At 29.4% G+C, this 120,029-nt stretch overlaps 7 protein-coding genes across 11 annotated transcripts in view; 3 read left to right on the forward strand and 4 right to left on the reverse strand.

Annotated features, from left to right (window-relative positions):
• Window positions 1-6,555, reverse strand: part of mbc (dedicator of cytokinesis protein myoblast city) — a 78,563-nt gene extending 72,008 nt beyond the window's left edge. Inside the window, exons 1-5 of the mRNA XM_043057605.3 lie at window positions 6,247-6,555; window positions 6,071-6,154; window positions 4,159-4,255; window positions 1,765-1,861; window positions 1,595-1,684 (exon numbers count right to left, since the gene is read on the reverse strand). Coding sequence (XP_042913539.2) covers window positions 1,595-1,684; window positions 1,765-1,861; window positions 4,159-4,255; window positions 6,071-6,154; window positions 6,247-6,292 — 414 coding nt within the window. The 5' untranslated portion in view covers window positions 6,293-6,555. The remainder of the gene's footprint in view (window positions 1-1,594; window positions 1,685-1,764; window positions 1,862-4,158; window positions 4,256-6,070; window positions 6,155-6,246) is intronic.
• Window positions 6,556-6,660: 105 nt separating this feature from the next.
• Window positions 6,661-14,320, forward strand: LOC107455670 (RING finger protein 145). Its single transcript, XM_016073310.4, has 3 exons — window positions 6,661-6,936; window positions 8,062-8,312; window positions 12,287-14,320. The coding sequence occupies exons 2-3, from the start codon at window positions 8,165-8,167 to the stop codon at window positions 13,933-13,935; spliced, it is 1,797 nt and encodes a 598-aa protein (XP_015928796.1). The 5' UTR covers window positions 6,661-6,936; window positions 8,062-8,164; the 3' UTR covers window positions 13,936-14,320.
• A 6,608-nt stretch (window positions 14,321-20,928) lies between these two features.
• On the reverse strand, window positions 20,929-51,882 carry fzy (cell division cycle 20 protein fzy). Of its 2 annotated transcripts, none has more exons than XM_071183661.2 (10): window positions 51,654-51,882; window positions 48,223-48,500; window positions 45,653-45,777; window positions 40,558-40,699; window positions 40,340-40,468; window positions 38,555-38,846; window positions 34,518-34,752; window positions 33,966-34,091; window positions 23,616-23,733; window positions 20,929-21,232 (listed from the first exon to the last, which is right to left on the reverse strand). In XM_071183661.2, the coding sequence occupies exons 2-10, from the start codon at window positions 48,491-48,493 to the stop codon at window positions 21,054-21,056; spliced, it is 1,617 nt and encodes a 538-aa protein (XP_071039762.1). In that variant the 5' UTR covers window positions 48,494-48,500; window positions 51,654-51,882; the 3' UTR covers window positions 20,929-21,053. The 2 variants fall into 2 exon arrangements, with proteins under 2 accessions (XP_071039762.1, XP_071039763.1); XM_071183662.2 differs by having other exon boundaries at window positions 51,623-51,829.
• Window positions 51,883-58,480: 6,598 nt separating this feature from the next.
• On the forward strand, window positions 58,481-59,092 carry LOC147806977 (uncharacterized). The gene has a single exon (XM_087168727.1). It carries the CDS (start codon window positions 58,481-58,483, stop codon window positions 59,090-59,092), a length of 612 nt encoding a protein of 203 aa, XP_087024853.1.
• A 3,043-nt stretch (window positions 59,093-62,135) lies between these two features.
• Window positions 62,136-89,879, forward strand: LOC107454749 (uncharacterized). Of its 3 annotated transcripts, none has more exons than XM_043039327.3 (7): window positions 62,136-62,176; window positions 72,954-74,005; window positions 76,905-77,354; window positions 78,813-78,952; window positions 82,209-82,339; window positions 83,043-83,106; window positions 89,558-89,879. In XM_043039327.3, the coding sequence occupies exons 1-7, from the start codon at window positions 62,151-62,153 to the stop codon at window positions 89,732-89,734; spliced, it is 2,040 nt and encodes a 679-aa protein (XP_042895261.2). In that variant the 5' UTR covers window positions 62,136-62,150; the 3' UTR covers window positions 89,735-89,879. The 3 variants fall into 3 exon arrangements, with proteins under 3 accessions (XP_042895261.2, XP_087023737.1, XP_087023738.1); XM_087167611.1 differs by lacking the exon at window positions 62,136-62,176 and adding an exon at window positions 70,264-70,359; XM_087167612.1 differs by lacking the exon at window positions 62,136-62,176 and adding an exon at window positions 70,306-70,767.
• On the reverse strand, window positions 64,862-70,299 carry Chsy (Chondroitin sulfate synthase). 2 transcript variants are annotated; one of them, XM_016072028.4, is made up of 3 exons: window positions 70,045-70,299; window positions 68,318-69,097; window positions 64,862-66,739 (listed from the first exon to the last, which is right to left on the reverse strand). In XM_016072028.4, exons 2-3 carry the CDS (start codon window positions 69,080-69,082, stop codon window positions 65,267-65,269), a joined length of 2,238 nt encoding a protein of 745 aa, XP_015927514.3. In that variant the 5' UTR covers window positions 69,083-69,097; window positions 70,045-70,299; the 3' UTR covers window positions 64,862-65,266. The 2 variants fall into 2 exon arrangements, with proteins under 2 accessions (XP_015927514.3, XP_015927513.3); XM_016072027.4 differs by having other exon boundaries at window positions 65,105-66,739; window positions 69,967-70,194.
• Window positions 89,880-95,445: 5,566 nt separating the features above from the next.
• On the reverse strand, window positions 95,446-116,860 carry LOC107454744 (zinc metalloproteinase nas-13). The gene is made up of 7 exons (XM_043039383.3): window positions 116,665-116,860; window positions 114,542-114,578; window positions 111,730-111,836; window positions 109,376-109,451; window positions 107,075-107,192; window positions 97,967-98,154; window positions 95,446-95,662 (listed from the first exon to the last, which is right to left on the reverse strand). Exons 1-7 carry the CDS (start codon window positions 116,842-116,844, stop codon window positions 95,451-95,453), a joined length of 918 nt encoding a protein of 305 aa, XP_042895317.2. The 5' UTR covers window positions 116,845-116,860; the 3' UTR covers window positions 95,446-95,450.
• Window positions 116,861-120,029: the final 3,169 nt, after the last annotated feature.

A 120,029-nucleotide genomic window follows, 5' to 3' on the forward strand; every position in this document is an offset into this window, starting at 1 on the left:
TTATATATAGTAAAATCCATAATTGTAAATAATACAATATCAAACAAATTTAATTAATAAATAATTTAAAATATAAGTATACATTTTGCAATAAAATAATTCAAAAACCCAATAAAATAAAAATCTTAAAATTAAATTTTTATGTTTTTAATAGTTTGAAGGTACAAATTCAAAACCATTTTTTCAATATAGTTTTTTTTGTAGTAACAATGTTTCCAACCAAATAAGAGTTTGAAAGTGTTATTTATTACTAGTTAAGCATTCTCTATTATTACCTAAAAAAAAAAACTTACTTACAAAATCCTCTTCAAAACTATGTTTTCATAAGCAATCATAAAATAAAATGCTACATTTTTTGGCATTCTTTATCTATTTTCACTCAACAGTTTAATTTTTTTTGTAGAAATACAAATCAACAGCAAAATAATGTCCATCAGTTCCAACCCCCTTTTCTTGAAAATCAAGTAACAAAAAAAAACTACAAATCATTTCTTGTTTCAAGACCAGCTTGAACCAAAATAACTCTCAAATTAACTTAAAAACTTAAATGTTTTCTGATAAATTGTAAAATTTCTAAAATTGGACTGTGATCATTGATATCATTTATTCACAATTAGAATTTAAATTATGGCTCTTAATTAGCTTAAAATAAAAAACTTTATAAACATAATTAGTAGTTCAACCAATCAATTACACCTGCAAATGAAAATCTGATGTAAAGAATGTTTATTTGATTCAAACAAAAAAAAAATAATAAATAAAAAAATAACTATTTGACAAAATGAAATGTGATAAATGGCAATTATCCATGTACATATATATATTAGTCACAGCAAAATTCAATTTAAATAAAATTGGCAGCTTTGACACATCAAGAGTATAGTAATCTAATTAGACTTTATGATAGTTTTCAATTTTGAATTTCATATTCATTTTTCCTGAATTGTTTACCGATTATAGATTCAAAATTCTTTAACAAGACCAACTTCACATGCAAGGCGACAACATTGTTACAGGGCTCTAGTAAAAAGACTTTTCTTTTGAGAAATAAAAAAATTTGTTTTTCTTTTCTTTATACATTTCAGAAGGATTTTATTTTTCTGAAGAATTATATTCAAAAGATGCCTTTCTCATGCATCTGAGGGTATAGAAAGTCTCGTGTTTTTTCTGTTCTAATTTATGAATAAAATATATATTAGTAACATATCTGTCATTATTAAAAGTATCATGCAGAAAGACATTAGTGTTAGAGAGTTTTGTCACAGACAGACCAAAAAAATTCTGCCACAGGGCAAATACAGTTAGAACTTAACTCTTAAAATAAAACAAAACATCAATTTAATAAGTGATTTAGAGTTACCTAGTTGTAGTACTTACAATAGAAATATTTTTATGGAAAATGGGATATGGAAACAAACAAAATTCTTTAATACAACAATTATAAATATCAGAGAAATCAATTATTCTTGTAAATGTTTATAAGAACAAAAACTTGGCAAATAAATATATGTGCTGCATGATATATGATTTGCTTTGAAATCAAGCTAAAATAAAATACTAATTTAAATCACATTTAAGAAGTTAAAACACTAACCACAGGTAGTGTGCCAGACATGATCTTTCTTCGCCATTCAATTAATTCATACATCATAATTCGAATAACCTCAAAGTCAGGATCCCGCAGCTGCATAGTAAAAAGAAATTAATTTGATGCGAGAAAATAATAAATAATTGAATCAATATAAGCATTTGCTTCTAAATTACCACATAAAGTTGTGTCCAAATACTGCCCCATTCACGTAGTACAGCGGTAATTTCTTGAATGATTGGAGGCTCTCTAGGAATAATTGCTTCATGTGGCCTAAATATTTCACAGAAAATGACACAAGTTAAAAATTATAAGTTTATTTACTGTAGTTATTGAAATTCTTTGCAAATAGTTGCAAGAATCTCGTGAATTTGAAACAACTTTAAAAAGTTTTTGGGAAATAGAATCGAATGACTTTGAACAAACTTTAATTAAAAAGTGAAGTGAGAAACTCACTTCTTAAACATACAATAAGGAATAAATGCTCATTACACTGTAAAAATACCTTTAAAGACTGGTGTTACACTAGCATATAAGTGTTACATTGGCATATAAACACACATTAGTATATAAGTGTATAGATTCATTATGGAAAAAAATTACTGAAAAGCCATAATTTCAAGGTCTATATATAGATTTCATGCAAGCATATAGATCTTTAGATTACATGGTCAAAATTTTGGAAAATAGTCTTCCTGATTATTGTTACTAATTTCACTTAGCAAGGGGTTTTATCACAATAATTAGAATCTCAAGTTTCATTTCTAGATTTCTTAACAATTGCAAAGCAAGTAAAGAATTTAACAACCGTGAACAAGTAAAGAATTTAGAAGGGATAAACAAACAGTTGTACTTTGTGAATAGCAATCTAGGTATAAAAGGGATTAAGAAGACCTAAAAAGAGATAAACCTCGGTAAAGTAAGAGTGTAAAAAAATCATTAACTACTTCTATTAATGATGTCAACATCCTCAGAGTTAAAGATTACACAATTATGGTATAAAACATCACAATTATGGTATAAAACATCAAAAAATATAAAACATCAAAACCAATAAAATTACTTATTTTTGAAAAATTAACATAAAAAATATTATCATTTTAGACCAGAAACCGTTTAATATTATGTCAATTATATATTATGGATAATCAAAGAAAAGTTATTCCCAGTTGTGTTAATTGCATAAAAAACAAACCACTTTTATTTTATAACTATTGTCTGGACAGCCAAACGAATTTTCAGTTTACGACTACCTATGTTCGACTCCATTTCCTTGTAATTTTGAACCCAATCCAGAAGACAATGGAACTCCTGTATCAAGTATTATAATAAATTTGACTTAGTGGAGGACATTTTGATGGAACAAACCCACATTTGTGTTGCATTGAGAGGAAAACCGCAAAATCCCCCCACAGTTAGTCTCGTAGCAAGGGGACTTTAGACCATAACCAGCTTACCACTAAGGATATTTTACGTCAGTACTGAGCCGGGTGGGGAATTCGAATCAACCAGGGATTGGCAGAGATTCGAATTTGGTTCACCTAATTGGGGGGGGGGAGTGCTCTATACCCTGAGCCACCAAGGCTCAAAATAAACCAACTGTAGTTGAGCAATTAACGGGAAATCTCCTTTCTGAAAGAGTATTAATTAATCCTCTTTTTACTAACACAGATGGAAACTTTTAAGGTCCATTTCCTATAAATATCAATATTAGAGAAAGGAAAAGCATCATAAAACTTATGTCGTATTTTTGTTTATCATGTACACCAATGTCCTTCACTTGCCAATGATTTGTAATTTTACAATGGAACTTCTCATTTCTTCACAAAAAAATTTTTTCGCTAGATGTGGTTAAGTGTTACTTTTTGTTTTCAGGCAACACCACTAACTTTTTTGGCGCTTAAGCGAAATCAAAAGAACTTCATAAACTTTTGACTGTTCCCAACCATCAAAACAATTTTGGCAGCAAACGGTATTTATTGGGAATTCAAACTTCATGGATCTCCCGATTTTACGGGATACTCTGCGAGGCTGGTGTTAAATCATTTAAAAAGGGCAACTGGTAATGCAAATTTAAATTATGAATATGCAAAATATTCACGTCTTCGTGAATATAATAGATTTTTTCATTTCTTCATATACTAAAAATTTGAGGGGTATTACTTTTACTTTTAAACAGTATTTTATGTTATTTCTAAATAAATATTTGCATGCTGATCAAAAATTTAACATGAACCTGATCAGAGAATATAATTTTTGAGTCTAGAACTGAAACGTTGTCACTCAAATAGATACCACGAATCCGGTGCCACGTTAAATAAATGCATGCAGATAAATTTAATTGTGAATAAGATCTCAAAATTAACAATGTATGGGAATAATTTTTTTTTAACACACAAAGATACTTTTCTAATAACAATAAATTATATTATTCAAACCTCTTACAGCTCTAAAATTTACCAGCCACAGAATACTATAAAGCACTTGGTAACAAAAAATTGCTCCAATATTTACTTCAAAATTCCACTGCTAGGGAATTTTCGTCTATTTTTTTTAATTTCTTGACTTACCCCGTTTTATCAATTATGGATTCCTTAACAGAGACGTAGGATTTTGGGAATATACCCCAAATATTCTTATTCTTTGTTGAGCAACCATAAAACCAATCTAAAAAATAATAAACATAATATTTTTGAACTAAAACATTTTTGTAGCTGACATTTTATAATGCTTTTTTTTAAAAAATACACAGGATATTACTATATACCTACACCTTTTGACAGATACTATGCATAATAATATCACAAAAATCACAAAAAATTTGCGAAATCGAAGAAATTTTTTTAACATGTCTCATTTTTTAAAAAAATGGTCAGAATTCCTATATTTAACCCTACTGCTGTTAGTTTTAGAAAATTTGAATACGACAGAAAATTTGGTAAGTCAGTAACTAGTTTCATCTTTAGAAGTCTGCCAAATTTAACGAAATATATGATGGCATATGGCATCAATATAAAATTTAATGATAACTAAAACACTTTTAAAAAAATCAGTGACTTTCAAATAAATTTTGTCTAAACTAGGTGGCAGTGAAAAGGATGAAACTAGTATAAAGATAAAGTACAAGAATAAAGTAAGAAACTAGTTAAAAGTTTTTAATTTTATCCAAGTCTGCTCTTGACATCAAATTTTAAGGCTATGATGCTAAATGTTTTTTTTTTTCCTTTGCAATAAAAAAATGTAAACAAATACACTTCGTGACTCGCTTAAATGTGGCTATAGGCAATACTTTTTCAGATTGCTCAATTCTCCTTTCAACCGTGCCACTACCTGGTTGGTACCAAAACTTAATTATTTTAGCAACAGAATTGATGTGTAAACCTTCCTGCAAGCCAGCCAAAATACATATTTTCTTTAATTTACAAGTCAAACAACAGGGCAAATTCATCTGGCGTCCTGTCAATTTCAGTTGGGGTGAACTTGTACAGATATAGAAATATTCCCAAAGCACAACATTAAAAAAAACGGAAATAAGAAAATTTAAATTTAAAAACAAGTTTTAAAATTTGTTTTACGGGTTGTATTTTCAGGGATTTCCAATCAGGATATACACACACAATACACATATATATATACACACACAAGGGATATTTTCATATCATGATCTGTCGCCAACTACAATTGCCAAGGTACCAATTAATTTTAAACTTGAAAACTTTATTTAAAAAAACAAGTGGATGTTTGCTTAGGGATGTCTACGAGTTATGCCTTTCAAGTCGATCCTTTTCTCTGATGTTTAAGTTTCTCGCAGGCCGCTACCAGAAGTTGCCAAGAATTTGCGATTATTCAGCCAAAGATCACAACATGGAAATCTCCCACATATATGTTTGGATACATACAAATAGGATGCTTCCATCTTGTGATCTGTTGGGATAACTACAATCGGAAAGGCGCCAAATGGATTTCAAACGTACAACTTTATTTAAAAATAAGTATGTAGAGGTTTGTATTAGGGTGAAATTTCCGTATTGTGATCTGTGGCAGAATAATAGCGAAGTCTTGGAAACTTCAGGGCAGTGACCCGCGAGAAACTAAAAAAAAACATCACAGTAAGGGACCAACTCGAAAGATTGGGCAACCCTTGGGCATACATCTACATGCTTTGTTTTTAAATTTGCAAGTTTAATATCTATTTGGCACCATGGCGATTGTAGTTGGTGCTACAGATCACGATACGGAAATATGCGTTGTATATATTAGGTGACAACGAATTACAACCTTCGAGTTGGTCCCTTTCTGCGATATTTATTTTTAAGTTAATCTCAGGCCGCTTTCCAAGATTCGGCGCTTATTCTGCAGCGAAATTTCTCCCCTTCCAAACTTTTTTCATTTTGTTTTTGAGATTCACATCGAAAATTTACAATGTACACATTTTTCTCATTTTAAACAGTATTAAGGTAGTTAACATAAAATATTATTTACCAGAATTTTCCTGCAAAATATAAACGGTTTCACCCACCAACAAGTGAAGTCTATGAGTTCCATTTTGCTGAAAGTTGCATACAGCTTAAAAGAAATAAAGGAAAAATATATCATTAAAAACCATTATCATATTAAAATAAGGTAAACAAACTTTTAGCTTTAAGTTTCCAGCTTACCGACTCCATACTTCGCACGATCTTTTACATATGTCCACTTAGACATTGTTACAAGCTTATAAACTAGAGGTATAACCCATTATAATTAAATATTTAATTAAAAATTAATAAATAGTTTAATATATTGTGTAAACTGCACACTTCCGACACAAAAAAAAATCGAATTCCTATATCAAAACAAAGAAAGTTGCCAAAACATAATCTCTTAATTTACTTTAAAGTTTTAAGATCCTAGAACTAGGTTACCGAGTGCCTAACTGTAACATCTTGCGAAATCGGTTCCACAAACTGTCACTGTGTTCGTGACTAAGAAAAATAAATAAACGCAAATTTCACGAATATTGACAAGGTCCAAGTCCATAACTTTGCAAGAGAAAACAGATTGTCCTTGTAAATTTCTGATTCGAATAATAATTTGAAGGAAATGATCTCTAATTTGATGGATCGTAGTCAAACATATCATCTACCTCGTTTAATTTTCTGTTAATTCGCTGAATCATCTTTGAAAATGTATTTGTGTAAAATAGGGTAGAAATTTCTTATCGTTTACGTCAGTTCTCTACCAGAAATATTTGATAACTCATATGTGAGTCAGTTGTTGCTTTGGCTGAATATAGCAAAAGTTCAATCGTAAGAATTAAATGGCCAGATGTATAATAATAAAACGCTATAACGAAGCGCTGAATGAAGGTATAGTTTGGATATTCCTTTTTAGTAGTTTTATTCGTCTGATCAATTACTAAAAATAAAACAAATCTCATGCAGAATTACTCAATAGATTACAATTTCCACTATTTTTCAAATAAAACCATAGTACCTACATATAGTAGAAATTAAGGTTTCTTTAATAGATTATTTTGGTGTAAAATAGAAATTTAGAAAAATATTTTCATAAATAGTTGTGTTTTTCTAATATAAAGCTTACATTTTAAAATCTGTTCGTATATAATAAACTCCTTACCAAAAGCCTAAGTGCATATACAGTTAATATAATGCAATATTTGTCATTAGATATTTTCAACTGCCAGGTGTGTGTGAAAATTATTATTGCTACTCAGCTGTTCTGCAAAAAATTGAAACCTGCCGTCATATTTCAGGAATTTTTTTAAAACAATCATCTTTAACGGGTCAATACCATCATTTAATTGTTTTGGCAAAAGTCCTTCTGCAGAACTTCTTGAATGAAATTCATCATTTGTAGATGTTAAGAAGTCACGTTGAAACTCAAAGAAAAATGGTAAATAGCCACTAACACAGAGGCAAAAGGGCCATGAACTTCATTCAACCTTGTCTTTGTTCTCTTTCTCTGTTCAACCTTTTAAATGAAAGTGTTAGTTAAAAAAATAAAAATAAAGCAGTATGAAATTAATTTCTTTCCATCTTTTTATATTAACTATAGTTTTTTTAGTCAAATGACCATGATATTGAACTCTCCAAGCAAGAGTAAAGCTAGAACTTAATAACAGTTTAGTGAGGAATGATGCTTCATAAAAAGTATGATCTTCATCTTTCAAATTTTCTAAGTATTTATTGAATGACCTAGTATTAAAAAATTATTGGTTTAATATTAATCATGGTGATTTAAAACTGAAATTAATTCTCTGAACTGAACATTCTTCCTGAGTTTTTTATATTGTTATGCTGGTAAAGCTTTCCTCTTGCAGTAAAAAATTGGTTTTCCCTATGCTGATCAATAAGAAAGTAGTGTGTAGCTAGGAAATTTATATATACAGCTTTGCCTATAAACTCACTTTGATGGTTAACATTCTAACAAGTAAATTGTTGCTCTATTATGAACTATTTTGTTCTTTTCAGGTTTGCTGAACTTCTGGCTGAAATCTTAAATTCAATGTTTTCCCTGTCGTCCAAAATTATACTTATTAGTTTTACTCCTATTTTTGCCTGAAAAAATAGGTAAATGTTTACCATGGAGGCAGCTGTTGGTGTTATCATGAGGGTGCCTGGTCTTTTTATAATAGACTATTGGTGGCAACATGATAGATCAAAGTCATTTCCTCATTCTGTCGAACTTGGCCAAATTTTGGACTGTGTTATCATCAATTTGGGTAATTTTTTTTTGTATTGTTTACATTTTTAAAATTTGTTTAATATTAATATAAGGCTAGAATATAGACAATGTCAAACTTTATCTATATGGAGGTAGGTATCCTAAGATAGAATCAATTTATCACGTCTTATATATTAGTAAATTGAAATTGTATTATTGTTGTGATAATTACGCTACATTACTCCCCTGCCAGAATTTTATCTGTGATAGAATTCAATGAATGGATATCACTAGTTGATTCATTGCCATTCTTGAAAAAACCAGAAGGGTTGTGTTAAGTTCACTGGATTTTGAGCTCTGGTTGGGAGAGTTGTATTAAGTTCACAGTTGTGTATATCGTCACTTGTGTGTTGCTAATTGCAGTCAAATGTATACAGGCCAAAATTTTGTGTAATCTAGAGTGAGTAGCAACAGAGTATTGAGGACAATGTCGCAGTCACAAATAGCAAGTCAACTGTTCAATGTGGACGATCTATCAAAGTAGGCGTGTTTAGATCATTTAAGGGTCACCAATGTGGGGCTAGAATACCGACAATGTCAAACTTCATGTATCCAAAAGTACCCCAAAATTGAATCGAATGAACACATCTTATATAATGAATTTGAATTTTATCTTAGCAGTGGTAGGTACACTGCAATAATCTATGTATATAAAAATGAATGTCTGTGTGTGTGTGTCTTTTATAGTCTCTTAAACCATTCAACCGAAATTGATGAAATTTTGCATACAGATAGTTTGAAGCAAGGTCACTGTCAATATTAGGACATTCTACAACGAACCATTCGAGCGGGATGAGAGCAAAACGAAAAAGAATTTTCTGATTGGTTAAGCGTTAACCATTGTTTTAAATTTAACTGTAGGCGATTCAATTTTTCACATATTCATAAGATAACACCGTGTTTTTTTTTGTCTTTTTTTAATTTTAATAATTTTTTTAAGCTCAATTCTAATAAATTAATTATTCAAAAACAAAAGTCATTGAAAAAAAAATTATTTATATATTCATTCATATATGTTGGTTTCTTATGTATTAATTGAAATAAGAAAATAACTTATGTTCTAAAAAGCAAAGTTAATGGGAAATTAGTTTTGAAAAACAGTAGAAAGTTGCCTTTTACTGATGATGAGTAATTACTGTCTACTACTGATAATAATATGTACAGCTGGTATTATGGTAATTGGTGTAGATTTGATAAGAATTCTACAACTGGTTTTCGGTAGTTTCAGAAAATATTTTTTCAGTTATAGCAAAGATAGTGTATTAATAATTTAATACATTAAAATGAAAAGAACTTTGTTCCACCACTAGTTATAGTAAATTAAAGGTCAGATAGAGAAATGGTCATGCTCCAAAATTCTTATCAAGTTCTTAAAAGAATTCTTTCTTTTTTTAAGTAAAAAAAACTCAAAAATTTTCTTTCGTTTGCTGGCAAATGTATTTTTCCCAAAACTGAAATGTTCAAGGATTATGTAATAAGTACCAAATATACTAATACAGGTATAAAATATTATATTGATATATTTGATGACTATTAAAACAGCACCAAGGCTAAGCAGTTTTAACATCAATACTTTAGCAGTAAGAGTTTAATGGTGCCTCAAAAGGAATATGTACTGGAGAAGATTGCATCGTAAATTTTTGCCATCATGAGTTGGCCGTGATTAAAAACATCATACTATAATAGCATATCTAAATACATTTTGTCTTTATTCTAATGGGATGAATTACAAAAAACGAATATTGCTTACTTCAATAACGTAAACCCACCGGAAAAGGGCAGCAGATAATATTAAATAAAAAAATTTTAATTTTTTTAGCTGTATTAATTGAAAAGCTTCGCGGAAAAACCTGAACTAGGGGAGAGGCATTTTCAGAATGAAAAAAAGTTCTATCCAAACTATTTTATTACTAATTTATTAGAAGCCGGGATTAATAATTCTTTGCTTTATTTCATTTATCACTGCCTAATTTAAAATAAAAGTCATGTAAGCATACTAAAAACTGATGTAGATTAGTAACATTAACGTTAAAGTGATGACAAAAACAGTTTTGCTACATTAAACATACCTATATTGATGCACCACTTTTTGTTTTTTTTCTCTGAATCATTAATTTTTCTAAAAAAGATCTTTTTCTGTATTCATGGTTAACAGTTTCTGATTTTCTATTTCAACCTTCATTTGCAAATAAGCTGAGCTGAAGTCAACTTTAGAAAATACCCTATCACTAACTTATGCAAAAATATCTTCAGTTCAAGAGTGTGGGTATTTTTATACTTTTATTTATAGTAATCAGCACATAGTCTGATAGATCTGTTTTGTTTTACAATCAGAATTATGGGTGTGGTCCAATTTGTTACCCTTTGACAGAAATTAAATGCCATGATGTACCCAGCCTATGTACTTATTTTAGTTCCATGCATGCATATGAAAAAGCTGTTTATAAATTATTCGTATGATAAAGAAAATAATAAGAATCCTAAAGTAAAATGCCTATGCCTATTGAATATATAAATTTAAAAAAATATGAATGATTCTTTTTTTTTTTTTTTTTTGAGAAAAACGACTTTAAGATTAGTTAAACTAATGTGCATACACCACCTAATCATAGCCCAGCACCTAGCCTCTTTTCTAGAGCTCTATCTTTTAATGGCCATGGTAGAAAGGCCACATAATTTTAACCTTGGTCAGATTAAGTGGACAGCGCCTGAGCTGGTTCTCCAGCTCTCCAAACTTCTACACCACGACCAATGAGAGGACTTTCCTGGCAGATTTAACGGGCAACCTTTCTGCATAAACATGCTGATCATTTTGTGCTCTCCAAGATCGAACTCACATCCCCCAGCTCCCCAACCAGCCATGTGAACAAGATCTTCACTGACTGCTTCAGTGGAGCACTTCTTTATGTGTACTTTTAAAGTTGAAATTTTTATTCTTAAAAAACAAAATTTATCTTTTATTTAGATGTATATCAAATAAATAAATCAAATTTAACATTTTTCATCCCTTTTTATGTGTCTTAAAAGATTTAAGAACTCTCCAATCAAGAAACTGGTCATTGAAACAATCAATGGCTGAGAGACTGATTAAAAAATAATTTTTTTATCAACACTAGAAAAGATTGTTTCTATTTCTAATAAATAAACAGCAAGTGACACAGTGGGAAATTAATGCATATCAGTTAAAATGATTAAAAAAAACTGCCTCATTATAGACTGATTATTATAGTTATTTTCTTCTCAAGAAAAACACAGAATTATCTAAAAGTAATTCAGAAATATGAATGAGTTTCCTGATGATAGGTAAACCAGCCAATCTGGGTAACTAATCAACTCCTTCAATCCTGCAATGCTTTCTCATTAGAAATATGCTCTCTCATGCTTTCATTGCATCAGACAGGCCTTTAACTTTGGCAAGTTTCTCTCATATCCAAACAGTTGTCGTAAATCAAATGCTGGAAGTTAAAATAATCAAAACTTCAAACAATAAATTTATTTTATTTACAAATATTAAATGAATAAGCCAGAACTACTGACAGATTTCTGCTTAATTGATATAATGATTTATTATTATGAAAATTTCTTGATTTTATAAATTTAAAATAACCAAACAAAAATTTTGGCTTTCTATTAGTTTTACGGGTATACTAAATAAGAAATGCAGGTTTTGAAATCATAGGTAGACCAAGCAAAAAACAAAGAAATCAAGTAAGATACCTTTCTTCTAGAACCTCTTATCCTAGTTAAGCTCATGCTTGAGTTTCTTTATAGTTTTAAATAAGATATCAGATTATGCATTAAAATTATTTTCCAGTTAATATCAACTTTCTTTGGTACATATTTTCTGTTCTACCTATAAATTTGCTTTTGTTTTTGCTCATTTTAAAGCTTCCAATTTTAATAAATAAAAATAAATTTTTATTAATCCAAGATATTTCTTACTATCTTTGAAACATTGCTTTTATTTTGCAGTTCTTTTACATGGGTTTCTTTTGTTGCTGCTGCCTTTGAGACACGTTCAAGCATTATATTCCCATTTCGTTAGTGGTGTGATAATAATAAGTTGCCATGCTGTATCCAGTGTATACATTGAAACTGAAAGCAACAGGATTGAAAACAAGGAAGAGGATCCATACTTTTTAAGGAGACAATTGGTGACAATAGGATTTCATTGTTTTATGGGTGGATTAATTGCATACTTGTTGAAAGGCCCAAGGCTCTTTATTCCACCAATAGTTCTTGTGTATGCTCTTCCAGTTATTGCATGTCTTGGAAACTTGCCAATAAATACTCTTCCTTTCTTCCATAATTTTGGTACTGCTGTAACTGGATTTAATGTCTTTCTGTATATAACGTACCAAATTCCAACCATTGTTGATTGTGCCAAACTAGCTTATTTAGATGCAGTTACAGTGACAGAAACCTTTGGACTTGGTAGATTATTCATTATTTTGTGGAATAAACTGTTTGTACCTACTCATTTTGCGCTATTTTGGCTGATCGAATTTTTTGTAAAGCTTATTGGTACAATGTACCAAATGGACAGGATGGCTTGGAGTAATGAATGGTATCTAATAATACTAACTACCATTAGTTCAATTTGTGCCAGTCCAGTCACACTTGTTGCCACTTCTGTGAGTGTATCATATTTATCTTTCTTTATATTGTGTTCAACCAGGGCATACCTCCAAGGATACTCCGCCTTTTTCCATGATAATCCAATGCACAGTGGCTGGACTGAAGGCCTAACTCTAATGCTGCTTTCTTTTCAAACTGGATTAATAGAAATGAAAATGCGTGCAAGAATGGCTGTCTTGACAATAATATTGTTTATTGTTCTCTCTTCTTTACTTCAATCAATGCTAGAAATTGCCGAACCTGTTGTGTTGGGCCTCAGTGCTTCCCGAAGCCGTAGCCTTTGGCGCCATTTTCGAGCACTTAGTTTGTGTTTTGCTCTTTTAATTTTCCCCCTTTATCTCACTAAGGTTCTATCGGCAGTATTTCCGATTGATTTCTGGATGATGGTTGTTTTATCCAGTTGCACTTTAACTTCTGTACAAGTGCTTGATTTACTTGTTGTACATTCTCTGTTTCTTTATGATTCTGCAAGATATGAACCATGGGAAAATTTAGATGATATAGTTTACTACACACGTGCAGTAACCAAAGTACTTGAGTTTTTTGTTGCAATATTTGTTGTGGGTATGGGTCTTTGGGAATCCACCTCCGGAAAATGGAATTGGATTAATGCTTCCATCTTGCTCATTCATTGTTATTTTAATGTTTGGCAACGCCTTCAGACTGGATGGAAAAGCTTTTTGCTGAGAAGAGAAGCTTCCAAGAAGGCAAAATCTTTACCGTCTGCTACAAGTGAACAACTTACTCTTCTTGATGATGTCTGTTCCATTTGTTTTGGAATTATGACTGCTGCCTGTGTTACTCCTTGTCAGCATTATTTTCACAGGACATGCTTAAGAAAATGGCTTTATGTCCAAGATAAATGCCCACTTTGCCACAGTGTAGTTACACTATCTTCTTCTCCTAAGGAAAACTCTGAATCTGCCCAAAATCCTGTGGTATTAAACGATCCTCAACAAAATGATATAGCTGCAGCTCAATGAGCTTCCATTACTCAAAATATATATTTTAAGCAATCTGTAAATAGGAGTATACTAAATATTTCAAATCTAACTTCATGTAGTGTGTTAAAATATGTTGTTTATTTTATTGAAATAATCTGATTTTTTGTAAATACTCATTTTTATCCTTACATATACATAGATATTCTAGCTTCAAACGTATGTCTGAATCTAAAAAATATTTTTGTAATTTTAAAGTAACTGACAAATTATATTGAGTTTAATCATAATTTGTGTATCTAAAACATTTCATCTATGTTGTAAATTTTCTCATATCTGTTAGTTAATTGTTATAAATTTATGTAAAAGTTTTTGATGTTCATTTTAAAAAGATTTTAACTGTCATTAAAATTTCAATTTATATGGATTTGATTGTGATGCTCTTCTTTTAAACACAACAAAACGTAAAATATGTGAAGTATTACAAAACAGTAAGTTTGATTCAACATATGCTGCATGGTACAAGAAACTTATTATTACAAGTTTCCAAGTCACTGTCAAACAACTAATATTAAAGAACAAACAATGTGTGTTTATAACAAGTTAAAAATTTCTAACTTTTCGTTATTCCAATTTTTTTTATTTTTTTAACTTTTTTAGGTAAATACATTTTTCTATTGTTTGCCTCTTCTAATATAGTTTTATGCTGATTTCAAATCTAAAAAACATTTTGCTTTATGACAAGTAAAAGAATACAAAATATTTGATTCTATAATAACAGAACTTTCTTTGAAAGAAACGCGCAACGCAGCAGAATTTTCAAAAGAAAGAATAATTAAAGAAAAAAGAAAACAATGGAAATAAAAATGTGGCCTCCGAAGCCGACGACTCCAGGGGGTACCAGCTCCAGAAGCCATGGAACAAAACCCTTTCTATTGAGAGAGCCAGACAAATGTCAAAATTAGCTCCCTCAGTACCCCGAAGATTTTGAAAAAGTCCAGGACGAAATACATAAAATCAAATCAGAAGAGAAATTTCAAACAAAATCTTGAGTATATAATACAAAAAGGAAAATACAAGAACTCACAGTAAACTGGTCAAACAGCAATTTCATGAAACTAACTCAATGCAAAAGAAACATTTGAAATAAAAGAAAAACAACGCTCTCTATTATAATGCACAGTAGGAAGAAAGGATAGGTAAAGATTAATATAATGCTTAACTGTGGCTGCTCAGTCAAGACTAATTTCGCCCTGTTAAAAGAAATAATAAACTGATATTCCTCAATCATTTTTTTAATCAAAAATTTACCATTACAATAATTATAAGGAAAATCATTATTTCTCAAATTTTTCACAATCTCCTGAAAACATTCAACATTATTGCAAATTTTTTTAACTCTAGACAATTGCAAAAAAACTAAATTTTTGAAAATTTTATTGTAGAAATTAGTATTAAAGTTATAGAAAAAAATTATTTTAAATTTAAAACCCTTTCGTTTATCAAAAACAACAATTTGAATTATTTTATCAACAATATCAATTTTAAAATCTAAATATTCAACATTTGAGCAATCTTGTTAGTTTTTTTCAAAACCAAATCTTTAGGATAAATAAAAAATAAACTACATTACTGAAAATAAAACTATAATTGTCACAATTAAACAAAATCAAATGATCAATATATCTAAATACATTAAACTCAAGAAATTTAGCTTCAAAAAATATTAGCAAAAGCACCAGAGAAGGAATTGCCTTGTTCCAATAATTTGTTTATAAAAATCCAGACCATTAAAAAAGTACATTCTCAAAAAGATATCTCAATACTAGAAATAACATTATTATTGATATAATCCAAAACATGAACTTTACTTTCTATAACAATATTTTTCTAAGAAATTTAAAAAAGTTTTACTAATAGTATCAGAATCGTAACAATTAGTACCACACCAGGGGTCTGCTTAGAAGATCACAAAATATCTTTTCATGAAAACGGGTCCTTCACAAAATAATTTATCTTTTAATCAGACCCTCAACAAATTTGTTTATCTTCATTATTGTTTTGTTAATCTAATAAACCCTTCCAGGGGTGGGGAGAAAGAAAGACGGTTCGAAACAAACTAAGTTTCCCTAAGTTTGAATTCCGAATATTTCTGCTTTTTACAAACACCGTGTGTGCATTCTTATTAATATTAAATCATAATTTTTTTTGTGAATAAATAATTGATGAATTTATATTTATTCATAATATCAATTACTAGAATATTATGTAAATAAAAATTAATTTTTGACAATTTTTTAAATAAAGTATTATAAATTTAAGAATTGATTGATATTAAGAATTGAAGTTTACTTATTGAGTAACATATTAAAAGTTATGTATAACTAAGTTGTGTTATTAAAAATATGTCAATTGAAATTATTAAAAATGTGAGTGATTTGTATCCATTATTCGTTAGAAATGAATATTCTGTGTTGAGCAGTGTAGGCTAAAAACCAAATATTTGTATGTTGCATCTCTAATTTAGTAGCAATTGTTGAGCAGAATCTTGTATCTATTTACAATTTAAAAACTTCTTGAAAAGATTTTTTGCAATGACAGGATCCTAATTGCGCAAATTCACAAAAGCAGGACTTTGGTTGAAAGAATGTGACTTAATGCTTATTTCATATTCACAAATTATGAATAGTTTTTTTACGAAACAGGACCTTTCACAAAATGTCTGGACTGACCCCTGCACACCCAATAAACCTAAATTTGACCAGACATTCATGAAATTTAACAACAGGAAATAAATATGGAAATGTAATCCTATTTAACTTAAATTTTGATTTTTTCTAAATGCAATAATCCTTTTTTCAATAACTTTCTTATCTTCTTTTAATTTTAAATACGTATTATTAGCATTGTATTCCCCAAAAATCAGTTTTTTTTAAAAATATTTACACATAATACAAAAATTATTTGATGCTTTATCAACAACAGTAACAATAAATTTATCTTTAAGAATTTTAATATTTCTAGACAAATCAAAATCAATAATAGTACCACTAGGATATGAACAAAAACTGGTATTAAATAAATTAAATTTAACTCTTTCAATAATTTTAGTTTTCCACTCCGAGAAACCCTCAACGGGCCAAAGATATTTTCTGGAAATTTTTGCTAAAAAAAAATCAAAATCTCCTTTAATGGATAAAATAAAATCTTCATTTTAAATCTTGTTCTAAATTTTAAAACTTTACTTAAAATATTAATTAGATCTTGATTACCAACAATCTCTAAATTTCCCGTAATAATATGACCATAATCAATATATTGAGAAAATTCCATTTCATTACAATAACAATCAAATTTTGAAATACAATTTAAATTCGGACTTAAAAAATTATACTTACATACCATTTTTCAAAGTGTAGAAGAATATTTATAAGCAGCTGTAATCTTAATTTGCTTTAAAGAAAAAATTGCTTAAACGTTGAATATTTAGATTTTAAAATTGATGTTGTTGATAAAATAATTAAAATTGGTGTTTTTGATAAATGAAAGGCTTTTAAATTTAAAGTTATTTTTTTCTGTAACTTTAATACTAATTTGTGCTATAAAATCTTCGAAAATTTAGTTTTTTCACAATTGTTTAGAGTTAAATAATGTTGAAAGTTTTCAGGAGGCTGCAAATCATTTGAAAAATAGTGATTTTCCTTATAATTATTGTAATGTTAAATTTTTGATTAGGAAAATGATTGAAGAAATATTAGTTTATTATTTCTTGTAACAGGGCGAAATTAAAGTCTTGACTGAGCAGCCCCAGTTAAGCATTATATTAATCTGTTACGCAATCTTTACCTATCCTATCCTTCTTTTTCTTCCTACTGTGCATTTTAATAAAGAGCGTTGTTTTTCTTTTATTTCAACAGTTTCTTTTACAAGTTACGAGTTAATTTCATGAAATTGCTGTTTGACCAGTTTACTGTGAGTTTCTGTATTTTCATTTTTGTATTATATATTTTCAAGATTTTGTTTGAAATTTCTCTTCTGATTTGATTTTATGTATTTCTTCCTGGACTTATGTAAAAGCTTCGGTGTACTGAGGGAGCTAATTTTGACATTTGTCTGGCTCTCTCAATAGAAAAGGTTTTGTTCTATGTCTTCCGGAGCTGGTACCCCCTGAAGACGTCGGCTTCGGTGGCCATATTTTTATTGCCATTGTTTTCTTTATTGCTTCAATTTTGCTTTATCACCTTAGGTTTTTAAGATATTGACAAAAATTAATAATTTTTCTCATAATTTTTGTTGAAATTACAGAATAAAGCTTTCAAGTTCTTTACTAATTAATCACTTTTTTTAAAGATATTTTATTCTTTTTTGAAAAAATTTATGCACAATGATATAAATTTTTCAAAAAAGAAATATGTCTTATAGCATGCCTTTAATTATTTTTATAAACTAAAAATTTTTCTCTTATTTTAATGAAAGAAAATTTTTAGAAATGTGCATATAAAATAGTATAAGAGGATAATTTAAAATATGTTGAGGATCAAATTCATGTTATTACATATTTGGTTTATTTTTGCAGTGGAAAATGCCCTTTTCTGAGAGGCAACGTCCTATCCTTTTTTATTCCTAGAGAGAACTGTGTTTAATATGTATTTTTATTTATCAATACTTCATATTTATACTTGGAATAGCTAATAATTATCTCTACACCAAAATGTTCGGTTTGTAATAATTGTCAAACTATGCCAAAAAGGGTTTTTGACATGACAGTTAAAACCGTCCATTATCAAAAACCTCCCAACCCAAGTTTACTTGGCAGCATCATACAAAGTATAGAGAATACAAAGTCATTGGCAAATCAGAAGGTGAGAGATGTAGCAAGTGTTATTTAAAAAGTTTTTTTTTTTTTTTCATTTTGCTCATTCAAGATATGAATTTATTACCATGGTCTGATGTTATGTTGAAGAAAAAAAAGCACACACACAAGTAAAATATTTGTTCAAGGCCTTTTTAAAAATTTTTAAAATTGAATAGTACAACCTAATATTGGTTATATCCTTGCTTAAGAGAAAGCCATAAACAAATACTGATTCTATTGAGAAGAATGTGTTTCAAAAGATAAATGATTATCTTTTATGTGTATTGTAACAGGGTTGGCACGCTAAATCACCTAGATTTTTATGAAACAAGTCATTGATTTAGGTCAATATTTTTAATACAGTTTAATTTACAAACATATTATTTTGAATATTTTGTTGATATCGAAGTTTTTTTTTTTCTTTCTGAGAAATAATGAGATGGGGTAATGTTAATTATTATCTGGTGTTCCTATCTCTACTTAATTTTTTCTTCACTATTTATTTTTTGCCCTCTGTATACAGTTATTTTTTTAAAAAAATAATTTATCATTGGCCAGCATTTCAAAATGTTGGTGTGGGGGGGGGGACAAGCAAATTTTGATACAATAGTAAAAATTTCGTTTAAGCAAGCAGGCATTGAAGCTCTATCAATCTCATTCTTTCATTATAGAAAACCATTATTTGATCATTTCGCAATAATTATGAAAAACAAGGTTTTCATTAAAATGTAATATTTTATTTTTAAGAGTAAATATTTGTTACGTTTTGTCGCATCAAAAAGAACACTAATCAAATGCACGATTCAAATTTCGTGTTCATATAAGACTTTTAGAAACCATAAAAAAATCAATAGCAATAACTGTCAAAAGAAAAAAAAGATTGACACCATATGGATTTACAATGAAATGGAGCATTTTTTAAAGTTGAGTAAACTGCAGGATCTGATTCTATTTCATAATATTAATTCTAATTGTAACTTTATAAAAAAAAAAAGGGAGTAAATATAACACATTGAATCAGAATTTGTAACAAAATAACAGTAATTCTAGCTGAAGGCTGGTATTACAGAATATTTCCAATGTGAATAGTCTCAAAAGTATAACCGAAAATGTGTTTTGCTCTTACAAATCTGCATAAAAAAAAATTGTTATCAAACATGAATGGGAACTCTGGAAGGAAAAAAAAGGGCGACCTGGTTAACAAGGAATAAATGTCTCATTAATGAGATTTTGCAGAAATTACAAAATTTAAATTTTAGATTAGCGGAACTCTGGGTAAATTTGCTGAAATATAAATTGATTTGCGGAAAAATCACATGCCCGGCTTTAGTACTATTCGATTATGTACAATTGGCAAGTTCTCAATTTTATCTAATGCCATTTCACAAAAATAAAAACCTTGTTTTGCATATTTTTTATATCATAAAAACCTATTTATAAACAGCTGTTATCAGATGATCAGCTTATATAAATTAAATTTTCGAGCGATAAAAATTCAAAACTTTTCCTTTTTGAAATGTTTTTGCCAAACCAAAGTTTTGCCTTGTGCCATATGTCCATCTTCAAATAACATGGTGACAGTCTGCAATTAATGTATTAATCTAGTTAAAAAAAAAATGCAGAGGATGTCACCGTTTTTTTTTTTTTTTTTATACACTTATCTAGCTTTGTCTAACTTTTGCCTAATTCATCAAATTTCAAACATTACAAAAAAAAAAGCTACATTTCCATTTCTGACTTACAATCACATTTGTCATTGAATGATAATTTATAACCACTAATTTACCTTTTTTTAATTGATTTTACAAGGTCTAGGAAGGGGTCTAAATACCCTGTACACTTGAACACAACCACAGCTAAAAAATTGCAGCTCCTACTAAATATTTTAGGTTTTTTTTTTTAATGTGAAAATTTGGTCAGTGTCAGTTCATCCCACAAGAACATTCTTGAAATTTACATTTCCGATTACTCATAAAGACCTCATTGATTCAATTAAATTTATTGAGTAGATGTAATTTTATCTGCTCATTTTTCATTATGTTCAAGATATTGAATAAAAAATAGTTACCTTGATGTAATTTAATAAAAACAAAAGGCTGTTCCATTCCAAAACAGCCTCTGGTTCTGAAAAATTTCCAACTTTTGACTTAAGTTGATTAGTAATTTACATAAAATCAAACTGCACTTTAAATATTCATTATAGTTTATTATAAATTTTAAAATTCAAAAATGTTGTACAAATATAAAAGTCAAATTTACACTACACACAGTTCTAGACATGACATAATACAACGTTACAAGAAACTTATCGAATAGTAAATTTCATCATTTCACTTTTGTTTGAAGAGGATGTAGGGCCAGATTTTTTCTTCTTTGGATCAGAAGCAAAGCAATTCCAAAGCCTCAGAGTTTCATCTGCGCCAGCAGAAACAACAGTTTTTCCATCAGGACTCATAGCCAAATTCAAAATTCTAGATTTATGACCTGCAAAAAAATAACTGATATCAATTTTTTTTTCTTCCCCTATGCAATGTAATAACTCACCATTAAACTCTGAATACCAAATGAAATGTTTGGTATTGAGATATAAAAGTACGACAGCTTCAACATTACATAATTTAGAATTTTTCTACAAGTTATTTTTTAAATTTTATAACCGTCGTTGAACAGCCAATCAATATTCAATTCCGTAGCCTTGTAATTTTGAACCCAATTCGGTAAAAATATTCCAACCAAATTAAAAAAAGGAAGGAAAATTTATCACATGGATTAATTAATTATTTTGTAACAAATCACTCACTCACAGTCAAATTTTATTAAAATGTACAATATAGAGTTCTTTATAAAAATGGAAAAAAAAGAAAAATAACAAGATTTCTAGGGCAAACTATCTTTTAAACTTTCGCAATTTCAGATTTTCAAATTTTTTTTTGTATTGTCTAATTGAAATTTTAGCCGAAGCATTATTGAATTTTTCTTATTCTCAAATAAGAATAGAAAAATCAGGAAGATTTCTTTTCCCCTTTGATGAGCAAGAAAAGCATCTTTTGAAACTAGTTTTACAGAAGGAAAAATATGTTTCGAAAATTTCCACAAAAAAGAAAACCAAAATCTTTGACTTATTCTTTATTTCTCATTATTAACAAATGAAAATAGAAAAATTACGAGTTTCTTTATCGTACTATGTTTGAGATAGACATTTAAATATATCTCTCGATGGGGGAAAAAAATCTTTTCTCAAGAAAATAAAAAACACAATTTTTTACTTCATTCTTCTTTATTTCTCTCATTTCATTATTCTCTCATTTCTTCTTTATTTTTCATTATTCTCATTCTCATTTCATTATTCTCATTCTCAAATGAGAAGTAAAGAATCACAAGCATTTCTTTCCGACCACAATTAAGGCATCTTTTGAATATAATTCTAGGATGAAATAAAAATCGTTCGAAAATTTCTATTTTTTAACTTCCCAAAGGAAAATTCTTTCTGCAAAACCTCTAACGTTCAGTGACAATGTCACCGTAATTCTGGTATAGGATTATTAATACTATCTAGAGTTTAACTTGGGTTTCAACATTTTGCTAAAACCTTAATTGAAATGAGAAGGAAACGCGTGTATCACAATCTTATTCTTCTAATGATGTAAGATTTTATTTCCCTCCGCTCCAGTTGAACACGAATGGGCAAGCAGATACAGAATCTGACGTTCTAAAAAGAATTCATGTTCTAAAACGTTCTGCCCCATCCTCACACCCTATTGAAAGGAATAAATTGAAAATCAGGTGCAGTGACCATACTTACTTCCGTTTCCTAGGATGTTATTATGTTCAAAGGGGGAATAGCAGAAATGACATGATTTTTACGAAAATAAGAAAAAGGAGGGGTGCCAAAATAATAAGAGAAATAGGACTGTGTTCCCTGATTGGGAGAAGGACTTTTCGATGGAACTAATCCGCATTTCAGTAACATGGAGAGGAAAACTTCTGAAAGTAAGCCTGACTGCAAGGGTAATCCAACACACATTCCATCTACCACTGAAGCTATTTTACATTAGCACTGTGGCCAGTTAGAGCCACATGCAGAATTCAAATCGACCAGCCATTGCTGGGGTTCGAACCAGTGTTACTTCATTGGGAGGCAAATGCTCTATCCCCTGAAGCCACCTTGCCATTGCAAGTCATATTTTATTTTATAACCGTCGTTGAACAGCCGACCAAATTTTGAATTTACGAATGTTCAAGTCTATAGCCCTGTAATTTTGAACCTAATCCAGAAGACAAGGGAATTCGAAGATCAAGTATAGGGAGTTGTGGTGGCCTTTTTTTATGGAACTAATCCACACTTGCATTACATGGAAAAGGAACCATGAAAACCGCCTACGATTAGTCTGACGGCACGGGGACTCTTAACCTATTATCCATCAACTAATGATGATATTTTAAGTCAGCACTGTGGTCGGCAAGCCGGGGGCAAAATTGGTATAGACCAGTCATGGCTGGGATTCTATTCTGGGTCACCTCATTTGGCGACGAATGCTCTATCCCCTGAGCCACCATACCTCTTTACAAGTTATATTTTCAGTTTTATAACAGTCGTAGAACAGCCTACCCAATTCTGGGATTATGACTAGCAATGTTAAACTCCATATCCTTGTAATTTTGATCCCAACCAAAAAGAAAGGAAGTACCCCCAGAGGTTTTGATGTGTTATAGGAACATGGAGGACTTTATGACCCGGTAAAGTTAACGTGCATCAGACACCATATACTTCAGCCAACGGGGATCGAACCCACGATCTCTTTGACATGGGTTATAACAAGATTTTATGTACTACAAAATGCAGTTATAAAGAGAAAAATATAGTTACCAATCAGTTCAGCTACTTTTGCCATTGATGGGTATTTCCATATTATTAATTCATTATTTGCAAATCCATGTCCTGATATTAACTCTTTATATTCTTTAGACCATAAAATAGCACAAACCTAAAAATGAATAAAAGTTGCAGTTAAATTATTTATCATTTGTAATTTATTGCAAAATAATATTTATCTTAAAAAAGAACTTATATACATAAAATAAATGTTAGTACCAATAGACAAATACTAGAACAGAATTTCAACAAAAAGTTACTAAAAAGTAATTACAAATTGATTTTTCATATTTAAATCATGGGCAAAGAAACTTATTAAAGTAAAACATTTAAAACGGAAGAATTTCTAATTATAAAATATTTCTCGTAAACCTCACTATTCCTTTAATATAAAACAACTGAAATTGCAAAACACTGTGTTTCAAATAATTTTCAGACTTAACGTGATCATGATAAAATAACCAATTTCTGACAAATTCTTTTCTTAATTCAGGGGTGATTGTGAGCCCAAGTCAAAATTCCGGAAAATATCTCGAGTTAAAAAAAAAAACAAAGTTTAAATCGAAAAAATCTAAACAAGGTTTTTTCTTTTTTCTCAATATTTCTTAGTTTACTTAGAACATATTTAAAATTTTGCACATACCTATACCATTTACACATACCAATGATGCCCTGGAGACAGAGCCGGATTATACCTTTCGTAGGCCCTAGGCACAGAGCTGGATTATACCTTTCGTAGGCCCTAGGCATAGCCGTTTTTGGGCCCTCCCCTCCTTCCCCCACTCCTCCCCTCTTTTCGAAATATATGCTGAAATTTTCTTGCATATTTTTTTTTTTACACTTTTATTAATATGGATTTTAATTTACGAATTTGTTTACCGAACTTTATCTGCAATACCGACAAGTGTAATGCATAAAGTAAGAGAAAAAAGAAAGGTACTCCTAACTTTAAAGAGAAAAAAAAAATGGTAGAAATATAACATTCAAAAGAATAAAAAATTTACAAGTTTAGACAAGAAAAACAAGTTTAAAAAATACAAAATTCTCATATTTATTTTTTAAAAATAATTACAATTCCTAAATTAACTTATATAAACAAAACCAATGGTTAAATAACGCAATATATTTCATACCTAATTAAACGGGGGGGGGGACAATAAAATAAAAGGAAAACTTATTAATCTAAATCAAAACACTTGAAAATTATCGAACCGAAACGATAGTTAAAAAAGGCACTAGCATAAATATTAAAACCCGGAACAAGGCAAGATCAACGGAATTTTTTTTTAAAAAAAAACCTAATGATAAAATTTATGAATAAAAAGAATTTATTGAGTGCGAAATTTATCGCGAAGAGAAAAAAAAATCAAACGCAGTGGAATCAGAAAAACAAAACTGTTTTTCTGATTCCACTACGTTTGATTTTTTTTTAAAATTTTTTTCTCCCAAGTTTTTCGTAGGCCCCTGAATTTCGTAGGCCCTAGACACGTGCCTATAGGTTAATCCGGCCCTGCCTGGAGAAGTAATTGAAATTTACAAATATGTCTTTCTCTCTTGAGTTTATGATTACAATAATTATTTACTGATAAAAAATTAAGTATTAATTTTGAATATAAGCTTATACAATATCTGGCTCTCCCTTACAAACAAATAAAATAATCTGGGTTTTTAAATTCCACCTTCGAAAATTTGATTTCCGGAAACTTTTGTGATCAATGATTTATTGAAACGTCTGAACCTTCGATCTCCGGAAACTTCCGGATCACGGTTAGCGAAAAATCCGGATTTTTCCAGAACACAATCAGCCCTATTAATTATATTAGTCACCACAAAAACAATTTACACACAATTTTAAATACAGCCAGTATTGTGTGGCTCAATCTATTTTTTTAAAATTAATAATTAATTACACATCAAAAAAAGTTAATTTAAAATTCTAACTAATTTAACAAAAATTTAAAAAGTTTAATGAGTGTTTTCTTTATATTTAAAAAAAGGTAATTTATAAAAGCATATTCAATAAAACATTAAGATTAATATTATTGAGCATACCGAATTCATAAAGATACATAAAGAATTACGAAAACTTTGATAAATTCATATAACAAATGTAAATTAGTAAATGGCTCCTAATTTATTTTTATCAAAATTTGTTACTTGGTTCAATATTTCTTTAATGAAATGATTAAAAAAAATTTAAATAATTTTGAAATGTAAATACAATGAGTATTAAATGCCAGAAAAAAATATTGCATGATTCCCTGTTACTCATATTTAACAAATCTGAGATACTTAATTTTTTTTTGTTTCAATTGTTTTTAAATCAAATCATTAAAGATTAAAGTTTTTTGGAATGACAAATCTGAACATAAGATTTCTTGTTGCATTTAAAATATTGAAAGCCTGTCACTTCATACTTTTTTTAAAATCTTGCCTCTAAATATTAAGTTTTTTCATAAAACAAATTAAGAGCTCTGAAAATTTTAAAAGTAATACAATAAAAGAAATAAGTAAACAAAAGTAATAAAGTACAGAAGCTTTCAAAAAAATGCTATTAGTAGACAGCTCCTCAGTTAAAAATCTTACGTTTAAAAATATTAATTAGTTCTTATCTTTAAATGAATAAAAAGATGGAAATTTTGAGGTGATAAAGCTTTGTTATTCTTGACTGTTCTGGGGACCACATGAAAACACTTAATTAGTGAATGGTTCCAAAGTCAAATTCAAAGATTATCGCACTGATCTATAAATATAGTACTGAGAGAGGAAATTAGCTTACCAGAGAAGATGGCGCTGCATCAACGATCAAATTAACAAGAGAAATAAAATTTTAATTTGCTATTAAGGAAAAAAATATGGCAATGTTTCGAGAGATTTATTTAGATTTCAGAGGGCGGAAAAGGAAGCCTGAAATTGAGGATCCCTTGCGAAATGAAACAGAGTTGCACATAAGAATGCATGAATCATTTCCACTGAATCCAGCTCACAGGGTTCCCAATCTATGATGAGATTGAAATTCAAGGACTTTCCAGGACTTTTCAAGGACCTCAACAAAATTTTCAAGGACCTTAATATAAGACCAATTTTAAAAATTATTCTCTTCTATTTTACTAGAAGCAACAATGCTTGTTGTGGCAATAATTAATTTCAAATATAATACCTAAATGCTTTGCCTATATAGAGAGAAGAGAGTATATGTATTATGGACTAAAATTTATATTTTTTTAAAAACAACCCTACTGGTTTTACATATTAATTCACAAAATCATTTTCAGCACAATCTATAACTAATGGTAATGAGGTGTTAATGGTGAAATCCTTTAATCCTGTGTATTTCCATGTGAAGGCTGCATGAAAGACAGAGCTAAATCTTAGGTATTCCATATTCCATGACTATTCCATAACCCCCTCCTCTCCTCTATTAAACATCGTTTCTGAAATTATTCATCCATAATTTACACAACCTTCTCTAAATGTTATGCAGCAACAATTCTTTCTGAAAATAAAAATTAGAAGGAACATATCCCATTTTCACCATGTTTAAAAGTATTATTCGTTATGTGTAATCCACAACTGCCAATGAATATGACCTGGTGGGAATATTTCTCTTTTAATTCACACTGAAGCTTCTAATAGAATTTCCAATTGACATAGGGTCCATCCATGGATAATTGAAGTATTTTAGAGAGCTTTTAACCATCATCCATGCATTTGTAAAAAGAGGACAAAATATTTTCTGCAGTTCCATGACCCATAAATTGGGAGGTAAGATACTTAGTGCAAACTTTATTATCAATTCCTTACCATAATGTCCATCTGCTTAGATTGTAGAGACTGATTTAACGTCTCATCAAAGAGTACAGTATAGCAATCAACATTCTTCAGCTCATTTATAAGAATCCCTTTGAAGTATAGTGCCAATCCAAAGGAGCCCAAATAGGCTCACTTTGTGGCACTACAAAAAAATTGTCTCGCTATACAGCTATCAGCAAACATTTTGGAGAACAATTTACTAATCCCTTCACAGGAGTTACATGAATAATTACTAGTGATGCACTTCAGACTCCAGAGAATTTCAGCATCAAGCACATTCCTTTTGACCAGATAAGAAGACAATGTTACCTCGGCCACTAAAGTTTCTGTTTTACATGGGGCACACGATGTTGAAGGAGTATTTACACCAGATGAATTAGACGTTGATGTCTTTGGAAAAAGAGAACTCAAGTCATGAGACTGCTCTTTTGTTTTACCTTTCTTTCATGTGTGATTTCAGAGCAGATTCTTCCATTTTCGCGATATCGATCTCCTTCATGCATAATCGGCACTTGGCTCTGAACTTCTTTTCGGGCATCGATAAAATCCATTCTTTATAAGCTTGATTATCCATCCATTGGGGATTAAAATAGCACTTCCCAGGCAAAACTAGTTTAAACTACATAACACAAATACGAAGCCGTGCCTTTGCGAATACGCTTTACAATAAAGTTTTGAAATGACGCAAACGTAAGGACAAGTGCGGATGGTAAAACTGCAAATTTATTGAAAACTACAAAGTACATATTGTTACGAAATTCGAGAGTATTCCAGTTTCGATAAGAAAAAAGATCTAAGCATATGCGACAGAAGATGAAGTGGAGTCTCGCCCCGAACGCATTGATTGTCTGCTGTGCTCTGCGCGCTTGGCAGACACCAAGACGCTAGGCCCGGTTAGAAACGGTGGCGTTAAAAACCACGTGAGAGAGCTCGGGAACAAAACAGAAAGAACGAGAAAGATCCACGGGTGTTTTATAAAAAGGGCCGTCGGCAGTATTGGACAAATTCAAGGACCTATCAAGTTTTTCAAGGACCTAAGACGTTTTTCAAGCACTTTCAAGGACCTAAATTTAGCACCAAAAAATTCAAGGACTCTCAAGGACCGTGGGAACCCTGAGCTCAGTACGCACAGGTGAACCCGCAAGTATCTCATCAAGCGCGTAAAATGATTAGCGCTTTTATACTCTATAGACCGACAGTACGCCAAAATGGACTGTGGTTGAATTAATTGTAAAAATGTAAAATAGAACGTGAAAACTACGCTTTTTGCATAATTCATGGCTAAAATTAGACATGGTAATGAAAATATATCTCATTTTAGAAAAAAAAAAGTTAAGCAATTTTTAAAAACATCCAATGAAAAAAAGCACCTTTAAGGGCTTTTAAAGAACTAAAATCGAAAATAAGCATTTTTAAGCACTTTTTCAAAACATTACGCACCCTGTCAAAAGATATGTTATCTAACTAAAAAAACTCAGTGGCGCAACAGCCCATTGAGGGCCAAGGCCTACAGTGCCCATCTCAGTTTTCTTGACCTTGGGCTCTGGGTGCAAGAGCAGATGTTCTGGTTAGTTGGTCAGCTGAACGCAAAACCCCCAGTGTTTAGTTCCCAAGCATGCTTGGTACTCATTTATTGACCAACTGAAGGGATGAAAGGCTGAGTCAACCTTGCCGGCCCGAGGATCGAACCCAGGACGTGTGGCACAGGAGAGCGAAGCGCTACCACTCAGCCACCGGGCGTCTATGTTATCTAACATACAAGCTAACTTTTAGTGATTATCTAATAATTACTTGTTTCATTGCATAGACACAGAAATGCAGTTTTTTTTTTTTTTTTAAAGCTTTGAGAAATCAAATTTTTAAAATAATAAACATAGCTTTTTTTAATCAAAAATTTCAAAACTTTAAGCATAACTACAGTATTTATTTAAAAACTGTATCATATTGAAAATATAACTTATAAGATTAAAAATTATACTACAGAAATATTTTTTAATTGAAAATGGAATGTGTGCTGTCATAGAAATCATCAGAAACAGTTATCCAATACAGGGTGTCTCGAATAGGGAGTCGCAGAGTGAGAAGAGGGTGTCAAAAGTTGTTCTTGTCTTCAAATGTATTATTAATGTTTAAATAGCTTTCTGTAATCAAGACACAAGCTTACATTTTATTTTATAACTGTCATTGAACAGCTGATTCAATTTTTTGGGTATATGACTACTAGTGTTCAACTCCGTAGTCTTGTAATCTTGAACCCAATCCAGAAGAAAAGAAACCACCTGGATCAAGTATTGGAAGAAATTTGCCTTCATGGAGGACTTTTTGAAGGAATTAACCTGCATATGTGTTACAATGGAGAGGAAAACCTTCCACAGTTAGCCTGACATTAAGGGGACTCTTAACCTACTGTGAACTGTGGTTGGTGCGAGCTGGGTGCGGGATTCGTATTCACCAGCCATCACTGGGATTCGAGCAGAGGTCTCCTCACTGGAAGGTGAACAATCTATCCCTTGAGGCACCATGGCATTCTACACAACCAACTATAGTCTACACCAGAGGTTCCCAAACTTTGTTTTCTCGTGGACCACTTTCAAAGTTTCGGTAGACCCCCTGCTGCTAAATCTACTGTATTCCCAAAACTAATCACCCTAAATTGGGGGTGTTAAGAAAAAAGAAAGTAGCACATTTTCTTGTGTCCTATTTATTAAAATAATACTTGTGGTTATACAAAATTATAAACATTTATTATTACAAACAATCAACAATGAACTCTGAAATGTAAATCAACAATAAAAAATAGTCATACTTTTAATGAGACGGATGTACTTGATGAATTGACAGCAAATTATCAATATTTGGCTTCAGTTTTGTAAGAAGTAATCTCAAATCTCCCCGTTCTGTGACGTTCAATCTACTCCTTTTTTTTTTGTTAACAGGTTGGTAACGGCATTAAAACTTCTTTCGACAAGATATGACGAGGGAAACGCTATCAAAAATTTTCTCACAATTTCCCACAGCCCAGGATATTTTTCGGGGATTTCTGCCTGCAGCCAAAATGTTTGATAGCCTTTTTTAAATTTCACCTTCAGTTGGTGCTGAGCTCAAGTAGCTCCTCTTGTAATACCACATTCGCCTCTTCCGTTTCATCAAATGGGGTTATGATCCATGGTGGTATTTCCATCGTCAGAATATCTTCAAATCAATTTCTGAAGTCATCATGCAGGGTATTTAAATGCAAGCGGGCGCACGGGCGGCACTTTGCAAGTCTCGACATGTGGTGTACTATTATCTATTGTTCTATTCAATTCTGTGTTTGAACTGAGTCTCAAATATTTTTGAGTACCTACCTAGTGAATGATGCTACCTGCCTACGTTGATAGGTAAATTCAAGCCAAACTTTTTGTTCTTTATTATGAAAACCAGAAAATTTTTCGTGGACCCCCGTGTGGTCTCCTATGGACCCCTGGGGGTCCACCTGGACCACTTTGGGAACCTATGGTCTACACAAACCAATCGTAGTTGAGCAATTAACGGGAAAGATTATTGATTAATCCTCTTTTTACTAGCACAGTTAAGACACATTGCATTGCATCAAATTAAAAAGCATACTAAGTTATAAAACTGTTTTCAAATTAATTTCGTAAGCTTTAAAATTCTGAAACATAGAACTTACAGTAGAAATCAAGGTGTCAAAAGATTTAAATCTTTTGATATTTTTATTTTTAAAAAAAGAAATTTTCTTTAAACAAAACATTTTTAAAAAATTGTAGTTCAAGGGTTTCTTTAAAAATATCAATTTATGTACAGTAATTTCTCAGAAAGAAAGCAGAATACCTGTTATAATTTAAATTTATAAAAAACAAAGAGTGCAAAACTTAAAATGCTTAAATTAATCAAACATACACAACATATCAATTGGTCTTTTAAAACTAAAGGATATTTCTAATTACATTTAGGAATAATTATATTTTAATCAATTAAACAGGTATTAAATTCATTGCGACCCCCCAAAAGGAATGATTTTTGCCCTTTTCTGAGAAAAAAAAGGCTGTATTACACCTAATTTACATTATTTTCTCATATTAACACCACCATAAATTGTATGAACTGTATTTATATTCTACTCATTTACTTACAATAATTCAAGTTTCTTTGTCTTACACACATGAAATTAGTTACCTGTAGTTATTATATGCATCTAATATGCAGAGAAATGGAGTGTTGGCAATTAGCATATATTTATTTAAATCCTATCCCCTATAGCAATATATATATTTTTATTTAAATCCCATCCCTCAGGGTTGCCACTCAAGTCCGGAAAAAAATTCACTGTGTTCTCCCTGTACGTATTATACACAATGTATTAAGAGGAAAGAATTACTGCATGAACTACATTGGGCTAACTATACTAGTTTTAAATGCTGGAAAAACTTAGAGCAAAAAAGGAACGGCTGAACATACTTTAATAATGCTATAGTAAATTAAATAGTTTAGTATACCTGAAATACCTTCCTTAAATATTCCATAGATTGCCCTCTGAATGGTCCCAGTTTTTAAAAAGTCGAAACTAAAAAACAAAATTCCCTGCATTTTCCCTGTTAATTTCGGTGATTTTTAAAATCCCTGTATTTTTCAGGTTTTCCCTGTGGAATGGCAATCCTGTAAATTAACAATGTTTATTCAATTCGATACAATATTTAATTGGATAAACCCATGTAAAAACTATAATAACCTACTTTAACAATGCTTATATAATTCAGGTTACTAGTTGGACTGGCGAGTGACATAAAGGTGAAGCCAGATGCCAGGTAATTCAACCCCCAGCCAATCATAGATCGACACTAGCCTAAGCTTCTAAAACGTTCTTTGCTGAGTATATAAAAGGGAGTTTCGAAGCTAGTCTCTTTTACTTCTAACATAGATAGAAGTAGGACAACGGTATCAACTGAAGTCTGCTATTGCTTCTGAATTTCTCCGACGCTCACCACTTATACTCCCATTATCGTAGCTGCCTACGGGCTCTAGCATAGATGAAAGAGTGGAATGTCCGCTCAACTGTTTTCAAATTTAATATTTTTGAGATGAATAAATTAGAATTTATTTAAAAACTTATTCATCATTTTTAAAAACAATACACTTCAATTCAATCCACTTACTCTATTTTCCCGCCTAAAGGGAAACATGGAGTACCATAAGACAATTTTAAATCTCATAAGGGTGCTGCAAGTTTGAATAGTTTGGGGAACTCTTAGTCTAGGAGATATATTTTAAAAAGGAAATAAGAATATTCAGAAAAAAGTAACCAATAAGAATATAATAAATGAAATTATTATACAGTCGAACCCCGCTATAGTGAACCGTCTGCGGACTCAGTAATGTGTCCACTATAACCGATGGTTCACTATATCCAAATTTTTTGAAGAATATTTTTTGCATAAGACAGTTGAATGATTGAAAATCGGCTTTGCAATTTTGCATAAGTTATTTAAAAAATTATTAACTAATTAACAGATAATAAAGCAAAAATTGCTGGAAAAAGTAATTACGTCGCTAAATATTAGTTTTATTTTCACTTTTTATGAAAAAAAATTGTGATTTTTGACTGAACACAATTTGATTTTAAATTGAGTTCATCAATTTTCTTATCTACAATGTGCAAAGAATGCAAGAGTTTTACATTCTGAACAAGATTTCGAACCATCTTAACAAAGCATCTTCTACGTTTTCTCTTTCAGCTCCACGCAGTTTTTTCGATGAAACCATGATTTTGTCGTATGCCGCAAGAATTGCACTTCGATTTTTCTAAATGTTTGAAACTGTAGATTTTGACAAGGAAAATTCCTTACACAGTGTCGATTGATTGGTTCCATCATCAATACGCTTTACAATTTTAACTTTGTCGTCTATCGAAAACGCTTTTCTCTTTAGAGAATTTGCCATTTTCACTGCTTTTGAAATAAAAATCTTGTCTCAAATAGATAATGAAAGAATATGAAGAGAGCAGCTGTAGAATGAGTTAAATTGTTCCCCTTTTTGATTGTCAAGGGGTGATTTGTAAAGAATATGGTTTGAACAGATAAAAAAATTCCAAAAATTCAGCAGGTGGCCAAGTTAACTAGTTGTAGAGCAAGCTTGGGGAAAAGAGAGAAAGCGAGGCTTCTCAGGGAGGGGGGAGTATAAGATAAATTATCTGTTTGACATTTATTACAGTATAGTTAAAAGTGATAAGCATAAAAGAGAGTAATATGACACATTTTATAGGAATGCATTCATTTTCAGTCCCAACACCTACAAGTTTAAAGATGGAGGACTGAAAAAGATATTTAAAGAGATGAAATTTGAGTCCACTATAACCGAGTTTCTAAGTTCTAAGCTGTTCACTATAAGCGTTAAAAATAACATTATTTAAATAGGAATACGGACGGGACCGCTAAAAAAGTTCACTACATCCGAGTGTTCACTATATCCCAGGTTCACTACAGCGGGGTTCGACTGTATTATTAATCTAATAAATAATTTAGAATGAATTACCTGAGACTTAGCATCAATACTGTTTAAAGAGGTGCCTAGATTACAATTCCAGAATCTGATATGACGGTCAGCTGTTCCACCTCCTGAAGCTAGGATATTTGGTTGCCAAGGGCACCATGCTAAAGCCTAAAAAGTATTTCAATTCTGTGTTAAAGGAATGTAAATAAAAGAAAACTCAAGGCATTGTGAGAATAAAAATAACTATATTTTGATTGGCAATTTCATTGCTTGAAACACACACATTAAAAATTAAAAGTCATTACAGCTAATTAGGCTATAATTAGATAATAGGCAAACATATCTACCAGATTAATTGTAAATAATAAACATAACTACCTATCTTAAAAGGTTTGATTTGATAATGTTAAGGTTTGATTTGATAATTAAAAGCAATATAAACCATGATTAAAATCTGGATACCTGGGGATATTTCTCAAGGTTTTATTATCTTTTTACAAATTAATTGGTCTTAATGAGTCTTAGAATGTGATTTTTCAGTCTAGAACCTTCGTAAGATTTACAAAAAAAAATTTCCAACATTGCCAAACTTACTTTTACTGCAGCTTGATGTTCATTAAATGTATGTAATGGCTGCGCATCTGTTTGCCCAACTCCAGCATCAGCAGACCAAATGTTAACTAAATTATCATTTCCTCCAGAAGCAAGATATCTTCCATCTAAAGACCACTTAAGTCCACATATTTCTTGTGTATGGTTTATCAGAGTTCCAACATGATGTTCAGAAACTCTCACATCATGATGATGAATAACACCAGTTCTACTTCCACTGTTTAAAACAAAAATGAAAATATAGATACAAATACCTTTAAAGGAAACTTTGGTACCTTCTACTCTAGGGTGATTCTTCTGTATGCGTATTTGTATGCCTTTTTGGAATTCATCAGTATGGATTCTTTTAACCATTATGTATTATGCAAATTTAGCCCACTTTTCAAAAGTAATTTCAAAAAATTCTCCTGCACATTTGCCATCATATTTTTTTTTACTAAGAGACAATTAGCATCTTTACAGTCTTCAACTACAATAGAAGATAGTTAGAAATCTATAACAAACAATGATCGATTTTAGTAAATAGCGCACCCTTCCAACTATTAGAATAAAGATTTTTTTCCCACTTAATTCACATAAATACTTTTTTATCACCATGCATCGTCATAAACTAGCTCTTACGCTTTTTATCGTCAATTTTTTTTCTCTCAGTAATCCAGACAAAGATCTCTTCAACCCAAGCATAGTACCCAATGTCACTTCCAAAGAAAAATTCCTTTATTAGTGATTTAAGTTTCTCTGAAATACTTAGTGATGAGCGTTTTATATCATTATCAATGTGCTTTGAAAGTTCAAGCCTAACTCTTGTTGCTAACAGATATTACAGCAATTTTCTTTCTTTAAAAAACAGAAGACTTTTAAACGATTTGCAAATTGCTTTTTCTAATAACTGAGGTCTTGGATAGGGTGTACTTTTTGGTGTTTTAAAATTTAATATAATGTTATTATTCAACTCATGTCCCTCTTTTGTTCTTCCATCTTTTATCTTGAGTTTGCATTTTTGTACCCGTTTTGCTACTTTGGCTCTATACTGCTTCTCAAGAACTCTATTTACTACTCATTTATTATTATTAAAATGGCAGGCCCTTCTGAAAACGCTTAGGGAGACCATACATATAAAGGAAACTCCTAATTATATGCTGAATTGGGTGGCCCACAACGTTGGGATAAACAAATTTGTGGATAATTTGCAATACGCTTAAAAAAAAACATTTTTTTAAGCAGTTTTTTTTTCACATTTTTTTTTTTTTTTTAAATTTCAGTATGAAAAAGCCTGACAACTTTTTGTTCCTTGATGTTGGAAAGGCAGGAGACTAAAATAAAACAGGCACAAGCAGGCTTTTAATTCAGAAGTTCATACACTATTGAAAAAAACACACAAAACATTGTTCAAAAAACATGCATTAGTTTTATGAAGAGTTAAATTATTCAAGCAAATCATGACTCACGTTTACCTTGCTCTTTATGAATGCCTCACCTTTATCACCTTCTCAATGTTCACGTTTACTTATGTATGGCACTTGAAGCTGCAATGTTTAAATGTACACCCATTTGATTAATTGTGATCACCTGGGCTACGAACATGAACGTTTGCTAGAATGTTGTAAGCAAAAGTCTTTAAATAGTTTTAGCTGTGAATTTATTTTCATTCTAAATGCTATATTGTTTATCATTTCAAAAAAAGGTGAAGTGTGGATGATCCTCAAAGCAGATAATCTGGATTTACTATATATAAATTTCACACATTGAGATTAAGGTTGCATTTTGTTAAAATATTTAAATTTATATAATTTTTCTGAAACAAGTTAAACTTAGCTTCAATATTTGACAAACAGAATACTAAAAGTATAAAAAATTTTATTGGAAAAAAAGAGCTTCGAAACAATTTAAGTGCTTAAAGATAAAGGAGGGAGAAACAATTTTCTAATTAAATAATTGTACAAATAGAACTTCAACAGAGACAACAGGCAAGATGTACACAATATTTAAGATTCATTCAATATCAAAGGATAAAATATTTTTTTAAAAATTGTCCTCTCGCATATTAAAAAAAAGCTATGAAATTATCCTTACTCAAAAATTTTATAGAAACAAGATGCAACTCTACTTTTAAGACAAGGAGCATAACTGAATGCTCTCCTGAACCCTTCATATGTTAACCATGCTTTTATGTTTGCTATTAGAATTTTACAAAATCAGAGAACTAGTACTTTAAGCTAACGTAAACCCTTTCTTTCAAGAGCTTATCACAGAGTATAGCTGTTAAAGGCGTATCTATTCTCAAAAAAATTCAAATCATTCTTCTGTTCTCTTTTTATTTTATAGTTATTTTGTTACTTAAACAGATTATTTTTGTGATTTTAAGAAAATAGATGTGCCAGTGGAAAGAAGGGGTAAAAATTTCATCCCAAATCATTAACTACTTCATTTGTTAAAATTAATTAGTTTTCTTCTATTCGGTTGATGTAACAAAATAAAATTGTTTAAATGAACTCAATGCTAATTTCTTAATTTAATATGTTGTGGCATAGTGATATTTTAAGAAATTAATTATACTAAACAGCTGGCATGTATCACTAAAAAGTATGTTTTTGTTTTTTAAACTAATAATTCATTCTATTATTCGTAAAATTTATTTGACTTAAATTCCTGAAAAAACTAGATACAGGTCTAAAAATTTTAAATCATGTTAAAAAAATATATATCTATTTTTGATAGGTAATATATAATAACATGATATAAGAGTAACGACACATTTCCCTTATAAGTTGACCAACAGTTTAAAGGAATACACAGTAAGAGGTACTACACACTGTACATTTCATAACAAGAATATGTTTAGAAACAAGCGTGAAATACATAATCTCCCTATTTTAATTTCATAGAAAAAAAGTTTTTTAAAAAAATATTTGATCCGAAATCTAAATTTATTTGTAAAAATAAGTTTGGGCAAAACTAAAATAGTAAAAAGTGAGACTGATACATAACTAAGCTCTTACGCATATATAATGAAGATAAAAATATATACTGTAAATAAAACCAAACAAATATAAATTACTTAAGTTACTAATGAAACATAGAATGTGATAATTGTGATTAAAATTTCAAATTTATCACTAATTTTTTATTATTTAGCTTCTCAATTGTAGATTTTTTCTTATCCTTTTATTTATAAGTACAAATTTATAGGAAATTGCACACCAGTAAATATACTCAACTCTTCTCCACAAACAAAACTTGTAAAACAAAATGAAATAGACAAAGTCCAGCTTGCACCAAGACATGGTGTGTAGCCAGATTTTTCAACAAACAGTAAGCACGTTTGAAGCACTCAAAAATATTTTTAATCACTTTCCAAAAAAAAAATATATATATATATTAGCAAATGTGCAGCAATAAAAAAAATTTTCTCTATCGTTCAAAGTTCTAAATTTATAAACATAAAATCAACAAAATGCAAAAACATTTTAAAAAACTTGACATAATCGTGATAAAATAACTAGTTTTGATAAATATTGCAGAGAAAATTGTGAAAATCTCGATTTTTTTTGTAATATATGATAATCGACACAGCAAAGAAAAAATGCCATTTTGAAAGATAGAAAATTAGGCACTTTTTATAAACCCTGAATAAAAAAAGCTCCTTCAAAGGCTGTTAAAAAACCTAAATCAAAAATAAGTATCTTTAAGCACTTTTTAAAAGCACTCCACATCCTTGAAGATAAAGTAATTAAAATAAGATGACCAATAAAAAAAACCAATTTACTCTCATGCAAATTAAGATTTTTCTTTTATTTAAAAAAAGAAAGAGAGGAACTGTTGTTAACACTTTTTTAATAAAACACTCGAGGTAAAGAAGATTAAACTTTGACCTACTTATGAGTAAAGCTAAACAACTTGAGAAAACAAGACAAAAATTTAAGTACATTTATGTGGTATTATTTGTTAATTTACCATGTTGAATAGCTTTAAACGTTTAAAAATTATATTAATAGAATGCAATTTAAAATTTTATTTACCTAGATAATATATAAGAATTCCATGATAGTGATGGTACTCTGGTAGTGTGACTCTTCATGGTCCGAATTCTCTTTTCGGCACTGACATCCCATAGCTGAATTTCAGAAGTGCTAATCCCTACAGCCAGAACATTTCCTTCATTTAACCACGATACTGAAGATATGTATTCCTCATGTTCAGGCATGTCTAAAAGTTGGTTAATTTCACCAGAGCTTGCATTCCAAAGATAGAGAGATCCATGCAGTGCAACAGCCAAAACATTAGCAGAACTCCAGTCTATAAGATTCAGATCTAAAAAGCCACAAAAAAAAAAAGATTTGTGTTACTAAAGATTTTCTTTTTTTCTAAACCTGTAAACTATACTTGAAAATGAAGTACGTGTGGTTATAGTCTATAAGGAGCAATGTGCTCAAAAAAACTTTAGTTTCCTTAAAAGAGGGAACACTTTGTTCATCTTTTAAATAAAGGACAATTCTGTTTTAAAAGAGGAGACTTGACAAATAGAGAACTGATTCAAGAATAATTACACTCAAAAAGAATAAATTACGTTAAATATGAAAATACTTACCTCTTCAAATAAATTTAGGCAAAATAAATCAGAATTTGTAAAAAAAATTTAAAAAAAAAAAAACACTTGCAAAAGGATAAAATTTTATATTTCGATGCAAATAAAATGTAATACCTTAACACACACACTACCAAATGTAATGTAAACAAATCTGAATTAGCAGCAAATCTGAATCAGTCATGCATTTTTTCAAAGTTATTTTTATGAAATAAAATATTTTAATTTCTCAAATACAAAAATTTTTAAAATCCACGTTTAAAAATTTGAATTAACTTTAAAAAATTAATGAAATCAGTGTTTTCATTACAGAAAAAAAAATGAGAGAGAATTTCTCACCCTTTCTCAAAAACAGAGTGAGACCTCAAAAAGTTAAGCGAGATTTCTAAAAATTAAAAAAACGCGAATAGACTTGGAGAAAAGTTATTTCTTTAATTATAATACGTTTTTAACATCTTCTAATTTTTAAAGCATTGAATATTTTTGCTGCATCATCATATGGAAAACGTTCTATAATTACTTTTTCATCAGCTTTTCTCATTAGGTTGCTCAAATGTTTATCAGTCATTTGTATATTTTGTCTTAATTCGGTTTTGAGTGCTAAATGGTCTTGCAACAGATGCTGAACAATTTGGAATCACTAAGTAAATTTGTAGCATTGAAAAAAATTTAAACGTCTTACATGAAGAAATCTTACCTTCGTCTTACATGAAGTAATCTTACCTTCGTCTTACATGAAGTAATCTTACCTTCGTCTTACATGAAGTAATCTAACCTTCCGTGAACACTTGGTTGCAGAAAAATGTGTTCTGAAAGGTGTTCTGTCATTCGGGGGGGGGGGGCATTGTGTTCTGCTGTTCGCACTGGTTCAGAACAATACTGGTAAATAGAGAAGCTAGATAACAGGGATCCATGTTGAAAATAATGAAAGATCAAGGAAGAAAAGTGAAACGGATTTTATTCAAAATGGCAGAAGACTAATTTTTTCCAAAATTCAAGCATTTTGAAATTGATTAATAGAGTGCGTGCATCTTCTCGCATTAATAATTTTTTAATGAGAGAAAAGAAAAAAAATAAGCGAGATTCTCGCGCTGTAGTGAAAACACTGGAAATGAATGATAATGAAAATTTTCTCCTCTATTACAAATTATGTATTAACAAATTATCATTATTAACAAATTGTAATGCAATCTAATTTTCCTTTACAAATAGTACTTACAGTAATCATCTAATATTTCAGGAGCATCAAGAATTCGATCAGGATTTTGAGGTATGTGACGAGTTGCTTTCTTGGTAGAACCTGGATTTTTAGTGGAACTGTAAAGTATTTTCAAAGCATTTGCATGACCTAAATATAAATACATTAATTAAAAATCGGGCATTATTATAAAACATCGGAAAGGGAGCACAAATAATATAGTCTTCTTGACAACACACCTGTGGGAGCTTGGGGTGCTTTGTTTTGATAAGCTAAAATTCGACAATTCGATATATCTTCACCTAACAAGTTTTCACTCATAGTTTTCCTATAATGAGAGCTATTAGGGCTTAAATTTTCATCTTCACTTCCTTTAGTAACCTGAAAACTCAAAATAATGAGGCTCTTTCAAAATAACGATAAATATAATCTACAATGCTGTAACAAAAGAAAACAAAAAAAACACTATAAAAATATTTAAAATTAAAAACATATACAGTAAAACTTTTTTTTTTGTGCGGTGGATAGGAACCGCATAAAAAAAGTCGAACTCAGAAAATACATCAATGATTCATGAAATAGATGAGAGGACGCTTTCAATTAAATTAAATAATTAAATCAGACCTAAAGAAATTGTAAAAATATTTAATTCTTCATTGTACATATACATGGAGAAGTTCTCAAATTATACATTAAATAGTTTGCTGCTATTCGTCGGAATCCAAAACGCACATCTTCTTGTGATGAATTGGTTGAAAATCGCTTTCGTCGCTTGAAGATAGGATTTCAATTGACTTGTTTTTTGGTACCATAAGGTCAGTGATCAGTTTTTGTGACGACGGTCGACTGGTCAATTGCTTGTAAACGTCACGTTAGTGAGACATGCATGATCTCAGCTCTTTTTGGAATTTTAAGCGTCTTTCCACATTGGTATCTATTTTAAGAAAATGCGTTTCCAATTTTTTCGAAATATGGATCTCTGCATATATTTTACCTGCTGTTATAGACTCTGGTTCTTCTTGTCCATTTAAGGGAGTATTTATGATTAAGAAATAAAAAAAAATTATAAAAACTACATATAAATAGAAACAAAAGTAATTGATTTATTTACCTTTATCTCATTATAAAATGAATCCTTAATCACATGAATTGTGTATAAAACTCTGAATACGAAGCGTATAGTATTTGAGATACGCGCAGACGAGAATTTACAAAATAAAAATAATGGTTTAATTCTAAAATACAAAGTATTTTAACACAGCAGACAATTTTCTACTGACTTACTTCAACTTGTTTAGCGTAGAATAAATTTTAAACAGAAGAGAAAATGGAGTTGATAATAAATGAACTAATGAAAATAAATAAACAGAGCATTGCGAAGTCCAGATACATCGCTGTCAAGGAGACCACGCAATTAGAGTTCGTCCACAACATTTATATGCACTTTGATAGGAAACATTAAACTGGCGCTAACGCCGCTAAGATTCATATACCACATTAAAATAAATCGCACAAAAAAATGGCACAAAAATAAAATCGCACAAAAACAAAATCGCATAGAAAAGGACCGCACAAAAGCAGGTTTCACTGTATATGAAAATGTTATGTAAATTTGCTGAGGATGTTATACAAAATAGACCACTTAAAAATCTAAAAGTCAACAAATTAAATTTTAACGTCAAATTACAATAACACATGAATGTATGCAGATTTTACCGTACATTAAACTTTTACTTCAAAGAGAGTAAAATTTTGTTTCAAAGGGACCACAAAAACCTATTGCCTTAGTACCTTTAGGGTGCGGCAAAATAAAATAATGCAGACAAACGATTTTTAATATGACTTTCTTAAAAATAGATAAATTAACAAAATATAGTACAGAATAAGAGTAGATTTTGAAACCAATTAAAATTTATTTATTAGTAAAAGGAGCTGAGCTCCTTTTCAAAAGTGCAAACATTCATCGAAATTTTTAGCAATAGAGGGCGCAAGTCTTCTATCTAAAATATCCCATTACTACTGAAGCACAAACTAATAAAATTTAAAACTTTCTGTGAACTACAGCATTTTAATTAATACTAATAATTTTAAATTTAAAAAACAGAGTAAAGAAAGAGTTGAAGCAATAAAACAGCTGGAAAAATAAGCAAATAATTTTATCTTTTTTTTCTTCTGAGGAATACTTTTCTTGTTCATTGAAAGGAAAGAAATACTCATGATGTTTCTGTTCTCATTTCGGAAGAAAAAAAAATATTCGCCAATGACTGGCTTGCTTCAGCTAGAATTTTAAATTGATAAAATAAAAAATATTTTGAAATCAAAGTTTAAAAGATATTTCGCTCCAGAAATGATGTTCTTTCCTTCATTTTTTGAAAAAACACCAGAACTTTTAAAGAACATGATAAAACATTTTATATGGTAATAAAATAGGACTGAGTGGAGATTTTGTTACAAATTCAGATATTCGAAACACCATGAAATAGGGGGGGGGGGGAATTGCATTTTAAAAATTAAATTTTTTGGAAACCTAAATCCATGAATTTCCAGGATTTTTTTTAAAAAAATAGTTAAGATCATGACAAATATTGTTCAACATCGAAATTCAGGACTTTCCCTGATTTTTCATGACTTTTCAGGTGCACAGATATCCTGTATTTATTAATAGAGCAAGACTTACTCCAAGATTTAAAAAAAAAAAAAAAAAAATAACTCAAGTTTGACAAAACCTTATTAAATACAAAAAAAAAAAATAGAACCCGGAAAGAAAAAAAAATTTTTCTTACAGCCCTGCCAAACGTATTGATATTGCTTGATATTTTTTTAAATGATAAAATATATTATTGATCAAAAATAATTGAACACACAAATTTAAAAGAAATTAGTTAACTTCTGTTATATGATGCATTAACTTTGTTAGAATTTTTTTGCTACACAATGCATAACATTGGTATATTAGGCACCAACAACAAAAGGTTGAATAATCTGATTATTTTTAAGAATTAATTTCTCTTTAATTATAGATACTGTCAATTAAATATACTCTGATAAAAAAATTTCCCATAAAGATTTTTACTTTAAGTTTAAATTAGTAATGTGAATCCGTAAATAAAAACAAAAATAGATTTTTAAATATTCTATACGCCCAAGGAGCGGGAGACTTCATTTTGACTTCATATAAAAATACTACCTCAAACTTAAGCTAAAAAGTTAATGAAGGGGTTAATATAATCATTGATTACAGCAAAATTTTTTGTTCAGAAAATTATAATTTTTATAAATGATCTACTTCTTATTAGGCTTATTTCACAAAATTTTAATACTTAATTCGTATATGCATAAATGAATAAAAAAAAATTAATGGCCACATTATATTAAGAAATCACTTTAATTTCATTTCGAATCAAAAAATACCTACAATTTAAAACAATATTATTACTTGCATAACCGCCAACTTCAGAAAGTAGGAATTAGAAAGATTGGAAATTCAAAAATAGGAAGAATGTGCACAACATAAATTTTCATTCTTGATGTACTTTAACTTTAAAGACTCATTAATAACCTTTTTTAATACATATAATTAGCAAAAGGAATTGAATATAAAAATATTTGTAAAGTAGAAATTCCCTTAAATGTTTTTAAAATTCACTGAATGAACACTAAATTGCAAAATTAGGTGTTTTCTTCTGTACATTTAGCAATAGTGTTTAATTTATGTGATAAGCTTCAAATAATATTTAAATACTTTTTATTAAGTATTTTTAATAATACATAAGCAAGAACTATTGATTTGTTAAATACATTTAAATTTACTATTGCTAGCAACTCAAAGTTGCACATTACTGGAATCTTGGGCATAAATTAAATTTTGAAAATGCCAAAATACAGAAGCTCATCTAGATGCCCTGGAACGTTGTTTTATTCTTATGAATGATGAATCCCTTGCTGAAGACATCAGTTCCTCAAAACCTTTCCCTAGTGCATTGAAATACATTTTACCCTGATTTGCCCCTCTTGGCTCTTTTTTCTTTTCTTTTTTTTGTTTCTCTTTCGGTTTTTGATGGGCAATTTTACATTTTATACTTTCTAATCACTTTTGTACATTCTCCTTCACATTGACAAGGCTTGAGAATAGGTATGTATTTTTTAAGCGTCTGAAACATATTGACTTAATTCGTTTTATTTATTTTTGCTTATGTTCCTTGGGTTATTTTTTCAATACTGGTTTAGTAATTGAATTATTTAGAAATCCAATTCATGGGGGGGGGGAGCAAAACAAAGTTTACAGAATATATTGTACTGTCTTAAGCTGTAACCGAAATAAATTTTGTTAGTAATATTTTTATTGAGACTTTTCAACCTATCAAAGTTTATGAAGATAATTCTGAAGCTCTTACATAAACATCAGCTAAATAGAGAAACTTTACAAAAAAATTATAAGCATATTGAAGTACAATTTTATTATGTTCATGAAAAAGGAAGAAAAAAATGGAGTTATTGATATTGTTTAAGTAGAATCAGATTTTAACATTGATATTTTTACTGAAATTTTAAGAAATGTTAAAATTGCTATAAGTTTTGCTTATGTTTGAAAAATAAGCAAGCTAAATTGCTTTAAACTTTGTTCAGCATTTAAAAAATAATGAATGTTTTCTTAGAAGTTCTGTTTTTTGTTTAAAAGTCTGTCTATCCTGTGATATTTTTAGAAATGTAAGAAGAGTTAATTTATTGTGTTTAACATGCTTTTTGTAATGTGTTATAATTTTTAAAAAAATATTTAAAAGGTAACTGTATAAATGTCTAATTATCGAATAACTCAACAAAAATGCAAGTATTTAAAAATAAACATAGAGACTTCAATTCTTGACAGAGAGTTGGACAATTTCTGAGATATAAAAAAATGCTTGAGGAAATCGATATATTAAATTTACTTTTTTTTGAAGTGATAAAAAATGCTCGAGAAAGTCAATATTTTTTTTTAAATTAACTATTTTGATGTGAATAGCAGGAATAAAAATTATTGCATTTGTATGATATGTTTATCCTTTTAAAGTGAATTGATTAAAAAAAATCAAAATTTGAAATTCGAAAAACACTGAATATAAATCAAGATGCGTAATTTATAAATCCCTATCGCTCGCATACAGATACACATTTGTATAAACATTTGTACATACTATTCATTGGTACAAAAACAAGTTACATTTCAATGTATTGAAATTTACTTACATCACCCAAACTATTATTGGAAAAAGATTTGTAGAACAAAATACATTATCATGGCTAGCATTTAAATATCAAAATACAAAAAAAAAAATACTAGCAAAGTATAAAAACCATATAATGCGCCAAATCAAATTGCATAGCACTTCTGTTAGGGATGAATCGATCACCCATTTGTTCAGGTAAAGGACTTTTTCGATCTGATTTTCTCCCAGGAGTAAGCCGTCTGGTCAGTTCATCTAAAACAAATTAAAACCAACTCAAATTAAAATTGAATACAACAATCAGCTTGATTTATCCAAGCCTTATCATTAACCTTACTAATCTCTATCCTAATTGAAGTAATGAATATTAATGTCTCTACTTACAGTGAGAAGTTAGCTTGCAAACAGTTTCACTAGTGTATTAAAAAAGAACTGAAATTAATATTAAAATATCTCAAATCCTATAGTGGATTGATTTAAATATACATATAATAGGGTAATTCCATCAGTGTACATGTAACATTTGTAGACTTTGTGTACTAAATTAAAATACTATGCGTCAGCAATATTTTAGCTAAAATCTAGTTTAAATTAAGATTATAAGGGATTCAGATTATATTAGGATTAAGATAAGATTAGGATTATGGCAAGTAACTTTAGGATTTAAATGAGGTTGAGTTCTATTATTGTAATAATTTTTATTATATGGGTAGCTTTTTCTATTTAGAAACTTTATATTATATCCATTATTGTTTAAGCAATATTCAGAAATTCAACAAAATTCTATAATATGACCATGTTTGGCACAAAAAACAAATATTTTGCTGCAATTTTTTTAATATTGTAATGTCTATAGGGGCATCATACATTTGAAACCCTTTGCTATAACATTCACATTTGAAAACTTACATTCATATAAAATAAATCCCCTATAATTGAAAATAATGTACTATAAAATATTCATGATTTTCAGTTCAAATATTTAAAAAAAAATGTACATTGATTAGAATATGAAATTTGTTAATTTGTGAATAAAAATTAATTTAAATTCGTAAGACTTATTTTATAAATTATAATTTTATGCTTAGGTATGTCAAAATGAAATCTGTACCAAAAATATTGATTGATACTATACTACCTTTATTGATCATGATCGATACTACCTTTATTGATCATGATCGATACTACCTTTATTGATCATGATCGATACTACCTTTAGCTAACATGAAATATAAAGAAAAAAATATAAATTTCAGACACAATAAATTGTTCAAATAATAAAGGTCTATTAGAATAAATTTAGAATAATGTTTAAATTTAATTTTCGGAATCTTAGCATGCCTTCAGCCTGGCACCGGGAGGAAAAATGCTTTTCTTTCAAACCATGTAGGAAGCGAATTTAACTACGTCGTAATAGCAAACCACGGGCGGGTTCCATTACAAATCGAAATGCATAATTAACTCCAGGTTTATTGTTTTTACAGGGATACAAAAACAAAATTTAAAAAAGCAGAAGGGTGAGAATTTTTGAACTTTCCTTTTTAAAAGTATTTTGCGAACTACCGTTTGAATTTGTGAAGGCACCGCTAAACGGTGGTAAATTTGCCCTTGACAGATCCCTGGTAGACCTTCGCTTTTTAGCTTCTAAAAAACAGTTTATAAGAAAATTTATAGTTTTAAATTCACTGTGAAAGGACAAATTTGTGGATATTTAAGCTTTCTGTTGATTCAGCAACACATGCAGATCATGTAAGTTATTTGGGTAGAACTCTACATAAACAGAAGTGATTTTTGCTAAATCAAAAATATACTAAATCCAATAAAAAATGCTAAATCCACTTGTTGAAAGTGTAACTAATTTTATATATTATATAGTTTAGCTGTTGAAGCTTTTAAAGTTACATTTATTTCATATTTAAAAATAATATAATCAAACACATGCAGGTGCACTTTATGTGTACCTTGGTATGTATGCCGAAATTTATGACTGCGTAGTAAGCAAGGGAAATCTCATAGTATTATGAAGATTCAATTTTATACCAAATGAGTAACATTTTTAAGTGCATTTTAATTTTAAAAAAATTGTTTTATATTAAGGTCCTTCAACCAGGGTCCTGCTTTTATGAATTTGTGCAAATAGGGTCCTGTTATTAAACAAAAACATTTTCAAGGAGTTTTTAAATAGTAAATAGATACAAGATTATTCTCAACACTAAAACTAGAAAAATAAATAAATTTCCAAAAATAAACAGCAAATGCTGCTTCTAAATTAGAGATGCAACATACAAATATTTGATATTTAGCCTACTATACAAACTTCAAACAAAACAAACTTAATTCGTTTTTCTTTCTCCCCCTGGAAAGGGTTTATTCGATTAACAAAACAATAGTGAAAAACAAATTTGTGGAGGGTCCGATTAAAAGAAAAATCATTTTGTGAAGGGTCCGATTTTAAGATTAAATATTTTGTGAAGGGTCAGCTAACGCACCCAAATTTCTACTAAACAGACCCCTGATCAGTTTAAATTAATATGAAAATTATTTTAATATAAATTTTATTTTCAGACAACAATGTCTCTAGCATCTGCATCAAACCATGCAAGATTCTAATTCTCTTGAGAAAATCACTTTTAAAAAATGATTCTAATAAAAATAAAAACATTAAACTTTTAAGAAACAAAACAATTGACAAATACATACCAATAGGTGATTTTGAGGACTTTGTTGAGGTTTTGGCATTCCCCACACCGAGAGAAGAGACATTTCTACCAGGACTGGGATTAGCTTTAAAAGCGCTTCTGTTTAATGAAATATTTAAGGTTGAATTGTTACTTGATGTATTGAAAGACATATCAACAGAAGATGTATCTTGCAAAGTCTTTTTTTGCCACCTAGGAGCCGGGCCTTGGCGTAATGGAGCATTGTGGCTTAAAGCATTAGAAAGTTCATTTTCTAATTTAAATTGCGCCATAATTCACCTGTTACAAAAATAAAAACTATTACAAATTATGAAAGTAGTGTCGTCTAACCATATACTACTTTTTGATTGAAGTACCACTTGCACTATATCAACAAATAAGGAGCCACAAATCCAAATATTTAGACATGTTGGCATAACCAACCTCAGCATATTCAATATGCAACATTTTTTGTAAAAAAAAAATTACAAATTTAATAGCATTGTGGTGATTGTAGTTGGCGTGTCAAATCACGATACGGAGTTGTCCCCATCCAATTATTTCCGGGTACCAGAGGGTATTTTTGCATTGTAATCTATCTTGGTAGCAAATATCGCCAAGGAGCCAAATAGACTTAAAAATTTGCAAATTAAAAAAAAAAATATGCAGAAGTTTGTTTGAGAGTCAGGGTTGGCAGGTTTTTGACATGTGACAGTTTTTGACAGTTTAAACCATGGTTTAAACCGTCACGTCAAAAACCTCACTGTCAAAAATGTCGAAAATGTCAAAAACCTATATTCATATGTGAAATTTAATTAATACATAAAATTTATATATTTTTTTTATAAAGGATAGTGTTTCTAAATATGTTCTAGAAAAAATAAATTTAAAATTTTGAAGAAACACTTATATTTTGAATAGTAACCAAAATCTTGTACTTTTGAAAGCTCACATCTTTTGTAATATTATGTATTCATTTTCATGTGTTATTGAAAATCTGCAGTGATATTATTAAGAAATTTATTTATAATCAAATTTAGTGTATAGTATAGATTATACTAAAAATTAGAAATTTTTAAAGATAAACATTAGCAGTTTTGTACATTAGACATCTTTTAAAGAAAAATCTTTTTAATATTCTTTTAAATCTTCTTAATAATCTTTTTAACATAAGACAATACAAATTTAAGTGCTTTCTGTTAAATACACAGAGTAGTTAGTATCGATTTACAGTATATTCAGCCTATTCATTTAGTACTATGCTGAAAATTTAGTTTATCCAAATACTTGTGAATTTCATTTTGCTGAATACTACATAGTTTTGTTGAATATCTAAATATTCAGCTGTTGAATAATTACTTCTTGCTTTCAAGATATGCATTATTTGTATTCTTAATACAAGTGGGGGAAAAAATTAAGAGGTAAAAATTGTTTTAAAATGATAAGTGTAATAATTATAAATAAATATAATAAACAATATGAATTATATTTATCATTATTCCCAAATATAAATACTTTTAAATTCAAATTAACATACTGGATAATAAAGATATTCGGTATAACATTAAAAAAAATTTCATACACTTGTATCAAGTTTGTATTTATACAACATAACTTGTAAGTTCCTTATAAATATTAGTTATATGTTCCTTATATGTCAAAAATGCATAGTAATAAACTTTTAATTTTCTTAAGTATCAAAAAAAAAATTTTTTTTTTCAAAATATAAATATTTAAAAAAATTTTGTGCAAAATTTTTCTGCACATGCATTTGAATATAAATTTCTGAGATTTTAAATCTGTTATTTTACCTTAATTTTAATTAAAAAATATTTTAAAACCTGCTGATTACCCATAGTATAATTAAATTTTAATATAATGCATGGCAACTGTTGGTAGTTTTGAAGTTTATATATTTTCTTGGCAAACTTTAGTTTTTGACATTTTTGACGGGTTTTTGACGGTTTAAACCAGTATTATACCCTTGTCATGTCAAAAACCACTTTTTGACGTCAAAAACCCAACCCTGTTGAGAGTGTCTGCAAATTATGCCCTTCAAGTTGTATATTATGCCCTTCTTCAATCTTTTCGTTTTTAGTTTCTCACAGACAACTGCCTGCAAATCGCAAAGACTTAGCAATTATTCTGCTGCACATCATATGGAAATCTTTCCAGGAAACTGACAGATCAGGGTGGGTTTTTGCCGTCAAAAACAGGTTTTTGACATGACAGTGGTAAAAACGGTGTTTTTACAGGAAAAAACCGTCAAAAACCTACTGTTTTCTTTAATTTATGGCATATAGCGGACAATATATTATTTTCACATAATTGCCTTTATAAATGAATGCTATTGATTTTGCAACTATATACATGTATTCTTACAGAAGAATATACATTCATACAGAAATATTGTTATATACTTATTGAAAATAGTGATACTTTTATCATTATAGCTTGATTTGCAAAGGATTCAAAATTTTGCACTTCTTAATTGTTAGAAAAGAACAAACAAACAAAAAAGCTTGGAACTATTAATAAATTCAAGAACTAAAAAGAAGAATTTAAAATTTGGCATTTCTTAAATATTAGAATTAAGCTTAACAAAACTTGTAACTACAACTAACAAACTAAGTCAAGAATGACTTGACATTCTTCAGTAACGTAATATGTGAAACAAAATGATGCTTGGAAATGTTGAAAATTTTGTTTATCATCCTAATATTTAATCCTAATATACTTCAAATAGTATGTTCTGATATAATCATGTTGGGAAAATGCAAGAATCTGTTCTTAAATATCTTTTAACAACTTTTTTTCTAATTTTATCGCCTAAAAATGAATTAATTTCAACTTATAATCAGTTAAACTAAAAAAAAAAACAGTTTTACCAAAACTATGGGTTTTTGACATGATGGTAAAAACCATGGTATAAACCGGTAAAAACCATCATGTGTCAAAAACTTGCCAACCCTGTGACAGATTGTCATTTCCTTACTTAAATTAAAACTTATAATAATTACAGTACTTTTAAATATTGAGGTAGACTGCTACGTCTTTCCCCGAATCTTAGTACATAAAATTAGAGCTTAAACCTAAAACCCTATTTATAGACTACATGGAATATTTATTGAGTATTAGACAACAGATTTAAAATATTTTTCTAAACATACATTCAACAAGAATATAACTGAATATAGAATAAACTACATTTAATTTAGATAAACAAATCTAACATTTGAGAAAAATGGATTTCGTTGTAAACAACTTAAAAAAACTAAGTAAGAATTTGACTAAATAATATTAAATATTTTAAAACTAACGTGAAGTTAAAAATAAGAAAAGCTGGAAGTTTAAAGCAAGCCTCGTATTCTAAATTTAAACTAGAAATAATTTTTTACAAATTCGTCAGCTAACAGGCATACCTAAATATTACTTGAAAGGCTATCTACTTACACAACCTTCGCTCAGAAGTAAAGTTTCAGCAGCAGGCAAATAATAGTATTATAAATTTACTATTGTTCAAAATAAAATAATTCTTTGCAATTGAAACAAAAATTTGTCAGAATACAAAAATTAGGAACAGCAAACATTTAAAAAATTAAAATAACTTTCAAACTTGCCACTGTTTAGGTTTAGTTGTAACATTGCTGTATTGCTCGTATTGACGATCGAAATAGACTGCAGGTGGCGTAGAGCAGAACTCTCTACCTATGGCAACACTTCACATGCTTTCCCCATTAGCGTGTGGAAAGTCATAGAGGAAGGAAGTACGTTAGATTCTCTCTTGATTTTCATATAGATTAAAATCTTTTAACTTGGAAAACTATATGGAACTGAAAACTGCATTAAACATAGTTCTAAAGAAAAGTATCACGGAAATTTTAAAAAATATTTTTATTAAATGAAAAGGAAAAATATTAAGAAAAGGGAAAATATCGTAGTACATTCTTATACAACTGAAAAGATTTGTTGTAGTTCATTTACGTCGCACTAGAGCTACACAATTGGCTATTGGCGACGGTCTGGGAAACATCCCTGAGGATGATCCAAAGACATGCCATCACAATTTTGATCCTCAACAGAGGGGATGGCATCCCTGCATCGGTAGCCCAACGACCTGCACACGAAGTCGAGCACTTTACGGTAGCACAGTTTAACAAGGACCAATACCGCACACCCTTGGTCCCTACGCAGACTGATCCAAGTGGTCACCCACCTGCACACTGACCGCAGCCAGTGATGCTTGACTTTGGGGATCTGCTGGGAACCGTGTCTTAACGACCAGTCCACTGCGGGACACAACTGAAAAGAGGAGAGGGGAGAAGGGCTAAAGGCATGAATCCGGTCTCTCCCCAGATGGCGTATTCGAGTGTTGCGATCGCCAATCAATATAATGAAGATTCGGGTTGGATGTTGCATAGCAAGAAACGTTATCGCTAACGTCGATGTTCATGGTTACTAGCCTCTATGATTATTAGATTTGGCTACTTATATTCCTTTTTTCCTTTGATTTGAATGTTAGCAAAATTTTTTTGTTTTCTCGATATTCTTTTATTATTTTTTAAGTGCCTTTCAAATTAATATTAGTAATAAAATGAGTTGAAAAACTGCACAGATATGACTAACACTCACTAAAACACTGATATAAAGAAAAAAAATGCGCATATACACTAGAGCATAATATAAAATTATGGTACATTTTTTTAGTTATAAATATTTTTGGGCATGATTCACAGGCACGATGAAAAAAGACATTGCTAGAACATAAATTGTTTCGAATATATTTAATTTTTACCAGCATGATAAATAATTCGCGATCGCAACGAACTACAGGGGGCGTTATTGTATGAGGCGAATATCTGTGATCTCTATATGAACAGTCATTCAGTTACTCTGGAGACGTCTTTAATGTATTCAAAACCAGGCCCTCAGACTCAGTACTTAAAACTACACCCATTGATTTCATGTTACTACTCACAAATATTAAACCACTGGAGGTTGTCTCCGAGGAGAAGCTTTAATTCTTTATGAAAAACTCCTTCACCTTAATGATGCTTTTTGGATGAACTATCGAAATTCTCCTCGGAATCTTAAAACCCAAAATGGTTTTGTCCAGATAATCCATGGCTTCAGAGATGCTCTTCATCTTCCTGTAACAGTGGATAAAGTTATGAAGCCACGTAATCCACTTGTAGCGTATCTACCACTACAAAATTACAACTACAATTCACTAATATATAAGACATCTTAACTCGACTCTATGACGGGGTACCTTCTCATAGATGACGGTTGACATGATCTGTAACTACTCTCCCTACATTGGTTACATTCGGACGTGATGTGAACACGCCTACCTGGGCAGTAACGCCCACTTCGATCTGAGTAAGTCTACTTCGTTGGATGGTCCACATTGAATAGTTGACTTGCTACTTGTGCCTGCAACATTATCTACCTCCTCGCACTGTTGCTACTCAGTCTCGAGCACACAACGTCGGCCTGCATACACTCGACTGCTAAAGGCAACACAGGAGCGACTACGACTATGAAGTTAATACACCTCTCACATTCAGCACTCAAAAAGTACGGTGTTCTTAATACAGCTCTCCCAGCTTCGCACAAAAACAGCAATGATTCAACTAGTGGTTATCCATTCATCGAATTCTATCACAGATATAATTCTGGTGGGGGAGTACTGTAGCGTATCTACCACTACAAAATTACAACTACAATTCACTAATATATAAGACATGTTAACTCGACTCTATGTCGGGGTACCTTTTCATAGATGACGGTTGACATGATCTGTAACTACTCTCCCTACACACTACTAGTCCGTGACCCCAAACCTTGCAGCTTTCGAACACGCACGGTGACGTCACTATTCCCCGGAGTCTATTCTATACCACCGTCCGATAGTAAAACGAAATCCAAACCTCGCAACTCCCGAAGAGAGCGGTGAAGGGAATCCCAGCCCTCGAACAAAGGCTCGGACCCTCCCCCTAGGAAGTGACGTATTTTATCGATAGTTATAGGAAAGTGACCAATGGCTTTTGTTTATCCTTTAATCGTTCTCCCTTCGCTTAGGGGTCGTGACCTCTATCCCAGAGTTTACAGTGTTCTTTCAGAAAGAGAATGTATTCTTCTTTCATTTTGACAGTTACATACATAGTCTAAAATAAATATCTACATATTTTAATCTTTGATCTTTCTTCAAGAATTTAATATGTAGTATTCGTTTTAAACTTGTTTGCATTATTGTATTTATTATTAGAGAATCGATTTACTTAAAAATATATTTACTAACAGTTTGCCAAAAAAAAGAAATATTCTTAAAATAAAAAATAATACGTCAAATAATACAAATCAATAATACAAATCCAATACATCTTTATTTATTACCTTTTCTAAAAATCATACTTTGAATGTTGTTTTAAATAAATGAAATTGAGTCAATCAGAAATTTTATCACTAGATTATGAAACTTTAGAAATTATATGTATATTATGGAGTGCTTTTAGATTTAAAGAACTAATGATTAATAAAGGTTATTTAATTTCACAAAATTTTGCAATCTTCTATTTTTACTTATTTTATCATACATAAAATTTTTATTATATTTATGATTACTTTATTACCTTCTATTATTTATAATTATTTTTTTTTATTATTATTTGCAATTGATAAAATGTGTAGCTTTATGCTTTATAACACTAAGATCTTTTAGTTTTAAAGCTACAATAAGTATCAAAATAACGTGCAATAAATAAACTTTAATAAATCGGTAGAATGCATGAAATAAACTTTAAACTAGCATTTTTTAAATAATTGTTAGTTTAAATAATCTTAAAAAAAATTTGCTTTACAATTTTAAAAGAAACTGCTTTTTCAATTTTTCACTTTCTTTTTTGTTATGATTCCTCTTTTTTTTCGCAATTGCAAACTTATACATTTTAATAATTGTAAGTTATTTTTTCAAGAAAAACATTATTTTCTTCTTTTTTATAATAAATTACAATTCGCAACTCAAACAATGCAATATTTATTTTTCAAATTTAATAATTTATCTCTTTTTTGGAAATGGTATTTTCAATCGGTTTGTTATATTGAACTAGATTTGGAAAAAAATTCTCTGCAATGAATTTTTTGCCTTACATTACCCTCTTACATTAAACACAACTCAGAAGACAAGGATGCCAAGTAGTTGTACTTTATTTAAGAATTTCATGCTAGAGTTATTAGTTACACAATTTCACTATTGTCGTTCTAACCATAAGGGCAGTTCGTGATTTTTTTTATATCACAAATTCGTTTTTAAAGTTTTAACTCGTTACAAGTATTTTTAATACTTTCAATTAAACACATTTTCAATTTCAAAATATCCTCAATTGTTTTTATATTTGATGCTGGATTTTATATTTTTTTGCCTTATCATTTACCATTGTGTATGTAAATAAATTATGCAAAAGTAATTCGGAAAAATATTTGTTTTAAGTGCCACATAAATTTGTAAGAGACTTTTTGAATTAGAATTAATTGCATCAATGAGGATAACTTAAAATATTATTCGAATAATACCAAAAGAAGATTAGTATAATTACCAATGAATACAGGTAACACAGAACATATTAGTTAATATTTAAAAATTAATAATACTTAGCAAATTATTAATACTTAACTAATATTTAAAAAAAAATCTCAAAACAGAGAAAACAATTATGCTTGATTTTTTCTCTCTCTAAAATTTGTAATACTAACAATAAGTATTTTCAAAAATTCAAATGTCAAACAACAGCTTAAGAAATAACTAAAAAGTTTTCTTTAGTCTAGAATTTTTTTAGTACAATTTTTAAACAAAATATTTAAAACAACGTTATTTTTTTTAGAAATTTTTAAATGTTTATTTTAACAATTTTTTTTCATAAAATTTAAAAAACAAATTTTTGAGTATATTTCGATGTCATAATTATAAGACTAGAAATATAAATAATTTTTTCTTGGAATATTGAGAACAGGAAAATTAAGGAAAAAAATAATAAAAAAAGGTTTCTTAATTATGCATCTAAATTTACCAGCAACTTTAAAACAATTAATTCAAAAACAATTTTATTAAAAAAGTTTTCTTTCTTTATATTCCGGTCTTTTTATTATGGTCTTATATGGAATCCAACTCAGAAGACAAGGGTGCCAAGTCATGAAAACTTTGTTAGAACTTTTGGGAGTTAGAACTTTTAGTTATACATTTCCATTGTACAGCAATGGAAAATGGTCTAGCCATAAGGATTATTCGTGATTTTATTTTATCACAAATTAGTGTTAGTAGTTTAGCTCGATGCAAATATCAACTAGTTTTTATTGCACACATTTTTAAGAACAAAATTTTCTCAATTGTTTTTCTGATTGACGCAGGATATTTTTTTCTTATGATTTACCATTCTGTATATAAATAAATTATGCTAAAGCAATTCAAAAGAAATTCTCTCTTTTTACACGCCGCAAAAATTCGAAAAAAGCTTTTTGAAGTAGAATTAATCGCATACATTAAGATAATTTAAAGTATTACTTGAATAAAAACATAATAACGCTAGTTTAATAATAACAAATAAATATAAGTGAATATCTTTAGAATAACTTAGCTGATACTTAATGGAGAATCTCAAAACAGAAAAGAAAATAATGCTTAAGTTTTTTTTCCACCCTAAAACTTATTATTTACCATTTTATTAAAGGAGTAATTATTTTAAAAAGATCAAATGTCAAACAGAAGATTAAGAAATAACTCTAAAACGATTTTGTTATTCAATTGCTTTTTTAATGCTATTTCTAACAACAAAAAAAATTTAAAAAAGGTGATTTTAGAATTTTTTTAATCTTAATCTTAACAAATTTTATTCCTAAAAATAATAGATAATTTTTCAAAAAATAAATTGTCGAATATATTTTGGCATTATAGATAGATATAAGAGTAAAAATATCTTTTTGTCTTAGAAAATAAAAGATGAAATTTTCGCATTTAAAGTATGAACAGAAAAATAAAAAAAATAATAAAAATGTTTCTTAATTATGCATCTAAATATAACTGCAACTTAATAATAATTCAAAAACGATTATATCGAAAAAATTTCCGCTCTTCATATTCCATGCTTTTTATTACCCACTTATATTCTACCCAACTCAAAAGACAAGTGAAAATAAACGAAATTATGCTTCTTAATTATGCATCTAAAGTAATCAACTACTTTATAAAAATTACAAAACCGATCATATTCTAAAAGTTTCAGTTCTGTCAAATCTCTGATAGAAAATTGCATAGCGGATTAAAAATAAGCATACAATTTGTAGTAATTCTTATTTAAATTTTATACGATTTAGTTATAGTAATCTTTTTTATTTATTTGGCACTAATCTCAGTCATAACTCACCAATTTTTATAGAAAAAAATTCCATTTTTTTTCTGCAGATATTTTGAAAATATTACGAGGTAATTAAAATAAAAGTTAATAAAAACATGGCAATAATTATACTAAACATATTATGGCTAAGAATACGCAAAAATTTGGAACAGAAAAAATGTTCACGTTTTATTTAAAGTCGTGCAAGATTATTATAGATTTTATTATAAGTTCTGTTAGAAACCGAAACTAATTATTTAATCCATTTATTATATGAAATAATAAATTTGTGAGAGAAAAAATTATGTCTGAAATATATTCATAAAATATCTAGGTAAATGATTATAAAAAATCATAAAATATCTGGGTAAAAATTATCTTTGAAATCGGAAATCTAATTTAATCCCAGCGTTAAACGCATCCTATTCGAACGTTCGAATCGCTTTCACCAGCAAATTGTTAGGTGAAAGCTTTCCGATAGATGGGAGGAAAAATGAAGATCGCAGCCCGTTAGCAAAATCCGTTCGAAAGCGCGAGGTTTCAGGTTTTCCCTAGGAGTAGAAACGTGACGTCAAAATGACGTCATTTCTCTCTTCCTAGCTCGTTCGAAGTCTGCGAGGTTTGAGCTCCATGAGATTGGGAAGTATCTGGACTTGCAACTAACTCCCAGTCCTCAAACGCGATACCGCTCCTAAAGTTCCTCTCTCCCTTGCTCTTAGGACTCTAAGCAACAAATTCCCAGAACCTGAATGGCTGCGGGTTTATACTGATGGCTCTTTTTCAAATAACCAACCGAACGCTGGAGCAGGTGTTCTTAGCGAACTGTTTTCTTTTTATGCCCCAATCGGAAGTTTCCGAACCGCATTTGATAGGAAGGTTTCAGCTATTCGCATGGCTCTTCAGCAGTTGGTTGTTCTTAGGGATAAATTTCAAAATGCTGTTATCTTATCTGATTCCAGAGCTACTAGCAAGTCCATATGCTCCATACTCGTCCCATCTTCTAGGGATATACGGGACTGCCAACTATCCATTAAAAAACTGGAACAATTGGGAAAAGCGACAGTTCTGCAGTTGGTTCCGGCTCATTGTGGGCTGAGTGGAAATGAGCGGGCAGACGCACTGGCGAAGAGAGGCACTGAGGTGTTGCAGCTCATGAATTATAACGTTCCTTTTTGTACTATGAAGCGACTTATTAAGAACAGAGTGTCTTCTCGATTATATAGAGATATAAGGACACGTACTGCTTTTAAAAGTTGGGGAGATTTAGATCAGCTGAGCATTCCGGAGTATCCTCGACGTGATGCGGTTGCGATGTTCAGATGGTTCTTTGTACCCGGCATGACTGTCTGGCTGGACATCCACTTTCTATTGGGGTCCTCCCGGACCCCTTTTGTTATTTCTGTGGGGATCACATCATCATGGATGGTCAACACATTTCACACTGCAGAGCGCTTCGTGGGAGTTCCTTGGTCGAGCGTTATTGGGAGGCTCGAGGCCGAATGAGACAATGATTTTATTTTTGTTTTCTTCCTTTTTGTTCATGTCTTTTTCCCCCTTTATGTCTAGTTCTCCGCCATTGGAAATAAAGAAAACACGAAAGATGACAAAATGAAAGACGTTTTTATTTGTGTCTGATATTAATATAGAAAGTGAACATCATTTAAACTTGAAAAATTGTACAGGAAGGGGAAAATTCCTCTTCATTGGAAGGAGGTTTTGCTGCTATCAACAATATTGTCTGTCATATACTTCAAATGGAAGCACAGTGTGCAAAAATAAGAGGACTAACCTGAAAAATTTTTGATCTAATGATCGGATCTTCATGTTCTAGAACTGGTTAGAAAGAGGTTACCTCAAATATGGTAATAAATTTGTACAAGTGATATCTTAAGTTAGGAAAACAGAAGGAAAAAGAAATACGCACTTTTTCTGATTAAGCATACTTTTTTTCGACGTATTTCACCATATCTCAGAAACTTTTTAAGTGAATAGAAAAATTTTTGCATACAATTATAAAATTCTTTTTTCCAAAGATAATTTCATGCATGATTTTAGTAAATATTTTGTAGGTTTTTATTATTTTATTTTATAATAGTCGGAAAGCTTTCGAATAGTAAAATATACACTATTTACACAATCTAATGCATTTTTAAATGGGAAAATACAAATTTTGATCAAAATCGGTCGAATAGTTTCTGAGAAATTGAATTTTGAAAAAGTCGAATTTTTTAAATTAGAAATTTGAGAAAAGCCAATTTGAAACAATAACCACAAGGTATCGTTTGTTCGTAGATCTGAGATGGAGATGTATTGGAAGACTGGAGGCAGGACAAAGTCAGTGAAGCATCGCTGTATGTGTTGTATTGCTGCTAGAGGTGATCATACTCCATGTAGGTATTTCTTCTATTCCAAACTGGCACATCTGATTTATTCGTTTCATACACAAGATAATTTTTGTAACACCATAATTGTCTGATTAAGTTTCTTTAAATTCTATTCCATAATTTATGATAACTAGAGTATAACTTATTTACTGCTTAGTAATTGTAAAGCGGTTACATAAAGGTAATGTTTTAAAATTTGCTTATCACAAAATGTTTCGCCATAAGGTAATATCGCTCATAGGAATGCTTTATAATAAATTAAGTCCTCTGCGTATATTTTGTAAGCTCAAATAAAGCGATTCCCTTGGTCTGACACAGCACGTTGACGACATTATAACGCCTTATATTATTTAACGTGAATTTAAAATCATAAATAAATTAACAAAAAAAAAAAAATTGTTTACCACCCCTCCGACAGTGAATTCTAAACTTGTGGAGGAAAATTGATTAAAAGTTCAAACCATGACAAAAGTCATGTTAAATCATGATAAAATCTAAAGGGGGAAACTTTTAATCATCATATATATATAATGCTACGGAAATTTAGAATAAACTGTCGAATGGGCGGTAAAACATTATTTAAAATAATTATAAGCAAGTTTCTTTTATTAAAATTTGATTTGCTTGATGTTAAAATTTTTTTAAAGCTTCTGTGTTTCCACTTTTTAGGCATCGCAGTAAAATTAACGGCTGTTATCTATGTTCTGAAAAGAAATTTAAATTAAGGTAATGGAGAGAAGAAATTGTTTTCTTACTACCTACCATCAATTATTTGCTTAGTTTTAAAATGAGCGTAATTTAATGACTGTAGTCATTCAATATTCTCCGTCACTCAGGGCCGGATTAACCTATAGGCACGTGCCTAGGGTCTACGAAAAACTTGGGAGAAAAAAATTTGTTGACAAAAATAATTTAGCTTTGAAAACAACAAGTGTATTTCGCACAAAATTATGAAGATACAAATAAAAATATAATATTTTACTGTAATAAATTATTTTGCAGAATCTTATGATCTAATATATTACTTTTTTGCGATTTTTGGATTCAACGAAATCTTGTATTATGCTGTCGAATTCTAAACTACGCAAAATGTCGGATTCAATAGACATAAGTGCGAGCGATGCCAAACGATCTTGATTCATTGTTGAAAGCAAATAATTTTTTATCAATTTTAATCTGGAGAAAGATCTTTCTCCTTCTGCATTTAATCCAGGAATCGACAAATATATTCTTAATGCAATGTGAACGTTAGGAATAGTATTCACAAGTTTATCTTTAATTTGAGCCTTCAACATTTCTTGTGCAGATTTATGTTCATACAAATTTGAAAATAGTAAAAATTCATTTAAAAAGTTTTCCTCTAAATCGGATGAGTAAATTTTCACCAAATTTTGCGCTTTTAGTTTAATCTCAGATTCTGACAAATTTTTGTGAACAAGAAAACCGAAATTATCGTACAAATCACTGTAAGCTTTACGCCTTTTAGTCATTTCTGAAATTAATACATCGAAAATGGCGTAATACGTTTCCATACGAAGAAAATTTCAGCATATATTTTGAAAAGAGGGGAGGAGTGGGGGAAGGAGGGGAGGGCCCATAAACGTCTGTGCCTAGGGCCTACGAAAGGTATAATCCAACTCTGCCGTCACTATAATAGACGTTCTGTCTTTCGTTCTCTTTTAAATGCATTTATACAAGATCATACCTTTTAGATTTGCTTAAGTTTTTGGTTTCGTTCCCTGCTGGCTAACGCTCGACAACCACGGAGTTTTCAGATCGCTTCGCAATTTGAAATTTTCATTTCTTCCCTGAAAACTTCACCATTGATGACTTCACGCGTATTGTAAAATATTATGCTTTTTTAAAAGTAAAATTACTTCACAAAAAGTGATTTATTTTACAATATGCATAAACTAGGGATGTACCGACCAACACCTCCCTCTCCGGAACAGACCAATATCACCGGGTATCCAGAGCCAGGTAACACTGATTTATGTTTTGTATAATAGTCATTTAAAAAATAATAATATTAACTAAAAATTTTAAAAAAAAATTATAGTTTTTTAAAACCATGTAGTGAACCCAATCAGAAAGACGTGCGAAGATTGCAGGATGCCTGGGGCAAACGATTAAATTTGATAATATTCTTTCCTGAAATGAGGCGTATAACGCTTAAAATGGTTCAAGAAACAAAATTGGAAAGGTATGTATTATATTTATCTAATTTTATATTTTGAAACCTTTTTTTAATATAAATACAAAAACGGATGCACTCCAAGTACTTGCCGGGGACGTACCATCCCATTGGATTTAACGATAGATACAGAAGAAAGACTCACAAGTATTTACTTTGCGACGAATCATTCATACTAAACCCTATTATCCCAATAATCCGTCCAGCAGACATACAAATTATTCATTTTGATTACAGTTCTCCTAACAATACCGGTACTATTGAAATATACACAGATGGTTCAAAGTTGATATATATTATATAGGAGCTGTTATAGGAGCATCCAACACCTTCAGAGTTGGATGCTCCTTTATTGTTTACAATGATAATCACCTATTACAAAAATGCAGATTCAGATTAACCGAACATTCAACTATTTTTTAAGCCAAACTTTGGGCTACACATATTTTTTAGGAAGGAAATGAGTTTTTATTATTATTCATAATTAAAATATTAACAATTATATCAATGTGCAGTTTCTTTTTACCCAACCGTCTCTATCCTCTTTATTATAACAATAATAGTAAACATTAGGATACTCTGTAGGAAAAATTAAAAAAATTCCTAATTAGAAAAAATTACAAAAATACAAAAATTTCAGATATTTATTTTTAATTCAGATAACAAAAAGGTTTATCACAGTTAGCAAATAAGATTACATAGTTATATCATCAAGCAATCTTTGGCACATTTATATAAAAATAAAGAGAAAAAACGAGTTAGAAAAAGAATTACAAATGCATTAAATAAAAGTAGTAGGCATTTTAACATAAGGCAATATTAGAAAGTACAAATAGTCTACATTATTACACACGTGACACCATTTATAGCAATAGGTTGGCCACTGCCCAGACAAAACCATAATTCTTTGAGATTACTAGAGTAAAATTCATAAAATTTAGCAAATTGTCTTGATTTAAATTAACAAAATTTTTCAAGTAATTTAAATAATTACATATATATAATTTTCTATTAAGTTTTTATATTTAAATGCAATTGAAAAAGTTTTGTATTAATCCAAGCTGTTAATTTTTCTAACTAATATTGTTCATTGTTCGAAGCCTGTAATTTTCATCATATTAGAAAAAAAAAAGAATTATGAATTCTTTAAAAATATTTTATTACTTTTTTTACATGATGGACAGGAATTGGTTTTCAAAAATGATTATTTTCTTTATATTTCAAGATGCTAAGAAAACTAAAATTAGAACTTAAAAAATGAATTATTGATCCAAATAGTACTATAATATATAACACTAGTAGTATATATTATATTATACTAGTATTATATATTATATTAAAGTACTATATAGTATATAATAGTACTATAATATAACATTATTGCTATAATATATTTTATAGTAATAAAAGTGTGACTGGATAAGTTTTAAAATGTACAATTGGTAACATAAAAATACCTATTAATAGATTGAAATGCTCAGTTCGTAGTGATAAGATAATATTCATTCAATACTGCTAATTGCTGATATTCCAATTTTTTTTTTTTAGAATTGAGGGTATATTTTCCTGAGAATTCCAGGTTTTCTCAGTGACTGGCCATCCTGAATACACATTACAATATTCAATATTGTAATGTGTCAATATTGTTCAAGTTTCCAGATATTTTAAATTTGTAACCAGAGGACAGTAAAATTATTAGGTGAAAAAAACGAAACTTTATACAGTTATATTTGACAAGTTATATCCTTCTTTCTCATTTTAATTGATTTTGCATCTTTAATAACAAAAATAAATAAATTTATTTAAAAATGTGGTACGAATTTGATTGCATAATATATAATGTCCTATTATCTAAAAGAAAGAGTTAATCAAAACTGATTAAATAAAAGAGCAATTCTTTTGTAGTTTTAAATATAACAATATACAAAAATAATTTTATTTCTCAGCAAAATTAGCATCACTAGAATTTTATTTACTCAGTAAATAATTTTTATATACATACATAGCAACTTTATTCTACTAGATTTTGCACTTTTTTTTTTCAGGTTAAATCAAAATGTCTCCAATTTTAGTAAATTTTCCAAACTCCAAAAAGTTTGGAAATTTTTCGAAGAAACTGCTACTGTTTTTATGACGTTGGAATATTTAAATAAGTATTACTGCTAACTAATGCTGGACACAGGTTCTACGAGTTTCAGGGTGAAAATTATTGTGGGCCATGTTCTCTAAACACAAAAAAGTGAACACATTTTAATGACTAAAATAATTTGAACACATGAATGCTTAAAAATTAGTTAGAATAAGGTGTTAAAAATAATTATAATGTAAAAAAAAAAATATCAAAGAGCACATTAGAAATAATACATTAAACAAATACAAACTTTACGCAAGTGGAATCATGAGAACAAAGATAACATTTCTTTAAGAAAGATTAGTGGCATGCAGAGAGACAGTGGGGGCCGAAGGGCAAAATGACCCCAGGCATCTTGTCGAAAGGTACATTCAATCCATGACTTGAGCACACTAAAACATTTAATTTGATGCTAGATTACTAGAATTACTTTAGTAGGAATTTACATTTTTTACAGAGTAAATACTTAAATTTAGGAAAACATTTTATGAAGATTAAAATATGATTGGTAAAGAAATTTAACTATGAAGTTTTCGTTACTTAAAATGTAAAAGTTTTTTTCCTCTTAAGAATATTTTGTTAAAAATATGAAGTTCTTCAAAACAATAATTATTTCCACACATTATTCACACATAAAAAACTAATTTTAAAAGGGGGATTTAAATTAATACGTTTATTTGCCCTGCCCAGAGTTTAACTAGACTCTTCTTTTCAGGGACATTTAATTGAGGAGTTGGTCCCAGGCATTCACTTGATACCGAACTCCCCAAAGGGCGATAAAAAAAATTTAAAATACCATAAGAGATAGCTTTGTAAATTTAACAATGAACATGTTCAACAAGATAACAAAAAACAAAGTAAAAGTTTAGGTAAATAAAAGCATCAGTAAATTCATAATAGTTAATTCCCTTTAGCTCACATCTCTCAATTGATTACAGATTAAAAAAGTAACATAAATACATAATATTTTACTCTCTGCTGCTCAAATATTTCTGCTTATTGCTTAGAATTATTTTAGCAAGTGTCTTTTGGGATGCCAAACTAGATAATTTACTCCCCCAGCACATTTCATATTGTGAATCTTCCAATTCAGGACTGCAAGTAATAGGGTGAAAGACATGGACAATTCCTGGATCAGCGGCACGCAGAACTGTAAGATTGCTCCGAACCACTTTTGAATAAAGATCAACATCTTCCTTTCCCCATCCTCGAATTGAAGTATCAAATCCTCCAACTTGTCTCAAATCCTCGTTATATATGCTTACAATGCCATAACCAAACTGTCTCCAATATCCCCTTTCTTCACTTAAAGAAGGTATTTCTGAATCATTTTCTAAATATTCCGGATCATATTCACTAAAAACAACAGGAAAATAGACCTGCTTAGATTTAATTGTATTCAAACGTATTCTATTCAAGACGCCGACATCAAGAACAATATCAACATCAACAAAAAATAATAAAGAATATGGTGAAAATGCTTTTGCACCAACTTCCAAAGCAACTGCTCTTGAAAAGGGACCTTTTGCTTCAATTAACCGTAAGTCATATGCAGGATACCTTCTTTTTAAATCTTCTAAAATCATTTTAGTTTCAGTTGAATCATCTTGCTCAGATTCAAAATAAACTACAGCTAGATGAACTTTCTCTCCAGTTTTTAAAAAAACCACTTCAATATTATTTAAAAATCGTTTAAAATTTTCCAAACGTCCATATAAAGGAACGATAATATTGATTTTAGTATTCATCATATCTGTGAGTGATGGCACAGAGTTTTGATTAATATCTTCTTTAAACTCTAATTGGGAGAAGGCTTTTTGAAGATAAGCATGACGACGAACAGGAACAGTCATCTTTTTACCCCTGTACTTTCTATATGTTAATAACATATCTAGTATATAATCAACTCCAAACAAAGGATTTTCTCTAATGTATCCATATAAAATTTCCTTGAAATCTATAACTCTTCCTCTCTGCTTAGAATATTTATTAATAATTTCCATTACTTCCATAACTACATCACTCACCGCCAATTGTTGGTAAGCTTCTAATCGCTTTTTAGGATTAATGCTAGAAATAGAGAAAATATGTTTGCTGATAAAATCCCAAGTCAAGGTTTCATCCCGATTAACAGGGAAAAATTTGTTTAAAACAGGTTTCATTCCTAATATTGAGATATTGTAGTGATTTATTAGGTCATTATTGCCAAAAGGTTTAGTGTCTTGTAAAAGATTTTCCATCTCAAGAATGTCTCGATATAGATTTAAAGCATTATATCTCAAATCTTGTGTGTGCAATCCATGAAAGTAGCTATGCATGCGATATAGATAAGGTGGTTGCTTGATAGGATGAAGAGTTATGGCTCTATGCATTTCCTTGGTTTTTAAACGACCTGTGAAAACTTCTTCTCCACTGAAGCTGTGGTAAAATATACTTTGCATCTGGAGAAAAAAAATATAATATCAATTATGTGAATGAATTTCAAGCATGTTTGAATTATTTAAATCACTAAGAGTATTTATACATATATATTTTTAAGAAATATTGAGATAATCAATATTTATGCGTTAGATATACAGATAAAGAGCAGTCAGACAAAGTTTTTCTTGAAAAAGAAAGATACTTTTTTTTTCTTAGAAAATAAGTTTGCTCTTTATTAGTATTTTAGAAAGAAAACATTATTAATTATAGGTAATTAAGTCATTTCTAAAAACAAACTACCAATAATTTGCAAAAAATAAATTATACCTCAATTAATTTATTTATTTTATCAAACAGTCAACTATTTTATCTAATAACTTATTTAGCAATGCACAATCTTTTTGAGTGAAGGGCCACTTAAACAGCAGGTAAACTAACCAAGGGTCGTATTTACACATTTTGACGGCAAATATAATAAAGACATGCTAAAAGGCAATCTCTATGCATATTTTTTTTCAATAATTTAAACTCAAAAATAAGAGAAAATAAACATTTTAAAATGCATTTTTTTTTAAAAAAAGGTATTCATTTAAAAAAAATAGTTTTAAAATCACTAAAAAAATTTGCTACAAATTAAAATTTATTAACCCCCCCCCCAAAAAAAAAGAAAACTATAAAAATTAAATCAGTTGAGACTAATCCTAACAAAGAAAATATTTGTAATAGGATTCAGAATTAAACCAAGAAACACAGATAATTTTACCAGTGTCTAATTATTTAAGAACAATGAATAAATTTTTTTCAAAATAGAACTTGAATAAAAAGACAATGTTTTTAATGGATGGCAGCTTCCTTTTACAAAAAAGGGTGCATTTATTGGGATCAAAGGGCAAGCAGGGTGGGCTGCCCTTCAAAAAACACTTAGGTAGAACACTGCTTTTATCAGGACTTTGAAGTAGAATCTAGAGGCTATCAAGCTGCCTTGTTAAATCCTAGGCTTTACCGATAAAATATAACTTCTACCAAAGTGGATAGGTAAAAGTATTAAATATGCTTTAATATGATTCTATTTTGACCTTTCACAAAGTTCTCACATTAAAACCTAGCATTTCCCAGATAACAAACTTTTACAGTAACGTAAAACAAAAGAAAATTATAATTCTAAAATATTGAATTTAAAGTTAAACAACATTAATATTTGTTTTCTTTTAAAGTAAACAACAGACATAAGTTAAACTAATATATTTGTTAATAAAAATGATTATTTGATCTGTTTTAGGAATATTCAGTTAGAATATCCTCTAAAAGCATTGCTTTTAAATTTTATTCATTCAGAAAACTTGTAACTCTTGAAAAGACAAAATTTTTCACAATTGTATAATACATATTAGATGTCCTGCAATCAACTAAACAATTATGAAAAAAAAATTGATCAAAAAGTTATTGTTTCATTTAAAAAAGCAAATTGGACTACAAGAGCACACTAAAATAATTTATGTTGAAAAAATAACAATCACTAACTTATAAACAAATGCATTAAACTTATGATTATTTTGAACAAAATATTTGCAGTGGTTCAATAGAATTTTCACACTCACTTCATATGACCAAGTACAAGGAATGCCAACAAACTTTCGGACACATCTTCCAACTTCTACATCTTCATGAGTTGAATAAAGGTTTTTGAGGCAATATCGAATGTGAGGAATAACTAATCGTAAGGTGTCTCGACTCAGAATCATTCCGGGTCCACCCATGCAAAAATTTTCATCCGGTTGTAAACTGAGTTGCCCGAATTCAGCCTTATTTCCAAGACCAGCTTGTCCTATAAATTGAGGTTTGCTACTATTTACAGATCTCAAGAACTTCTCTAAAAGTTCAGTTCGAATATAAACATCATCATCTGCTCTCATAAACCATTCAAAATCATCAATAAAGTTGTCGTGCATAAACTTTAGCATTAAAAATGACTTCTTTTGGGGAGGATATGAGTCATCTACGTTTTTAAGTGGAACAAGTGGAAGAGGAAAGTTCGATTTAGATGTAGAACTGGAGAAAAATATAAGTTTACCAGGTACTGTCTGACCCCAAGTATTGTGAATAGCTAAAGCTCTGGTTTCTAAGTATTTCTGAGCAGTCATCACACCAATAAAAAGAAGTTTCTTATCTTCTGATAACTCTGAAATGTTGACAACATCTTCGATAAGAGTTTCACTATGAGATTGATTCTGAAATGATGTACTTTTACCAAATGTTGCAAAACAGGGTGATTTTTGTAGCAATATATAACGTAATTTGGTGGTGATAATAAAACCAATGATGGCACCAAAAAGTAAACGCCACACAGGAGAAATACCAGCCATAGTTAGAGATAGAATCTACAAAAAAAGACAGAAATGTCAAAAAATACAATAATTAATAAATATAAAAAGTGATAAATGTATAAACATGAATTATTCACACTTTTCAATCTTGGGTTTTTACTAGGTTTCGTCAAGGTGGACCCAGCCCATAAAGACCCAGTGAGTTTTTTCAGATTGGGCCCCCTTGCAATAACCCATCTTTTTTCCCACCAAGTGGGTATTTTCACATTTTATTACTTCCGATAAATTTTCTTCGTAGTTATCAAACTAAATTGTACTTTTAAATTATCTTATATAATTGTGGTAGGCTACACAAGTACACGGCATTATAATACCTGGTCCAATATAAATATTATGGGTCAATATTAAGAGGAGATAAAGGCTTTTGTTATAATAAAGGTAATTTACTTCGAATTCCCTCATTTATCGCTATTTAACATAGTCTTATATATATATACACAGAAACCTATAGGACCATATTGTAGACCCCCATTAAGCTTATAATCACTTCCCCTGGTAGGGTACACTAGTACACGGTAATATAATACCTTCCAATATAAATATTATGGGTCAATATTAGAGGTCATATAGGGTTATGTTAATACAAAATTTTTGCATTGAATTTCCTTAATTATATAATTTTATAAATTTAAGTTACTAACTTTTTATATAAAATACATTTTGGTAGTCTGATTTTCACAAACAAAATTGTGATGTACTAAATACAGGAAAAAATAATGTACACGATTAAAAAAAAAATGTATTGCTAAATTATAATGTATTACTTATCTATAAAACAAATTATGTGTGATTTGCACACACATATTATACTTATTACACAATTCATGGGATAAACAAAGTTAGGTCATTTATACTTTCAATGCCTATTCAATGATTATTTTAGCAAACACAAAATTTCTGTTAAAAGGAGATAAGTTTCCATATACGAGCACGAATATTACCAAATGTTGATCGTATATATTGTCTGTGATAGGTTTCTTAAAGCTGTGACATTGCCAAATAATTGAAATGCATATTTTGTAAATTTGAAACTCTTCAGGATCTCAAAACTTTTAAGAATTTACTTGACATTTGTTTTGTTTTTGATTTGCAGTATCAATACGTTTCCGACTGCTTATGTTTGTTGAGTTTATGATCTTTGTGTTTTTGGGCTAGTTTAAATTTCTTAACAAGATACTTAATGGCAACAGTAATTTAAAGGTACGTTGAGGGAAAATTTAAAAAACAACAAACAATTAAAATAGAGGGAAATCGAAGTACGTTTTCATATATTTTAAAGATTTATCGAAATTTTATTTTAAAATATATTTATAATCTAAAGCAAAAGTAATATATTTTTGTTTCGATGATCAATATTAACTGAAACAGTTAGCACTTTCGCTTTGTCATGATATGTTTATATTGCAGCGGATGTTTAATACAAATTGTTAAGAGAGATTTTTATATACTTTCTCTTTAGGACATGCATTAAAATGTCCAAAATTGCCTTTTATTCTCATAAATAGAGTACTTAGAATTCTAACTACTTGAATTTCTATCTGAGAAGTTAATGATTTTGTAAAAATTCGATTATAAAATTCTTATGTCAAATAAACGACTTCAATTTCTCGAGCAATTCAGCTTTCTAGTTGCATTATTGAAGGAGTTGGTATTATGTAATTTAGGTAGTTCTAAATATTTATAATTTGAAAATTGTAATATAATAAGCTGAATTCAATTTTATTAGAAAGTGGTAACTCTATAAATAGGCTAGAATGATGTAAATAAAGGTTGTTTCATTGAGGATATTTCCGTATCGTGATCTGTTGCGGCAGTTACAATCGCCATGGTACCAAATAGATTTTAAACTTGCCAATTTTTTTTAAAATAAAAATATGTAAGTGTTTGCCCATTGGTGGCTACGAGTTATATTTTTCGAGTTGGTCCCTTTCTGTGATTTTTTTTTATTTTTTAGTTTCTCGCAGGCCGCTGTCTTGAAGTTGCCAAGACTTGGCGATTTCTCTGCTACAGATCATGATACAGAAATCTCCCCGTTGTATTTTTTGTGAAATAAGTTATTTGTTCATTATACAGTTTGAAGGTTTCTTTATCTCATAAGTTTGAAGCATTGTTTAAAATAAAATTAGGAAATCTCATTTCTTCACTCACAACTCTTATCACCCACAAACACAAAAATATATCTCACTGAATGACCTATACTTTTCAATTTTTATCTTTTGAAATTAACAGAGCGATTCTGCTAGACTTTGGAAAGTACAGATCCTTTAGACTCATGATTTCCCAATTTCTGGGTCCTTTTTTGCCTAAAGCAGGTCTCAATTTAGATAATTATTTCTTTTTTTAAAGATTTACAAGTAAAGTAGATTACCATAATTGCACATTTTCATATCATTCACCTTTTAAAGTTCAAAATCTGGTAATATTTTTCAAAGCTAATAAGAGATACATTATTCTTTTTCGTGTCCACATATATATACATATACAGTCTACGCTCTTTAGTTAATTCTAATGACCACAACATGCCGACTGCCACAAGTTCCGTTTGAAGTTCCATTGATGTAATATTATTAGAATGTCCAAACTGAACCTTTCACTTCCATATGCTAATCAAAATTTTGTTTAATTTTTTTTAATATCCGTAAATCACTTCAAAAGAAGGTGTAAGACATTTTTGTGCTCTCAAGATTAACAGCTTTCTATTGAAAACAAGTCAATTGATATCAAAAGTCTCATGAATACTTATTTAACCACAATTTTTTTAATCCTCCTAATCTATAAACGTGAAACATCTTGAATTCCATTTGAATTAAAACAGAATGACAGGACCCCCTATTCTAAACCTAGGAGGTCCTGTGCATAATCTAGTAAAAAAAAAAAGAATTGTAAAAAATGTATTTCTTAGATTTATTAAGAATTTCAAGTGTATATTGCAGCGTCATTTAGAAATGAGTTTCTGGTATAATTTTAATCTTTAAATTTTTTAATTTAAAGCATTTTGTTTGCAATAATTTAAAGTCATGATGTAATTTAAAAGGCAAAAGAATTATTATTATTCAACAAATGCCAGTCATTGACTATTATGTCATTAGGCTTCTAGCTCTCCAGTACTTCTCAACAATACAGTCAAAGTCTTTTAGTGCAGAGCACATGTCCAAATGTGCAGCAGTCATAGCTTGTCCGGAGTTACATAAAAGACAATCTTGTGAAGAAGTCAGTTTGAGGCGAAATAAATGAGAATGTAGACAATCATGTCTGGTCAAAAGTCTATACATGACTACCGCAGTAGCACGGGGAAATTCGGAACACTGAGTTCCACTGCGAGATAAAGAACACTGCTAGAGGACATTCTCTCTAGCAGTGTGACATGTCAAACAATGGAACAATTGTTTGAAGATTCTATTTATTTCAAATGTAACGGAATTTTATTTCAAGTATAGTTTCAGTTTAGATTTAGTGCTGTCTACATGGGTGCAAGTCTTCCGTCCCCAGGACGGATTTCTGTCTTTTGAAAATGTCCGCAGACGGAAGTAAGACGGAAACAAGACTGACTCTTTTAGGTCTATGTTATTGGTCTACTTTCTTATGTCCTGTTATTTTATCAAAAGACAGATGAATAAATATTTTTTGTACAGTGTTTAAACTTGATGTATTATGGTAAAGCTTTCTTAGATAGTTTGCATAGGTCGAGGGGGTATTGTCTATGTTAGGTATTTTAGTCAAAAAATTTTCAGTCTTGGCCTTTTTTCCAACTTGCACCCATAGCTGTCTATATAGATTTCATAAATTTTACTACAAAATATAGATATTTGTTAATAATTTATTTAAAGTGAATAATGACATTTATTTTCAGGTTTATAATTTGGGCAATGATCTTGAGACGTAAGAACCTAAGAAACAAATCCCCGAAAAGTAAGGTATTACAAAATGTTCATGTTCCCACAAAGAAATATCTAAATAAGACAAAGCATTCTAAAAAGCAGAAGAAATCTATAGACAATGTGACACACTTATCACAGTTAAATAAGCACAATGAAACGTCTTCCAGATCTGATTCTTCATTCCAAGAGTCAGTACGATTGACAAGAAGTAGTACTAGTTCAGGAAGTATTTTTAAAAGTAAGGAAGCATCAAAAAATTCTGCACCTAGTAAAGGTGGTTTTCATTCCTCTTCTGTCGATGATGGCGACTTATCTTGCCATAAGATTAGATTAAGGAGTTCAGTAAATGTGTCTGAATTTGCTTCAAAATTAAGGAAGAAAAATGAAAACTTGCCTGAAAAATCTAGAACCAAAATTTCTTCTCAACATTTAGCAGCTAAAAGGAAGAAAGCAAAACCTTATGACAAAGCTAAACATTCTCAAAAAACTACTATACAATCCCAAAATTCAGAAAAGAATAAGAGCTGTAGAAACAAAAGAAATTTTTTCAAAAAAGCTGTTGATTCCACTTCCTGCCTTGATGGTATGTATTTTAGGTCTGTTCCTATTGATGATTTTTTCATAACTGATTGTCGAGCTAGATTGAGATCATCAAGTTCATCACGCAGAAACATTTTAATTGAAGAGGAAAATAATGAAAAGTATCATCAATCTGCCAGCACAAAAGTTTCTAAAATGAAGTTAGCAAATAAAAAACTTGTTTCTCCTAAAAAACCTTCTAAAGTTAAATCCACTCAGAAAAATGGATTAAAAAAGATAGAAAATTTTAAAGATAAAAAGAAAAGAATTCAAGTAACAAATGATAGCTCTGACAAACTTTCTGCCAACAATAAAAAAAGTTCTATTCTTCCTTCAGTGTTCGCTGAAATGGATGATTTAATTTTGAATACTTCCATCTTATATGAATCTGAAGATTCAAGCTATGAACTGCGAAAAAAGAGTAAAAAAGATTTGCAACTTCAAGGTTTGTAATTTTATAACCAAGGTTGTTTTTGACTAAATTATTTGATAAGATCTAAATCAAATGTTCTTGGGTAATATTGATATTAATTCTTTTATGCCATAATTTGCTAGGGATGCACAACCTTTTTGAGTGAAGGGCCACTTGCTCAAGAGGTTGATTAATTAAGGACCACACATATGCTCAGTCATGTTGGCAGCAAAGATGATAATTTTTATGTAATCATTAGTGTGCTAAGCACTAAATTATTTAATCAATAAAATAAGTTACATATTTGCAGAAATTAAATAGTTTTAATTATTAGAATTCATTCTCAAGTGAAAAAATTAATACTTTTTCTTAAATGTTTCCCTTTCTATCAATAAGTGATTTATCACTGTAATGTTCTAAGAATAAAACTAAAAAACTGCACTGTTTTAAGAATGAAAGTGTATAAAAAAATACATGCATATTTTACTAAGTAATATAAATATGAATTAAATATTTTCATAAAAAAAATTAATAAGGTTTAAACAAAAAATAAACTGAACCATAATAGTACAAAATAAGTATTAATAATTAAGTATTTATGCGATATTTTTACTTCAGATATTATTTCTATTTCTTGCATTATTAGAGGTTTCATAAATTATAATTAGAAAATATTTTCTTTTTCCTTTTTTTCTTAAAAAATCACCTAATCTACAAAAAATTTAAAACAAAATAAATTACCAACAATAAGGACTTTAAAAATGTGTTTTTTTTTGCCAGTATTAAAATTTTTCAGGTTAGAATAACATTGTACTAAATTATTGCGATTCTAAATTGGTGATTTAAAATTCGTATGTCTTAATAAAAATAGAACTTTTTAAAATCATTAGGGAATGCATCACCAAAACTGCCGAAAAAATTATTGAAAAGTAATCTTGATTTACAAGGAAATCAGAAAAAGCAAACGTCAAAAAGAGATTATTTAAACATTTAAAACTGTGATTCGAAATTTGAGTGTCATAATAATATCATACTAAAAATACGGGATTTTCAAAATAATATAGAAAAGAGTAGCTATGACTGCGTTTAAAAAAAAAATGATCATTCAGATTTATGATGTAATCGGCACAAATAAAGCATGTCAAAAAGTGAACTGTGCGATTTATAACTCACGAGTAGTAAAAGTATAATAAATGTATCAGAATTTGAAAAACTACATGGAACTTAATGTATTTATAAATGTAAAGGAAAGAAAAAATCCTGATAAATCGGGCTGCATATCAATAGTCAACGGGCCACAGTTTGTGCACTCCTAATTTAAACTATTGATAAATGAATTATTTGATATTCTTATTTGTTTTTTATCGTACACTAATTTAAAAGAAGTTAAAAGTAATATGAACTATACCGCAGGCTATGGCCAAAGTTTGTGTACCCCTAGTTTTAACTATTGATTACTGAATTATTTGTATTTGCTTTTTATTGTATCATAATTTAAATGAAATTAAAAGTAAAGTGAACTACATTTGATTATAATGAACTATAAAAAGCAACTTGAACTACGAAGAAAAATGGATTATTTTTCTAATTGTTTGATATCTTTGATTGTATATTTCTGAATTTTGAATATTGCCTAGTTACAATACTGGAAATATAAGCAGGAATCTGTCCAGGCCGAATTTACTACCGTTTAGCGGTACCTTCACAAATTCAACTTTAGGAAAAACGGTAGTTTCACAAATTCAATTTCAGGAAAAACGGTAGTTTTACAAAATGCTTTTTCTTAAAATTTTATTTCTGTATCCCTTAAGAAACGATAAATCCATATTTTCGTGTTGATTTTTAAATATAATTTTTCACAAATTATGTCTAAATTTTCACAAAATAGGTACCTTTCAGAAAAACCTAGACAGACCCCTGATAAGTTTTTAATATAAGTTACTCTTTAAATAGGTTCTGTTTGATAGGTGATCTTTTTGGCAGTTCTTAGCTCCTTAATAGTATTCATGTATTTTGGTTTGTCAGGTCAAGTTTTATTAAAAATTTATTTTTGAGTTGTAAGGAAATAATGTGTTTTTTTAAACAGCAATAAGAATGAGCCTACTAACCTTTAGGAGGCTCATTCTTTAAGCTGATAATGTTAGCTAGTGTTTTGTTATTACAAAAAAAAAAAAAAGTATAGAGTAATCAGAGTTCTGTAGAAGTAAAAAAGGACAGGGTGGTTCGTTACAGAAAAGAGTACTTCAAGTTTTCAATGAGCACTCAACAATAAAAATTTATCAAATGTGTAATAATATGTAATAACTGAATTTGATCCTCAGCAATTTTTATTCTATTTTATGCGTGTATTTCAAAAAATAATACTTACTCATTATCAAAAGAAGAGAAAAATTTGTAGTTTATAAAAAAAAATTAAAGGCATCCTAAAAAGCAATTATTATCCACAAATTTTTTCAAAAAAAAAGTAAATTGAAAAAATAATGATTAATTGACAAACAACTTGAAAGCTATTTTTCTATAATTTAAACTGCAAATTGTGAAAGGAACATTTAAAGGGGCATCTATTTTTAAAAAAAAATATATCTATGTATTAAAAAAATAATAAAAAATCCCTTGATAAAAGGTAAACTTATGAAAATTCAACCAGTTGAGAATAATACTAACAAAATTAATGCTTGTAATTGTAATCAGAATTAAACCTTTAAACACAGATAATTTTACCACTGTGTAGTTATTATTTAAATAGTAAATAAATGTTTTTTAATTGAATATGAATAAAAAGTTTTTTTCTTTAAGGGATTACCAAGAGGGTGCTTCAAAGGGCTGACAGGGCGCGTCACCCTTTTAGAAACACTTTTGGAGTACACTGTAGTAATTTCGAAAAAGCTTCCTTATTTTAGTTATTCTAAAAGTTCATATTTATTATTTCCAGCCAGGAGAAGCACAAGAGTCAGTAAAAGATTGAGTCCAAGTGATGTTAAAGACGATTCAACCGTGAATTTAAATAACCTTGGAAGGAAGAGGAAAGAATCAGCTAAGTGCTATACTAAAAAGACTGAGAAAATTAAAGTTAACAATAAAAAAACAGTGAATGCAACTGGCCACCAAGGGTCTGTCAAAGAAAATGTAAAACAAACAAGACTGACTGTGTCTAGTAGAAAAATAACCGATATTAACAGTTTTTCATCCCCTTTATCAGCAACAGTTCTATCTAAATCACTTCCTAACAAGTTTTGCTACCGCTTGAATTCTATTCCTGTTGATGATCTTACTGTAACTGCACTTTCTACTCCTCCTACCATTGAAAGATTATTTGCATCTAATTTAGCTAAAAGACCAAGTGTTTCATCAACTCCACTTTTAATTAAAAAAAGTTCATCTAGTAAGTGTTTTTAAAAATAAATTTTTAATTTTTTTTTTTAATATTCTTTATTTTGATAAATCTGTATGAAAATGAATTCAAACATTTTTTTATTACCTCTTTATTACCAAACCCTATTTCTATAAAAATGTTAATTTTCATTTGCTATATTAGAATTTCGTAAAATTTTTTTGATTTAAATGTTTGGATAATCTTTTTGAGGTACAAATATTTATTTAACCCACTGGTGGTTTAGCAAAAGGGCATCATTTGGAGAATGTTTCTCCCCTGTACTCTATTTTCCTATCAAATAAGATAGAAGAACCGGTTTTGTTATGCAGAGAAAACTGTTGGTTAAATACAACTTTTTATGTGCATCATTTTATGTTTATATCAGTGAGTCAATGTTAGTTTCAATTTATTTTTTGAACTATAGTAAAAATTTTAATTATTTTTTTAAAAAGTTTGCTGATGACTTATAAGCCATCTATATAATAAAATAAATATAAATAGCAATTTGTTTGAAATTCTTTAAATTCTGGAAAATATTGGAAACTAAGTTGTACTGTTGTGTGGCTGTATTGAAATATTAAATGCAATCATATAGTGTGATGGAAAGATATTTATTTTGTATTGTTACTGAGTTTTTTTAATTCGCATAGTTTCTGCTGTCTGACTGATTGCTTCATTAAAAAAAATTTAAAAAAGTGTATGTAAAATTCGTTGTTATATTCAGGTTATGTTCATAACAATACATTCATTATAAGTTTTTTTTAACATTAAACCAACTATATATTAACTGTCTCACTGCATAATTTTTTTTCCCAAGTAGGTTTTTTATTACATGTTTCAAACCAACATATATTTTAAAGTTAAAATCTATCAAAAAATGTTTGTAAATGATTTTTTTTTTCAATATTGAATTAGATGATATAAAAGGCTGTCAGAAATTGAAATTGGAGAATAATCATATAAAAGCAAAGTTTGAAGAATTGGTCTTGGTTATATTATGATTTATTTTATGAATTACAAAGGTATACTAATGAAGTACTTACAAAACATTTATTGGAAACAAAGCTTAAGGCAATTTTCTACATTGCAAATTCTGCACCATATTCATGTTTCTTACCATAAATTACCTATACATAATATAAACATACCATTAAATTTGCTTTTATATCTTAACTTCATCGTTCTTTGTGTGTTTTTGCCTCATATAAGAACATAAACTTTGACGCCCTCTAGCGGTTTTGCATTTTGTTTTCGACCATGCATTCTTTGATAAAAATTGTTTGCTTGGGTGTGTACAATCACTTCCTCCCTGAATATATATATATATATATATATTTAAAATAGTGAGGTGATTACAGGCATTCTAATATAGTTTTTGTCTTTTAATTTTTCTACCACTTTTTTAAAAATGTCAAGCATTCTACTATCCCTAGAAACTGAATACTGATGATACTTTCATTATGCTAGGGGTTGACATTGTCAGAAAGTCATTACCAGGAAAAGGATCTTTGAAACGTAAGCGGTGGGTAATGAACTCATTGAAAGGACTGAATGAAGGATATGAAGATGATCTTTTTGAGAATCGTGAAATCCAAGTACCTTCTCTGGTATGATTTGTTGAATATAATAATTGTACTTAATTATGCATGTATTCAATAATATTATAATAATATTATAATACTTAAGTATGCATGTATTCAATAATATGTGCATAATATTTGAATATATTTAAACAGTATTATTTAAAAAAAGGATGCTCTGCATTGATACAAAATTGTAGGATTTCTTTTCTATTGCATTCACAAACTTTCAGAACCTTATGAATTTAGTTTCTTATAGGATTTGAACAATTCCATGCCTTTTTTAAAAAAACCAATAATTTTTTTAAAAGTACTTTTTTGTTTTTCATTTTAAATCTTTAGTTTACTTTTTGTTTACAAAAATGCATATTTGAGTTTAGGCTTTCCTCAATAAAAATGTTTAAAACTTATTACACTATATGCTTCCCAATAATAATTGCATTTAAACTACAAAATGACATTGAGTGTATTATCCACAATCGTAATTTTTGTGGCCTTTAAAAAGAAAAAACAGTGGTATATTATTTTAGATTAATGTCTTTTAAAGAATGGATAATCAGAATAAAATAAATAATTAAATGAATAATAAAAAAGAGAAATGTAAAACTATTGCTGAATGCAAATTGATGACTAAGCAAAAATTTATTGCAGATTTCTTACATTTTTATACATCTGTAAATAGTAATGGAATATGAATTGTTTTGTTAATAAATTAGAAAATAATTATAAAAATCCTACTAAATATTAAAATTTTAAACCTTCTTTTTAAAACCACATATTATTTCAATATTGCAATACATTTAAGTATTTATTGTTTCAAATTTAAATTATCATACTAATACTCTTTAAATGATAAATTAATTAAAAAAAAATTATAATTTAAATCTTTTTATTCAATTCAATTTTTTATAATTATTTTAATATTCAATTTTTTTATAGTACAATTATTTTTATTTACTGGGTTAGTTTTTCTATACATAAAGATTTGGTAACCTACAGTTAAGGTTATGTATAAGAAACACACTTTGTTATGCTATTTCAATTTTTTAAAAAAAAAGTTGTGAAATTGATCTTCTAATTCGCTTATTTTAACCTATTTTTCAGTAGTTAATAATGATACAGAAGAAAATAATTCAGTAGAAAATTTTTTGTGATTGATTTTTTTTCCATAGAAAACTTCTTATAAAAAAAAAAACTTGAATTTCCCTTAAATTCAATTATTTTACAAAATGCTAATTCAAATCATGAATTATTTTAGAGATGCAAAGGAGTAAATGAGCAATGAATGGGAGAGAGGATGAAAAATGTTAATGCTGTTTTATTGTTTTTGAGGAAAAGAAATAGGATTAGTTGGGATTATTTTTGATAACTTTGACTAGAGCAGTAGTTATAAGGATAAATCTGAAGCAACATAATGTTATTGCCACGTTATTGTATATATTATTGCCACGAGAAAACATATTTTCTTCAAAAATAGTTGGATGATAAAATGCATCTTGCTACCACTTAATCTGTTTTATTGATGCAAACTGTAGGAAAAATGTAGTCACGCAATATCGTGTGACCCGACCACGAGCGTTGTAACCTGTATATAACAGCAGTGTTTTCTCTATGCGTATTTAGAAGGGCACCCCTCCCTGTCTGCGATTGATCTGCAAATGCGCCCTCTTCTCCCTTGTTGTAAAAAGAAGCTGCCATCGCTGAAAAACACTAGCTTTTTATTTATATTCCATTTTGAAAAAAATTTATTAATTGTTTAAATAATAATTACTCACTACTAAAATTATCTGTGTTTATAGGTTTAATTTTGATTACTATTAAAAATATTTACTTTGTGTGGATTACTCAGAACTCATTAATTTTTTATAATTATCTTTTTTTTCGGGGATGGGGTGTATAAATAATTTTTTCAATGATTTTAAATTTCAAAATTATTTTTTAAATAAATACCTTTTTTTTAAAGAAAAAAAGAATGCATTTTTGAACGCTTCTTTTCTCATAATTTTCACTTGAAAGTATGAAAAAAAGTTTCCAAGTTGTTTATTAATTAATTATATTTTTAGTTTATACTTCTATTGAAAGAAATTTATGTTTAAAGATTGTCTTTTAGCACATGTTTAATTATTTTTATAAACTTCCATGAAAAATGTTTCTATTATTTTAATAATGAGTGAAGATTGTTTTTAGAAATATACACATAAAATAGTATAAAAGGGTAAATACACAAGTGGGCGACCTTTGTGCTAAAAATAATATTTTTGTGCTCTTTAACGTTGTTTACCTTAGTTTGTATAAGAGGGTAATTTAAAAATTGTTGAGGATCAAATTCAGTTATTACATAATATTACACATTTTGATCAATTTTTAGGGTGGTAAGAGAGTGCCATTTAAAAATTCAAAGTGTCCTTTTCTGAGAAGCAGTGCTCTTCTCTTTTTTTTCGAGGGAGAACTCTATATTATGGTAGTTTGTCTCATGCTTACATTATCTTGCCTTAGTTTAATTTTAATTGGTTATGCGACGTATCTAATGGAAATTGCTGTAATGGATCAAAAAATACAGGATTTGTTCCAAAAAATTCCCTTTAATGTATTTGATTTGGTTTCTTTTATCAGGAACAAGGAGAATATATATATATATATATATGTATGTCTTTTTGGTACAAAAAATCATTCTCCAAAACAATTTTTTATCAGAATTTGCGATTTTGTCGCATTTGGGGAGGTGGCGAATGCTTTGCTCAGACTCCGCTTATTGGGGTTCTTTCCACTTAAATATTGCAATTTATATGACCAACGTTAACAGAGGAGATTAATTTGCAATAACTAAAAGTAAATCTTATTTGTGTAATTTTGCAGAAAAAAACATTGACAATAATAGTATTACTGCTTAATATGATACTTTTACTGCAGAGATGCCAACTTGCTCCGGACAGCAAATATATATTTTAAAGTGATAGTTTATCAATAGTGATTCTTGGTTTAATAAATTCAATTTAGTAGATTTTTATCCACCACTATTTCTAAATAATTAGTAGGCTTATATAATTCACCACTTAATTGAACTTATGTTGTGCTATGCCTTTCAAAAAGCAAGCAAAAATAGTCAAATAGTTGTAAAATTTACCTTGTAGTTATTTACCGTTTTTTTAATTATTCTGGTGCGTCCGGAGCAGTTGGCAACTCTGTTACTGTAATACAATAATAAATTACTGTTTGTTCGATGATAATTTTTATATAATGTTAACTGTAATAAAACAAATTTTTTTAATTAATTTTATTTTAGTTAGACGATTCAGACATGTCTGATATAAGCATTGCAACTCCAAAATGTGCATACTTGGTATCTCCTAATCTCCCTGTAAAAACTCCTCATTTTAAAGATTGCTATAGTCCTACTCAACTTTTCAACTCTAGGTGAGTTCTTTGATTTACTGTTTGTTTAGTGTTTGAGAATGCTAATAAAAGTACTTACTGTTTTATTTTCTATTGACTTTAAAAAAATGAATAAAAATGAAATGTCTGGCTTAGATCCAAATGTGTTTATGTCGATTACATCTCACTTAAATACACTAGGGATAAGATTGAGATTCTTCCTGGGATCTGTTTGTTTACCAGTCTTAAATTATTTTTCTCTTTAAGTTTATTATTAAGCCATTTACCAATTTTTAAAATCATATCATTTTAATTTTTTTTCAAATGGCTTTTAAAAACCTCTATTTTTTTCATCAGAGTGATTTTAGAAGTTTGTGCGTAAGAATTTTTGTCAATTAAAAAAAGTTTAGCAACAATAGCGTAATGAGGTTATTGTTTAGAAATGCAGCAAAGTTGTAGGGTCCAAAGAGTCCAATTCAACTTTATTTCGTTATTGAAGTTGGAAAATAGAATCTTTGGTAACAGGGCAGATATTATGCCATCCCCATGGCATCAACGTACAGAAAATTTGGGATATACTTGAAATGTACATGGTTGATAGAGATCATGATACAAGATAAACTTTGAAAGACTTATAATTTTTTTTTGCTTAGAGACATATTCCACCAAGATTTTTTCTGTTAACAATTAGTTTTTAAAAGTGTTTTTAAATCTTGTTAAAATGTGTCTTTTTTTTTAAATACAGGAAAGTTGCTGAAGAATATATGCACAGGCGTAATAAAAATAGAAAAAAAAATTCAACAGGAGAAGTAAGTTTTTTGTTCTGTACATGTTTTTCTTAAAAACAACTGAACTATAAATTTACTTATAAATATGTTCTGATCTTTATGTTCATGTTCTGATCCTTATATTCATGTTCTGATCCTTATAACAGTTTTCAAATTCTATGCTAATGTGTTAAGCAGAAGTAGAGGGAATCTCTAGAAATAGATTTTATTCTGCACTCAATTCAAGTTTGTGGTATATAAAGATATTACAGATTATATTAATGATTTTTATTTATTAAAAAAGAATTAAGTAAGAAAATTATTTTGTTTTTAAATGTTTGAAATATGTTATGCATATGACCATTAAAAAATACTACTAATTAAATACTTAGCCTTCACATATTGTTTTTATTTATTATTTTCTCATTTAAACCCAAAGTTGTCTAGTTTATAAATATCCTCTCAAGCAATTTTTGTATTGATTTTTGTATTAATGTAAAAAAATGTAAAATTGCAATTTTTTTTGTTGGGAGTGGGGAATTGAAATTGCTGACTGCAATATTTGTTAAAGGAAAAGTAAAATATGTTGGTAGTTTTAAAGTGCTTCAATCTTCATCTATGGATAGTGATTATTTAGAATATCCATTAAAAGTGATGAAGAAGCAACCATTTTCCAAGAAAGCATTCGATTCATATGAGAAACTTTCTCTATAATTGTAATGATGAAATTGTTACTAGGTACACGTCAGAATATTTCAGAATTATGTAACCGTATTGAAATAGGGTTGTGAGTTATTTCTCTTTTTACCTAGTGAAGAATTTTTTTTGTATGGGATTAAAATAATAATTTTTTTTGTTGTTAAGGTTATGAAAGTTTAAAAATATAAAAAGTTTTTGCTTGCCCTGCTGAGCATTGTAACTAAGTATTGGGTGCAAAATATGACTGATAGCCCAAATGAGCTTTAAAGAAAATTCTGGCAAGGCTAAGAAATTTTTTTTACTGTAAAACATAAGGAATTGCTTTACAAAATTTTTATATGTAAAAGAAGAAAAAATGGAAAATTATCCCTGTAAAAAAAGTCTTTCAAGAAAGAAGAACGAGAAAAGCCTTGATCTACGAAAGTGAAAGCATATTTTATGTTATGTTAAAAGAAAAATTAATACTTTTTTGTTATGTTTGCCCTTTGACGCAGATAAAACATTAGCAAAGCTATTTTTTAAAAGCCAAACCGAGATGGGTTTTTGGGTTTAATTGGTTTTCTTATGGGTTGAATTTTTTTTTATTGGGGGGGGGGTTAATTCGATGTTATTTTTTTGGTGTATGAAGTAAGGGTGACATTAGAGAATTAGATCACATTTCAACAAATTTTCAAGGAAATAATGTACCCAATACTTTGAATAAAGGCTCAGCATTAGCAAACTTTGAAATTGGAAGTCAACTAACAGTAGCTCACAGCTCTAAACCAAAGTTGAAACAAGAAAGAATGATGTCAAAATTTGCAGTACGAATAGCCAACAGTCAAAAGTCAATCTTTAAACTTAAAAAAAGCTAAATTTTTTTATGCTTATAACATTGCTTTAATGCAGAAAGCAATAAAGAGTACGAAGAAATGTTACAAGCTCGTATTAAACCAGGCTATTTTGGATCCAATCGATTTAATTTAGGATGAAAACTTTTAGATGCTGCATCGTTAGAAACTGGTCAAATTTTAAAAGAAATTAATATCTAAAAGTGGATCATCTGCTACAATACTTGTTGATGATTAGAGTAATATAAAAAATGAACCAATTATGGAAACGTGCATCCATTCTGAAGAAGAAAAAAATTCATTTTCTTCTTAATGCTACAGATGCTTGCTACAGCTTTCTTAATGCTACAGCTTGCACAAATACTGCAGAATATTGTGCCAATTTTTGCACTAAATCAATAGACTATTGTTTTGAAAGTTTTAGAATCAATATTTTTTGCAATATTCATTGATAAAGAAAACAAAACGTTAAAAGCAAGAGAGATGTTGCCAGGGAAAAATGTCTACCTATGGATGCTCTGCTCACGATCTCAATCTCCTTGCAGAGAAAATCAGTAAAAAACACATTCTGAAGCATATAACTAAGGTTTACAAATATTTTAGAAATCACCACATACCACTTGGCTGGTTAAAAGAAGTGTCATGCCTCAACTAGCTAGTGAAGTTAGGTGGAACTCTATGTCCAATTGTGTTTTGTCAGGGGTCTGTCCAGACATTTTGTGAAAGGTTCGTTTTTGTAAAATTGTGAAAAAATGACTCATAATTTATGAGTATAAAATAAACGTTAAGTCACATTCTTTCAACCAGGGTCCTGCTTTTGTGAATTTGTGTAAGTAGGGTCCTGTTATTGCGAAAAACTTTTTCAAGGAGTTTTTAAATTGCAAAGACATACAAGATTATGCTCAACACTGTAAAATTATAATTAAAGCAAATTAAATTTTAAAAAATAAACAGCTATTGCTGCTACTAAATTAGAGATTCAACATACATATATTTGCTATTTAGCCTATACTGCTGAACGCAGAATATTCATTTCGGACAAATAAAGGAAGAAGCGTCTTCCGAAGACAAAACTTAGTTCCTTTACATCTGTCCTTCTCCCCCCACCCTTCCCGTGAAGGGTTTATTCGATTAACAAAACAAAAATGAAGATACATAAATTTGTGAAGGGTTCAATTAAATGATAAATTTTGTGAAGGGTTCGTTTTTAGGTTAAAATATTTTGTAAAGGGTCCATTTTTATGAAAAAATATTTTGTGAAGGGTCCATTTTTATGAAAAAATATTTTGTGAAGGGTTCGTTAACGGACCCCAATTTCTTCTAAACAGACCCCTGGCTTTGTCATTCATTAAAACTATAATCTCCGCAATGAAATTTAAGTAAAAAATTCAAATGATTTCCCTGTTAATATTGAATTTTGGGAAATGCAATGATCTTTACAAAATCTCTGAGCATGCAGAAACAGCTTGCATCTATTAAAAATATACTCTTGCAGATTCGATCTAACACAACCAATCTATCTGATGCAATTGATTATTAAATGGATTCAAAAGACAATGAGAATCTAAGTTCATAGGAAAAAATGCTCCCTTACCCCTTTCTATTTTTTAGCTATTATGCTGAATCTAAAATACAATGGAAAGGAGAGGATTGGATTTCTAAGAAAAATGCTGAATGGCTATTTCCAGTTCTGTGTTTCAGAGTAAAAGATTCAAGTGTGTACCCACACTCTTTATTTAGTGAAAGTGTAGTGAAACATTTAACTTTCATTAAAGGGTGGAATATTATGGAAGCCCACTCAAGTGCGAATACAAAAGAATTTGCCCATTTTATGGTTTATGTCCAGCAAGCTTGGCAGCTATTAATCACATGTTTTCTACGTGTGGACTTGTTTGGTTCAAATTGTGAATTAGTTTGGGTCTTAATAAAGCTAAAACGCTTGCAAAAGCTTATAGACATTAAAGAGTGAATTAGAACTTGATGAGATTATTACAGAACTTTAACTCATTTCATTTTATTTTTACTTTGCTGATATATCATTAATTACAGAATGTAAATTACAGAATTTTTTTCTAAAATGAATATTATGTAATATCCTTTAGATTAAAAAATTGTGATAAAATAAAGAGTACCATGTGTTCCATTTCTCTGCAATGTTAAAATATTTTTTATTCTTTGAAATATGATATATTTCTATTAAATGAAAATTTCAAAAATGTATTCAAAATTTTTGGTCAACTTTTTAGAATGTAATCAAAATTATTTGCTTAAAAATAAAAGAATATTTGAGAAAAAATATCAAAAATGTGTGAAAATATAACTAATAACAGGGAAAAAAAAGGTTAGCAAACCAACTCCTTTTTTTGTCATTTCTTAAAAAAACCCTAATTTAAGCATGGGTTTTTTAGATGTTTTTTTTTCTTCAATAATTGGGTGGTAGACAGCCCTAGTCACTGTGTCCCTTTTATATATATTTTTTTCCTCTAATGCTCTAATTACAAGATGAAATATATTTTGGAATTTTTTAATCAACAAAAAGCAGTCATAATAGCTACTAAAAAATTCTGTATAATTATCAGAATTATATTTGTTCTAAAATGTAAAATCCCCCAAAAGTAGTGTAATTGGTTATTTATATTATTTTATTTATATTAAAAAATTAATCAATATTTAATTTTGTGAATAAAAGAAAATTAATAATAAATAACTGTTTTTCTTAGATCTAAGAAAGATAAAATAAAAAGAGTACCATGTGTTCCATTTCTGCAATGTTAAAATATTTTTTATTCTTTAAAATATATACATTTCTATTAAAGATAATATAATAAAAATTCGAAAAACTATTGTTTAAAAGTGAGCTATTTTTACTTTTAATGCACATAAAAGACACAAGTGTTTCATGCTGTATTTTATAACCATAAATTTTTCATATGTTAAATAAAATTTTTTCTCTTATTTTTGACTTAAATTAATACAAAATAATAAAAAAGTATAAAACATGTGTTTAATAAAAATTAATATTTCATATAATGTTATTTTATTTTAGAATTGTGTAAAATTGAAGGATTTTTTTTTTCTTTGTTAATGAAGAAATTATTCTTTACTTTCTAAAAATATTTTGAAAAAGCTATAGTAACTTTAAAAAAAGTTCTATAATTTTGGGAAAATTTCAAACAGAAAAAAAACAAGCAAAAAAAAATCACAATAAATTATTTTTTGAAAATATCTGGCTTTGGCAAAGTATCCACTCCAGCAAAGTATATGCAGAAATGCATCTTGCATGTCCAATTATTTTTTTCGAATGCATATTAATGAAAACATATAGACTTATATATTAAAAAAGTATTTATAAAATTATATCTACTAAATTATGTCTACCTCTACACTTATATTTTAATTATAAATAAAAAGTATTAATTTATCGTTAGTAACGAAGTATTCTGCACTGATGAACATTGATGAAGTTATCTTGCATTGTTTAATCAATAATGATGATTATTTTGAATAAATAATGGATTATAGCAAATCATTATTATTAATATATTATAGCAATTCATGATTACTATTGAATTATTCTCAGCAGTGCCCTTTTGGTGTTCTATTTGTGCCTTTTATTAGGTTTTCTTATATTCTATTAATTATATTTCTATGTGCTATTCTACTAATTTTATTTTAAGTTTTAATTGAAATAAATTATTGCTTTTTAAAATAAAAATAAACACAGCTAATAGAATAAAAAAAATTTAGGTAACTGTGTTTTATAAATTCTTATTTATATAATTTTTATTATTGAATTCTTATGTTTATTTAGGCCTTATCAAATATAATGCTGTGATCTGTTTCATTCTTGTGCATATAAGATTTTTTTTTTATTTCCTCTTGTTGGGCTTGAAATAGTTTGACATTTATGCTGCTTTAAAGAGCACCCATAAAGAGTCATTGAAAAAATAAAAACTGTATATCAAAAAAACAAAAAACTATGAATTGTAAAGAAGCTGGAGATTAATAATCTTAGAAATAAAAACCAGCAAACAGGCTTTGCTTTTGTTTAATTTGGAAAAGTTTTTTTTTTAATCTACTTATTTCTGTTCCTCTTTTAGCATTTTTTTAAGTTCATTAATAAGATGAAATTACTTTTCTAATTTAAAGTTTGTTAATTTGTGCTGCATATTCTTCACATACAAATGAAATATTAGCAAGGGGAAAAATAAAAAAGCCTCTCTCTATTTATGAAAAAGGATATTCAACTTATAATATGCTTACATTTTATAATTTTAATTATTTGATCATATTAACATTTATCTTCATTATCCTCATTATTTCATCATATTAACATGTCATTGAATTAATAACGAAAACTTGTTAAAAATAGTAATTAATTATTGTTTAATTTTTATTATATTTTTAATAAATTATTTGAATAACGGATGTTCTGAGCTTTGTTTAAGTTCTGAAAGTACTTTCTGAATCTCTGACGATTTGGATATGAGACTTTTACCTTTTTTATCAATATAAATGTATAGTGCACAAAAAAAAGTGAAAATAATTTTGGTTTTAATGATGGATATATCACATATTAAAATGCTATCTTACCTAACCTAATTATCTAAATAACCTAAGATATGCTAATTAATCAAACTAAAGATATATATTTATTCTAAATGAATATACATTCTCCTTCCAGCAGATTTATATTTTGTGCCCCTTATAATGTATGAGTGGGCTCTTATTCAGCATTTTACCAATTTAGTTTCTCTTTGCTAATTAATTTTCTTTCTTCTTCTTTGTATTTATAAATGGTTCAATATAAACTATGGCAGTAGTAGTATAAACTAGCCACCATGCAATAAGTGTTACATATTGTGCCTTATTAAATTGTTAATTTTATATCATTTTTGCTTTGAAATTAGTCAATGTGTTAAATATAATTACTTGATTAAGTTTCTGATTTTAAAAATTCTTAGGTTGCAGTCTCTGCAGGAAAGAAAACCAGCCCATCTAAAAATAATATAAATGTTTCTTCTGAAGCAAAAAGATCGAAATTACTAGAGTTAGTTGATACTCTTAATATGAGACAAAGTTCAATAGAATTGAATGAGGACAATGAGGAAGACGACTATTTTAATGATATTTCATTTTGAAACCACTGTTTTAGCAGAACATTTTGTCCATGGCTTTAAAATGTTTTTCAATCTAAATTCTTTTTCTATGTTTCATTAACATATTCAATGTTTCCATATCACTTTGTGTAATGACTCAATAAATTTCATAAAGGACTTCCTTGAACTTGTATTATAATTTATTTTCTCTCTTTATTAAAATTCTTTCTGGTATCAATATGATTTTCTGAAATAATTCTTTTTTTCATTTCTTATTTATAAGCATGTTTAAAATAACTTTGAAAAAATACATTTTTCTTTTTTTTTTAATGCAAATTTTTAATAAGTTGAATAATATCAATTCTGTTCTGAGCAAACTAAGCTTTTCAAAGTAATTATAATGAGTATTTTTGGACAATCTTAAGTTTTTTTAAAAAAGAATTTCTCTGATTTCATTTGATTTAAGTTGTCTGGGTTATTTATTTAAATAAAATATTTTAGTTCTTAATTTATTTGATTAAATGTTCATGAAATTTTCATTCATTTAATTGTTAATGAAATATTTTTGATGTTAAAGTTTTGTGTTTTGAAAATTAACTAAGAACTTTTTTTATTAAAATAAATGGTGGCAAGACTAAGACTAATGGAAAAACTTCCATTGTATCTGTGTTACTAAAAATGATGTGAAAAGTTACGAGAACTACATCTAGATTTAAAAGCTGTTTAAATAATTTTTTAATGAACTAAAGTGAAAGTTTAGTTTAATAGAGTTGCCAACTGTTTGTTGTAAAGTTGTCAATAAAGCATTTTAATTGTAAAGATTTTTTCAAAACATATACTAATAAGCAAAGTACTCCTTATTTTAACAGCTAATTTTTTAATTTTTTTTAAATGATTGTAAGTAATTAATAAAAGTAATTATTAGTTTAATTATCTTTAAATATATCTCCTTTTCTGTTTTAAATTTGTTTTCAACATCTTAAATTGGTACACCAAAATTATGATTTGATGAATATGTCTAATAATTTATGTTTGTATTTCAAGAAAGTATTGAAATGTCTTTGCTCTGTAAAACTACATGTTCAACTTTCAAATCCAATTTCAGTCTTTATTCTGTTTCACAGATTGAGCTCATTAATATATCAGGGCTCTTAATTGTATTAATATTTCTGAGGAAAAAAAAGTGTCCTTTTTTATCCTGATTTTGCGGGCATGTTCAGATCATATCATTTTCTATCAATATAAAAATTGATGGGAAAAATCAAAAGATTTGAATTTTTATTCCAACATCTTTTTAACTGCCGCTTATTGGTATGAGAGAATAATTATTAATTTGTAATGTTTTTTTTTTTAATGCAGCAATTTATAAAATTTTTGCTATGTAACTATTATTTGCTGTTCCTTGTTCTATTAATAAAATTATGTTGAAAAACAATGTTCTGCTCTAAACAGTGTAATTTTGTAATTGAATATAGTATGTTTTATTATTTTTTCCAAGAAAATTTGCCTTTATTGTACTTAATTATGCTTTTTTTGAAGTTTTTTTTTCTCCTTTTCCATCCTTAAGTGGGATGATATGCAGTGGAACCCGCTTACGAAGTTTTTCAAGGGAGTGGAAAGAAATGACTTATTAAACTGGAAAACTTCTTAAACGGTGAAGTTTAAAAACACACAAATTCAAAACTAAAAATTTTTGTAACTTATATTACAGGATCAGCATAATGGAATAAATATTTAATTTTACTATTCATTTAGACAAAAATTGCTAATAAATAAAAACAAAGTTACCTACCTTATTTTTTATTTTATATAATGTTACACAGAGGATTTACACAGACATGCACAATTTTTACATTTGTTGATAAGATTTTTGCTAGAAAAAATCGTGTAAAGTGGTTTGTTTTTGTTTCTTCTCACCGTCCTTTAACTGAAAATTGTCCAACTACTGTAAATATTTGAACATTTCTGGGGGCACATTTTTAACACAGTAAATTGTTTTTTGTTAATTTTGCATAGTTCAGGTACCTGTTTTTGTGACAGAAAGTTAAAACTAGATAAGGTATTTTAAAGTTAAAAAAAAAGAAGAAAATTAAAAGCACGCGGAAACTTCTTAAACGGGAAAAGACCTTTTTATAAAGATAAACTTAACATTATGGTATTTTTTTCTTAAACAACTTCTTAGGTGGGAAAACTTTTTAAATGTGTTCCTCTGTATACTATAATGGTACATGTATCTGTGAAACTTGATCTATAATTAAGTAATGTTAAGTAATGATGTAAAATGTTATATACAAGTATACCTGTATTGATTGATCTAATAACTCTTGAAAATATTATCTGAATTACCTATTCAATATTTTTTTTAAGTTTAAAAAAATACTTTTTTTCTTATAAATTAAAAAGAAGTTTGATTTAAATCCAAAATGTCTGATTTAAATTAACTAGATTTTTTATGTATTTTTTTCTTTTAGAAAAACAAAAAAACATAAAACCCTATTATTCTAAAATTTTTATTTTCCTTGACATCATTAAATCTCGTTCCTTTAGCAAATGTTTTAGTCATGTAAAATTTTTTTTACTTTAGTGAACAAAAATGTGCGAATGGTTTACCCAAATGTATGGTGAATGATTTGTCCCTAACCACTGAAATTAAATTTTTCTTTTTAAAGTACAAGCAGTATTTTTCTTTTTAAAGTGCAAGCATACAAAAGTATAAGGTTGTTGAAGTCATTAAGAAAACTCCAATGTTAGAATTAAAAAAGCAGTCAGAACAAGAACTTTAAAAAATGTTTCTGAAACTTTTAAATTTAATTACAAAAATACTTTATGGCAGGTTGAAGTTACTTTGAAACACATTAAATGAGCGTGTTATTTACATTATATTTTCAGGAGTTGTAAGATCAATCCACACATTTTCTATCGTGAGTTTGGTACAAAAAGCGGATAACTCAATATTTTTCAATTTTGAGTTATGCATACTGTTTTGCAATTAAGTATTCTCATTATATATTTGAAATGTTACAACTAGATAATTTTGCATCTAACCAGGTATGGAAACTCAGTTAAAAGTGTTAGAACAAAAATATTTCTTTCAATGTAACCAAATATCAAGTAAGAGCATTAATTTTTTATCAAAACAGATTTTAGAGTTACCCAATATATATTTTATTAAATTTACTGTCAAGAGAGTCATTTTCAATGACCAGTAAAACAAGGAAAGTGTAACAAAAAATGTTTACACTATCAACAGTTCTAAAAACTTTTAAATTTCATGAAAAATATGGTTCATGGTGGTTAGAACAAAAAGATTAATCAGAACAAAGACATATGCAGTACGGACACAAAAATGAACATTGTTGATGCATGTCATTTTTGTTGATAATATTTTTATAAAAAGTAACTATTAAAGCTTGTATTTTTTTGAAAATTCTTTCAAATTTTTCCCCGAGTGAGTACTTGAGAATAATGAAATATTATTTTTTTAAAAAAGCATTTGCTTGGTCATAAGAAAATTAAAGGAGTGTTTTATATGATTAATGTAAATATTATTTTTAATTTTGTATATTATATATTTTTTTGTTTTTAGTTTTACTTTTAAAATAGTACATAAGAAAATTTTGTATTGTAATTATTTTTGTTTGTATTTTTCCTATTGTCAATTGTATGAAGAAAAAAAAAACTGTAACATATTTTAAATTAGGTTTTTCTATGAAACATTAAAAATAGTTTTCATCTTCATATGATTTTATATGTATACTCTATTTTTATTTGTTAATAAAATTGTACTAAATTTTTTGTAAATGGGGGTTTTATTGCTGTCTGAAAATAAAACTTTTAATACAATTCAACTCAAAGAGTTATTGGACTGAAATAGAAATTTAAATTTTTTTAATGATAGTAGAGCGCTGATTATCCGGAGTGGTTTGGAATTCAAATGATTAGACAACTTTAAGAAAGCATCTTATAGATCCTAGGTTCCAAACATGAGCTCTATCTCCCCCCTCCCCAGTGGGCCGTAATGATAAGTTCAAAGTAATTAAAGGATGCTAGAAATTTTTGAGGGTTGTTAAACAAACTATGGATGAAATTCGTATTGATTACACATTCATAAATTTTTTAGTTTGGTATCAAAAAATTATTTTTAATCCTAATGCAGCATATAATATTTGTTATTAAAGCTGTTATCTTGTTAAGATTGTTAGTCTTTAAAAAGAAAACAAGGTTTCTGAATGATTGTAATCGAATACTGCAATACCCACTTTTCGATTATAACTGAGTGGATATGATATTCCAATAATTTGGAAACTTTTGTGCCTCCGTGGCTTATAAATTTCACCTAAAGGGCTGATTCTTTCAAATTTTTCTCTGAGCAAGTACTTAAGAATAATGAAACTTATTAGTTTTTTTTAAAAAGTTTTGTTTTGCCATTATGGAAATTAAAGGAATATTTTACAGGATTAATATAAATATTACTTTTAACTTTGTATATTATATATATATATTTTTTAGTTTTACTTTTAGATTTATGTCAATGTATTGTACATAATGAAATTTTGTATTTTTATTACTTGTTGATTGTATCTTTCTTATTGTCGATTGTACCAATAAAAAAAGCAAAAAAAGAAGAAAAAAAACTTGTGTATTTTAAATTACGCTTTTCTATCAAACATTATAAAATAGTTTTCATCTTTATATGATTTTATTTGTATACTCCATTTTTAAATGTTTTTTAAAAAAACTTTTATTTTAAAATACTAAATTCTTTTTAAATGGAAGTGTTTTTGCTGTCTGGAAATAAATAGACATTTAAATTTTTTTCATATTATAGTAGAGCACTGATTATCCTTTCTGGTTTGGAATCCGAATGATTAGACTACTTTAAAAAGGCATCTTGTAGATCCTAGGTTCCCCCTAGCCCTAGGCTATTGTCTCCCGAGTGGGTGGTGAAGATTTAAAGGAGAATTCTACAAAAAGTTTAGAGTATATAAAGGATGATAGAATTTTCAGTGGGTTGTTAACAAACTATGGATGAAATTCGTATAGATTACACATTAAAATTCACAAATTTTTTAGTTCCGTATCAAAATATTATTAGATGATTTAGTACAGGTAGGACTAGACTAGGGCTCGGGATTTACAAAACTTGATAGAAAAACAACATGTACACTCCATCTCAGAGATAGCAAACCTTTTTCGATTAATGTGAATGTTTGTTGCAGTTATGGTTTATTATTTTTGGATGTCTAGGGTGCTACTTGTTAATTTTCTTTCTTAAATAAACTTAAATCCGTTGTACTTTGACTTTAAACTAGAATTTCATTGAGTGACCCTGTTCGCTGTTTAAATGTTAATTTACTTCGAATGGAAATCAAATATATAATATTTTAAAATATTTTAGTTTAATATTAAGCTAAGGTAAGAAATCTATCACGTTACGAAATATAAGGTAAAATAGCTACAGTCTACACTCCTTAAATTTACATTCATGCTCAAAATTAAAAAGAAAGTTTGGTTGAAAAAAAACTTAAAATTAACAGGAAACAAAATTCATAAAAATTGGCTTAGAATAATAAATTGTTCTATTTAAATATGGGATATTATTAGAAAAGTTTCAGAGTAACTAAGACTGGGCGATGTAAGAAATTTTATTTCGTGATATACCGACAGGCCTGAACATTTTGAAATTGTTTTTAACCTAAATTAAATAAGTAAAGTAATCATGTGTAAAAAAGTGGCAAAAAAAAAATTGTCGATTAAATTAACAGTATAATTTATTTATTTTTATTACATCAGTTGAACTAAATCCTTCTCTTTGTCCAATTTTTACTCCTTCCTTTAAGGGTATTATTGTTGGTTTACCATTTTTTGAAAATACATAGGCTCCATAATGCATTACTGATCCATAGTCGTAACTGAAGTTGAAAACTTTAACCTCATTCCAGGAATATTTTTCAAATTGTAATAGTTTTTCTGCAAAACATAAAAGTGTAATTCATTGAAGTATTTTAAAATATAGTTACTAAAGTAAAAAATTTAAAGTTCCATAAAAAAAGTTACTATCTTCCTCCCTTAATTTTTCTGCTTCGTTTGCGAAAATAATTTCAAGAACAAATTTCAACAACGGCATTATTGTGTAACTGCTTTCTGCCTTAAAAAAAAAAAAAAAAAAAAAAAAAAAAAAAACAGTTACACGATCTGGCCGTTTTATACAAAAACGTCAAAGAGTTCATTATATTTTTATTTCGAGATTATTGATACCCTGCTTAAAAATCATTTAAATAACGAAAAATTAAACTCAATTAGAAATTTTAATTTTATAATGGTATGAGAGAATATTAACTAATTGATGCTGGTTATTTTTTTCATGCAATACTATTATAACAATTTCCCATTTATTGATTTGGAGGTATAATGATTTATCCAGTATTAATAAAGTTATACTGGAAACTGTTAACACTTTTTGTTCTAAACATAGTAATTCTGAAATTAAAAACAGTATATTTTATTACTCTTTTTGCTATGAAATTTGCTTTCACTAAAGTAGAACAAATTATAATTTTTTTGTTTACGTTTTTTAAAAGTATTCTGATATAGGTAGGGTTAGTTTGGGTAAATATGACCATTTTTTAATTTTTTTCATTTCGAACTATACTATGTCTCTTTAAACAATAAATTAAATATTTTAATGACACAGGGTGATTCTTTAAGAATGTATGAAAGAAAATCGATCTTCTAAGTCACATAGGGGTTCTTAAAGGGGTGCTCATATAATAATACTCTACTAAATTTTTACGAAAGTGAAAATTGGGGTAATTTTGTCCACATGTGGGAGAGTTATAACCATTAGCTGATACATATTCCAGAACTGTTGTTGACTCACGGTTAGTCTATACAAATACCCTAATTAGTACCCTCCCTTTTTCACCAATTCCAAGCACATGGGTGAGATCGTGATTAAAAATTTTATTTGACGATGTCTGTTTTTTCTCTTTATAACTGATTTCAAATATTTCTAAAAATTCTAATACAATTTCAAAATTGCGTTAGACAGGCAAAATGACTGGTAGTACTTAGCTTACTTCAAGGATAACAAAGGTGTCTTTTTTATAAAGCTCATAGACCAGTCCTTTTTAGTCAACCATCCTTAAAAATTTTAGTTTACCATCCTTAAAACTTTTCCTCTCATTTGCAGCTGACTCAGTTTTTGGCTGATTCAGTTTCCTTCCTTTTACCATCATAGCAGAGTTACATCGTTTTTTAGAAAGTAAGAAGGCTGATGCTTCTCTTTTGTGTGCATTCTCGGCATTTTTACGCGAAAGACAACAAAATGTTACCAATTTGAAATTAACTTGAAATGATCATTATTTCCGCGTACTGGTAAAAAAATGGAGTAATTATGATCATATATTTCTAGATAAACTGTAATACGAACAGAAAATAATAATTAAAAGTGTAAGAAAACATAATTGGGCTAGCCGAATTATTCTACTACCATCCTCTACATACCTCTTGCTTACTCCAAAAAAATAAAAAGCAAGGCAAAATAATATCAGAAAATACAAAATCTAATATTATATGGCATCAAAACTAACGCAAAGTAATATTATGGCGAACGCTAGATAATATTAGTCTGCATAGAATCTAATATTATATAACGCAGAGTAAACAACGACCTCTTGTATCTTTCTAATATTAGAAGTTGTGTAAGATAACGTTAGATTTTGCCGATTTTCTGATATTATCTAATATTAGGTGCTACTTGGGCTTAGTTATAAATCGATTTGCACTTACTAAACTTTCTTCAACGGTTGAAATCACTTTAATCAACATACGCCGAAACTATTTTTTTAAGATTTGGAGGAATTTTTTTAGAATCATTCGAATATTAACACAAAATTTTAATTTAAAGCCATATAAAAGTTCTCGAAACAAAATATTCACTTGAAACTTGATAAAACATATTTTTCAAAATTCTAACACTGAAAGAGTGTTTTTAGAAATACCGCTGGTTACAATTACTCTAACCCTATACTGTTCATTGAAAAAATGTCTTGATTTTTTTAAAATTGCTGTCCTGTTGTTTTCTTTGGTTTACTACGAGGCCTATGTTTCCAACCAAAGAAACCTAGACAAAACCAAGCAAAACACCTCCCCACCATCTTTTTTAGGTGTGCTTCCGGATATTTTTGGCCAGACAGTGCAAATCAACTTTTTTCCATTTAGAGAACACACAATATATTCAAGTGAATATAGATAGTAATTTCATATCTTTACCTTCTATGATGTTATTCTCCAGAACTCTGATGTATTTATCTCTGTCTGGTCGGTTATGTTCATGAACAAAACCTAACACATGCATCATTTCGTGTAAAAGAATTCCTGGTTTCACAAAGAAACATTCTCTAGCCAATTTTGATACAGTTCTTTTTCCATCAGGATCTTTTCCTATTATTGTGTCACAACTGTAAAGAAGTGTTTCAATTATTACTTCAATATTATTTATAAAATTTTGGGATTTTTCAAAAATACTGAGTTTTTAAAAAAAATCTTGATATATCTCCGGCATTGAGTGTAATTATTATTTACTAACAATAGTAAACTAACAATCGAAGCAAAATTTATTTTGCGGTAATACCACTGTTTTGTCTAAGCGTGATATATACATTGCAAATAATTAATGCGTCAACCAAATAATATTTTGTAAGTGTGCGTATCTCTGCCTAAAAAAATGTACTAAATGTGAATAGATAAAATAGTTTCATTTATAAAACTGCTCAAAAATTGCAATTACTAACTGTAATGTGCATAATAAATTTATATTAATTATTGTTATTATTGCCTTTTTTGTTAATAACTTAACACTGTAGCGACAATGATTAATTATTAAATAGTATTTGCTAGCCATTGAAGAGCTTAGTGGGAAATGGTTCTAAGATATATTTTTGGAAAAAAAAATATTAGAAAAATATCGTATTTAGTTACACAATATTGATTTATTTTGCCATTTTGAGATTTCAGTGGATAAAATAGATAGATTATCTTTAGTGGCTGAACTATCTTTGAAGATTTTTGAAGAATTAGAAGATTCCAAATTTAATTGATGATAAAAGCCCCTCTTTTGGCAGTATATTAAAAGCACAAAGAGTGCGATCGCATCGCTATGAAGAAAACACTTTAAATAAGCGTTAGCTAGTGTAGATAGCGAACAAGAAATAAAGTCAAGGCATAAACTTCATTTTGCAGATAAACAAATACGAGCATTATATATGCATCAAAACCAATTTAACCATCTTGACTTTAAAATGTTATAGAGAACCTTTATCAACTCTACTCTTTAATTGGTTTTTGTAAAATCCAGGTCAAACATATGATAAATCTTCTTAGATTACCGATTGAAAAGAAAATCACATAGTCGTACAAAAGAAGGGTTGGCCAAACCGTGGCACATGATTACAACGTGCGTTTCAGTCAGTGCAGTTATTTCGGGAAGCTACTAATTTTTTTAAAATTAACTTTACATTATTCTTAGATCATTATTATTATTATTACTAGCTGTACCCTGCGTGCGTTGCAACGCTTTCAGTTTGAATTTAAATTTTGTATTTAAGTGTGTAAATGAGATGAGATTTGTGATTATGATTTGAATAGAGAATTTTATTTAATGGTGAAAAAACCAGTGATAGTCTCAACAGTTAATTCTCTAAGATATCGTTAGTGCATTTTCAAACAGACATGTATGGTGATGCACACCGACCATGAAACATATTTTGGATGATGATCTGAAATAATTCTGGATCAATGGCGTCATAAATATTTCTGCTGATATGAGCTGACCAATTTGTCCTGGTGTGAGTTTTTCAATAAGCCAAATCATGTGGCAATTCTCTTTTTCTGCCGTTCAATAGAATGCATCAAACACCGTGTCTCTCTAAAAACATGAGCTTAATATTTGTTTTAACTCACGTGTGATAATGCATCATGAAGATCCGATGATGTTTGCCTAAGTTACTAAAGCTCTTTAATTTTAGCTCAAGCAGAATTGCATGTGAATGTAATAAATAACTCTAGCTGTCCATATGCGCACCGATACTTGTAGCAGCACCGAATGAAGTCATTTGGAAACACGGATGTACTGACCTATATTCGCCAAGAAAAGTTTCTATTGATTTGCTTGACCCGATAACAACGTTGATAATGGCTCGGCTGGCGACGTTAAATCTGGTAGTTACACTTTGCCTCCAGAACAGCAAATTCCAGCTGTTTCATTCTTAAATTTGAGAGCACTACAAAACATACATAATTGATCCATTTTTCCAATGATGACGCTTGGGTGAAAGACTATAGTTGGTTGTCGGATCATAGTGAAATGCACTGAGATTCAAATCAGAGTATTGACAGCGTCTGAATAGCGAAGTGCGTTCTTGATTGATTTTTATTCTTGCATCCCGTTGCTCTGATGTTTCCGACGAACGGGCTTGATAAGTGTGTAGTTGATTTGTTAACAGTCTTCTTTCCCGTTGCTCTGATGTTTCCAAGGAACAGGCTTGAGTAGTGCATAGTTGATTTGTTAACAGTCTTCTTTCCTGTTTCTCAGACGTTTCTAAGGAACGGGCTAAAGCATTGTGTTCTCGATTAGTTTCAAGTCTTTCTTCCCGTTGCTCCGATTTTTCTGAAATACGGTTAGTTCTCTTCTTGCGTGCTTGAGATGTTGATCGACTAAGAGCGATTCGTTTAGGCGGCATATTTTTGCAAATATTCTCTTTCAAACAAAAAGAAATGTAGAAGTTGACAGTGGTCGCAAATTTGCTAATTCGAAAATTCACGTATTTATTTTAAATAATAAAAAAGCAATAAAAATGAAATAAATTAAATAAGAAATATAATAATGATAAAATTTAAAACAAAAATCTATTTTTGGTAAGAATATACTTGTGGGTGCCCCTTGACGAAATTGGTAACTTATGTTTATCACCATTCCTGTTTGCGCGGAACACCGCGGTAACAGGAATGGCTGCCAAAGCATAATGATATTTTAATAATACATTGGAAAATTTCAGCAAGACATCGGCCAAAACTTTATAAAATTGCAATGAACCCAATGTAAGCAAAATTAATAAACCCAATAAAATGTATTTTGAATCGAAATAAAAATTAATGGAGTAAGCACAGAAAGAAAAGGAAAAAAAACATCTCACTTATTCATTAAGCTTGAATTTCCTCAGTTTCAGGTGCACAGAATTCTCTAATAGCAGTTAGATACTGTCTAAATTTATCATGAATAGAATCTGTGTTCCTCCATCGCCACATAAATTCGGCGAAATACGAATTAAAAATGGCGTCTGTGGTATCGGAATGGCGGTGACATTTTTTTCTAAAGTCCTTTTTTTATGACTGCCCACATACCTTCGATCCTATTGATCAGAAGCAAAAGTAACCTAACCAGCCGGTATCCAACATAAAACTAACGGACTTCTGAAATTACATATACCGTTGAACATTTAAAAATAACGCTGAAATTTAAACGAATCAGAATCACGATTGGGATTCAACATCGGCCAGCTTGGAGATCAACCGCTATCACAACTTGGTGAGAATCAAGGGGCACCCTCAAATATAGTCTACTCCTATTTTTTAAATGAAATAATTAAAATGAATGTGAATTCGCAAACTTTGTAATAACAAACAATCTAATAGTTTTCAAATGACAACTGTCAGCAATGAAAAATTGCATACTAAATTGAGCTAAAATTGCATACTAAATATAAATAATTATTAAAAGCGTGCAAGATGAATAAAATTTGCTTTTGCCTTGATTTTTATTAAACAGTTTTCACAATACTAAATCCGTGATACGACCAATAATTACGAAACTTATTCTCGTTGATTTTACGTGCTTGTGCTCACCTGAAATAAAGAACCGAATTATGATTAAATATTAAAGTATATGTAATTTACTTTTCTAAAAGAATAGAGCTATAAGATAGAAAATATCACTGTTGTTATCTTCAAGATATTTGAAAACTGATTCGTGTACAGCAAAATTTAAAACAATGGCTAACTTTTAACCAATCAGAAAATTCCATTTCGATTTTCGCTGATACCGCTGGAACGGTTTGTGGCAGAATGTTCTATTGTGAATCTAAACCATTCTCGAATCCTTCTGAAGGTACACAGAAAATTTCATTTAAATCAATCCAGCCGTTTAGGAGGAGTTCAGTGACATACACACGAACAGACGAAATATATATATAAAGATTATTATTATTTTTTTAAATTGGGCCAGTTTTCCTTTCAATTGAACTGATTTGGATATTTTAGATTTAGTTATTAACTTTTTTCACTCTATTGATTTCAGAAGAAGTAAAAATAATATATATTGCTTGATTGATTATATCGCTGTTTGCATCTTGTTATGTTCAAGGGTCATTTTTAAAGTAAGAACCGATTACGCATTGCTTTGCAGGTATTGTGTTGCCTCTCAAGCGACGTCACAACAAGGTCGCAAACATTTGGCAAGTCTTTAGCTACTTCGCCATTACGTTTCATGCCTGTGCTGGTGTTGGTTGTATGGTTATATTGCATCTTTTGTCATCATCATGTCAATCAGTAATCCCGCCGATTGTGCAGTTCATTCAATTATTTGATTTTTAAATGCAGAAAAAGATCGACCTGTTGAAATTCCCCAGCAGCTTGTTGAAGTTTGTGCTGAACGTTTAATAAATGAGTGAAATGTATATAAATGGTGTAGGCTTTGAAGGAAGAACAACAACTGATGAAGAACGATCTGGACGGCCTTCTGTCATCAATGGGTAGTACTGGGTTATCCGCCAAACAGTCTTGACTTAGAACCACCAGTCTTTCATTTGTTTTCAAATCTGCAGGAAATCTTAGTGGAAAGTGCTTGGAAAATGATTACACCTTGTGTGTGTGTGGGGGGGGCGGAGTTATCGAGAATGCCAACCTTCATCTATCAAAAAGTACCTCGTGATTGAACTTTAACTGGGTTCGAATACAGTGTACCTTCACGCTTTCATCTGAGATGATGCCCGTAGGCGCCTAGAATAATGTCTTTGTAAAAAGAGAAATGCCACAAGTAAATTATGGTCGTCTTGGGTGGGTGTAGGCTTGAAGGTGCTTCTATGACTTATCTGCTAGTAGGGATTTGAGAAGGTTCAGGAGTTCCTGATCCTTTAGTAGCTGTTGTAGTTCTTTGAAGATGAACAGGAATCTGGTGGCTTTATCCGAGGTGTTCCTGGGTTGGGCTGAACCTCTAGGTTGTCTTTTGGGTCTTGCAACGCAGCCAGAGAAACAGGCTGGGTGCTCACCGTCACAGTTGATGCACTTTGCCGGCTCGCATATCTCGTGATTGAATCAAGTTAGCACGTTTTATATAATAGTGAATTGATGTTTAATTTTCGTAGTGGTAGTTACGCCACAGTTGAAAGGAACTGTTACTAACTGGTTAAACTGTCAGACTGCAGAGTACTTTGATGATGGGATCCCAAAGCTGGTGCGACGACTTGACAAATGTTTCAATGTTCTTGTTGATTATGTTGAAAAGTGAATAAATGTTCATATTTTAGTTTGTGATACAACTTGCGTTCATATATAAAGTTTCTCTTACTCCATTCTAAAACGGTTCTTTTAAAAAAATTACCCTCGCATTAATAGGCTAAATTATAAAAGTCATTAGTAAAGACTGTGGCTTCAACGAGGAGTGTAACTGCTTATTTAGATTTTAATAAATGCACGGATGTTGACTTGGCAGGTTGCTCCGTCACACAATTTAAAATGTAACTGTGGTTCTTCTTGGGGCAATTGTAGCATCGATTCCTTTTATCTTTTGATAACTTAATCGGTTGGGTCAGGGAAATACGGTAGTAACTGCTTATTTGGATTTTTAATAAATGCACGGATGTTGGCCTAGCAGGTTGCTCCGTCATACAATTTAAAATGAAACTACGGTTATTCTTAGGGCAGTGGTGCGCAAACTTTTTTCGACTGCGACCCCTTTTGTAGAGAGAAAATTTTTGGCGACCCCTAGAGATAAATGTTCACAAATACGATGCATATTTCGCGCATTTCTTTCGTTTCATCGAATAAAAACATTATTATATTTGACTCATATTAATTTTATTTATAATTTTAAGAAAATACTTTTTGTATAACACAAAAATCAGTAAATTGCCCTTTAATGAGATGTATGTGGCTGCAAGTTTCTAATTATCTCATCGATGTTTGGATGTATGTTGCTAATTGCAATTCGCATATCATCTTCAGGGTTTAAACGCCAGCGGTATTTAGTTTTTATTGAAACTAGTTTGCTAAATCCAGTTTCACATAAATACGTTGATGCAAATTGTATTAACACTCTGATGGCATTCTTGCATAAAACGGGATATTGTTTTCCCACGGAGAGCCAAAATTTTTGGCAAGGCTGAGTCTTAAATTGATTTTGAAGAATATAATCAATAATTAGATCTATAATTGCTCTTTCTCACTAATTTGAAGAGTTGAACTGCATATGTCAAAGGAAAATGGATCACGAATCCAACCAAGATCGTTTTCAGGAAAATCCTCGAAAATTTTTTCTTTAACTTTTCAATGTGATTGGAAATGATGTTTTTAAATGCAAATATATCTATATTATTTTCTTTGATAAAATCGTTAAAGCAAGGGAACATATCGGTGTTGTTTTTATTCAGTTCAGTTTGCCAGAGACTAAGCTTATTCTTAAAAGCTTGAATTTTACTGGCTGCAGTTATGATAGTCTAATTCTCACCCTGCAAGCTCAAATTTAAGTCGTTAAGTTTTTCGAAAATATCAACTAAATAGCTCAGCTTCCCTAGCCAAACTTCATTGATATAATAACTTGCCAATCTATGTCTCTTTCCGATTAAAAACATGTACACTTCATTTCTCAAATCAAATATCCGTCGTAGTATTTTCCCACGTGAAAGCCATTTGACTTCGGTGTGTAACAGTAATCTCTCATACGTTGAGCCCATCGCATAGCAAAGTATTGAAAAGTGACGGCTGTTGGGGCTGTTGAATTTAATGTAGTTAATTGAACTAACAGCGTTTTGTAATACGTTGTGCAACTCTTCATCCATATCTCTTGCAACAAGAGCTTACCGATGAATCATACAGTGATTAAGTACCATATGAGGCGCCACCTTCTGAATTAAGCCTCTGATCCCTTTATTCGAACCTGTTAATGCTGCAGCACCATTAGTACAAACAGCAACACAGTTTGCCCAGGTAAGGGACTTTGTTTCAAAATACTCATTTATTACTTCGAATATTTTTTTTTGCCAGTTGTTCTTCCTTCCAAACTTTTGCAACATAAAAACGTTTCTGTTATATCTTCATTAAAAATAAACCTAACGTAAATAATTAGTTGTGACATTTTAGCAATATCGGTAGTCTCGTTCAGTTGTAAAGCAAATATAGATGAATTTTGTATGCGTTTTATGACTTCTGACTCGATATTTCGTGACATTTCGGAAATCCGCCGAGACACGGTATCTCTTGATAATGGTAGTGTTTTTAGTTCATTTCCATATTTATCGCCATGCATAATTGATGTCATCTTAGTTGCTGCAGGAAGGATAAGGGATTCTCTAATTGTATGGGGTTTCATTGTTTTTCCTATTTGATAAGAAACTTCTAAAGAAGCTCGTAACGCTTTCTGAGGTATTGTTGTAAATTTCTTTAAATGTGCACTTCGAATTTTCAGATTTTCAGCTCGTCTTTGAAAAAAATCCGCATGTTTATTTTGAAGTTCTTTATGTTTAGTTTCCAGGTGCCTTTTTAATTTAGCTGGTTTCATGCTCTCATTTCGTTGCAAATGACACATATCGGGCGTTCTTCATCATCAACAACACAAAATGTAAAACCATACTTAATAAATTCCTCATTGTATTTTCTTATTTTTTTAGATCGGGCATTTAGTTCAGTATTTTGCGACTTTGCATCAGTATTTGTTCGTTTGTTAGCTGAAGATGTACCTGGTGTACGTATTACCCATTTATCCATTATGAAGATAGGGGTTAAATTATTTAAACTAAAACAAATAATATATAAAATTTTATTATTTTTCCCCGAGAAATTCAATAAAATTAACAGAGATCTTTCTCTAATGATAGTACATACCTGATAACAAAGAGTAGCAAAGCCCGATAAAAATATAAAAAATCAAAATTACACTGCGTGGTTAAATATTACTTCAATACTTATTAAATAAATGAGCAAGATCTAGCATCTCGCTAACACATTTAATGACAACCTAACGAGATACACAAACTGAAACTAAACATAAATGCAAACTGAAACTAAAACTAAGCAGTTAATGCACAGTCACAGTTAATCTGGCTGATGCCACATACACAACGTCACATGATAAAACTCGAGGATAAACTAAAACAATTGCAGGCCAACTGCTACATGCTACAACTTCATGCGAACACGTCTTCACTCTGACTATCAGATACACCGCGTACCTCGCCATCTGATTGGCTGATCACGGAAGCGAATTTTTACCCTTTCCCTGCGGTTAACGTCTAGTCAAATAGGCGCTTTTCAGTAAAACTGGCGAATTACCGAAGAGGGCGCTATCTACCGGAGTGAAAAACTTGCGTCTTCACACTTTACATACATTACGCATTACGGTCAAAGAAAGAGTGGACAGCATGAAATTGCAATTAAACAGTAAGTGACGGCGCTTCGCTCTTTATATGTACACTGTGTGGTATGCAGCATGCGGGGATAATGCATTTCAAAAAAATTTGGCGACCCCCAAAAAACTTCTCGCGACCCCCACAGGGGCCGCGACCCCTAGTTTGCGCACCACTGTCTTAGGGCAATTGTAACATCGATTCCTATATTTTTTGATATCTTAATCGGGTGGGTCAGGGACATACAGTAGTAACTACTTATTTGGATTTTAATAAATCCACGGATGTTGGCCTAGCAGGTTGCTCCGTCACACACTTTAAAATGAAACTGTGGTTCTTCTTGGGGCAATTGTAACATCGATTCCTATATCTTTTGATATCGTAATCGGGTTGGTCAGGGAAATACAAATCTTATTCTTCATTACATTTTGCCGATCGAAAACAGTGGGGAAAAATGAAGTTGAAATAAATATTAGACTTTTGTGCATATTGTGCTTGAGTCATAAGGGAACACATGCCATCTGAATGTACCTGTCGAAATATTGGCGCGCTGTATGCAAAAAGTTGGTAACGCCTGTCCAAGAGTGAGCCAAGAGTAATTATTAAAAGCCTATTATGTGATAAAAAACTTCAATTTGAAACATCGTAGAGAAAAGAAATAAATAGATATAGGATCAAGTTTGAATTAAATCAATTTGAGACCTACCCATTTCCAGGCTTGATGAAAAGATATCGGTTCTCATCAGTATGAGGAACAAAAAAAATACAAGTTTTTTCACTGAATTCAGCTATGACGTCTAGGAAACGATGTTGTTCATCAATACCTGTAACATATTTACAAAATGCTGAGAAAAAAAATAATAATTACATCTAATTAAAGAACATTCAATATTTTTAAGTGTTATTAAATATTTTACTTTACAATAACATCTTGTGATTTTGTAAAGTAATCCATTTAAAAAAAAATTGTTTTACATTAGTTACAATTTCATGTTACATTAGTTACAATTTCATTTACAATTACATCGGTTATAACGAACCGTTAACCTTCGTAACGAACCGTTGCATATCTGCCAGCTCTTCTGCTTTTTGCAGAAGCTTTCTGTATTTTTTGCCTTTCTGCATTAAGCCTCAAATTTTCTGCATTTTGCAAATACGTATTAAAATTTTATACTTTCTTAGAACAACATACAGGCATGTGTATATGTTTCATAGGATGGGTTTTCATGTCTTGTTCATAAAATGACATCTTGAGTTAACGCTGTGCTTCAACTGTTGTAGATATTTTAATAATGAAGAATATGTGTGAAAAATCTTCTGATAGTTAAAAAATAAAAATAATTTTTTTCTATTTCTGTTCTATTTAAATTAAGTGAGTTATTCATTTAATGAAAGCAATATTTCAATAACTGTATTGTTAACTCGTAAAATCTTCATTTTAATTCATTTATTTCACATTTTTATTTGTGAATCTTTTGCACAGGGGTATGCACAGGCCTTGAGGGTAGGCACAGCCATATCTGCTGCATATGCAAGGAAACAGATTAGACAGTTGACAATAATTGTATGTAGTCAATGTCAAGCATTTGATTTCTTTTTCCAAACAAAACCTTTGAATACTTTTTTCCGTGTAATACTTATTTATTTTATAACCATCGGTGATTAGCCGAGTCATTTTTTCGAGTTTACAATTACTAATGTTTAATTCCGTAGCCTTGTTATTTTGAACCTAATCCAGAAGACAAGTCTAATCAATACTAATCCAGAAGATTAAGTAATGAGAGAAATTTGCATACTTGGAAGACTTTTTGATGAGCGTAACATGGAGAGAAAAAACCACGAAAACATGCCCCCCCCCTCTGCCTGATGGCAAGAGGACTCAAACCCATGCTCCGTCTACCACTGAGAATATTTTACGTCAGTACTGTGGTCGGTTCAGGAATTGTATCCATCAGTCATCGCTGGGATCTGAACTAGGTTCACCTCATTAGAAGGCGAACTATCTATCACCTGAGCCACTATGACTCTTTATGTGTTATTTATATTAAGATTCATTGTTAGTGGCTCAAAAGGGCATGGTAATAATAATTCATTTACATAGATGGCGTTTTACGCAAGGTTATATTTTATTTGTAGCATTTCTTATTCAGCCAGCTTCAATGTAAGAATTTTATGACTCTATGGCATCCATATGAGATCTGTTGTTTTTTCTATTAGATTCTTGTTTTGTTTACAAACGTGATTTAATCTAACATAATGCAGGAACACGCCGAAAAAGATGCATCGATCTTAGAATGAAGTAAAAGAAATTCGCAAATTTATTTGATCCTGAGAAAAAGGTACACTTTGAAAGTTGATTTAAATATACTAATTAGTTAGTTCAGCGTGTATATTAAGTTATGAAATCAGACACAAAGGCGTACGTTTTTATAGCAAGAAAATGTTTTTTTTTCTTTCTCCAAAGGATTCGAATTTTTCGTTTTCAAAATAATGAAAGGAGGGACAGTCACAGTTTTGAAAATGTGGCTCTAATAATTGAGCCAGGAAAATTTTCGGTAGTTACGTCTTTTGATAATAATTTTTATTTTTTGCATCACCGGAACTATTTACTGAAATTACTTTATATTTTTCACAAGACTATTAAGTTCTATTGTATTGAAAGAAAAAAACAATTTTTAAAAAGGGAGAAAAAAATTGCATTAAAAAAACCATTGATTAGTTTCTTTGATTTAATGTTTAATTCTTGAAATTTTTTAAATTACTAAGTATAAAACCTTTTTGATATCTTAATGAATTTTTAAATAACAAAATAAAAAATTCGGCATTATTTGACCAAATACTTACTGACAAATAAAATTTTAAAAATTTAACTTTTTGAAATTTTATTGCTGAGAATCTATTCAACCGGTTTTCTTCAAATTTTAACTTTTGTCATTTTAAGTCATTTATCAATCAGGATTTGATTGTATTAAGCCTTAAAAATTTTATACCAATAAGTTTTGCTTACCAAATTTCTCAGATAATTTGTAAGGTACGACGCCATCTTCCCACAAAAGTCTCGGATCCCTGACAGCTGTGCGAAACTAAATTAAAAACAAAATTTTATAAAACGTTTAAAAACATGTTTTAAAGTACACAGGGATTCAATAGTTTCAATGTAGCCAGTTTGTTTTAACTTCGTTATTAAGAGAGAAAACTTTGAAATGTTTTTAAAACCATTTACATATATCGAAAGTATGCACATTTAAAACCACTGTTCTGAAGGCATGAGCTGAAAATTAATCAGAAATATAAAACTGTTTTTAACATTAATGCGCATATTTTAGAACACTGTTCTAAAAATATAAGGTGTATATCAGAATTATAAAACCACTTTTGGTATTGATACGCAGAATTGAAAACATCGTTCTAATAATGCAAGCTGAAATTATTATATTAAATCAGAATTATATAGCCATTTCTGGTATTTAAAGTCGCAATTGAAAAAATTGTTTTAAAAGTATAAGTTGAAATTTTAAAAATTAGAAATCTGAAACCGCTTATAGTATTCGCAGGCGTATTTAAAACTACATAGTGGCACATTTAAAACCACTGTTCTGATATCGTGAGTTGAAAATAATCAGAAATATGAAACTGCTTTTAACATTAATAGGCATATTTTAGAACACTGTTCTAAAAATATAGGGTGTAATTATCTTGTATCAAAATTATAAGACTACTTTTAGTATTGATACGCATAATTGAAAACATAGTTTTAATAGTGTAACTGAAATTGTTCTATTAAATTAGAATCATAAAACGATTTCTGGAATTGAAATGTAAAAGTATTGCATATAAATTCGTGCAAAACATGTACTTATTAAAACACTACAGTGCGTATAATAATTTGGTCTAATTGTTATAATATACTTACATAATATCTGACATAATAAATGTTCTATATATATATATATATATATATATATATATATATATATATATATATATATATATATATATATATATATATATATAAATATATATATATATATATATATATATATATATATATATATATATATATATATATATATATATATATATATATATATATATATATATATATATAAAATATATCGTCTGATTTATCCAATCGTCGAATTTATATTATATAATGTCTAGTTTAACCAATTGATACACCAACGTAAGCAAGTGCAAACCGGTTTCAGTCGTGTAAAAACAACAAAGCTGCATAGTATTACATGATAATTAAGATTTTTCATGGCATCTTTAGGGCGTCTAATAATTTTGCCAGGTCTAATAATTTTGCCAGTAAGCTGAAATTTAAAAAATTAGTAATATAAAACCACCATAGGCGTATTTGAGAACATAATTTTTTGGTCAATTATGGAGGATTTAGAATAATATCAACACTCTTAGACAATTTCATTTATTTCGACATCTAAGATAGGAGGTCACGGTCAAGTTGCAAAGGTTTTGCTATCTTTAATTAATGGAATAAATTTGGCTCTTGATCACTTAGAGACGATCAACTTAGAGAGGTGGACAATTTATTACATGAAACATGGTGGACAATTTATTTGGAAGAAAGTGACGGGACACGACACTGTAATGACATAAACCCATATTTATTAAAATTAATAGGAGGTAGGGCCTCCTTTGGCTGCGATCACAGCTGCAACCCTTCTGGGCATGCTTTCCACTAAATTAGCCATAGTGGCAAGAGGAATTTCCTTCCAAATGTTTAACAGGAAGTTCCATAGTTCAAGCTTGCTTTTGGGGAGAGGGGTGCAGGCCCTCAACCGACGGTCCAATTTGTCCCAGAGATGTTCAATTGGGTTAAGATCTGCGGTGGCCACTCCATGCGTTTAACGTTGTTGTTCAGATACCAATCAAGAGTCCTCCTTGCAACATGGGATCTTGCGTTTTCGTCTTGATACAAGCAATCATCCATACCGTACGTTGCCCAGAGGGTAGGAAGGACATGATTGTCGAGAATATCACAGTATCCATTGGCATTCATGATACCATCAACCTTCACCAGTGGACCAGCCCCATACCGGGAGAAACAGACCCATACCATTAATCCTCCTCCACCAAACTTTACAGTTGTCCCGTCACTTTCTTCCAGATAGTGTAGTTCGACAGCCGGATTATGATTTCATTTCGGTCTGTTATTTTATTTCTCAAATGATCTGTTGTATTTATAGCAGCTGATAAATTTGTGTTAAATATTTAAATGCAGAAATAAATTGAAGTAGCACTTTAGTGGATTATAGTATTTACACCATCGTTTTTAGTCTAATTAGAAAGAGACATTAAATAATTTTTTAGCAATAATATTGGTAAAATTGATATTACTTCTAAGCTTTCAACAATTTCCGCTTGAAATAATGATTCCTCTAAGCCACCACTTAGTAAATCTATTATACTTTTTTCTGAGTTTTCTTTCGAAGTTTCTGCAAGTTCTGTAATAAACAAGAGAAAGATTATGCGTATTAAATTATAATTATAATATGAATGACTTAAGTATTAAATCTTCAATGTTGTATATCAGTGAACTCTTGATTATCTGGTATTCGATGTTTGATATTTCCGTTCGTCAGATATTCGTGTAAGCCTATCTAAGATGATACTTACGGCTTTATTAAGAACTGTGGAAAAAATTACCAACATTTTTATTTGAATCAGATAAATACAATTTTAAACACTGTAAAGATTTAGTTATGTTGTTGTTATACTGCACATTGATTTTCGATGCCTTAATCTTAAGTGTCTATTCAACGATTTCTTATAATCTGAAATTATATGATGGTAATAAGCTTAAATATAATAAGATGGTAGTAAGTTAAAATAAATTGCGGTCGTTGATTCATATTAATCGCTCAAATGCGTAAATGGTAGGGATACGAATCCCGATTCGTATCCCTACCATTCATAAAAGCAGTGTTGCGTTGAAAAGCAACCACTTGCTTATTTAGTGATTGATCTTCTACTTGAAACTACCGCTATGAAACAGTTTAAGTAAAGTATACATTTTAAATAATAGTGTCTACAAGTTATCTTACAATGCTATTAAAATATAACGTCATCATCACAAATAGTCAGTGAGAAGACCTCTGATCACGTGAGTTATTATAAGTGAAAATGTAACACGAACAATGATTAGGCCCCCCCCCCCGGAAGGACCAGTTTGTTTGCCATCAGCAAAAAATTAACAAAAGTTATAAGTGTTTTTTTTTTTTTTTTGCAAAATATTTTTTTCCCTAATTTATAAAGGTTTTGATTATTATTCCGAATATTTAAGGCTAAATGTATTAACCATTATATCATTAATAAATAGTTATTAAAAGCTTTTTGTAAAACTGTGTCTAGTTGACATATGCACTTAAAATAATGAATTCGTGATCGCTACGCTTGAATAAACCATCTGGGGTTGGACTATGGTTCTATGTCTTGACCCTCCTCCTTCCCTCTCCGCCTCTTCTCAGTCTACAATGAATGTACTACGATATTTTCCCCTTCCATAACATTTTTCGTATTTAATTGTTAAAAATATTTTCTAAAATTTTTCCGACACTTTCGTTAAGAACTACATTACATACAATTTTGAATTCCATATAGTTTCATAACTTGAAAGTGTTTGAATTATTTGAAAATCAGGACAGAAACTGAGGTACTTCCTTCTCCTATGATTGTCCGCACGCTAAAGGTGAAAGGTGAAGTGTTACTATAGGTAGAGAGCTCTTTTCTGTGCCTCCTGTAGTCCATTCTGATCGCCAGCACAAAACTGTAAGGTATAATTTACGAAATTCTTTTCCCGTAATATTATTAAAAAATCTCTTTGATGAAAAATATTTAACGAGTTTTAAAGCTCAAAAATTAAATTTAAATTTACAAAGCAAATGTTATAGACGGAGTTGCAATGGAAATCGAACAAACTTGTTAGGATAATAAACTTTTAATTTTAAAAGTCGCAATAAACTGATTACTTTGAAAATTGATTTATGTGTTCAAAAATGAATGGATTCTCATATACATAATTCATACACATAAATGGTTTATATTACAAATAGAATAAGAGAAATGTTTGGACGAGGGAGGTGGTAAGCATGAGCGTGAGAAAACAAAATTCTTTTAGTGCATATTAATACTTCCCTATCAATAATTTTACCTTGGTGCTCAATGGGTTAAAAATTGGCTCAATATGAGCCTATATGAACATGCACCGAGAGACCAATATTGGGATATCTAGATTTTTTAATATTGGTCCTATATAAGGTTAATATCGGTCTTTATAAGGCCTATATTGGTTGAATAATGAATATAAAATGTCGGGTGCATCGGACAATTCCATGTAGGGCCAATATCGAAAAATAACAGCACTTAGAGCTCTAATTGAGTCAAGATTCGTGAATATTGATACAATGAAGGCCCGAGTTATTTTGTGGCTGGGGGTGAATCAAGGTGGTTGGGGAACGGTTGCCCTCTAGTTTAATAATAATTAATGCTGCATGACGTGGGAACTTCAATCTTGCTTTATATATTAAACGGAAATGTCGATAATTCATGATGTATCACGGTATTTAGTTTACACTGTTTGTAAATTGTTCAATCTCGTGGTAATATCGCATGCGATAATTATCCTTATCGATAAAACGCTTGATATTATAGTATTCGATTTTTATCGTTGTTGAGATAGATCGCAATATTATCATATATGATAGTTATCGTAATCGATAATATTAGCGATATTATCCTATTTGATATTTATTGTTGTCAGTATTGGTTTGATGATTATCAGAAGGCATAGTATTTACGCGAGAATGCATTTTAAAATATAATTGTCGTTATACTTAAGAATATCGATATTTTATGGCATATCGATTTATTGATCTTCTCTAATAATGATCACCACGCGATATCGCTAAACTAAAGCACTCTTCGCACTCAGCTATTTAATTTTAAGTCAACAGTATTTAAAATAATTTTTTTTTATGCATCTGATTATGCATTCTGTCATACCATCTGCCCCCGCGAATTTCAGATGATTGGAAATATATTGTATATGCGCTGAAAATATTCTATTTTAATATTGATTTTTTAAACTCATAGTATATACTACAATATTTCACAGTTACGAACTTTGAGATAGATAATTTTAAACAATTACCTGAAACGTTAGGATATTTCTTCTGAATACTTTGAATCTGAAAATGGTAAAAGTTTTTCTTTTATTTCGTCAAGTTAAAAAATATCTCTTTAAACAAATTAAATTAAATTAATACAGTTTTTTCTTATTTTCAAATCAAGATAAAAAAATTATCGAATTCAAAATATCTATTTTGATTAAGATTTGTTGGATTCGTCCAGGGTTTTATTTTTCCTTCAAATTCTAAAAACCTAACTTTATGGGGGGGGGGAAGAGAATGTTTATTATGGTTTAAAAGATCATAAAATTTTTAGGAGTGTTCGGACAATTTGATTATTTTTAAAGACATTACGAATCATCTGCTTTGATTAACTTTTTCTAGCTAATTCATCATACCAGCCCAATGTAGTTTTTTTTTTTTCTAAAAAAAGACAGTACTCTTGCCAAATTCTGCAGGGTCCTGGGAAACCTTCGCTTTTTGCGTTGCCAACAGGAAAAGGAATCACTTAAGACTGCAGATTTTTACCAACATTATTCAAATAATATGTATTTTTTTCTCCTTCAAATTTCATACCTAAATAACGAACAGCATTTTTTCTTTTCAAGTTTTATACTGTTGTTTAGTTTTTATATTTCATATACACAACATCAATGGCCTTTGAGAAGTGAGGGATTTTGCGTTTAAGGGCTCTACTTAAATAATCATTTAAAATTTTTTAAATTAATCTTAACTTTTAATTCTATGATTTTGATGTATATGAAGGATATAGGTTCTCTAGAAATGTTTTCCAGACGGTGTCAACTGTCTCCTTTTCTATTCCAACTATACAATAATATAAAAACAGAGTTTTCAAATTTTTTAATACCGAAACAAACTATGAAAAGTATTATTATAATTTTTTTTTTGAGTATCATTGGATCGGGAGTACTGGGAATGTGGCCCCCTGAGCAAATTGCCCCACCCTTGCTACAATTCTATCCAAGGAGGTTTCTTTTAGGAATTCATCATAGAGTTAGCTGTGGCGCGAAAGTACAGTGTGTAAAAAGAAGTGAACACTCTGAATAACTTTTGATCCAATGATCAGATTTACATGTACTAGGTCTCAATCATAATCGTTCGAGAACCTAATCTTAAATATACTAATTAATTAGAGCAGACGATATTTTAAGTTACTGAATATTGACACCATAATTAATAATTTCTCTGAATAATTTTCTTTTGACGGACCTTCAATCAAAATATGGGACAGCCACAATCTAGAAAATAAGGTCCCAGTTTAGTTAAGAAAGAGGTCGAAAGTTTGAACTCCTTAATGTTAATTTTAGATTTTGTTTATCATGTCACTTAATGAAAGAATTTATAACCAATTTCAGATCACTGATTAAAATTAAAATGTTCAATTACATCGTGTTTTGTAATTATCATGTTTCTTCTGATTATTATTTTGTTAGATTTAATTTAAAAATTTGAAATATAGCTAAATTAAACTTTGGGTAGTCAGGTACTTGACATGCCTTGTTTGATTGGGGATAGTGCCAGAAGAGTAGTTTGATTTGACCTGATTTAAATGGCTTATTTCAAAGTTTATTACAGAGAACTGAAGCGCAATAAATTGCATAGTTGAATTTTTGAGTCACACTCCACCGAAATGCGATAGCGAGCTGGGGGTTGAACCCCCAAGAGATAGATTGAATAATTATTAAATTTTTAAATAGCGTAAGAATGATCCACTGTATTTTATTTCTAGAATATCTTAAGAAATTACGAATGCATTTTAAGTTATGAAGGCATGTTCTATCCTTCCCTCGTGCAAGGAGAAAATGTTAATTTTTTTCGCTATTTTATTAGATTAATAAAAATAATATTATATAATATTATATAAATAATAATATTGTTTAATAAATACAAAAAATATATATTTTTGACGAGTTAAAATTATTTCAAGGTATTATCACGGAATTTATAATTTTGCACCAGGAGAAGTAAAATTGCGAGAAATATTTTTGTAAAATATGTCCCATCCCTTTACACTCCTTTCTTTATTATTATTGTTATTAAAACTGCTCATTAAAAAGATTGTAGTACTTATAAATGTAGTAAAATTGTTATAATAAAGTAACAGTAGAGGGGAAAGAATACTCACCGTGCTGGAGAAAGAAATCTGCAATATTGCAAAGAATGATGCTAATAACATCATTGAAAAATGATGGCTTGAACAGTACTGTCCTGCTTTTGGCAGTAAAAATGAATAGATAGATGTTTTTTTATTGAAATGCGTATTGTTCTGTAATTTTAATCGACTTAATAGCGTTGAGAAAATCATTCTATGCTTCGTAATGTTTTGAAATCTGGCCTTGGAAATAAATGGGTTAGTTGAACATTTATAATGAACTGGAAATGAATAGTTTTAAGAAATACGAGGAGTGTAACCATTGTTTTAAAAACCATTTCCTTCTTGGTGGTGCTGAAACTTTAATAATATTTTTCATTGATTACTTCATTGAATGAAATTTATTCGAAATGACTGCAGAAAAAATCAGTTGATGCGGAAAAAATAACGGAATTCCGTTCATTATCCTAAAATATTTAGCTAAATAAATACCGGTATTAAATGACAATAATAATATAAATTTCATTAGTTTTATATCCACTGTTGAAATTATTTCTATCAGCTACACTTATATTTGTTACTCAAACGTTTTTTAATGTAGTCATTTATAAAATGAAAAAAGAAAAAAGGTTTTGAGACTTTCTGAAGCATATAATATTTTTTTAAAGGGAAAAAAAAGGAAATTGTTATAATCTTACAAGTATTCGCACAAGATGGTTCATAGTGAAATTTTTTTTAAAAATCTATGTCAAAAATGGAACAAAAAGAGAGTTCACACATAAATGTTCGCTAATTATTATAGAAGTAGAGAAAAATAAATATTTTATGTTAACGTGGATGAATACAGAAAGAAATGGTATTAACTTGGAATCTGTAGAGGGAAAGAAAAACGAAGGAAAGGAAATGCATGCATCTACAGCTCATCTAGAGGCCTATATCAACTAAATCTCTTCAAATGGGGTTGAAATTTAAATTGGCGTTAAATTGTGTGTACTGTATTCGGAAGACTTGATGTTAAATTTATTGATATTAAATACATAGATACAGATAAAATTTCAGCCCTCTAGCTACTCGGAAATTAATCAGCATTTTGATTGATGATCAATTTTATTTGGAGATAAAATAATCTTAAATTCTGCTTGTTGCGATAAGAAGACATTTGAAATTCGTCTAGTCATTAGGCACAGAAGTGCAGTTAAATTTAAGCGTTCTAGCCTGGCTTAAGGGTATTTCCCCCTGCATGCGAAATTCTGAGAAAAATTTGTAAGCAGGTTCTCGTTCGCCTTTCCGAATTCACAGTCTCGATGCGAATTTCTGAAGCGAATTTGATATTGAATGCGAAAAATCCATGTATGCAAATTCAGATGCCTAAATGAGAACCTGATTTGTGGAATATATTTGCCCGCGAAAAATTAGTCAGTCACTTTCTCAGTCACTGCTGCAAAGATAGTAGTTCGATGAACTAGAATTTAAAGAACTTTTTTCCACCACTACTTATAAATATTTTAAACACTAGACTAAAAGTCAGACAGAGAAATGATCATTCTCCAAAATACTTATCAAGGTCTTATAAGAATTTTATATAATTTTAAAATTTCGGCTTTATTTTACTACTACTGATAAATGATTCTCACACAATACTCAAATGTCGCAGGGTATGTAGTATGTACCAAACAGTATATTAATGCAAATAAGTACAAAGTATTATTGAAATATATTTAGTAATTATTAAAATGGCACCAACACTGAACAGCTTTAATGCTTAGTTTAATAACGTTAAGTCACCGTTTTGGGTAACAAATAATAATAAATAATGAAATAATCGTAATTATTTTTGCTTTTTTTACTTCTTTATAATAATTGTGTAATTATATGCCTTTTAGTTTCGGGCATGATTTCGTAGCTTCGTTCAGTACTAATTTATTAATGGTTTTCTTTTTTTATTCACCTCGTATACTAAGAACTATTCCATTAATTTTGAATAAAAAATTATGTTAATTTATGTACATGTGATGGATTCGTAGAAATTATTTATTTGTGAGATAAAATCAAAATGAACGAAGAAACATGCATAAATATTTAATACTAAGAGCCTCGCTCCCGACTCGCTTCGCTCACTAACTCTTAACATTGCAATCAAATTACTTTAATTTCTTCACGGTAAACAGAAACATCCAAACTAAAAATTATTCAATTTCGATCCCAAATTTTTTAAATTTATTAACTCAAATTCAGTTTCCGATTCTTTTTGGATAAAATTTAAACTTTTGTTAACATTGCAATTTAGTTTGCAATGTTCCTTTTTCAAGTTCCTACTTGTATTTTAGTTACAATAAAAACTCGTTAAATATTTTTACCTAAAAATATTATTTCGCAATAGTGAGAAAAGTAAACTATTATTATGCTCTAGAATTCTTAAAATTTTATTTTAATTACACGTGTTAATTGGTCACCGAGTTACATAAATCTAGTTACAATTGTAGATATAATTTATTTACTATTTAATATTTCTAAAACGATTCATCAGCTACATACAGTTTTAAATATGTTATAAAATGTTGCGTAAATAGGTTATTTCAATGGATTACTTCTTTAAAAGACACAGCTTTTGGTTAGAAGCCTTTAATTTGGAATAATAATTGGAATTAAAACGTAATAATAGCAGAATATAATAATAAGAAGGGATGATGATAAGTGAATATTGTAAGTAAATATCACAAAACTAACATTAAAAAGGATCCTTCTCAGGAAAGTTTCCCAGACCGTGGCCAATATCCCATTGTGCAGCTCTAGTGAGACGTAAATAAAGTTTTACCTACCATATCTACCGAAAAAAAAAGTTATTTCAAAGGTCATAAAAATCATTATAACTTTTATTAATTTTATTCCCATGACAACTAAAGAAATTAGGATCTTCTTTGTTACTTAAGGGTTCTATTATACGATTTTTCTGACCAATAGTGAACCATCAACAATGAGAAACAATTTTAGACTATATTACTAGGCAACTCCACTCACCAAACCTCGAGGTCTTTACTCATTTATCATCGCTTCTCTAATTAAAAAATCGATATTTTTTAATAAAAGATCATTTTGTACTTAAAATATGTAACTATTATGATAATTTTATATTAGAACAATTGGTTAATATATTAATGAGCGATTCCTTTGAAAAATAAGTTACTGTACTTGAAAAAAAAAATTAAACTTAAGAAGATTGTATCACACAATAATTTTACTTGTTAATATTATAAGCCAATGACCTTTGATCACTAAAACTTTTCAAATTGGAAATGGCTTTTATATGTATGAAAATTTCGTTATAAATATTAAGATTTATAAATGGCAATATCTAATCTTTTCTCTTATTATTTCTCTTCATTTTGTTTTCTAACTTT

Source organism: Parasteatoda tepidariorum, chromosome 7, assembly GCF_982258835.1.
Source record: "Parasteatoda tepidariorum strain Cologne lab strain chromosome 7, Ptep-v5.0, whole genome shotgun sequence".
Classification (NCBI taxonomy): Eukaryota; Metazoa; Arthropoda; class Arachnida; order Araneae; family Theridiidae; genus Parasteatoda; species Parasteatoda tepidariorum.

What these genes read in the sequence shown, in the direction of transcription:
- LOC147806977 (XM_087168727.1), top strand. Translation starts at nt 58,481, where the DNA reads ATGGCTCTTCAGCAGTTGGTTGTTCTTAGGGATAAATTTCAAAATGCT.
- Chsy (XM_016072028.4), bottom strand. Translation starts at nt 69,082, where the DNA reads ATGGCTGGTATTTCTCCTGTGTGGCGTTTACTTTTTGGTGCCATCATT. An exon ending in CTTGTACTTGGTCATATGAA is followed by an intron (nt 66,740 to 68,317) that starts GTGAGTGTGAAA and finishes TTTTTTCTCCAG; the next exon opens with ATGCAAAGTATATTTTACCA.
- fzy (XM_071183661.2), bottom strand. Translation starts at nt 48,493, where the DNA reads ATGGCGCAATTTAAATTAGAAAATGAACTTTCTAATGCTTTAAGCCAC. An exon ending in AGCACCCCAAGCTCCCACAG is followed by an intron (nt 40,469 to 40,557) that starts GTGTGTTGTCAA and finishes ATTTATATTTAG; the next exon opens with GTCATGCAAATGCTTTGAAA. An exon ending in TGAAATATTAGATGATTACT is followed by an intron (nt 38,847 to 40,339) that starts GTAAGTACTATT and finishes GTGGCTTTTTAG; the next exon opens with ATCTGAATCTTATAGACTGG.
- LOC107454749 (XM_043039327.3), top strand. Translation starts at nt 62,151, where the DNA reads ATGGTTCAAGAAACAAAATTGGAAAG. An exon ending in AATTAAAAAAAGTTCATCTA is followed by an intron (nt 77,355 to 78,812) that starts GTAAGTGTTTTT and finishes TCATTATGCTAG; the next exon opens with GGGTTGACATTGTCAGAAAG. An exon ending in ACTCAACTTTTCAACTCTAG is followed by an intron (nt 82,340 to 83,042) that starts GTGAGTTCTTTG and finishes TTTTAAATACAG; the next exon opens with GAAAGTTGCTGAAGAATATA.
- LOC107455670 (XM_016073310.4), top strand. Translation starts at nt 8,165, where the DNA reads ATGTTTACCATGGAGGCAGCTGTTGGTGTTATCATGAGGGTGCCTGGT. An exon ending in CTGTGTTATCATCAATTTGG is followed by an intron (nt 8,313 to 12,286) that starts GTAATTTTTTTT and finishes TTTATTTTGCAG; the next exon opens with TTCTTTTACATGGGTTTCTT.
- LOC107454744 (XM_043039383.3), bottom strand. Translation starts at nt 116,844, where the DNA reads ATGATTTTCTCAACGCTATTAAGTCGATTAAAATTACAGAACAATACG. An exon ending in CAAATTATCTGAGAAATTTG is followed by an intron (nt 107,193 to 109,375) that starts GTAAGCAAAACT and finishes AATATGTTACAG; the next exon opens with GTATTGATGAACAACATCGT. An exon ending in TTCATCAAGCCTGGAAATGG is followed by an intron (nt 98,155 to 107,074) that starts GTAGGTCTCAAA and finishes ACTTCTTTACAG; the next exon opens with TTGTGACACAATAATAGGAA.